Source organism: Rhineura floridana, chromosome 7 (assembly GCF_030035675.1).
Source record: "Rhineura floridana isolate rRhiFlo1 chromosome 7, rRhiFlo1.hap2, whole genome shotgun sequence".
NCBI classification, from domain to species: domain Eukaryota; kingdom Metazoa; phylum Chordata; class Lepidosauria; order Squamata; family Rhineuridae; genus Rhineura; species Rhineura floridana.
Genome location: NC_084486.1, coordinates 101,073,600 through 101,195,495, shown reverse-complemented (window position 1 = coordinate 101,195,495; position 121,896 = coordinate 101,073,600). Strand labels below are relative to the sequence as shown.

Genomic DNA, 121,896 nt, shown 5'->3' with positions numbered 1-121,896 from the left:
ACAGGAGTGAGTCATCTTGCTGCTTGTCTGATGTGTTCATTGTGGATTCACCAGCCTATGACGCACAGGTTCAAGGTGAGTAAAGTCTACCGTCTGACTCAGTCTGGCTTGAAGAAAAATCTGGTAGGTGTGACACCAGAGGTACCAAAAATGTAATAAACCTGCTAGATCTACTCAGATGACTGAGAAGGTGGTGGACTCTTCTTTCTTAGAGTTTTTTAAAGAAAGGCTAAATGGGCACCTCTCATGGATGATGTAGCACAGGAGTGAGAACCATTTTTCTTTTTCAGTTAATCTTTAGCATGGTTAGTAGAAATAAGTAAACTCAAACCCTATTTTGGTTCTGGTTAGCAAAAACAAGCCAGTTTCATAAACTATGGTCAGTGAAAATAAGTCAGCTCAAGCCGTAGTTTATGAAACTGGTTTGTTTTTGCTAGCCATAACCAAGATGGGGTTCCAGAATGGGAATGGAGCAGAACCTCCTTGTGGTCATGCCAGAGGAGAAGAGGTGAGGGAGAATATGAGCCCCTATATAGCCCCTGAGCTGCTGCAGTTTGTTCTCAGAACTCTATGGTTTAGACTGGGCCACTGAGATTTAGAAACAGAGTTATAGGTTGTATCAGCTGAGGAAATGTGGTCACATGTTAATTCTCCCATCTACCACCGTCCACTCTCCAGATATGAGCAGTCATGTCTACAGATTGTGTTTTTACACCTTGGAATCATTTTAAAGTCTCATTGCCACATGCAAGTTCTATGTGGCTAATCTTTCTTTCCAAACTGTCTCTAACAAACCATTCATATTTGGTTAGTAACACTTTCTCTTTTAATGCAGCTATTCACAAATGAGGACTTTTTTAACCATGTGATATTTTGAAAAGAATAAGCCAGAAGTATCTTTCTGTCTGTCTGTCTTTTTGTGATATGTGTGCATCCCACTTTCAAGCAGTGAGAAGTTTCACGGATGTAGCATTCATGCAAGTTTCATTCTCCTTTGGAGGAAATCACAGAGAGGATTAAGGCATTTTGCAATATTTGTGTTTATTTGCAAACATAGAAGTGGAGCATAAGGTGGAGGTTTTCTACATTAACACTCCAACAGATTCTGCTCCTCTAATAGGTTTCTAGGAGACCACCAGCACCATGGGATTGTTCCAGAGAGCAGCTCAGCTTTCTGTGTGTCTCTTTTAGCCCGTCTGACCTGTTTGTCTTTCAACACAGGGTGCTTCCATATGGGGGCATAATATAGTAAATGGGCCATTCAGATTTCACAAACAAGTCTTCGGCAACACTGTTTAAGAAAAAAAAGTACTGAATTTCCTCTGGAAAGGGTAGATCCAGATTCAATCCAGATTGATGCCAACAGTGTTGTGTGGATTCTGCAAAATAAACTGGCATGTGCAAGCAGCACCCATGCCACAATAAATGCCTACCTGGAAGCGCCCACAGACACAGAATTAGCACATTCCACAACTAGAAGGATGGAAGTGGAAGATTAGCCCCTTCCTGAAATTGCTTTGTTCTTCCAACCTTTAGTTCCTTCCTTGTAAAGTTCACAAAATGTAAGCAGTTCTACACTTTACTATGGTTGCTGGAAACAACCATTTTGCACTAATGTTTCCTGCAGCAAACATGTAGTATCCGGATGACATGCATGAGTTTAAGTGTGAGCAGAAGACCGGTACTTCAAGATGTGTGTACATCACGTGTGCTTTATGTACATCCACTTGTTTGTTTGTTTTTTAAGTATTCATATTTTACTAGCATAAAGTGGATAAAAACTCACAACTAACATATCTAGCTTCATCTGTGGCTTGAACAACATCAGAGTGGGTGCCAGGAGATCTTTCCTGGGAATAGAATTCAACAATTGTGGCACCATTGTTCAGAAGACCCTTTCTCTGGTTGCTATTCACTGTGTCTCTGACAACAAGGAGAGCCTTTGAAAATGATCAATGCAAGCTCATATGAGATAAGAAATCCTTAATATACTCAGGACCTGAACCCAAAAGTTGAGCCTTCCAGGTCTGTTGTAGGAAATTCTGGTGTTCCTTGCAGCTATCATAATACATGGTACTGTTCTTAATCAGGCATCTATTTGGATTTAAACCATTCATCATAAATGTATAGATTGTAATTTTGTGAAGAATATTCTGATCAGCTCTAGAAGTCCCCTCTCAGAACATCATATATTCCTTGCTGTGCCACTTTGTTTACATACTTTGAAATGAAAGTTTTATTGATTAGTTTTCTGCAAACATGAATTACAGACATTCTGCAGCATGTCGGTATTCATAAGCACCTTGGCTTTCATATAAACCCACTGTAAAGTCTCATATAAACTGATCTTCATGTCTTACAGCATGGCAATGTGTATTTGGTAGCAGTCATTGTTACTAACATAGTTATATGCTGAATGATAAATCACTGCAACCATGGCAGCCAGCTGATAGACTTTGCACTAACATAGATGACAATCACTGCCAGTAATGAGTTGCAGCAGGCATACAGCAGAACAATAAATCCACTGTTAAAGTAATAGATGTTCATTAGAGCAGGAGCAGCAGCAACACACACACCATAATCCGTACACCTGCTAGCCCTTTACAGTTTCCTAGGTACTGTTCTACTCTGTGCCCATAGTTTTCAAAATGAGAGGTGAAAGATCCACCTATATCATAGGCACTTGCTGGGTGCCTAATAGTATAATTGCTCACTGGGTGTAGAACTTGACAGGGGGAATTGAACACAGTTGATCTTACTAAAGGTGTTGGCAGCCTTGAATACTCATTTATATTTACAAAAGCAAACTTTTGTCTTTTAACAATTGCCATTCCTTCTACTAGCATATTCTTGTGGTTAGATGCCTTGTAGTTTGAAAGCAAAATGGAGTGGTCCCTGGGCTGCTTCGGAAATGCAGCTTACTTCTTCTAGCAGCCAAGACAGAACTGGAGCCTGGTCCTTTTCCTGAGTGAATGGATGACAAAGGTTCACAGTGAAGGAGACAGCAAGAGGTGGTGCAGCTCAGCTCAGCTCACTTGAAAGTGCTCTGAGTCATTGTAATGGACGAAGGCTTGCTTCAGGCCAAGAGTGTCTGCAGAAATATTTGGGGGGGGAAAGGTCTATGAATTGTTTCTGCAGGTGATTGGCAACCCTCTCCACCCACCATTACACTTAGAATTCCAGGGGGGGGGGGAGAGAGAGAAGCTTCCTTGCTCCAGGCCAAAATAGAACGTCCCTCATCAGGTACAGGCTACCATCACAAAGCTGGATTTTAGGGGTACTTTGTAACAATCTTATGCCTTTACATTACCAGAAATGCTATCAACATTCCCACCTATCTCCCAACTCCTTAAGGGATGTGCTGAAAGTTTACAGCGGAGTTGGAGAACTGCCAGCCTCTAGGCCAAATTTGGCCCATAGCCTCTCCTTGGCCCTGCCCCCCTGCCCAGCTGTTAGCCCCAGCCTGCCATATAAGTATTTTAAATATGTTTTTAAAGCTTTAAAAAAAAAGTTTTTAAAGATGTTTTGTTTTAATATATTTTTAAGGATGTTTTGTTGTAATATATTTTAAAGTCTGTTTTTATGATGTTTTAGAGCATTTTTAGTGCTTGTGTTTGCCGCCCTGGGCTCCTACTGGGAGGAGGGTGGGATATAAATCTAATAAATAAATAAAATAAATAAATATATCCATGTGGGGCAGGAAGGAAAGGAAGACTCTTTCTCCCCACCCAGCAGCATTCATGCAGCCTGCATTGATAGGAGGGGCTTGCCCCCCTCCAGAGCTCACTGCATTTGACTAAAGCCCCTTTCATTTGAAGCAGAGCTCCGTAAAGGGTTTGTCATCACTCAAAAGGATGTGATGTGCAGCAACAGCAGCTGGAGAGACTGAAAAAGTATGTAAGTAGTTGAGAGGCTGCTGAACTTCAGGATATGATGGTTACATGACAGGGCAGGAGAGGGGAATGGAGATTGCCTGAAGATTGGTTATATCAGGTGTGGGAAACTTTGGGCCCTCCAGATGTTGCTGAACTACAACTCCCATCAACCTCAGCAAGAATGGCCAATGGGATGGGAGTTGATGGAGCTTTAGTTCAGCAACGTCTAGAGGACCAAAGGTTCCCCACACCTGGGTTATAGTTTAAAAACATATAAAGAGTCAAAACTGCGAGCTGTTAGAGATTTTCAAACCTGACCACACAATTCCTTTACCATTGCTCTAGCTGGACTAGATTGGAGTGGCTCAGATATTGCAATCTCTTTGCCTGACATTGCAGGGAAAGAAGATTTGTGTAGGGTGTCTTTTTTTTTTTTTAAGCTTTTGCACAGGGATATTCTTGGCAGTTCTAGAGGAGGTTGTATGTGCCTTTACAGGAGTAAACGATGAAGGGCCGTTCAAGAAAGAAAGTGAGTCACAGGAGTGTGGGAGGGAAGAATCATTAGGAACTGTCAGACCGGTGGGTGTGAGGAAGGCTTGCTGGCCTGTGTTCAGGCACCAATACAGATCAGATATGTCAGGTAAACTCCAAAGGGATGTTTTTGTAAAAACAAGGTCCTGGAGAGAAAAGTCTTGCCTTATGTTTTAATTCAAACTGAAACAAATATTAATTTCTCCTTATTCATATCCATGTTTCAGTTTCTGTTTCTGTATTTTTGACAAAGCTTGGAAAATAGATCTGGATTTTGAATTCCTGATCAACAAAGGGAGCTGGCACACTACAGATTGATGGTTAAAGCATATTTACAGGCCTGAAACTTCATATGTTAGGGATGCCTTGTGCATTCCTAAATTTGTACATGGAACAGCGATGGCTTGTTAACAGGGTGGGGAACCTGTTTCCACCCAAAGGCCACATTCCCTTTTGGGCAACCATTTCAGGTTCAAATGGCAATGATGGGTAGAGCCAGAGAGAAAAGGTAACATTTACCTTTGTGCAGTAGGCTAATTTCTGCACATACTCCTTTCAATCCTCCATCCAGACAAGCAAGAGGCATGATTGGAGTTCAAGGATCCATTCCAGCCAGGCAAAAACACTAGGAGTATGAAGCAGGACCAGTGAGGGGTGTGGCCTGGAGAGAGTCCAGGGTCAGATGGAGAGGCTTGGAGGTCCACATTTGGTCTCCAGGCCTGAGATTCCCACTCCTAGCCTACGCAAATGTAGCTGCAAATGGCTATGGCTTCCTGCATACATGGGAGTGGGAAAGCAGTGTGCAAATTGTCATGTGTTATGTTCTACATGTGGTGCTCACATTTACTGTAATTCCTGCACAGAAGTCCCTTCAATGTAGGGTTTTCATCATATATGTGAAGGCTGAGGCTGAGTTGGGAACAGGAAACTGGGGAACAAGTCAATATAGTCAGGGTAGAAGACTAAGCCAGAGTCAACAGATTAACCAAGAGGCTGGATCACGCAGCAAGCCAGAAACCAGAAGACAAGTCCAGCTAACTTGGTCCAGTCAGCTCCTCAAACAGAGGACAATTTCAAACAGAGAGGGAGTGGGGGGCCTCAGGACTCTCCCTAGGCCACGGCCAGGGCCGGCAGCAGAGGGTGGCCAGGTTAGGCCTTGGCTGAAGGCCCCCTGAAGGGCCCCTCCTTAGGGTGGGTGGGTAGTACTCCTTTCCATGATCTGCAGCATCATCAGCTCTCACCCCTGCCATGGGTCGCGGAGAGGGAGCTCCCAGACACTCCTCCTACTGCCACGCAGGCCCCACCTACCTCCCCCTTGACATAAATGCTAGTCGTGCTGTGGGTGCAAGTGTGCCATCAACCAAGATGGTGGCCAAGGTTTACCTAAGGGGCTGATTCCCCTTCTGCCATCTTGGTTGATGGCAGGGATGCACACAAGTAGCATGCTTGTCTGCCATCAACCAAGATGGCGACAGAGGCATCAGTCCCTTAGGGAAGCCTTGGCCGCCATCTTAGTTGATGGCAGGTTTGCGCCCACAGCACAACCAGTATTTACATCAAGGGAGAGGTAGGTGGGGCCTGCGCAGCAGTAGAGGGAGTGTCTGGGAGCTCCCTCTCCGCAATCCATGGCAGGGGCAGGAGCGACGCTGCAGCGGATTGTGGAAAATAGGTGTGGCATGCCTGCAGGTGCCGGGGCAGGCTGGTGCCCAAGGGCCCCAGCATGCCTGGCGCCGGCCCTGGCCACATCCCTCACCAGTCCTGCTTTGCACCCTCTGTTGCTGCCGTTGCCTGGCTGGAATTTGTCCTTGAACAGTGAAAATGACTCTTCAGTTCCTTGTGTCTCCTCTCATGATGGTCCAGAGAGTTCCCAAATGTATAGAGCAGATTTTTTAAGGGGCAAAGGGGTTGCAGGGGGGAGAGATCAGCAAAAAATGGGGAGGGTTCCCATTGGTGGGAGCATCCTTGATTCTCCCTCCAAATGGAACCTTAGTTAGGATCTAAGCCATTTCTGACAAGAGTATTAATATGTGCTGGGTTTCTAATTTAGGTCAGCAGCAGCTCCTTCCCCAGGTGCAGGAGGAGCTCCCAGTCCAGGAGCAGCAGGAGTTCCTCTCCAGACCAATGTGACCAGCAATCGTAGGCTGCAGCAGACGCAAGCGCAAGTGAATGAGGTGAGCTGAGCACAAGGGACTCGGCATTTTCTTTCTTGAGATCAGTGGATTTCACGATAATGATTGAAATTGTCTGCTAAATGACACATCAGTCTTTATGCCTGTTATGGAAATATATATATGCAGAGATCCTAAGCTGTCTGAGCTGCATGTGTGCCAGTTTGCGTATGTACCTTAGAATCAGGTTTTTACCCTGCATGTAGATCACTGAGACTTCAGACTTCGTAAAAGAAGAAAAGTTACTTTATTGATAGAAATACATAGTAGATAGGAAAGGCATACCTAGTTCTAACTAACTAAGTTGGAGGCACAATGCCCAGACTTGGGTATTGCCCTCATGGCTCAGGAGAGAGAGAGAGCAAAAACAAAGGTGTCTCCTCTCTCCTCGGACAGTCGAAGAAGAACAGAAAGGAAGGGATGTGCTCAGCTTCCCTGAGCACATCAGTTTGCAATGGAAGGAAGTTAGGTGGAGAAGAGCACAAGTAAAGGTAGGCAAGCCTTGTCAGCTGGAGGACCCTAACTCTATCTTCCTTCTGGAATACAAACAAAAGAATCCAAACAGGAGTTGCTCTTGCCCCGCTTCCAACAATGCCAGTTTTGAGCTTGCCACTCATCTAGCGTGAACAGTCACTGGCCCAAGGAGACAATTTCTGTACTGCTGTTGTATTGTGGCATACTCTTTTTCTTATTTCCCTCAGGCACTAAGCCTGCAGTCCTAACTCCACTTACCTGTGAGTAAGCCCTGATTATTTTCATAGGATGTACATCTGAGTAGACATGGCTAGGATTACACTGTGAATATATGTGTATATACACATAAAACCAGCCAAGTGAGCAGCTGTTGTGTCTCAGGTTCTGTGCACAGTCTTCTCTGTCTCAGTCTCCTTACTACCTTAAAAGCTCCAGTCTGCTTAAGATAGAACTGCACACATGCACCAGGATATAGCAGTGCTGTCATAGCGTTGCCAGATCAAGAAAGTGAACCAAGCCAAGCAACAGGCATTATGTGGTCAAGGAATAAAGAGTTTTACTTAGGTTGAGAGTTGTTGCAAGGACAGTCAAGGAATCCATAGCAGAGAATTCCAAAATGTATGCAAAACTGATAACCTAGGAAAGTGAGCAAAGCCATAGAGCACAGTCCAGATCACATGAGCACATTAGGTGGTCAAGGAATTAAACATGTTAAAAATACTTTTTTTACAGGGCGGGGAGACATTACACAAAAGCAGAGAACTCTCAAAACACCAGTACAAGCACTCTTTTTCCTTATACACATACTCTCCCCCTTATGCAATCAAATGCTTGCTCTCATGCACACCTATGGACAACACAAACAGGCACAAGAAGATTCCAGTGATCAACACAGACTCGCACTCCTTCATGCATAAATAGACAGAACAAGCATAGTCAGAAACCTTTCTCATCCATGTACATGATGCAGGAAACATTGGGGGGGAGAGAGACACACACAAATAAAACTGATCCACTAAGGTGACAGTCATATACACACTTTCCTGGGAGTAAGTCTCATTGACTTAAATGGGCTGAGTAGGCATTATAAGACTACTCTGTGAATCACCAAGAACCTTGGGGTGGGCACGCACCAGCTATTTGCACCACTGCTGCCATCACTGCCAGCCATCTAGCTCAAGGCTCAGCCTGCTGCTGCTACCACCCACCAGCCTCCCTTGACTTTCTTCTGTCTGCCAGAGCCACCACCTCTGTCTCACCATCCCTCGCTTGCAACCACCATCACATGTACAAGAGAATGAGCAAATCTGCCGGCAGGTCAACAGTTCCTGCTTGCTGCCTGTCATCTGACTTCTCTTCTTCCTCACTGATGTTGTCTGCCTTTCATCTTCTTCCCACTATCCAACACCAAGGAGAGAGATGAGAGCCAAGTTACATTTTGACCACACCTGCACAAATGCCAAATTCCACCAGCTGCCTCCTGCCCAGTAAGCATGTATGTCCAATGCACGCATGCACTTTTAAAAAAAAATTATTTTGTCTTGTAGGACATCTGGCTAGAACAAACTGCAGCCATGACAGTCCCTCCTCCCTGCTGTCAGTTGATAGTACTAAGCAGTGAAGGCAACATAGCGATATGCTGCTGTACCCATGTGGTGCTCTGTGCTGCTGCTGCTGCTGTCTGCCCTCTGTTTCCTGCAAAATACTATAATCGGTATTGGGAAAATGCAAAAGAAGCATTTCCTTTGAGGAATGCATCTGGATCCTATAGGACAAGCACATAACAATTCTTGGCTATTTGCTATATGGGGAGTGGGAGGGAGGAAATGTCTGTTACAATGTGATGCCATTCTAAGCTTCTCCTTTAGGTGGTACTAAACACCAACACCATAGAAATTTATTACAGTATGTACATGCGTGTTAGTCTGTTGTATGACCCTGTAGTAAAAGCAACTCCCTGCACATACCACAGTGACAGCAATATGGCTCAACAATGTCATAATAAGGTAATCAAATTTGATTGACTATGTATCCTGTGACACCGCTATTTTGCTCATCATGATCATGTTGTCAATGTGATCCCCTTTTAGCTAGAATGGTCTAGTAAAGGGCAATGAAATTTTGTGCGAAGCATCAGAAAGGGAAATGAAACGACTATGAATAGCCAAGAACAGACATGAACAAGAAATGTATTTGATGACTCTCCAGGCCCCCTGAAAGTTTTACGTTTTGGTTTACCTACAAATATTCAGTGAAATCCTTATAGTATCTTTAGTTCAAACAGAAATGAAGCGGGCAAAACCGCCTTGAGAAAGCTATAGCAGGGTATCTTTCACAAGATATCAACTTGTAGCTAGGGTTGCCATATTCCAGTTCCACAAATCCGGGCAGGTTAATTTGCATATTATACAAATATTTGCATATTAATATTTGGATTGTCCAGTTGTTTTGTTTTTGTGCCTAGGAATTACCACCAAAAACTGGGGAAAGATGTGAGATATCTTTTTTTTTTAAGCAACATTTTCAGCCTTAAATGCCTAGTTTCCAACACTATGGAGTATTTATTGATTGATTAAGAGAATTTATATCCTGCCCTTTTGCTGTTAAAAACAGAGCTCAGCACAGCTTACAAATATAATAAAAACAATAAAAATACACAATCAATATAAAAACATAATAAAAACACAAAATAGCAACAAACATAAAGTAAGTCAGGGCAGCAGCACGGTTAACCATAACATATACAATATATTTCAGAGATGTGGTGAGTGGAGAAAAACAAGCCAAAATGTTAGGAAAAGGAGTCTTTCACACCACATGCTCAGTTCTAAATACTGTTGCAGCAAGTTTTACAAGTTCCTCCAGTATTCCACTGGTGCAGGCACTCAGACATTCAAAGTATCTGTATGTTTCTTAGGTTTTATAAAAGCAGAGCTTTGCTTAACTCAGAATTTCTCAACCACATCTACACAGGTTCCACCTCCATACTCAAAATGAAACTGGGCCTGGAAGTGTGCAACAACCCCACACATACCTTGCTAATTAGATTACCAATGCCAGGATGTCTGTCTTATTGACTACTCTCCTGCTTCCCCACCACCACCACCGGGCAATCAGAGCTTGGAAAAGTTACTTTTTTGAACTACAACTCCCATCAGCCCCAGCCAGCATGGCCACTGGATTGGGCTGATGGGCGTTGTAGTTCAAAAAAGTAACTTTTCCAAGCTCATGAAAGACCCAGTCCTGGGCTCAGAAAGAAAATAAGTATCTGGTCCTCTTCAAAGTACTGATAAGCCTCTTGTTTTAATTAAAATAATAATTATAAATTCTTGCTCTTATCACTAATGGGAGTTAATTATCTTGCATGTGCTGCTGTTGCTTCTATGGCTGTAACGGAGTGAGGTTAAAGATAAGTGAAATGCAAATAGGAAAAAAAAACACAGAAGGCAGTAACTCTTTCCTAAATGTAATATCATACCAACCGCAACAAGATTCCTATGAGTAAGGCAAAAAACTAAGCATCTCACAACCAGTCAGGATTCCTAACCAAAAATATGATAAATGAAGAAATATGTATATAAGCATGACTATCAAATATATTTATTATTTACACAAACTGTAAAGATATTTATAGTGCAATCCTAAATTTATTTATTCAGAAGCAAGTCCCAGCGTATTCAGTGGGGCTTACTCAAACAGGGACAGAACTGCAACCTCAAGTGATAAGCAACTTCATTCACACAACCCAAAATTCCAAATCATGCCACTTTACGCTGTTTTGCAACTGTTTATACTTGTTTTATGGTCACTGGATTTTAAATGGCTTTATTTCTTGTTGTGAGCTGCCTTGGTTTCCAACCCTACCTCACAGGGGTGTTGGAAAAACTCCATACATGCACACGCACACACAGCAGATGTATAAATACATACAGCCCATATAATAGTTTATTGTCAAACCAGTTGGTCATTGCAGAAAAATCAGTATTAGTTTTTAAAAAATCAGTATTACTTTCCTACAGAATAAAAACTGTAATACCTAAGTAAGCCCTGCCTACTTGCTTTAAAATTGGACTGGAGACAGAAAGAGTTAGAACACAAACATAATTCTTTTTTACATTCACTCCAAAGTCCCATTGATTTTCAGCACATTCATAACATGTCTACTCAAAGTAAGTCCTATTGAATTAAATGGGATTTACTTTGGGCATATGGGATTAGCATTGCTTTTACAAAAAGCAAGTATTGGGTTTGGGAAGGTTTTCAAAACACTGCCCAAGGTCTGACTCCTGCACACAAGAGGAAAAAAAACTGAAATGTATATACTTACCCAATTTATGAGATTTTCAGATAAACGGGGGGAGGGGGTGTGAAACCACCATTTTGTTTTCTAGACACTGCCTGAAGTCAATGAAACTGAAACACAATCCCTGATTGGCTGCAATACTGAATGGGCGGGGTTAAAGCTACAAAGTGCTATAGTACAGTACTGTTTAAAGAAAGATTTAACAGTCGAGGGGGTGGCTGTTGTTTGTATGTATATCTGGAGAACCAGACCACCTAGAAACTTAATTTTTTTTAAATTAAAGCTGAGAATCCGGGCCACGGAAGGGGCTAGCCGGGCGCCGGGTGGCATGCATAGAATCCGGGTAAAACCCGGCTAGCCGGGCAATATGGCAACCCTACTTGTAGCCAACTAAGCTCTACTTAGAGGAGAACCACTGAAATTAATGAACTTAAGTAAAGCATGCCCATTAACTTGAGTGGGTCTACTATGAGTAGGCCTAGCACTGGATACAACCCAGTGATTCTACACCTTTACCTACAATTCCAGTCTACAACATTTTGTTATCTTTTGCTGCAGAAATAAAAGTTTGTCTATACTGTGCTATCATTACATTAACAGTAAATGTGGGTGTGTTGGCCCATTAGAAAACATCCAAAGTTGGTATTAGGGCATTACCTTTGTTAGGCCAACCAAAATGTCATAAAATTGTGTGCAAGCTTTCAAGTTCTCTAGAACTCATCATCACTAAATGTTAAAAACCCCAAGGAGCGGGTGAAGAAAGAAAAGGCTGTTAGTGTCAGTGCTTATTTGCTAATAAACTTGCTTAGGAATGCAGCCTAAGCCATTTAGACAATCAATCCCCCAGCGCTCTCGTGAGCCCAATTTGGTTGTTTCTCTTTCCTGCATACAGCAAATGCATAGAGGGGATGTTGGGACTGTCTGTCCCTGCCAACCTTCTCTCTGACATCATGGCTTCCACCAGCTCCGGCCTCCTGACCTCTGTATATTTGCATAATGTCTGAGCATGCTTAGTCTCACCTTTTGGACATTGCACAAATGTGCAAATGTTGGCAGCAAGGCTGGTGAGTCTATACATTCACTATTCACATCTAGGGGAAAGACCTTAATAGCCTCTGGTGTTGATATTAACAGACCTGCCTTGTGCAAAGTGCCCTGCACAATAAGATAATGTTGTGTTTCATCTTATATTTTAATTATTGCTCTTGTTTGTTTATCCAAGTGCAAAATGAGTGGTTATCGAAAGGCTTTTGGAACTGTTGGTTCCTAAGGATGGGGTTGAAGAAGGTGTTGTATTGTTTTACTGTTTTATCTATACTATCTTAAAGTGAGTTTTGAATTATTCCAATTGTATATTTAAATGGTTTTATTATTGCACATAGTTTAATCGTATTTTAATGTAGATTTTTTTGTTTGCTTGTAATTATATGTACTTTTATATTTGGAAGCTGCCTTGAGTTCCAGTCCTTGGAAAAAGAGTGGGATAAAAATAAAGATAATAATAATAATAATTACCACTCCAGTGTTTAACAACTAAGCTCATTGAAATAATTGGTATGCTGATTTCAGGTGGTGGATATAATGCGAGTCAATGTGGACAAAGTACTAGAAAGAGACCAGAAGCTTTCAGAGCTTGATAACCGGGCAGATGCATTGCAAGCTGGTGCCTCGCAATTTGAAACCAGTGCAGCAAAGCTGAAAAGGAAACACTGGTGGAAAAACTGTAAGGTAAATCTTACTATCGTATGGTAAAATTAGGTCTTATTTCCAGAGAAATGAATGCAAAGATTATCAATGAATATGCCATTAGAAATGCTAAGATACATGTCACTTGTCAGGGACTCTAGGGTTTGAAATAGGAAAGGTATAGGCTGAGGCTATGAACACACTAGTCGCCTACAGCAAAGTGTTTCCATTGGGCACACCTGGAGGGGGATCAGGTTGATCTGCCGATCAGCTGTGAAATCTCTTTGAAGCATTTTTTTAAAAAAAACAAGTGAAGCGGTAGATGTAGAAATACTCACTGTGATTTAAATAGAAATGCACTAATCTTGGCATAGTGGGGAAGGGTTTTACCAAGTGATCTGTGTGCTTGCTAAGTCTGCTGCCCAGGTGCTCACTGTTGATGTGCAACATTAAGGCTGCTGCTGTCCCTTCTTAGGGTTCACTGGCTGTGTCCACACAGCAGTTTAAAGTGGATTCAGTGCCTTCTATGTGTGCATGTTTTCCCCGTCATCCAAGCAGCAGCCCACACACACCCTCCATTTAATTCAGATTTTCCTGATCCATCGATAATACCGTAAGAAAAAAAATCCAATATATAATTGCACATTACCCAATATGTACTGAAGCGCATTGTGTGGGCAGATTTTTTTTTATGTGTGTGGTGACATTTTGCTGGGTGCCATCTGTCACCACACACACTATGTCCATTGGTGAGGTGCTGTAGGGGTTGGGAGCAACACACATGCATGTTTCTTTGTTTAACCTGTTTTGTGCAAGACTGCTATGTTGGAAAACTTGTATCTCAAAAATAATAATCATAATTGGCTGCTGTGTGCATGCCCACAATAGATCTCAGCTTTCTTGAACTGATGGAGAGGAGGGGTTACTGGTGGGACCAGGTATGACATACACTTTTTTAAAAAATCTGCTGTTTGTACTAGTCTGGTATATTGGAAAAACTATATCTCAAACATCATCAAAAATTGGCAACACACACAAGTAAACATATACCTCCACACATGCCCGCATTGGACCTTATTTATTTATTAATTTGATTGATTGATATCCTGCCCTTCCTCCCAACAGGAGCCCAGGGCCTACAAGGGCCTAAGCATCTGGACTGATAACTATGTTTTTTCCTTCTTTGATTTAAAATAAAAGAAACTTAAAACTTAAAGACAAATAGTAGGGCTGGGGGAAGTTAGGAGGACCATATCATTTATAATTTATTATATTATTAGTTTGCATTTTAATGTTATTTTTGGCTCATCTCATTATTAATCATTAGTTGGCTTATATACATATATAAGGAGGTGTGAAAATTGGACAGAGAAATATCAATAATTTAAGATATGCAGACAATACCATACTACTAGCAGAAACCAATAATAATTTGAAGTGAATGCTGATGAAAGTTAAAGAGGAAAGCACAAAAGCAGGACTACAGCTGACAACAGAAGATTTATGCAACTTTAAAGTTGACAATGAGGACACTGAACTTGTCACGTTTAATCATTACATTGGCATAATCATTAACCAAAATGGAGACAATAGTTAAGAAATCAGAAGAAGGGTAGGACTGGGGAGGGCAGCTATGAGAGAACTAGAAAAGGTCCTCAAATGTAAAGATGTATCACTGAACGCTAAAGTCAGGATCATTCAGACCATGGTATTTCTGATCTCTATGTATGGATGTGAAAGTTGGACAATGAAAAAAGTTGATAAGAGAAACCTCAACTCCTTTGAAATGTAGTGTTGGAGGAGAGCTGTGTGGGTACCATGGACTGCGAAAAAGACAAATAATTGGATGTTAGAACAAATTAAACCAGAACTATCACTAGAAGCTAAAATGATGAAACTGAGGTTATCATACGTTGGAATCATAATGAGAAGACATTACTAGAAAAGACAATAATGATGGGAAAAACAGAAAAAGAGGAAAAGCAAACAAGAGATGGATTGATTCCATAAAGGAAGCCACAGACCTGAACTTACAAGATCTGAACAGGGTGGTTTATAACAGATGCTACTGGAGGTGATTGATTCATAGGGTCGCCATAAGTCGTGATCAACTTGAAGACACACACACACTCATTTCGATTGTTATCCCTATAACATCATTAAGTTTATGCAAATATATCACATTGTTTTAAAATAGTTTCTAAGTTAATTGAAGTTGCTGTAATTTCTAATATTATCTTTGTTATATCTTTTCTTTATCAGTGTATTACCTCATTATGCCATTAAGCTTTGTACATCAATAAACCGGTGTATTCATTTCAATTACAACCTGGAGTTTGTAATTTTTCCTATGGCTACCATCTCTCTGTAAAAGCTGACATCAATGCTGAAATTCAATATCATCTGAGCTCTGCGAGTCCCGCATTATCCCGAATGAGGAGGAGAGTGTTCAAGGATTGGGATATTCGCATGTAAATACTTATTTACAAAGCCATTGTACTACCGACCTTACTGTACGCCTGTGAAACATGAACTATTTATAAACGCCACCCAACTTCTTGAAAGATTCCACCAACGCTGCCTCTGGAAAATTCTGCAAATTACTTGGGAAGACAGATGGACTAATGTTAGCATTTTGGAAGAAGCAAAGACTACCAGTGTTGAAACAATGATCCCTCAATATCAACTTCACTGGACGGCCATGTTGTTCAAATGTCTGATCACCGTCTTCCAAAGCAGCTACTTTACTCCCAACTTAAGGATGGAAAACAGAATATTGGTGGACAGCAAAAGAAGTTTAAAGATGTTCTTAAAGCGAATCTAAAAAAATGTAGCATGAACATAGACAACTGGGAAGTCTTGCCCATGAACATCCCAAATGGAGGTCAGCAATTAAGGTGCTGTGGACTTTGAAGAAGCACAAATACAGGGCAAACGGGACAAATGAGCTAAGCAGAAGGCACGTCAAACAAATCCTCATCGCAACCGTCTTCCATCTGGAAACCTCTGTCCTCACTGTGGGAGACTGTGTGGATCCAGAATTGGCCTCCACAGTCACTTACGGACCCATTGTTAAAGACCTTATCTTGGAAGACCATCTTACTCTGTCACGAGTGATCACCAATGAAAAAAATGAAATGACTGAGCAAAATCAGCTGGGATGGAGAATCCAGTAAGGGTTAATGTATAGGCCAGAATTTGGCATGGTATTCATGAGCCCTCATCAGATCCATGGATTAACTACTTGTATCTAAAAAAATAAACAAAAATTGGTGATGCACACATTTAAACTTACACCAGCACACATGCCCACACTGGACCTCAGTTTCTAGAACTTGGGAGGGTGGGGAAGTACTAACTAGAGGGAGAGGACAACCATACACAGTGAGAATACATCCCATCAAGCACCGTCCTTTATTGTGAACAAATGTGCATAAAAGTGGACACTGAAAAATCAGTTCTGTGTGACTCATGTGTGGCTTCACACTCTGGTGTGTACCCAACTTATATTTTACAGATCCTGTACAGATCCTTTCAGCGGCTGTTATGGTTCTTTTCATTTTCTGTGCATTCTTGTTTATATGTCAATCATTTTCAGTACCAGAACCAAGTTCAGTACTATCTCTCACACAAAAGCCTCTCCTGGTTTTCTTCATTTTGGCAGCCTGATTTTGATGGGAGGGAAACTTATGGTTTTTGCTATCATTAAATGATTGGGAGTCAGAAACCCCTTGCCAATCTGCTGCAAATTGCCTAGAAGCTTGTCATCTGGAAAACTGTCTGCACATGAAGAAAGTAAACAGCCTCTAATAGCACAGGCAAAGCTAATTTTTCTCCATTTTCTTTTCTCAACTCTCTCTCTAGATGATGATCATCCTGGGTATAGTATGTGCAGTCATTGTTATCATAATTATAAGTGAGTAATCTGATTTTTATTTTGACTCATCTTACCATTTCATTTCATGATTATCAATGAACTGAAATTCGGTTGAACAAAGTATTTTACAAGGACTTCTATTTGAAATCTCCCGGCACCCCTTCTTCCCCCACCTACCCCAAAAACTCCCACACCTCACCACCACCACTTCTACAATGAGACATACTAAGTAATGCTGCTTTTATCCATTCTATAAGTGCTTAATTTTCTCAGAGGTAAAGGGAAAATCCCTTTTCATGATTAAGTAAAACACTTGCGTAATTGTAAAAGCTCTAATCTTGGTTTTAAAATCAACAACAAAAGTCTTTCTGAATCCAGGGTTAGCAGGGTCAGTCATTAAATTACCTCACTGTTGCAAAATTTGGACAAAGCCCTTCTGATGGCTTGGTAAACATAGATTATGAAACCTGATACCTGGAAAACTCAAGATGCATTGAGATTTCATCGTAACAAGGTGTATCGCGAGGACAGCAAAATATTTATTTTAAAATTACAAACCCACATGAAGCATGCTGTTAAAGCAGGAGTCTGGCATATTTAGAATATGTCATTTCACTTGAAATTGTAGATCTATCTTGTAGGGTACCCGTTACAGTCCTATAACAATGCAATCCTATGCATGCTTATTTGGAAGAAAGTCCCACTGTGTTCAGTGGGACCTGCTCCCAGGATTGCACCTTGAAGGTGATATGTTAACAGTAATATAGCAGGGCTGGGGAATATGGGGCCTCCCAGATGTTGCTGGACTACAGATCCCAGCATTCCTTACCGTTGGCTGTGCTAGGTCAGACTGATTGGAATTCCAGTGGGCAGGGGTGGCACCAGGCATGACTGGACCCTTGGGCACCAGCCTGCCTCAGACCCATGACACTCATCTGCACACACCACCTACCTCTCCTGCTGCAGTGAATGCTGTGCGTGCTGTGCACACATGCCTGCCATCAATCAAGATGGCAGTGGGGGCCTAAGGAACTGGTTGATGTTATGCGCACGTACGTGCTTGTCATCAACCAAGCATACACCACAATGGGAGAGGCAGGTGGGGTGCCAGTGCGATTGTATGAGGGGGGCCTGGGAGGAGGGCCGGCTCCAGGAATGCCGGGGCCCTTTGGCATCAGCTTGCCCTGGGCCCCAGTGTGTGTGTGTGCGCGCACCTGTGCATGCATGCACGCAGCCCCCCCCACACCCCACCTACCTGTCTGCTGTCTTTTACCATTGCCCTTAACAAAGATGGCGGCCGCGGTTTCCCTAAGGGGATTATGCCTCTGCCGCCATCTTTGTTGATGGCACATGTGCGTGCTACACATGCGCATCTCTGCCATCAACTAAGATGGTGGCAGGGGCTTCAGTGCCTTAGGGAAACTGTGGCCACCATCTTCGTTAAGGGCAATGGTAAAAGACAACAGACAGGTAAGTGGGGGTGTGGGGTGTGGGGGGCCTGCAGATTGTGGAAGAGGAGCAGAGGGGCAGCTGAGGGGCCCCCTGTAGCTCCAGGGGCTGTCGGGCCAGTGCCCCACCTGGCCGCCCTTTAGAACTGGCCCTGCCTGGGAGCTCCCTCTCTGCGATCCGTGGCAGGGTTGGGAGCCGATGCTGCTGCAGATTGTGGAATGGGGGTGTTACCCTCCCACCCTAAGGAAGGGCCCTTCAGGGGGCTCTGGGGGGCCCTTGGTGCCACAGGGGCCCTCAGCCAGGGCGCAACCTGGCTGCCCTCTGGCCCCGGCCCTGCCAATGGGTTTTCTAGTACATTGAAACTAATGGATGTCTTTGTATTATGGAACTGGAGAAAAAACACAGGTTGCTACAGACAAATGGGGCCATATTCAACTAACTCACACTAGTGGAAGCCAGCACATCGATTCTAGCTAGCACAACAGGACTTTTCCCCTTCTCCTCCCCATGTGCACCACTCCAAATCTGCTTTGGAGGGTTGGGAAAAGCCCCTGGAACAGCACACAAGGGGAGGAAAGGAGAGATTGTTCCATTGGGTAAGCAGAAATGTTTATGCTGGTGGAAGGATCTCCTTAGCACTATGTTGAACGCAACCCATGGACTACAGTTAGGTAAAGGTAAGACATAAAAGTTGCTTGGAGTGGGAATTTTTCAAAGAATCAGGTAGGCATCTGACGCACTTTTTAATCAACTGACCTCACCGCAAAGAGTAAAGTTATCCTTAGGGTGTCTTCCACAGGATAACTTATTCCCCTGTCCTTTACTCAAGTACTACTAAATGCAATACAAAACTTGGGCTACTACTTTGATTGCCTTTATTTGCTGACTACGTTTCATTTCATTTCATTTTTTAATTGGTATTTATAAATTTGTAAGTTTCTTTTGAAAGTTGTATTTTGATTGGATAAACCTGCTCATTTCTCTGACTGAAATATGGAATATTTGCTATCTTCATTCTTTTCTTCCAGTTTATTTCTGCACCTGAACTGCTCGTGACAAATGGCTTGGCATGGCTTTGTACATACTGACCAATAATCCCTCAAATGAAGCCTGCTTTTTAATTCCTTGTGTCTTGGGGCTGTTAGCCTGCAACTATATGTAAGACTTCAATGTAGTATGATTTTTGGTTTTTTTGGTATCATTATATAGTGCCAGCTAAATACTGCCAACTAGTTCCACTTACTGGTCTCTCACTGTGTCTTTAAATGTGACCATGCTGACCTTCAGAAACTCATTTTTAAAAACCATTTTAACAAATTTCTGAGCTTGTATGTAAAGGGACCTTCTTAAACAGGCTCAAGATAGTGGGATTAGATACTGAGTAGGGATGGGTGAGAATTTCGATTCAGTTCACATTTCAAGCAGAATTTATCAAATTTGCAATTTCTGAAACAACATGAAAACCGAAACACAGTCATCCTTTGAAATTCGCATTTATTAGAATTTTGGGATGCAGTTTGCCAAATAAACAACATTTAGAAATATATATATATTAGGAGAAATTGTGCATAAAAATGAAAATAACATGCAAAAAGGCATGAAATGATGAGAAATGGCTTGCAAAAATAAGTACCTTTGTCAAAACTGCCTACCAAAATGTGTTTATTTGGAGAAATTCACACTAAAATGGTGGAGAATCTTCATGAGGATTTTTTTAAAAAAAATTCGCAGATTGTTGTAGAAATGTGGAGAACGGAATTTAACATTGGGAAAATGAGAAACTGAGAGAACCGAAACAGGCAAATCTTTCCATCCCTAGTATTGAGGCCATCATTTTCAAAACAAGGTGCCTATGAGACCTCTGTGTCAGTGAGATCTGATTGTCATGAAAGTTGATCACCCACAAAATATGTTGTCAGCTGGCACTCTGGATCCACTGGGCACTTCCTCAGCAAGTCTACTTTTATACTCTCAAAGGGTGTGACAATCCCATCATTAAAATTAGAAACTTGGGTTTGTTTGGTGTGTTTTTTAAAGGATGTAACAGTCTTATGGAGTGAAGCATTTCTCAAAAATTAAAAAACAAGTGCTGAAAACATTGGGGCAAAGAACATACTTCTATAAATGAGGAGAGAATAAGCAATGTGTTCAGGTTTTGTCTTGTGTTCCATTGCTTTGAGATTTCATGTTCCATTTCATACCAAAAACTGCAGATACCCACAGCCTTAATGAAATGGGGTGGTCACTTTGCAAGCTGCTGCTGTTCTACTGCTTTTGATGATATGCCTTTTGGTTCTTAGATTAAAAGAATAAGTGTATAAAGAACATATATACCAGAGAGTTAACATTTCTCATTTTCTGAACCTCTTAAAAAACCCTCAGAATATTATCAGTCCCTCTTACATCAAAAGACAAGAGATTGCTCTTGGCTCCAGAGGCCCCCAGCTTATCAGATGGGAGGTTTGCGGGAGCACCTCTCTCTCCTTTCTACAGGAAAGCAACCATTCCTAGTGCCTTCCTTCTTTTCCAGTGCTGTTGCTGCTAAAATTCCTCCCTCACAATCTCTCTCTGCCCTGCAGTCATCCTTCTCCATTTTCTGAAACTTTAAGAGTATAATTCTATGGGACGCAGGACATTTCTAACCTCCACTGGCCAGTGGTGGCTGGTGCCCATTTGGGACTGGTAGAGTGCAAGGCAGGGAGACCAACAGTAGGTAGAGTCAGAGCTTATGACAGGCATTGCTGACTAGCTCGAAGTAAGGAGGCAGACAGGCGGCAGGTGGTTGAGGTCAAAGTGAAGCTGGTGGGATAGTGACCCATTAAAGCCCTGTCTTTTGATGTAAGAGGGGCTGATAACATTCTGAGGGGTTTAAAAAAGTGACCTATTTGCCCACTGCCTCTTACTTGCGCCTTGCAGGATCGGCCAGCATGTTGGTTCCCCCTGCTTTATGATGACACAGAGTTCTGTTGTTTTTACTGCAACAAACTAACATAGCTGCCCCTCTTGAATTTATTGCATAGTCACCTACGATCCACTCAATATCATAAATACCACTGGCATCTATTTGAATGAGCAGATAGCGGTTATGGAGTCTAATGAGCTTCTCCAGCCTCATTGTCACATCTCCAGTTTGTACCCTAGGCAGAAAGTACATTTAGTATACTAAGCCCAACCAGCAGATGGCTTCCTCTGCCTTCTTAACCAGACATGTCTAACCAACACCCTCTTTCTTTTCCTCTTGATGATTGTTGGATTCTGTCATTGTAGAGGAATGAGAAGTAGGTTGGCCACATCTTTTACCGACTAGGAACATGGGAAGCTGCCGTACACTGAGTCAGACTGCTGGTCCACCTAGGTCAGTACAAAAAACAAAAGCTGAAATATCACACATATACAAAGGTGAATAAAAAGGTGGAAAGTCAGTGGGTAAAAATCCAGTCGCTGGTAGTACAATTTCCCCTTTCCCTCTGCAGCTGTCACCTACAACCACCCAAATGTACTCTGGAGGGCTGCAGTCTACAGAGTGGGGGCATGAGGGAACTGCAGGTGAAAGAAGTGAAAGGGAAAGTCCCATAGCACGAGTGGAAGTCCGATTGCAGTGTTGGATGTCACCTAGTACAGAGTAGCAAACTTAATCTGCTAGAAATAAACTTCTACATTTATTAATATCTAAATTGTATAAATCTTTCATTAAGTTAATACAGGAAGTCATCTCCTGTCGAAACATATTCTGATTTCTGCTTGCCTCCAGTAGTGTAGTGGCAAATTCAGAAGTGCAGGATCCCTTCATGTTAGTCATAGACATGCCCCTTCCCTCACATTTTTTTTTCCTGCGGGGTTCACAATGAGATCCTTAATGCCTTCTCCCACAACAGCATACATCCTACATCCTTAGGAACCAATAAGCACAAAAGAGGAGAGTGCTAGCTACTGAGAAGAGTCTTCTCAGTGTCCAACTCATTCTGATTGGCTCCAATCAGCAGGAAAAGATAAGGAAGCATGTTAGAAGACTCTCTCCTTTCATGCTGATTGGCTTGTAGGATGCTGGAGACATAGGAACTCTCCTCCCAAAAAAGTAAAGTGTCTAAGACCCCCCAGAAAGCCTGGATGATTACATCGCTGCTTACCTCTGTATCCCATCACTTCTGTCAATTTTGACATTTCTACCGCCTTTCATATTTTAGATGGTTCTTTTAATGCAGAAGAATTATTTCTCTGTTTCTTAGTGACTAACATTTTTGCAACAGCCAGTAAATTCCAGACCAATCCCTCAAAAAAAGACAGAAAAGGTTCTGTTTTTCCACACGTTCAAGCAAGATCATTGCTAGATCACATGATATAGATGACTGAATCATATGGAGGTTGTGCAGATTATTTTCTTCCAAAACTGCTTAATTTAACTTCCAGTGCAACCCTATACACATCTACTGAGAAGTCAGTCCACTGAGCCCAATAAGGCTTACTGCCATGTAAGTGTGTATAGAACTGCAACCTTAATTCTTCTTAATTCTTCCTGGGCATCGAGGTGTTTGGTACAGTAGGGACCCGCTTTACTGCGCTTTGCTTTACAGCGATTCACTAATACAGCGGTCGCAATTAGACGCAATTAGACTAAAGCCCCTCTCATACGGCACTTGTTCCACTTTTACGGCGGTTTTTGGGCGTTGCGCACCATTCTATTCAATGAGTTCCGCTTTACAGCGGTTTTTGCTTTACAGCAGGGGTCCGGAACATAACCTGCCATATGAGTGGGGCCCTACTGTATGTGTGCCACTTGCAGAAGCAGTAGATGAGTTCAGGATAGTAGGGGGACTTTAAGGACGCTGCTGCTAAACACAACAATAAGTGGCATCATATTACCTGGGCTTCAATTCGCATTTTGCACTTTTGTCCAAGGCAGGTGCACTATACAATTTAACTTATTACCAACTCAGCAATATGGTTACATCAGGGGTATAAGTAGACTTCAGTCTTGTGTGATCTATTTTTTAAAAAAATCTAGAACCCAAAGGTTCTAGGATGACCTGCATATACCAGTACAAATCTACAGCTGAGTTATTTGAGATCAGAGATTCCAACTGAGGCTACGGTTGAAGTCTGTTGTTGCCCCTGGGAGTCAGAAACCCTTGTAAATAATCCAGTGTTCTAGTTGTATAGGCCCTGATCTACCTTATCTCTCCTCTGAGCGACATTAGTTATTCAGTCTCTCATTCCCTAAGCCTTAGTTTAAGGTCAGCTGCTTGAAAAAGGAATCTACATCCAGAACCTGCTGGGTAGGGGAGCAGCATGGGAAGAGTTAAGCCACCCTCTACCTTCTCACTACTTCTCCCTTGCAAATCCTTGCACAGTGTCCCTGAAGAGAAGCAGAGGAAGATATGAAGTAGAAGTGGCAGTAATTTCCTTACGGTAGTAAAAGCAGTGTGGGGGAAGGAAGTGATTTTTCAGCAATAAATAAATAAATGCTTGAGGAGCTCATTTTCCTTTCTCTCCTCCCCCCACCTGTTTCCCCCTTCCAGTTGGAGCCTGTTATTTCATTATTATTTTTTAAAAGCTCTCTGTAAAAAGTATCACAGAATGGAATTACTCATCACATGTGGCTCCATCCCAGTCGCTGTCAAATTTTAACAAAGTAAGGTTTTGAAATGCTGACAGTGTTTGGTGTAGGAAGATCTGCTATGGGCAATGACGGGACCTGGCAGCAGTTCCTCTCTCTTCTTCAACTGACTGTTCCCCAACATACTCATTTTTCCCCACCATAGAGAGTGTTTCTTCTGTGAATTTCTCTCCTGAAATTCATTATAGCCCTTCAATGCAGCTGATCTCAGGAGCTTTATTTTTCTTTTGTGAACCGGAAGACCACTATACTGTATTAAACACCTATATGCGCAAATAAAAGAGACTCAAGTCACTCACCATGGTTACAGTTTCCCATTGAGATGACATTTAAAAGGCTACATCTGTGAATGAAAAGGAAGAACTGTGGTGGTCCAATTACATGTAGCATTGTGAGTGTAAACACCTAGTTATGCGGCAGTGAGTCATTTAGGCAGTAACCTCATTCTGTCATGAATGTTAACATGCACCATTTCTCCAGATAAGACTGAGTGAACATCCAGTATGGCTCAATTGGGAGAAGACCCACTATTAACAGCTACGCTTGTGTGCAGAGATGAAGTATGTGCCAGGGTAGAATAGGAGAGCCACTGTAAGATGATGGCAAAGTAGGACTGGGAAGACCAAGGTTCAAATCTTGCTCATCCATGAAGTTTACAGGGTAACCTTGGGGGAGGGTGTTCATCCCTCTCTTAGCCTGAAGTACCTCAGTGGATCGTTGTGTGGGTAATATTGAGAGGGGGAGAACTATGGACACTGCCTCAACCTTTTTGGAGGAAAAGCAGGGTATACATATTAATAAATAAGAATAAAAGAAAAAGCAAGCAGGTTCACCTTGGTGACAATTCAATCCATGCTTGTGAAGACCCACAACAAAATACTGTAGTGCAGCTGTACCCAACCCAGCCCCAGAGCTTGGAAGATTACTTTTAAAAAGTAATAAATTACAGTTACAATTACATGGCCCAAAAAGTAGTAATTGCTGTTACAATTGCTCTGAAAGTAACTGATTACTTTACTTTTTCTCAAAAGTAATCACTACAATTACATTTGTTACTTTTTTAAAAAAATGCCTACAAGGAGCTGGCCTTGACTGCTGCATTCCTAAGTTGCCTAAAACAACATTAAAAATACACACATACAGAGGTAGTAGAATAATTCTTTTTATCCATAAGATAGCAATGGTGGTCTCTCCACTGGTAAGGGAGATGAGGAGGGAGGCAGCAAGCATAATCTCTCTCACTTAACCACCAGGCCCTGCCCTGCCACCAACTAAGGGACACTCACCCAAGTAAACATTTTCCCGAGATGCAAAAAAGATGAAATACTGCAAATGCAGCACAGTAGCCAGAGAGGGCTCTCGCTGTCTCACACACACACACGTGTTGTCATCTTTCATCTCCACAGTTCTTTATCTCCATTCTGCTGCTGCCTCCTTCTCCATCTTTATCCATGTTCTTTCCCTTCAGCTCCTTTTTCCCTCCATTCCATTCCATTCTTCACCACCACCATCCATTTTTTAAAACAATTGTTTTCTCCACTCCACCTGTCTCGCTCTCCACCGCCTCATCTCCTCCTACCCACCCACAGAGCATGAGGGAAGGGCGACACTGCACAGAAGCTCAGTTTGAGGCACATGATTTTCATCCACACATCAGAGGAGCAGAAGACTTCCCCTGCTTCACCCCCCCCCAAGTAATGCCCCCAAGTAATGCTGGAAACATTACATTTACTCCACAAAAGTAATAAATTGACTCCTATTACAATCAAAATGTAAAGGAATTACCCACTCGTTCCTCAAAAAAGTAATGAATTACTTCCAAGCTCTGCCCAGCCCTGCCCCTAAAAGGAGTCCTCCTGTTTAGGGCTCCAACAAGACTGGAACAAGAGCTTTGTAGCACTTCTTATTTGGGCCCCAAAGATGGGAGAGGATTGGGAAGGGGAGGGGAAATGACAGGCTCTTCCACCCTGCCCATTTTCCTGAAATTTTCCCTGCTGTTTTAAAGCAATAAAGATCCCAGGTTGAGGGCTGCCTGCTAACCTCAAACCTGGGCTTCTTAATGCTTTTTATTGGTGTGTGGACGGAGATTCAAAAAGAAAAATTGTGTCCTCCTTCCTTTTCCCCTTTCTGAGGGGATGTTTTGATCCCACCATGTGCATCCATCTAACTCTAGCCATAAATAGTACAACCTCTTAGGGCAGGGGTCAGGTACCTCAGGCCCAGGGGTCAAATGGTGGCCCTCCAGGCCTCTCTATCTGGCCCTTGGGACTCTCCACAGGCCATATCCCCTGCCTAGCCACACCCTCTCTCCCTGTCTCATCCCCCTCTCTGACTCTGCTTCACGCCTTTGAGTGCTTTTGTTTGGCTGGAATGTGTCCTTGAACTCTGTCAATGTCCCTTCTCAGAATGGAGGATAGAGAGAGGTGGGTAAGTTCATATGGAAACGAGCCTACTGCACACAAAGGGAAAATGTGTTCATTGCTCTGCCCACTTTTGCCTATGGTCCCACCCACCACTGGCAAGTGGCCCCCAGAAAGGAATGTTGCCATTTGGCTAAGAAAGGCTCTCCACTTGTATTAGGGGCTCAAGCAGGCCAATTCCCTCATCTCCTTTCTCCTGTTTTCCTTTCTCTCAACTGATAGCCTTAACATTCCCTAGGGCAGCCTTTCCCACCTAGTGGGCCACCAGATGTTGTTGGACTGCAATTCCCATCTTTCCTGACCATTGGCAGTGCTGGCTGAGGCTGATGGGAGTTGCGGTCCAACAACATCTGGTGGCCCACTAGTTGGGAAAGGCTGCCGTAGGTGGTAGACACTCATTGAGTCCAGCTTCTTATCGGGCCATGTTTGAACACATCTTTTAAACTTCTAATTTATGTACTTTTTTCTTCGCATTTACCTGAGGAGACTTCCACGCACACCAACACCACAACCTATTTTTAGGTAGCCTTGATCCTTACTGGAGGGCATGATGATGGCAGCCTTGACATTTGAGACAGATTAACATGGTCTTTTTGACATGGGCTATATAACAGGATAATAAATGAAATATAAAAATGCTCATCTTGAAATTATCTGTCTCCTATTCTTTAGATGCACCTTCAGCATTCCCTTTTAACTCACTTTTGCAGAGGGTGGCATAAATTCAGGTCTGCAGAGAAGGGAAGGCAATAAGGTTTTGAAGGGGCATGGAAGTTAGGTTGTTGAGCAGGAAAGTCTGAAGGAAGATTCTTCATACATATGGCTCAACACCCTTAGAATCATCCCTACAGTTGGGAATCTTGCACAATCAGGGTGATCACCATGAGGATTTTAAGCACTTCCAAGCAAACGTGCAAAAAAAAAAAACCCATCAGACCTTCCTAGTCAACATGGGAAGGTTTGGAGTGTAACTGGCACAGATGGGGACATCAGGGCTGGTGCACACACCCATGTCCCTTCAAACTTTATTCTTTCACACATTCATAGGATGCCTGAATAGGGTGTGCTTGAGGTGAATTCCTGTGATACACTGATCTCAGAAGAACGTTGTGGCATGGAATGATGAAACCTGAAATAGATTAACTGTTTAGTTTATGGTTTACTTGTTATCCCAATCCCTGTAGCACTAAAACAATACATGACCTTTCAGAAACAAGCAATGAAGCAAGCAAGTAAAACAGCATGAGTTACCAGCAAGACACAGAAATGAATAAATCAACTGTTATGACAACTATAAAGAATCATTAGGGTAGAAAGGGTACAAGTACAATTTGTTAGCTAGTGGCTCTGCAACAGTTATGTGTTTCAAAGGACACTTACTGTTTTAAATCCCTTTTGCATATTAATCAATTTGACTTGAAGCACTCTTTGTAACCTATTATAAAAATATTTCATCCTTTCTGTGGTTTTGAATAAAGGCAACTTAAAATTGTTATATGGAAATATTGGAATTCTTGTTTGCAGCTCCTAATGGTAGACATTGGCAGAATCAAGTCTGTGTAGCTGCGAGTTCAAATTTAAGCACTGTTTCTTTAAGGCTTGAGCAGTAAATACTATGTAAACGTTCTTGGTGCCTCCTTTCATGTCCTATAATAGTCACCACTGTTAATAATACCTATGATACTAGTTGGATTTGGTACATAAAATGGGGGGGATCTTGTCCTATGCCTCAAGTAAAGGCCAGCCCAGTAGCAGGATATAATCTCTGTTTATGGGATCTGGGCATCGCAAAATACTACCTTGGAAACAAGTTATTGGCAGTGAGAAAGATATTGCAATAGGTAGGGTAATATTTTAGATCCCTCCCCAAGAGTGCTAATTTCATAAAGTGTTTATTGCGTGTACATCATTGCATACAATACAGATAAAAGGGAAAAGTTCAAAACAAGGAATACTCATTCAGCAGAACACATTATTTCCTCAAATATCTTGTCCAAGCTGTTGCCCGTCTTGAATCATGTGAACATATTGTTGCACGCTGTGACGCCCTTCCCTGGTTCTCCCTGTCAGATTCCCACCTGCTTGTGGCTACTGCCTTTCACTAGGCACCACCAGGGATACCACCAGTCCGGACCGTCCTTTTTATGGTGTCTCACTCCACTCTAGCACAGATCTCACTAGATCCCCCTGCTAGGCAGCACCACCAGTCACGTCCTATAACCAATACTCCCAGAGACTTTGCCTGAGTCTCTCTCTAGCTGGTTACTTTTGTGACTGCGTGCTTATGCTGTTCCCAACCCCCTTGTATCTTTATAGATAACTCATACAACTCTGGGTTGCTTTGGATACTTGAATTGTTATTATTCCTCCCTTCACCGCTGCCACCATTAGATACTGTTTCTGTTCAGCCTTGGTAATTACCTTGCCCTCCCTTCTGGTATGTATATCCCCCAGCCAAGGATCAGGTCTTTGGTAAACCAAATAAGTATTTATTAAATATCAGAAATAACAAGATTAATTTTAGAATGTTTCACAAGCGTATGGTTTCATCTATTCCTGTTTTGTACTTGACTTATTATTAATCAGAACTCCAACTCCCTCTTTCTCCACACTCCTGACCTCCACCCTCAAACACCTCTTTCTCCACACTCCCAACATCGACCACCAAACACCTTCTTCTCCACCCTACTAACATCCACCCAGATTCAACTGTCATTCTTCCATTTATACTCCCAGCCATTCAAACGCTCAGCCAATAATCCAGCATTCTACTGCTCATGTACTCCCCCCTCCTCTTTCACTCCACTTACCATATGTCTTCTATATAAACAGCACTTACCATATTTACCCTACAAGCAGGAACATCACACACGCCTCCCCCAATCTCCGAGCGGTGAGATTTCAAGGGTCCCTGCGCTCATCCAGGGTTTGGTTTCCTTTGGGAAGAAGGTCAGCGGAGACTGTGGTGTCTTTATGAAATATGTATTTATTTACACACATTCCAACCTGAGCTTAGAATGGATGGGTTCAATGCATCAGCAGTCCAATATCCAGATTTTCCATCTGGGTTGCAGGAGGCACCCCAAAGGCCATGGTGCAGAGAGCCAGTCTCTCTGCCTCCCTTCAGTCTCCAAGCATTTTCTAGACAAAACACAAAACTACAAGCCTCTGCTGGGCTCCAGGAAGGGGAGGGGATGCTCTCCTGAAGAGTTTCAATGACAAAAGGGTCTTCCTGGCCCATTCACCGTTGCTGGGCAACTGATAGGCCCATTATCTTACCTGGCCAATCTATTTGGTTAACAAAGGAGAGACTCATCTGACCAGCAGAGTGAGTTTCTGTCCCCAAGGCATAGGATTCCAAATCAGAGGTTGGAAGGGGACCCACAGGAATCACCCATCCCAACTCCCATGCTCATAACAATATTAAATGTATGTATGCTTACTTACAAACACTAAAACATGCTGTAAGCATAAGGAATCAATATAGAATGCAGTATACAAAACGATTTCTATTGTATTTATTTTTATTTATTTATTTATTTATTTTAATTTATATACCGCCCTAAGCCCAAGGGCTCTCTGGGCGGTGTACATAATAATAAAACAATCAGAGAATATAAATACAATAATACAATGGAATCAAACAAAAATAATCAAAATAGCAACAAAATACATCAATAAATATTAATAGTACACATTAAAATGCCTGGGAATATAAAAAGGTTTTCACCTGGTGCCAAAAAGATTGTATTATGGCAAGAAGAGCTTGGCAGTGTTAAGACCATTATTGACTTGAAACTAGATTTGGCAGTATTTTCTAATATGGACAATATTTAAGAATGTGTGTAATAGAAGTGTGAATTCAAAGAATTGCACCTTGTCACTGCTGGGTTTCTTTAATGTTGGAGAAATTACTCATTACTGTTTGTTGGTCTAATGGGAAAGCATAGCTTCAGCCAGTGATTTAACTGGGCATTAGCATTTTACAACTATATTCCAGGCAAATATGACAAATTTGAGGTGTGTCTGTAATCCCTGGGAAGACTCAAATGTCTCCTCAACTCCTGTACTAGCTGGTATCTTGAATGGGACAGCAAGTTAGAATCATAGAGTTGGAAGGGTGCTATAAAGCCATCTAGTCCAACCCCCTGCTCAGTGCAGGAATCCAAATTAAAGCATACCCAACAGGTGGCTTGCTTGGCAACCCACCTCACCCTTTCATGTATCAGTGCAATGGAAGAGGTAAAGTTTTCTATTTGTGCTGATTTGTCAACGGACAAATCCATCAATTGTTTCTCTCAAATATACCCCTTCTATAGCATCCAGTAGAATCTTCAAGGCAAACTGTGGAACCAAGTCACCTTCTTTTTTCCCCTTTTGGTCAACTTGTCTCTATAAATGTAACACAGTTAAACTAGAAATGACGACAGAGATGCATGATTGGATCATTGTTCCTCTTCTAACAAGCCTTTTAAATAGAGATCTTTCCAAATCCGCATTTGTACTTGAATTGTCTTTTAAGATGGGTCTGTTTTATCACTTTTTGTTTGCCACCCTGGGAGGAAGGGCAGGATACAAATTTAATAATATAATAATAAAAATATTGATAACAAACAGCTGCGGGAAGCCCCCGATTCATATCTGGGCAATCCTATAGAACCAAATAGCAACTGGGACAGTGGGTATTATCTCAACTAGGAAGCGGCAAAACAGTCCAGGGAGCAAAAGTAAAAAACTCACTTCCGGTGTGCCATTATCTGGATCTGAATCAAGCTGGCTGGGGCTGATGGGAGTTGTAGTTCAAAAAAGTAACTTTTCCAAGCTCTGAAATTGGGTTAGGATGGCAGCCTTAGTCTACTTCATATGTCATGATTTTAACCAGCACATGTTACAGGACTATGTTAGGAGCCCACCAATATTTATTCAATGTAACACACATTTTTTAAAAAAATTCTCATGAACATCTACAAAACCATTATTAATATAGCCTACAAATCTAGATATTGAAAGTCTCAGAGGCTATTCCCATGGTCAAACATTGCTTAAGTCATAAGTTTGTAAATGGCTAATGCTGAAAGTATTGAACAATATGAGAGCTGTACAGGTAGAACACTTAAAAGATTTTTCAGTGGCAACTCCCATAAATAGAAATAAAACATGGTTGGTTTAAAAAGTGTAAAGCGACTTTCAGTAAAATTATACAAGCACTTCACAACACGACAGGCCACTTTTAATGCATGATGTGAAGAATTATTTTCCAATACAGTTATTCTGCAGTTTGTGATTATGTCTAATGGAGTGCAACAATAATTAAACTCAAAGAACTGTTCCTTAAACTATTAAACTCAAATGACCTGATGGATTGGGCATGCATTCTCCTGATTCTGTAAACAGGGGGAATCTTCTTAACTGAACTTATTCTTTGTTTTTCGTCACCAGCTTTTTGTGAAAGAGTAACTCAGCCCTCCTCATACTAGAAAATGACATAGGGTTGTATGCATTGTTAGTACAGCTCAGAGAAGACACACTGAAATTAATGAACTTGATGACTAAAGTTCAGCCTATTAACTTCAATGGGTCTATGAGTATACCTGGATACAACCCACAATATGTCTAACAGTGCAGTCCAGTGCATGTTTACTTGGACATCAATCTCACTATATCTAATGGAACATATCCCCAGGTAAGCATACCCAATCCTATACAGAATTAAAAAAATGGAAATGGACTGCCTTCAAGTTGATCCCGACTAGGAGACGGGAGCGGCTGGGAAGCTGAGAGGACGCTGCATATCGAGCTCCCAGATAAAACAGCTAAAACAGTAGGCCTTACTTTATCTGTATAGGGATTAAGGGTTTAATTAAATTGGCAACTTTCTTCACCACCCTATTGTAAATCTATTAGCGACTCCCTACCAGTGCTGGTATGTAAATCTACTGATATTGGCTTATAAACATTGGCTGCAAGACTCCTAACAGCGTATTAGCTTAGCAGATGCCCCAGAGCTGTAAGAGAGAAGGAAAATACAGCTAGCTTCTAGCAAGCCCCAATTAACAGACAAACTATACCAAGACTTGTTTTTTATCTGTGATTTTAACATTTTAAGGCCTGGACAAATAAAAGATTTAAGATATAACAGTTTGCGATTTAAAGGAGAAAACTCCACAACAGCCATAATGGTCCTAACAAGGCGGAAATGCAAGTACTTAGGTATTGTGTTGAACACCGAAGAATTGCTGTCTCATACCAGGAAGAAGCAAGCCAAAATAACGCGTTATTTTAACCCTAACAAAAACGGAATTAAGATAGATGCGGTGACCAAGACAGAAGATATCTTGCAATACGACATTCCAGCAAACAATTGGAGTATAACTAACCTCCCACTTTGCCCACTAAGCAATGCAGAGACTGGCTTACTAAGTATAGCCCAAGAACTTGCAGAGGCAGAGAAGGGAGGTGATTTATTGCGGTCTGCGCATGAGAATAATTTATCTGCAATAAGCACAGATAGCTCAATGCCCTTACTTGAATCTTCAGATTGCTACGAATCCCCATATATACAACTGTGACGAAAGACCCGGTGACTTTTATGCCCAGGACAGCTATAATGAACGAAAGCTGGTGCCAGGCAGTGACTGACTCACTAACCCAAATTTCTAGATTTGTGGCAGAATCAAATATGTTGCTTACAACACTCGCTAAACTCATAGCTGAGAAGGGAACTTACTCCAGGACGGAGATAAAGAAATCAGAGATAGCCACACAGACTTGTCAGACCTTATTGCTGTTAAAACACCCCTCACAGAACAATAAAAGGAAGAAGAACAAATCAAAATCAACATCCCAGCCTATTAAAAAGAGCAAAAATATTAAAACCACTAAATCCCATCGCAGATGTTACATGAGGTTTGATAAACTGTTCAGGCTCTTGGTTACTCGGAAAGTGACAGCCAAGAAAAAGAGCAGAAAGAGAAAGAAGAGTAACTTAAAATCTAAAAAACTCTCAGACCATGATTCCCACCATGTAATTCCATCTGAATCTATACAAGATCTAACAACTCTGGACGCCCAAATGGAAGAACATAACTCCAGATCTCAAGACCCGGATACACTCCAAATGCGAAGATTAACAAAGAGTATATGCAATACAAGTCCTACACCTCTTGTACAGAAGTCGACAGTTTGGAATTTAGCTCTAAACAATAAAATGCTGGCTATAATAAATTATCCCAAACCGAAAGGACTATTAACGCAGAGAGAAAGGATACAACATTTTATAAACATCATAAATGAGATATCTCCAGGAGTAATTCGTAAAACAGATATTGAAAGCATTGATTATCTCTTTTATAATTACTTCAAAGCAAGAGCCATGGTAACATTCCACGGAGAAGATAAGGCTAAACGTCTCTACAACAAGAGAGAATAATTTGCTGAATACAAATTAGGTATTACACGGATTTTCGAAAACCAAGGCTCCCCTTTGAGATTAAGAATATCTATTCCAAGCAGTATGAATGCCCAAGTTGCAGCACAATCTATATTTACTACAAACAACGAAAAGAATGATATAATTACAGGATCTCAATAATCCACCTCAGAAGAGGGTGTTTTCCTATATCCCATGGTTACACAAACTATGGACACACATCAGATACCTGCATTACACGAGATAGCTGTGATGCCTCCAGAAGCATTAGAACAGGATGTGAGAACCCATCAGAAAGGGCAGGGAATTATTGACCTGTCAATTTTAAGTAAAAACTTCATTCCTGAGGAGCGAATGGTTTTGGAATCGTATGCCTCTTTGACGCCAGAAGCTAAATCCTATATAATGAACAGCCTTGAAAATCTTATGACAGCCATAAAAAGTCTGTTCCACCGAGGGCCACCCTTTTTTTGACAATGACAGACCGATTATCACCAATCAAGAAAAGAAAGAGATCATACTTGCAAACACAAACTGACCAATAGCGTCAAAAGCTATCCATCAAGTAAAAATCATCTCTTGGAACATTGCTGGATGGTCCAACAAAGTCCAATTCCCGGCGTTTTTGAATAATCTCTCGCAATACGATGTCATCCTACTCCAAGAAACCTGGATGATAGAAGATATATATTTTGATGGCTATTCAACGTTCCAATTGAATGCTGTATTAAGTAAAAGGGGAGGAAGACCCAAAGGGAGTGTTTGTATTTTTATTTCGACAAAAATTAAGGCTAGATTAACTAATTTGAAACCACTACATGATTTGGCTGTGGCAGTATTGCTAAGCTTGCCACAAATCTCTATGCTGTTTATAAACATTTATATCTCCCCTAGTCGCGACAAAAGTGCTACCATAAAAAAATTTAAAAAATTAGAAGCCTATCTAGATGAGTTAATAAAATGCCACCCGGAAGCCCTGCTAGTGTTAGCTGGAGATTTTAACGCCAGGATGGGTTCATCTGACCAGGCACTGTTACCAAATTTCAATTGGAGGTTCCATTACTAGATGGCCATATTAACATCCCCTCTAGACAATCTAAAGACAAGGGTATAAATCGAGCGGGGCTGAGTATAATGCAACTAACACTGAAACAAAACCTTGTGATTTTAAATGGTCGTACGAGAGGTGATTTGGAGGGAGAGCTGACCTACTTAGCATCCAGGGGAGCCTCTATGATAGACTTGATGTTTGTCTCACAAGAGCTATTCCCTTTGGTCGACTGGTATAAGGTCAAGCTCCGACCCGAAAGTGACCACTCCCCGATAACCATGATATTTTCTTGGAATAGTGGACCCCTTTTCTTAACACAGCAAGCTTTTGACTCAAAAGAGGTAATCATACATCCCGCCCGGGTAAAATGGGTACCTAAACTCGAGAAGGAGATTCAAAACAGCTTAATCTTGCCCGAACTATTAGCCAAAAAAACTCAGTTGTTGACAACATCTCATGCCACTGAGGTATATAACTGTTTCCACCATATATTGAGCAACATTCGGGAAGTGATGGTCAATAACTCCAATAAATTTAAGACCAATTCAGGCAGTATAGTTTATAAAACAAAGCCATGGTTTGATCAGGAATGCCTAGTTAAGAAGAGACAATTTATGGCCAGCCACTCCACCTATAAAAACGCTAGGTCGCAGCAAAATTTGGATATATTTTGTAAGACAAGACGGCAATTCAAAAGCTTAATAAAAAAGAAAAAAACATTTAGCTTTAAAGCAATCGTGGCAAAGCCTGTTGCAGGCCTCTAAGTTAAAAAACCTGACGTTATTTTGGCAACAAATAGCTCAACAATGGCCTAAACCAACGTTTAAGCTCGATTGTGCAATAGCACCCACTGAATGGGAATTTTATTATACTAACTTATTTCAACATTCTAGTACTAGTCTATTGATTTCATCTAATTCTCCAAAGGAAATTCCAGTCTGGCCGCCTGTGACAATCAACGAAGTTCTTGAACTTATAGCCAACCTAAAACCTAATAAGGCCCCTGGCCCAGATTGCATACCTCCAGAAGTCTTTAAGACAAATGCCGAGTGGTGGGCCCCAATTCTTGCCGTATTGTTTACTATGATAAACACTACGATGCAAATCTCTGATGGTTGGGGATCCGCAATTATAATACCTATTTACAAGAAAGGTCCCCACTCGGACCCAGCCAATTATAGACCAATCAGTCTACTCAATATAATAAGTAAATTGTATGCTGGTTATCTCTACGATAAGCTATTAGATTGGACAAATCAAAAAGAAATACTAGCACCAGAACAAGCAGGTTTTCGATCCGGACGCTCAACTCTTGATCATGAGCTTGTCCTTCAGCATCTGGCATTTAAGTATAGCCGCAAAAAGGGTGGCGCCCTTTATGCTGCTTTCATAGATCTTAAATCAGCATTTGACCTAATATCAAGGACTAGACTCTGGTCTAAACTGACTGAATTAGGTATTGACAGTCGCCTATTAAGGCTGATACAGGGGCTTTATGAAAATACATATTTGCAAATTCGTTGCAATAACAAAGGGCACTTAACAAACCCAATACCAACTTTTAAAGGGGTGAAACAAGGATGTATACTCTCACCATTATTATTTAATATATATATATAAACACAGTAGTGGAAAGCTTGGCCCTTACTCATTCACATCCCCCTAAATTAGATTGTTTTTCAAGACCTTGCCTCCTTTACGCGGATGATATAGTTCTTCTATCTTTAACTCCTATCGGTATGAAAAGATTGCTGAGGTCATTTGCTTCCTTCTGCGAGAAGGAAGAATTGGTAATCAACTATCAAAAAACAAAAGTCCTGATCTTTACAAGGAAAAGATCAAACCATGTGTGGAGAATTAACAACCACTGCATAGAACGGGAAAAAGTCTTTAGATACCTAGGTATTCTTTTTCAAACATCCGGCTCTCAGTTAATGCATTTTAAACATTCTATTTTAAATGCTAAACGGACAACCAAGGCCCTATTAGCATTTTTTTATAATAAGGGTGGTCAATCTGTCCCACCCATTATAAAAATATTCAAAGCAAAGGTCATCCCCCAATTAATGTACGGAATCCAAATAAATACTGATGAGAATGTTTCAATTCTAGAATCTGTTCAGAACTCTTTTTTAAGATCTATACTGGGAGTACCCACATGTATACCTAGCTATATATTGAGATTGGAAGTTGGACTCCAATCCATTGAATCCCTCACCTGGCAAATGAAAATATTGTGGTTGAAGTTATTATTCAACCCGAATGGATTGGCCTCACATGTTTTAACAGATACCCTCCATTCTCCTTGGGTGGACTCTATACTTGACAAAATAGGCACTCTGGGATTCTCCTTACCTTTTATTATACAGATGGGACCTGAATTATCAGGGTCAACTATTAAACAACGCCTCAAGGACATCAATTTTCAGCACCATCTACTGCCAATTAAAAATCATAGATATAACCCAAAATTTTGTACTCTAATGCCATATCTATCTATTCTAGAATTACCCAAATATAGAAGAGCGTTTACTCTATTTAGGTTAAATATCTTGCCTTCCACTCTCTTAGAGGGCAGATGTAATAAAATCCCTTATGCTGAAAGGATGTGCCCCTGTGGAGCAGAGGAGATAGAAACTAACGAACATGTATTATTTCGCTGTGCTTTCTACCGGGATCTAAGACAACATTTAATATTACCAATTTTAAAGACTTTACCTGGCAAGACCGAAATATTTTATGCAGACTATCTGCTAGGTGATTTTACACCCCAGGTTACCCTAGCTATGGCTAAATTTAGTACTGCGGCAATTTGCTGGCGAAAACTGTGTGTGACTTGACTAGTTGTACTTTTAAAGACTTACCCATATATTTTAAATAGTCAGTTTTGGATATTCTTCTTTTGTATTGTTGTTATATGATGTTTTTATTTATAACTGGTCATTGACTGTAATAATTTTTTTTAAAAAAAAGATCCCGACTAATGGCGACCCTATGAATAGGGTTTTCATGGTAAGCGGTATTCAGAGGGGGTTTCCCATTGCCTCCCTCTGAGGCTAGTCCTCCCCAGCTGGCTAGGGCCTGCTCAGCTTGCCACTGCTGCACAAGCCAGCCCCTTCCTTGTCCGCAACTGCCAGCTAGGGGGCAACTGGGCTCCTTGGGACTATGCAGCTTGCCCACGGCTGCACAGGTAGCAGGGCACGTAACCCCTAAGCCACTCACTGTGGGGATGATATATAGCTGGCCCTTGACACCCAGGAGACATGTGCAGGGATTTGAACTCACATTCTCTGGACTCCCAACCAGGCTCTCCTCCCCACTGTGCTAAACCAGCTGTTTTCTATACAGAATAATCAGCAAGAAAATCATCTTCAGCTCATTGGGACTTGCTTCTGCTTACACAGGCATAGGATTGTGAAGTGCATAAACTTCTTAATATTTTAACATGCATCAATGTGATAGCAAGACACATATAGGCAAATCAAAGTGATTTAGGCCCCAATCTTAAGCACACACGTGCGCCTGGGAGTAAGCCCCATTTAATATGGTGGAGTTTACTGTTTAGTAAAGATGCATAGTGATTAAACTGTTAAGCACCTGTTTCGAAAGCATGCTTTCTAGTGCTCCAAATCCAGTCATAGTTTTAGAGTTTCTAATTACATTTATTTATTAAATTTATATCCTGCCCTTCCTCCCAGTAGGAGCCCAGTGTGGCAAATAAAATACTCTAAAACATCATAAAAACAGACTTTAAAATGTATTAAAACAAAACAACTTCAAAAACATGTTAAAACAAAACATGGGCTCCTGCTGGGAGGAAGGGTGGGATATAAATAAATAAAAACATATTTTTAACAAAAAAAAGCTTTAAAAACATCTTAAAAAGCAATTCCAACATAGATGCATATGGATAAAGCTTGATTTTTGTACTCAAGTGAAATTTATTTTGCATAGTATAATCCAGTAAAAATTCAGCAGTTTGATATGCATAGAGGGCAGAGGGAATTGTCTTTTGTCAATTATCCTCTTCCTTTTTACTCAAGCATCCTATAGAAGCTCAACCAAGCATTCAGATCTCATTAGCAATTGATAATGAATGTGAAATTGCCATTATGACACAATCTGAAACGATAATTACAAAGAAAAACAGTTTTCAGCCTCTCCCCCATCTATGCTTTCCATTTTCTCCAAACAGTATTGGTTTCCTCTCCATATACTAAACTGGAACATATACTCCAGGCTTAATGGCCAACACTGTTGGCCAGTCAACAGCTCAATCCTGAGTATGTTTAATCAGAAATAAGTTTCACTGCATTCAGTGGGACTTTCTTCCAAGTAAGTGCGCACAGAAATGCAGCTTAAGTTATATCCCACTGAACTCAATAGGAGATATTTAACATTTGTACTTAACTCATCTGTTGAGGTTAATGGAACTTAAAAGTGCTTACATTTGACTGGATTGTGCTCTTTGTAACAACCAATATTTGTTATATTTTGTGCCACTGTGTTTCTGAAACAAGCCTTGTGCTAAAAGTAGCACCTCTCATTTTATGTATTTTATTATGCAGAACAAACTGTTATGATTTATATGCCTCTGCAATACATTCCAGCCATAATGTCTTAACATAGTCACTGGGAAACCTGTCAAGATACAAGCAATTTTGTTCAAGGTCAGCAAAAATGTGCTTCTAAGTAGTGAAATTCTGCATGTAAAGAATTTCATTTCACATTTTTTAATGTGAAAACTAGTTGCACTGTTTGACAGCATTATACTTTTGTGAAAAGTGGGATTTTGAAGTGATGGTGTATTTTCTTAGGATATTGTACTCATTTGTAATATAGATGTTTGCACCAATAAATTTTTCTTTTAGAAGATGATTATTATAATTGCCTTTATTTGAACCTGTGGTGTCATATAATGGGTAATGCTTAAAAACTAGATACTCAAATTCAAGGGATTGATTTATTAAAACTTAATGGAGAGAAAAGGCTACAAAAACACTAGGACCCAGATCCAAAAAGGCTCACTATTTTCACACATGTTCCAGGTGTGTATGTGCACACCAATTTTTCCTTCAAGGGGTAACCCTTATGTCTCCTAGGATGCAATTACAGAAGTGGCTTTGGAAGGAGCTACCCCAAGAAGGGGGAACTGGAAATATCCACAGTAATGGGTGGACCTTGGAGTCATGGTCAAGGTCAAGCCTTTGGAGCTAGTATACGTGGAGAGACAGGAATCAATGCCACAGTGAAGCCAAACAAGTCCATAAATGCATATGGATCTAGGATTAAGATGCTTTCTTCCACACTTATATGGGGATATGTGAGGGCCAGCTATATGGCTTTTGGTAATAGCTTAACTGGGCTACTCGGGCTTCTTTCTTATTGAGCAATTGGACAGAATAGCACTTGTACAGCTTTCATTTTTTTAAGTACTCTGTCTTTAGTATTTAAAATCAGAGTTGGTCTTTCAGGGAAAGGGTCTAGAGTAGTTTTGATGAAGCCAGGCCCCTGAGCTCCATATATGGTCCTGGTACTACTCCAGCTGATAGAAAAACTGAGGGTGAGAAGACAAGGAGGAACACAGTATAGGAGAAGCAAACAACTGGGAAGCAGTGAAAAGATCTGCAGAACTTGGCACTGAAGCAAACGAAGATGTAATAAGAAACTTCAAAAAAAATCAATCCACATCAGATGATGAATACTATTATATCAATCCACTTTGTATGGTATATTCAGATTTCCCTTTTTCATAAGGTGCTAGATGGGAGAAAGCACCATCTACCACTTCTGTATTTTAAAATCTTGGCAAGAATATGAAAGACAATGAATTAAATTTTCTGCTGATGTACATTAGTCCAGCTTTACAGTCATTTTGCTAGTCACTGCTTTAGTTTCTACAAGGTACTTAGAAATAAAGGAGGGTCACTTGCTTACAGAGCAGTAAGAGTTAATTCTTTTATCACAAATAACATGCTCATTCCACTGCAATATCTGACCTAGAATGAAGAGGAAATGTCAGTTTAAACTAATGGGATTTGGGAGAGGAGCCTTACAGTTTTCATCCTCTTAAGTGTTCAAAATGTTCTTCTCCTAAAAAGCATGGTATCCTAGAATGGTAGTAGTGGTGGTGAAGGAGTAAGATGAAGGTATAAATCAGTTAACAGGTGTGGGCATAGTAACACTGGAGATGTCATTTTCTGAAATTTCTGTACAACATGGGAATGTTCCAAAATGTGTAGGATATCTACACACATTTGGGAAGGGGTGGATGAGGAACTAGGAATTGTGTATAAAAAGTTTTAAAAATCAATAAAATATTTTTTAAAATGGTATGTATAATTAAACAAGTGAAGCTTTTCATACTAATTTGTCTTCATGCCAATGAAAAGTATTGCCTGGTTGTTTTCTGTTGTTGTTATGTGCCTTCAAGTCGATTATGACTTATGGCGACCCTATGAATCAGTGACCTCCAGGAGCATCTGTCATGAACCACCCTGTTCAGATCTTGTAAGTTCAGGTCTGTGACTTCCTTTATGGAATCAGTCCATCTCTTATTTGGCCTTCCTCTTTTTCTACTTCCTTCTGCTTTTCCCAGCATTACTGTCTTTTCTAGTGAATCATGTCTTCTCATTATGTGTCCAAAGTATGATAACTTCAGTTTCATCATTTTAGCTTCTAGTGACAGTTCTGGTTTGATTTGTTCTAACACCCAATTATTTGTGTTTTTCACAGTCCATGGTATGCACAAAGCTCTCCTCCAATACCACATTTCAAACGTGTTGATTTTTCTCTTACCTGCTTTTTTCACTGTCCAACTTTCACATCCATACATAGAGATTAGGAATACCATGGTCTGAAAGATCCTGACTTTAGTGTTCAGTGATACATCTTTGCATTAGAGGACCTTTTCTAATTCTTGACTATTGTCTCCATTTTGGTTAATGACTGTGCCAAGGTACTTTGCAATTCTGTGTTAGGCTACTATTAAAACAGCAAAGGAGTTAGTAAAAAAAAGTTGCCAACCTTCAACGCAATCCCAAATGTTTTGCTTTGCTGGTAACCAAAACACAAGTGCCGTATTATCCAAACATTAGTAATCCTAATGTGCTGGCTTCCCAAATGCACTCTCTGTAGATTGCAGGCCACATGTAAACAAAAGCAGTGCTCCTGTACTTCTAATAGCTGTGCAGGGGGGGAAATTTGTATGACCAGCAACACCTACTGAAATTCTCTAGTCTACACAGTCATTAAAGGTGTCCACTTTTGCATCTGGTGACCCTACCTCAGTCTCTTATCATGCATGGCACTCTAGCATATGCTGCTCTATGAGGTGCATACCAATGTAAGCTGAAATCAGTCACCACTTCATGCTAGAATTTTTCAGATATAAGTATGGCCATGAAATAAATGTATGGATTAAGGCCATGCGATGCCCACCTTTGCTTGCCACAGTTTCCCACTGAAATCAATTCAACTAAGCAGAACACATAAAGATCTGCATAAGCCTTTGGAAAAACTTGGATTTGTTTGCCCTGCAGTGTTGATTTAATGAAGACATAAGAGGAACTGTGTAGACACACAAAAATACACTTTTTGCAAGCAAAGATGTCACTGAAATCTTTCTTGAATGAAGCCACCATTACTAGAACTTTAAACAACAAATGGTGGCTAACAAAACACTTAACAGCACAGCTGGGAACATGGAAGAATCGCTATGAATTTCCAGTCAATAAGGAAGCATGCTGTGGTCTGATTTCCCCCCCTCTCCATTTGGAGGTTATTCAGGGGTGTTTTTCAAGGCCATGAAAACCTTGTTGCCTATCAAGTTCACCTTGGTTTTTCCTAAACAAGAGGATCAAAAAACTATTATCACAAATTATGAATAATACTGCTTTCCATCAAACAGCCAGATTTCTTTCTATTCTTTGATATTGTCCTCAGCTTCTCGAACTGGATGGCCAGATGCAAAAGAGGGGTCCAGCATCTTTAATAGTTGTGTAGAAGAGGGAATTTCAGCAGGTGTAGCTTGTCATGTAGCTCTCTCTCTTTTGCATCTGGCCATCCTGCTTCAAATGCATGATGCTAAGCTGTCCTTACCCAAGTGTCTTACAATTAATACACCACTTTAAGGGGCATAATCCTGAAACTGCCAACAGCATCAATCACTCGGTGACAGGGTTGCTCCTCTCACCAATTCCCATCTGCTTATCTGTCACCTATGCTCTCCATCAACTGCTGTTTTGATAGGGTGGCCAGATAGAAAAAGGCAGAAGTCCTACACCTTTTATAGTTGTGTAAAAGAGAGTTTTAGCATGTGTAGTCTACTATTAAAGGGACTGGAGCCTCATTGCTTTTGCATGTGGTTATCCTATGTGTAGAACACCTGGAGATCTCCTTAACTCAGCAGGTAAGGGATAGTGCAGATAATATGACCACAATTGGAATGAGCCAAATAAGCCGTAATTGTCTTTTTCTGGTTTCAGCTAAAGATTTAAAGGATAACGGGGTGAGTGACAACCTCACTCAGTGATTTCTCAGATTTTTATAATTGGAATACCTAAATGTAGCTGCTACTGATTCTGTGTTAACTTGCATAATGGATTACAAACAGCTGCAAGAAGGAATTTAGTCCTTTTTTCCCAGCTGAATTCCCAATAGAGTCACTCTTTTTTCCAGGAAAAAGAAAAACATAGTTCCTTTTGATTGTCTGTTGAAACATTTTGCTGCTGCTTTCAGTGATATAGTTAGGTAATTTTAAATTTTCTAACGCATTATCTAAAGTGGACCCTGTCTATTTCAGTAATTTCAAGATGTGTTAAACCATTCTGGGGAATGGGGCCCTGAACTTCTACCCCAAAGTTCTGTCCTGATGGCACCACAGACTGCTTTCTATAGAGCTACTTATTGTACTTATTGTGAAGCTAAGCAACATGCTTGTTAATAGATCAGTGGAGTGGAATTGCTCTAATCTCCTGCTACAAACAGAGCCTTCTCTAGCCAGTAGATACGCAAGCTGAAGAGAATGAATTAGTGATGTGATATTTCTGGAAATTTTGAAGCCATAAAAGTTTTGTTTTTCTGGGGAAAATATGGGGTTTTTGGATAAAATTGAAAAATATGCAAAACTTTTTAAAAGTGCCATTTACAGATTGAAAGTCACTTTGTTACTTTAGGAACAGTACATGTATTATGTATAACTCTATTAAATTATAATCTTTGCTACATTAAAAGTACAGTTTATTCACAGAATTACAAACTGAATTTGCTTTTTAATTTTTTTTGTTACAAATGCAGCTTCAAGCTGCTGAACTTCAAGGAACCCAGCATCTCTTTCTTTTTGCCAATTAATGAGGAGCAGTCAAACCCCAATAAAAACAGGTGAAACCATCAATATTATAGTAAAAAAAGAAACTATTATTTATTCTGAAAATTATGTCTGCTCCAATCCTCTGCAGTGTCACAGACATAAAGCACTCATTCCCATCAAGAGAACTGAGAAAAAAGGTGGGAATAAAAACTCAATGAATACTAGATGAAGTGTAATCAGTTTTATTTTAAGCTATCACTATCAGTTTCTGCCTGCTCCTATTATCATACTTCCCATAGACTTCTAAGAATTAAAAGTTTGTCTGGATTGAAAAAAAGCTTCTATATGCTTTCATATGGTCATTTTTACAGTTATTCTCCCGTTTTTCAAAAAAGGCTTTGGGGGAAAAATCTTCCCATTTTTTCTCTGGGCCTTCACATCTCTATCATGAATTGATCCAGTAGTAGACCCCAAATTCCTCTTTAAGGATGAACTTGCATGTAGTAACCCTCAGAGTGCGAGTGTCTTGATTTTATGTAAGTAGCACCATTTTTCAAAGGATATAAATCAAGAAACGTGCTGCAATATGCTACCAATTATATTTTAGCAGGATTCGCTGTCAGGCAATGCCGTATTTCAATCAAGGTATAAGGTCAATAGTTTAAGGGATATATGTATATATATTACGTAAAACACTTATGGTTTCATATCCACAGAATTGCCAACATGCTATTATCTTTTCTTACTGGTCTATGGGACTTTGCTGTTGCTTAATGGAACTGGACTTATCCTAAACACTATTATGAGTGGAACTTCAACAATATATTTAGATACCCTCTAGGTAGTGACTCTGGTAGCATAAGACGACTGTGGGAGGCAAAGATATCAGAACATAGGGCATATCCGGGACAGACAAGGACGAACTGGCCATGCTCAGAAACTTTGCCCTTAAGTTATTTTCATTCCGTAGAGAAACACACATATCAGGCTGAGATGCCAGAGATTCTGGCAGCAGAAACTGGCAACTTTAGGTTACCAGCTTGCCTCCCAATATCCAAATACTCATGTGGCATAAAAGGGAAGACCCAGTGCAAACACATTCCCAAAGTAATTTAATGAAGTAACAGTGGAACTAGAGAAAAGGTTTTCACAAAGCAATCTACTAGAGACATATGAAAGACTGCTTTTGTGATTTGCATTGAAGTGCTTTTAGTAACATTCTTTGCCAAATTAATCCTAGAACTGTATTAAAGCTATAGTCCTCTCCCTCATACTTGATTTGAGAGGAGGGGAGAGACAGAAACCAATTTTGTTTTCTGTGTAAATGACAAGGTGGTAGCACTAAGGTGACACAGTTCTAGGAACCATTTACACAGAATAATCTAAGTATATCCCTATGTCAATATCAGAGTAAATAATGGTAAATTCAGAGTACTTTTGCCTCTTTAAAAAATAATTACAGTATGTAAAGAGGTCAGGCAGTTTTCCTGGCCTTGCTGAGAATCAATTAATAATGCCTTCCACAGCTGGAGATAAAAAATATGGAAGAACCAAAAGGCAAGTAGGTTTTCAAAATAAGAACAAGCACCGACTCCAAAATATAAATCTTGATAACTTTTATAAGTTGCAGTTCAGGCAACCTGAATTTAACAGTAAGTACTTTGTTGGTTCATAATATGGAATAAGATAATCAGGTATTTTCCTCTTCATTTTAGCAGTGGGTCAGGCAGAAGAACTAGATTGTCCATCCCTGTTAACCCTACACATTTTATCTATAAGGCATCTTTTGTAAATGGTTTTCATGGATACTATAGGTGACTAAAGAATTTTATCTCTGTGCTGTTTCCACAGGAACACCCTCCTGTCAGGTCACAAGCCTATATGATTATTGATCATTGTAAGCTGCTCTAGGAATGTTTTTGGTTTTTTTTGCTGAAGAACATCAGAGTAAAAATACTTAAATGTTGTTATTTAAATACCCCAGGTTGCAGAATGCAGCAGCAGCAACTGTTTATCTCTGTGTTATTTAGAGTGCGGGTTGCCAACCTGGCACCCACAGGTCCCTCAGTGGCACTCCCCAGCAAGTGGTCCAGAATCAGCGCTTGCTTTTTTTTTTTTAAAGGAAGTCTCTAGGCCTCCTAGAAAGCGATCTATGGAGTAAAATGTGCAGGTACACTTCTCAGTAATTTCTGTGAAATGAGCCATCCTGACTGCTCCTGCCTGTCAGCATTTTTAGGAATGAAGTCAGAGCCGTGACTGATCAGCAGAAGTGTAATGGCAAATTTAGAAATATAAGGTCCCTTTATGATAGTCACACCATGCCCCCTCACAGCCACATCCCCAGCATTCACCGTCTCTTTTGCAATTACAGAATTATAGAACTAAAATAAAACTATGTGCATAGCTTTCTCCCTGCTCAATCTCTCTCTCTGGGGGCTAAACGGTGCCAGAAATGTTTTGATTTTAAGAATTCTGAAGTTAAGCCAAGTGTGGAACTAAGTTTTGGGGACCAAGCTACTTTACCATGAATCTCACTTTTCATTTGCCCTAGCAGCCAATCAGCATGAAAAGGGAGGCATGTGCTAGTGACACAGAAGAGTCTTCTCAGTGACTATTCCCTCCTTTCACTCTTATTAGCTCCAATCAGCATGAGAAGACAAGGAAGCACATTGTTTGCCAAGTGAGCTCTTCTCAGTGGCTAACATACTCCCCTTTCATGCTGATTGGCTTGTACATAGGGACCCTGCTCCCAAGAAGGTAAAGGGTCTACACCCACCCCCATGACCCCGGTGACCACACCTCTGCTAGGATTTTGTTGGCTTGAATTTTTGTAAATGTTATTGTTTTTATGTGTATTTTGTGTTTGTGTTTTTCTATTTGTGTGTAAGCCGCCTTGGGGGCCTTTTTGGCCAAAAGGTAGCTTAGAAATAAACCATAACATAACCTCTGCTGATAAGTGAGTTGTTTGTGCATAAGGCAATAGGAATCCCTCAGTCCTAAAGAGCTGCTTTCCCCACTCCCTTTTAGAGCACTTTTCCTCCTTCTGTCTTTTCCCCCTAGTCCTTGGAATCTCCATAGTTTGCCCTTTTCCCCTAGCAACCAGGATGCATCTTTCCTGTGATGAGTTTGCCTATCAGATAGTCTGATAAGGTATTTCCTGCAAATATTTCTACACAATTAAGTGCAGGTGAAAGTTTGAAATGTGCCCTTTGATCCAAAAAGGTTGGTGACCCCTGACCTAGAAGGTGTAAATGGTGACTTTGTTTTAAGACTTACACATGAAAGCAACCATGGAATTATTTAAACAGTTATTTTCAGACATCAGCATATCCTTTCTGCACAAACTTATCTGCTGAAAAAACTGTGTACCCGCAGACACACTGTGTAGCATTCATGTAAGGGCATTGGTGTGCTTTGTTGGACTTAACTGTTACTCCCCAGGAACTGTGGATGCATCCAAAAACATACCATATTGTAAGACTACTGGTGGTAAGCAGTCTTTCAAGGAAGCCTGTCCATCATTACCAATTTTGTCAATGAGGAGATTTCCAGGCTCCCTGGAACACACTTTGAAACACTGTGAAGCACAGCAAACTACATGTAGTAACCAAAATGCTATCATCTATTATATATTGTATATCCTGATGTTGAAAAAAATGTAAGACAGACAAAGTCAAAGGTAGCAGCCCCATATCAACCCATTATTTAACACCAATTGGGTGTACTTTCCTTACCAAATCAATGTAGATGATGCCAGAAACTGTGGATAGTTCTCTGCAGGGGCAGCAACTTGTGATAAAATAACCACTTAGTTCAAGCCTACCCATATGTAATTACATTTCTGCTCAGTCATTTCCTCCTCCCCTTTAACTTTGCTTCACCTTTTGAAGAGGGGTGGAGAGCAATTGTTCTAAAGGGTTTCTTTAAGGAACATTTTTACATTAAAAGTAGCTAATCCAATTGATGTGCAACTCTGAAAGCACTAGTAAATCCAACAGGTAGAAATAACATTTTTTTTTCCTCTGATGACACATTTAGAAGATACTTGTAACTGTGTATTCTGTTATGGTGTTTTTTGTTTTAATGCATAAAGCAATGGAGTGAGTGAGAAGAGAGATGTTAGATCAAGGCCACAAGAGGAAAGTACTTCCCCCCACGTTGCTTCTGCTATTAGAATTGCCCATCTCTAAATTCTATTTGCCCTACTGGTGAAAACATACAGATATCATTTCAGGCTAAATCCTCTTCAGTTTTGTGTTCATTACTATATCTTGTTGGCAATGGTCAACACCCTTGTCAGACTCTCTCTTGTCAACAAGACCACTGTGCCATAGCTGAGCCCCCAAACAGAAAGCCTAGTCTCTAGGCATGTTTGCTCAGGAGCAAATCCCACCAAGTTCAACAGGACTTACTCTCAAGTCAATCATTATCAAGACCTAGCATCAGCATGACTGCATAGACAGTTAAGGGAATTCAAACAGCTCCCACCACTGTCACCCTGCAGAGAACCATCCACCCTGCCATTGTGATGTTCCTATATATTAGTGTATTTATGGTAAGTGCTGGTTGTTTAGAGTATACATGGTAAGTAGTGAAAGAGGAGGGGGAGTGAATGGGCAATAGAATGCTTGATGATTGGCTGAATGTTTAAAATGGCTGACAGTATAAATGAAAGGATGACAGGTAAATCTGGGTGAATGTGAGGTGGTGAATTGTGGAATCTGGGGGGGAGAAGAGAAAGAGTGGATTGCTTGGTGGGGTTTGAGAGAGTTGTTTGCCAGGAGAGCGTGGAGAAGGAGGGAGGTGGAGTTCGGATTAGTATTGAGTAAAACCATATGCTTATGTGCCTTAAGAAGAAATCTTGTTAATCTTGTTAGCTTTGTTATCTGTAATAAACACTTAATTTGGTTTACCTAAGGCCTGATCCTTGGCTGGGGTTTCACAGACCAGAAGGGAGGGTAAGGTAATGACCAAGGCTGAAGGGGAACTGTAACAAATGGTGGCAGCGGTGAAGAGAATAACAATACCAGTATTCAGAGTCTCTGGGAATACTAGTATTGGGACGTTACTGGTGGTTGCCTAGCAGGGGGATCTGTTGAGATCTGTGCTAGACCGGGGAGAGAAATCATAAGAGAGAGCGGTCCGGACTGGTGGAGTTCCTGGTGGTGCCTAGAGACAGGCAGTAACCACGCGCAGGTAGGAACCTGACAGGGAGAGCCAGGGAAGGAGCGTCACATGTGGTGTCAGTAGCGGTGGGATACGAACAACAGAGAATCCAGATACGAACCAAAGAGAGTCCCAAAGACACGTGGTGACAAAGGAGACTACATCACAGGTGTTGGCTGTAGCAGTGAGATACGAATACTAGAGAATCCCTACCAGTGGTGTGGCAAACAGAAATAACAAAACAAGATTTCTTGTGAGAGTGACTGGCAAAGAGTGTGTGGCAAAGAGTGAGTGAACTCAAACACCATGGCTGAATACATAAAAATGAAAAGAGAGGAGCTGGTGGAGAAGTGCATAACATTCAATTTACCTCACGAGGGTAAAGGGGTAGATGAACTGAGGGTAGCACTTATAGGATTTGCTACTGCCCAGCAAAAACAACCTGTCAGAGAAGAGACCCCAGAAGGATATTTAAGCAATCCCGCTTATATAGAGTACTTGAGAGAGAAGTTGAGGATGGAAGGTGCAGAGAAGGAAAAACAGCGGGAGTTGGAAGCTGAGAGATTGAGGATGGAAGGTGCAGAGAAGGAAAAACAGAGGGAGTTCGAAATTGAGAGAATGAGATTGGGGTTTGAGGAGAGGGAGAAGCAACGAGCATTGGATGCTGAATTACAAGTAGAAAAGTTAAAATTTGATAGAGAGAAATTTCACTCTGAGGAGACAAGGAAAGAGAGAGATGGAGCAAAAATAAAAATTACTCCAAAGGACTTTGCTGTCTATGAGCCTGGTCAAGATCCTCAAATTTACCTCAGCACCTTTGAAAAAGCAGCTCAGTTGTGGGGGCTACCTGAAGATAAATACATGCAGTATTTATCAAACCTGATTAAAGGGGAATTGGCTGAGGTATACCAATATTTCCCCTCAGACAAGCCCGTCACCTATGCTGAATTCAAAGAAGCAGTGTTTAAAAGATTCAGACTGGGGCCTGATTATTTTAGAAAGCTTTTCAGAAATTGCCACATACAGACAGGGAGGTCTTTTGTGGAACTGGGAGCAAAGTTGATGGATATATTTGGAAAGTGGATGAGTAGTGCCAAAGCTCAGTCAGTGGAAGAGGTGAAAAGCCTCATGATACTGGATCAATTATACCATCAGTTACCACCAGAAATAAGGCTCCTGGTCAAAGACCGTTCCCCTACATCTGTGCAGGAGGCCGCAGAGATGGCGGATCACTTCGCCTCTAATAGAACTGGCTGGGTGGGGAAAACAACAAGAGAGTTTAAACCCAGACCATATAGTGCTGGCAGAAGGGATGTGGTACCACAGCGAGTGAGTCCTCCATTAAAATCTGAAGGGCACAGGACACCCCAGAGTGGATCAGTGTACCCTAAAAGTGAGGAGAAATTATGCTACAAATGTGGTAGACCAGGGCACCTACGTTTTCAATGTGAGGTTGCCAACCCCATTAGTAATCCTGCTCAGACAAGGGCAGTGAAAACAGAGCCCAAGGCTTTAGAAACAGTGAAAAAGGTTCAGTTTTGCCAGATAAACTGGACAGAAGTAACAGACCTTGATTCAAGTCTGAGAGAGGAAGTGAGTGTACAAGGGGCAAATTATTGGGCATTGCTTGATACTGGTGCCGCTCAGACATTACTGAGGCCAGATTTAATAAAATCTGAGGTAATATTACCTCAGGAAACTGTGACTATCCAAGGAGTGAGGGGTCAACCAGAGAGTTTGCCTGTAGCCCTAGTGGATATGACTTGGAGAGGCCGAGAGGGCTGATATAAAGTAGGCATTAATGCCCAGCAACAAGAACCAGTAATACTGGGAAGGGATGTAATGGGCGCCCAAGGAAAGATCTATGTAGTGACCAGACAGCAAATTGGCAGAGAAAAAGAAGCCATATTAAGGGGGGCTGAAACAAACAGGGTGGAATCTGTTAACCAGCCTCAGGTCACCATAGCAACCACTAGCAGGCCTGCTGAAGGAGACAAACTGTATCAAGTGGTCTCTGATAATGAAGAAGCAGAGCAATTCAGGGAAGAGCTGCATAAAGATATAAGTCTGAAGCAGGTAAAGGAACAAGCCCTGACCCAGCAGATTCCTTTCACTGACAAACTGAGGAATCAAGTTGTGTGTGAGAATGGGATTTTATATAGACTGTGGATGCCTGCTGAGAGAAAGGATGAATGTGAACCAGTGAAGCAATTGATAGTACCTAGCAAATACAGAACCAGATTGCTAGAGGTAGCCCACAATGTCCCATGTGCAGGACATCTGGGAATAAAAAAGACCAAGAGGAGATTGGCTGCACATTATTATTGGCCAAATATCTCCAAGGATGTAAAACAACATTGTCTATCTTGTGGAATATGCCAAAAGGTGGGAAAGAGTGGAGTAAAGACCAAAGCACCCTTAAAGCCCCTTCCTATAATTGGACAACCCTTTTATAGAGTGGGAATAGATTTGGTGGGCCCTTTTTCCAAACCCACAAGGCATGGCAAGAAATATCTAGTGGTGGTGGTGGATTTTGCCACCAAGTACCCAGACGCAGAAGCACTGAGATCTGTAGAAGCCCCTGTAGTGGCAGAGGCTTTATTAAAAATCTTTATGAGGCTGGGTTTCCCTCATGAAGTGCTGACAGATCAAGGCAGTGTATTCATGGGAGAAGTGATGCAATGTATGTGGAAATGTTGTGGTCTAAAACATCTAAAGACCACTACTTACCATCCCGCCACTAATGGGCTAACTGAGAGATTCAATGGAGTTTTGAAGGGCATGATAAGAAGCTATGTTCAAGATCACCCACAAGACTGGGATGAACGGTTGGGATGCTTCTTATTTGCATACAGAGAAGTCCCTCAGGAGTCAACAGGCTTCTCACCCTTTGAACTCATGTTCACTAGAAAAGTGAGGGGACCTTTGGAACTGCTAAAAAATTCATGGGAAGGAACTCTGGGAGAGTACAAAACTTCTGTAGTAGATTTTGTATTGGAATTCCGCAATAAATTAACATCAATGATGGAAGTAGTGAAAGAGAATTTGAGTCATACACAGGAGAAGCAAAGTTACTGGTATGACAGAACAGCCAGAGAATGTGTGTATGATGTGGGAGATATGGTTATGGCGTTCATACTCAGGAAACATGACAAATTACAGGCTAACTGGGAAGGACCATATACCATCAGAGAAAGGCTTGACACAGTGACATATGTAATCACCACAGACCAATTAAACAAAAGCAAAGTGGTTCATGTAAATATGTTGAAGCCTTACCATACCAGGGATGCACAGGTGTTGCAAGTTACCTTATTCCCTGAGGGAAGTGGGCCTGAACTTCCAGATTTGGTACAGGAAAGCAAAGACAAAGGAGGGGTAGATCAAGTGGAATGGTCAGAGGAGGTGAAGGAGGAAGTAAAAGAGGAGATTCTGAGAGTTTTGAAAACCTATAAGAATCTCTTTAGCAACAAACCTGGCCGAACCAGTATAGTTATACATTCCATTGATACTGGAGATCATGCCCCAATCAGATCTGTTCCGTACCGTGCGAATGGGAAAGTTTTGAATGAGATCAAAAAGGAGGTGGAAGATATGCTGGAATTAGGAGTGATCAGGGAATCCTTCAGTCCCTGGGCCTCAAGTATTGTCCTGGTTCCGAAAAAAGATGGAATGACAAGGTTTTGCATTGATTATCGGCTAATCAATAAAATTACTGTCCCAGATGCGTATCCTATGCCTAGGGTAGACGCTATGTTAGAGTTATTGGGGGCAACAACCATTATCTCTACACTAGATCTCTGTAAAGGATTTTGGCAAATGGAACTAGACGAGCAATCCAGAGCCAAAACTGCCTTCAGTACACCAGATGGGTTATATGAGTTTGTGACCTTACCCATGGGACTAAGGAACTCACCAAGTTCATTTCAGAGGCTAATCAATACTGTGTTGCGAGGCATGTCAGATTTTGTAGTGGCCTATATCGATGACGTGGCCATTTTTAGCAAGTCGGTGCCTGAGCATGTCCAACACCTGACAACAGTATTGGAGGCCTTAAGAAAAGCAGGCCTCACAATAAAAGCTAAGAAATGCCAGTTTGGACTAAAGGAAGTAATCTATTTAGGACATAAGGTGGGGGTGGGAAAATCACCCCCTTATGGTGCAAGGTGGAGGCAATACAAGCGTGGCCGATCCCCTTAACCAAAAAACAAGTAAGGGCATTTCTGGGTGTGGCTGGTTTTTATAGGAAGTTTGTGAGAAATTTTGGGGAAATAGCAACCCCCTTGCATGAATTGACCAAGAAGAAGTGATCTGAGCGTGTGGTATGGACGGATGAATGTCAGAAGGCTTTTGATCTGCTGAAGCAAGCCTTGTGCCAAGGACCCATATTAATAACACCAGACTATGAGCAACCATTCATCGTGGCTACCTCGCGCTGGGAGTCGTCTTGCTGCAGGAGAGAGAAGGCACCAGACATCCAGTGGCGTATCTGAGTCGCAAGCTGTGCCTAGCGGTCGTGTGGGGACTGAACAAGTTGCGCCCATACGTGTGGGGACGAAGATTCACAGTGACTACGGATCATCGGGCCTTGTTATGGTTGCAGACTATGAAAAACCTTAACACTATGCTGCAGAGGTGGTCCTGGGCCCTACAGGACTATCAAGTGGACTTCCAGTTCATCAAAGGCAAGGACAATGTACTGGCCGATGGACTTTCCAGGGAAGTGGCTGGGACTGCAGTGACGTGACCAGACAGAGGAACAAAGAAAGACATTTTCCCCATAGAGACTTTTATTTGTTAACATCGTGGGCTACCTCTAGCAATCTGGTTCTGTATTTGTTTGAAACAAACAGAGTGGAATCTGTTAACCAGCCTCAGGTCACCATAGCAACCACTAGCAGGCCTGCTGAAGGAGACAAACTGTATCAAGTGGTCTCTGATAATGAAGAAGCAGAGCAATTCAGGGAAGAGCTGCATAAAGATATAAGTTTGAAGCATATAAAGGAACAAGCTCTGACCCAACAGATTCCTTTCACTGACAAACTGAGGAATCAAGTTGTGTGTGAGAATGGGATTTTATATAGACTGTGGATGCCTGCTGAGAGAAAGGGTGAATGTGAGGTGGTGAATTGTGGAATCTGGGGGAAGAAGAGAAAGAGTGGATTGCTTGGTGGGGTTTAGAGAGTTGTTTACCAGGAGGGAGGTGGAGTTCGGATTAGTATTGAGTAAAACCATATGCTTATGTGCCTTAAGAAGAAATCTTGTTAATCTTGTTAGCTTTGTTATCTTTAATAAATACTTAATTTGGTTTACCTAAGGCCTGATCCTTGGCTGGGGTTTCACAGACCAGAAGGGAGGGTAAGGTAATGACCAAGGCTGAAGGGGAACTGTAACAAATGGTGGCAGCGGTGAAGAGAATAACAATACCAGTATTCAGAGTCTCTGGGAATACTAGTATTGGGACGTTACTGGTGGTTGCCTAGCAGGGGGATCTGTTGAGATCTGTGCTAGAGCGGGGAGAGAAATCATAAGAGAGAGCGGTCCGGACTGGTGGAGTCCCTGGTGGTGCCTAGAGACAGGCAGTAACCACGAGCAGGTAGGAACCTGACAGGGAGAGCCAGGGAAGGACGCCTCACATGTCCTCTTCAGTTTTGTGTTCATTACTATATCTTGTTGGCAGTGGTCAACACCCTTGTCAGACTCTCTCTTGTCAACAAGACCACTGTGCCATAGCTGAGCCCCCAAACAGAAAGCCTAGTCTCTATGCATGTTTGCTCAGGAGCAAATCCCACCAAGTTCAACAGGACTTACTCTCAAGTCAATCATTATCAAGACCTAGCATCAGCATGACTGCATAGACAGTTAAGGGAATTCAAACAGCTCCCACCACTGTCACCCTGCAGAGAACCATCCAGCCTGCCATCTCTTTAAAAAACAAACCAACCCAGAATTCTGAACCAGCACTGTGAAACCACCATTTTAATTTCTCACAATGCCATCACAGAATGGTGCTTTAAGGATGCCATTTGAGTTTTCCAGAATGAGGCTTATCCATTGCACTCTAGGCATGCTGTCCCCTATGATTTTCCCAAATGTGAGAAACGCAACTGCATAATTTGTGGAGCAAATGCTACCTCAGAAGTATTGTGCACCAGAACAATGCTACATCAGAGGCATCGTGGCAGGCAGATTAAAGTGACAGCTACCTGACACTTAACAGTGCTACTACTGCTACCACTACCAGGTACACACAGCAAAGTCCAGAGAGAGTACTGTATCAAGAGCCCTCCAACCTGCAGCCAACATGCCTGCAAATTAACCTGGTATTTATGTTACTGTCTTTCATTTATATCCCACCTTTCTTCCAAGGAACTCAAGCCAGCACACATTCCTGCTTCCATTTTATCCTCACAACAGGCCTGTGAGGCAGGTTAAGCTGAGAGGCAGTAAGGGGCCTAAAGTCATCCACTGACGTTTATGGCTGAGGAGGAGAAATGTGACTCTCCCATGTCCTGGCCCAACGTTCCAATTAGGCCACTATAATGAAAAAAAGTTTGTCAGAAAAGAACATCAAATTCACCCTCTTCTTACCACAACACCAATCAAAATAACCCCCCTTTTCCTCATTCAGATACCACCGATTCTCCTGCCCACATTTTGCTACCTGTGGTAAACACTAAAATACCCCCGTGCATAATACCCAAGGCCAGACAAGTTATTTTGGCACCCAATGCAAAATAATAATTCCATAACTACGTCGCAGCAAGAAGACACAGGTGAACACACAAAACTGAACAGCTAACAATTTAACACCCCAAATTAGCAGCCTCAGGCAGTCACTCCATTCTGCCTTTTTAGTTTTACACCACTAATTCTCTAGACACGTAACAGAAAACGCTCTCCCAGTCTATGACATAAGTAGCTTGGCACGCTCGTCACCTCCCTCACAATGATCCCTCAGGAAACCGATCGTTTCTTAGAATAAGAGACAAAGGTGGAAAAACGAGATAAGAAAAAAGGACCAACACCACCTCCATCCCTCGCCACTTTATCGAACTCACTTGTAAGAGAAACATGCCTCCACACGTGAAACTTATGCAACTTGAGTGGCGTCCATCTCAGCCAATAGAGGCATCGCAGCAGCATCCCAGCCCACCTCTTACGCAGATGAGGGCTCCCGTCGGCCAATCGTCGCCTGCCTGGACAGACGCTTCAGGCACGATCACGTTTCTGACGGTATGAAGCAGGAGTTGGCGGGTGTTGGCGGCTCTTCCTAAAAGGAGATGCAGTAGCAGGAAGTCAGTGAGTGAGACGGAGTATCGACCGCTTCGGTTTCTTTCTCCTCCACCTTCTTTCTGCTTCATTCAGTGGCGAGGGAGCCTTTTGAGGTAGGCAGCATAAGTTGTTGTATAACCTGTGGCTTCCGCCTGCCGGGTCAGCCGCGTTTCGCTTTAGTTGTCAGTGCCTGCAGATATTGGAAACCGGGGGAGAGGGGTGCTTCGGTCGAGGTAAGCAAGCAAAAAAGGAGGCCTTTCTGCCCGTCCCACCACTTCCAAGGGCATTAAGTAGACCACTGAGATGGGGGGTGAGAGAAGGGCTAACGGAAGGTGAAACGGGGCAGCGTCCGGGAGTCTGGACTCTCTTTTGTGTATGAGGGGTGGCTGAGGGCAGCTGGGCGATGTCTTGTTTGATTTGGGTGGGTGGTCTGTCGGTCGGAGGGCTGAATTAATATGACCATGAAGGAGGTTCACATGTTTTGGCTGTTGATGGTTTTGAGGCATTTTATAAATAACAACAATCCAGCCACGTTGTGGTTTTAAACAATTTGAAAATGGAAATGGATTTCCTTAAAGTCGATCCCGACTTATGGTGACCCTGTGAATAGGGTTTCATGGTAAGCTGGGTTCAGAGGAGGTTTTACCATTGCCTTTTTCTGAGACTGAGAGGCAGTCACCCAGGGAGTTTCATGGCTCTGTGGGGATTTGAACCCTGGTCTCCCAGGTCAGTTTTATTCAACTAATTCCTACTCAGAGTAGATCCATTGGAATTGGAAAACTTAAATTAGTCATGTTTATTCACTTCAGTGGGTCTACTCAGAGTAGGACTAGCATTGAATGCCACCCCAAAGTGGTATGAAGTTTTAAAGTGTGTAGCTGCCCTGGTTTTGTAATCACTGGTGAAAGGGAAGTTGGGGTTTAGAGACTCGTTGGGTTTGGAATGAGACAGAACTATTAAAAACTGTGGTGTGACCAGATTATTGTATGTGTATGAATGAGGTTGCCCTCCTATACACCCTTGCACTGAGGCAAGCCCCTTCTGCGTAGGCATGCATGGGGTTGAGCTGTAAGTGACTGATACAGCCCACTTGTTTCACTTATACCCGTGCTGGGTCATTGGACTAATTTCCATGTGGCCTTTAAACTGGCATGAGCTCTGACAATGGCTGTACTGCACCCTGTGTACATGAGAGGGGGAGCTGTGAGGTAGGTGTCTACTCCTTAGAGGCTGGCATTAGATGGCAGGATAGAATAATTGTTTACACTTAATGCTTTACTTGCATCTTCAGGAATTCAAGATGTGATTTTATTTATTATTTTTTATTTTATTACATTTTTAGACCGCCCTATAGCAATAAGCTCCCAGGGCGGTGTACAGCATAATAAAACAGGTTAAAATACAAGTGGATGTAAATACAATACACAATAAAACTAATTAAAAATTTTCAATTTTAAATTCAAATTTTAAATTTTTTTTAAAATGCCTGGGCGAAGAGGTAGGTCTTTACCTGGCGCCGAAAAGATAACAAAGAAGGCGCCAGGCGTATCTCATCAGGGAGGGCGTTCCATAGATAAATTTTAAATCTGACTGCTGCCAACTTTCCCAGTTAGCTGGTTGCATGCCATGTTAATTTTGTATTGGGATCCCTAAATGCATGCTCCTCTTTACTCTGCCTTTTGGCATTTGAGATGTATGTTTTCAGGACCCACCCTGGTCCTGTTAATGTAATGTGTTTCACTTGTTTCTAACACTGTATTTTAAATTTCTCTAACCCGCCCTGGGACTTAATGGTGACAGGCAGATTATGCTGCTGCTGCTGCTGCTACTACTACTACTACTACTACTACTAGTTCTTGTAAAATTCCTAACTCTTGATTTTCAGGTGTCTCTTGAAGACCTTATTATGTAGGCAGGCCTATGTACTTTATTGATCAACCAGTCATTTTAATGATTGTTTTTAATGCAGTTTTATATTTTATTGTATATATTGTCATACACTGCCATGTTATGCTGTCTGAACTGACAGTATATAAATATGGTTGTAAATAAATTAAATGAATAATATAGGGAATGGTGTAATGATGTAACTGACATTAGTTGTACATTTAGTATCAAGTCCCTAGGTTTATGATAGATTATGTAAGTACCTGCTCATGTTTAATGACCATAGTTTTAGTTTAAATGTAAAATTAGGCTGGATTTTTAGGCTACAAATGTTATAAACAGCATTTTGTATCATAGCATTCCTCTGAGGAGCTCAGAGTAGTATACTTGGTTCAGCTTTGTAGACAGTATGTGGTGTAGTGGTTAGAGTGTTTGACTGGAACCTGGACTGGACCAGGATTCAAATCCTCACTCAGCCACGAAGTTTGGGCCAGTCATGGTTGCTCAGCCTAATCTGCCTCACAGGGTTGTTATGAGATAAAATTGGGAGAACAATGTTTGTCCTCCACCTTGAACTCCTTGGAGGAAAGGTGGCATATAAATGTAATAATACATAAATATAAATAAAATACATGACAGATATCTATTGTTTCCTCAAAACACTCTATGATTTTGTTTTTAGACTAGTTTGGATAGTAAACTTTCACGTGACTCTCATGTTTTAACATATTAAAGCATGTTGGTGCTAGTGGAAGAGTTGCAGTATACTATTTAAAAAAATACTGTATTTAGTCATTCTCACGTATTTAGTTAAGATAGTAAAATGTTATTTGCAAGTAAACTGTTTGCTTTCCCAGTGCTGGAAAAGATTAGATTAGATTAGATTTAATATTTATATCCTGCTTTTCTATTACAGAAATACTCAAAGCAGCTTACAATATAAAACAAAAACATAATATAAATACAGAATACGTAAAATATAAGATGCAATATAAAATATTAAAATTACATATTGAAAAAAATAATAATAACAATAACAATTATATTCCAAAAGATGTTTGATAGCTTGTACTTCTGTTACCTAATCCAGAGATGGGGAACCTTTTTCATTCTAAGGGCCGCATACCCTTCTGGGCAACCTTCTGAAGGCTGCATGCTAATGTCTGATGGGACCTGATGTGGGTGGAGCAGCAAATGCAGATTTTACCTTTGTTCAATAGGCTAGCTGCTACACACACTCGCACATCCCTCTCTGCCCTCCATGTAGATAAGCAGGAGGCATTACCAGAGCTCAAGGAGCCATTCCAGCCAAGCAAAAACACTTGGAGTGTGAAGCAGGACCAGTGAAGGCTATGGCCTGGGTAGTGTTCCAAGGGCCAGATGGAGAGGCTTGGAGGGCTACATTTGTTCCCCGGGCTTGAGGTTCTCTACTCCTGACCTAATCCTACACATGCTTACTCAGAAGTAACTCCTGCTGTATTCTGTGAGGCTTATTCCCAATAAAATATGCTTAGGATTGGAGCCCTAATGAAAACATTAATTATTCCTGATTGTTGATAGGTGGATTTAGGATTTGTAGTTGAAACTGAGTCATTCTTAACAGAAGTGATATGTCAAGATTCTGTGTTTCTTTAAGCATAGATGCTGTTTATGTGCCATTGACACAGTCATCTATGTAACTGTACTCGTGGCCTGTAATTACAAGGAAGAAACTTGCTGCTTTCTATGAAGCGTCTTTAGTAGAAAAGGAAGCATGAGATACTAAATCTCTAAGATATAGTGGCCAGCTATAGTATAAAATGGGTAGGAAATGATGAGCATTTTTGGATGGACAAAACTTGGCCTAGTAAAGAATATGAGGCCATGTATCACATCTTATCTATTTTTGTTGGCATTTTTTCAGTTCCTTCTTCCATGTGCTCTTTTCTTCCCCTATCTCCTGAAATTTCAGTACTATATTCTGGATTGAAAGGGGGCAATTGATGCTCTACAACAGAAGTTCTCAAGCTGTGGTCCACACATTCCATTCAGCGTGGCTCATAGGAAGGTTACAGAATATTCAAAAATATCTGTACTCGGCCCTGCACTTGACTTATTTTTTCTGGTGATGGAGATTGAGGCTGTTTTGGCTAGAGTTGTGTTACCAAACAGGCTAACAAGGCCCTGGCTAAGGACTGTTACTTTTATAATACATCACAGAGTCTACTATTTTTCCCTATTGTTTTCTCCCCTAAAAATCTACTAGTTGGAAGAGTTCTTCTCAATGGCCTGGCCTAGGACACATGTTTTTTATACTACAGAGTTGGTTTTGACAATTATGTTGGCACTGAAAGAAAATAAGTTATTTTATTTTAAATCTTAGACAGGCACAACCTCTGTTGTCGTTTCAGCACCTATTGAAGGTGTCTTTTCAGAACCTCTTTCAACAAGTCTTTTAAGTAGAGACCTTATCCCAGTGTGCATCTATGTTGGAATTGTTTTTAGATTTTTTAAATGATGTTTTAAAGATTTATTTTTAGAGATGTTTTGTTCTTAAGATGTAAAGTGTCTTTGTTTGCTGCCCTGAGCTCCTTCTGGAAGGAAAGGCGGCATATAAATTTAATAAGAAGTAATAATAATAATAATTTTATTCATCCATCGCATTAGAAAGACAAGACAAGATTATTAAAATATGAGTTGTGTATGTGCTTTGCTCATAACCCCAGCAATTTTCAAATGGCCTATGGTGGTGTGTGTGCAGTGAGTTTGAGAACATTGCTCTTTAAAAACCCCTCACTGTAAATTGGCTTGGATTCTTTTCACATGCACTAACCCCCTGCAGCATAGAAGCCACTTCAGCAATGCTCGAGTGTGGATATGTGTATTATGACCATATAGGTGGGACCAATCATATCAGTCTCTTCCTTCCCATTGGCTGCTGATTCTGTGGAAAAGAGCCATGTAACTGGCACCACCCACACAGACATACTGTTCCTATAAACAATCCTCCAGTGTGAGACTGCATCATACTTGAAGTGGCTCCTAGACTGCAGAATGTGTGAAGGATGTCTTGCACATCAACCTTTTGAGTTTGTTTTCAATGTGAGCAGATTTCTTTCTTCATTGTATTTTTTTTATAGATTGTTGATCAGATTAGTAAAACATTGACTTCACACTTTTCCATAGGTGTGATGTGAATGATTCAGCCTCATTTTTTATTTTTTGTCAGTTTTGTTTAACATTGTAAGATCTTTGGCTTAATTTACCTATTCAGCATTTTGTTTGCTATGCAATATCTCTGTTGAATATTGAGTTTTCAGAATGAAACAGTATATACATTCAGGGGACAATTTCACATTTTAGGTTTGAATACCAGCTCAGTCCTGTAGCCAGCCTTCCTTGTTAGATGGGGCAGCCACATTTCTAGGTGGGGCATTTGGAGTGGAGAGGTGCATAGCGTTAGCCAATTCCCCCCCCACACACACACACACTGGTGGAGAGGAGGCGAGGGCCAGAGGAAGGGAAAGGCAGTGACTTTCTCCACCACTCCTCCTCCATCCAGAGTGTGTTAACTTACGTGAATGAAGTTTAATTTGTTGAACTCTCACCATTTTTTGAGAGATTCCCAGGAATACCAGACTCAAAAGCGCAACTCTGCCTATATCTACAGTCCGCTTTCACCTGTGGTCTGTCCCTGTGCTCTGATTCTTCATGAACTGAATTACTTTGGTAAAGACAGTGAGCTTCTGAGCTTGGCTTTGATGCACCATTTGGGATATCAGTTTTAGATTGCACCTGAAAAACAAACTTGTTCATACAACAATTCATCCTACATCTTTGCAGAGGAGACGGATGCAAAGAACTCATTCAGCTTCTCTGCAGTCTCTCTATCCTTTATCAGTCTTTTTCACTCATTTGTTTCCCACTTCTGTCTGGACACATGAAGGCCCAGAGGGAAAAAAGGTGTGTCCCCCACCCGTTTTTCCCAGTTCTATTCTTTTTGGTCCCTTTTTTTCACTTGGAATCCCCCCCCCCAAATCCTTCCCCAACCCTGGCTTTCATGTCTCTATTCTTCTCTTGATACATTTAAATATGCTGACCCAGCCACTCGCCTTCTCAGTTTTTATTTGTTTTGTCAGAATTTGTTAACCCCTCATTTGGACAAAGACTTTAAACTGAAAACCAGTGTAGTTGAGGGGTTAAAGTGTGAAATAAATTAGGTGAGGGAGATCTACTTCAAATAGTGTCTTGATCTCTCCCTTTCAACTTCCTTTTAACAAATTCCCTCATTTTTTAGAGGTTTCTTCTTTTTTTAAAAATCAAATGTGATGGCGTTGGACTTCCTATTCCTATATGTTGAGCACACAGAAGCAGATGACAGAGAGAGCTACAGAAAAAGGCAAGGAGAGGATCATAGACCTTTTATGAGCAGGCATGATTTTTAGTAAGGAATGCTTGCTTACTCATAATTGATAGTGGGAATATTTTGTCCCTAAACTATTATGTCAACACGCACATACCTATGATAGAGTGGCTTTCATTGCCAAAAAGGCCTAGTTACAGAGTGATTATGGTGCATAGCAACAAGCCAATTAAATCTTATTGATTGTGGTGTGAATCTAGTGATGGTCATGAAATGGAAAGATGTGTCTGCAGTTTCAGACTGTTAGCAAATTGATGGCAATCCTATATCCCAACCTGGTGCCCTCCAGATGTTTTAGACTACAACTCTCATCAGCCCCTGCCAGCAAGGCTCTGTGTGAGTTGTAGTCCAAAACATCTGGAGTACACTAGTACACCACCTACTTACCTGGAAGAAAGCTCCATTGAATTCAGTGGGAATAAACATGCACAGCATTGCATTGTTAGTTAATGAGGAGGAGGGTTGTTGAAGAATTAAGAAACAACTGTCATGAACAGCACTTGGTAGGGATGGAACATTTGTTCTCATGCATAATTGGGGGCAATTTAACGAATCTGTTACATCACTTTATTTCTGTTGAGGAATGCAAATAAAAATGGTGGTGTCATTTGAAATTCAGAAAAGTTTAGCTTTTCTTGATTAAACAGGAAACAGTATCTTGCATTAAAATCTGAGTAGGAAACTCTGTTCCTACAAGAAGTATGAATGCCTCCATAAAAATAGACAAGTGGAATGTTAAAACATAGATTATGCCTGTATGTATCATGATCCCTTTTCTTCCTTAAAAACATATGTTGATGCAGGAATTTCTAATATAAATCCTCCAACTTTAATTGCCTGTCCAAGAAAGTGGAACAAATACAGTTATGTTGTAGGGCAGGGGTGGCAAACCTTTGGCACTCCAGATGTTGTTGAACTACAATTCCCATCATCCCCAGCAAGCATGGCCAGTTGGGTTCATGGGCAACATCTGGAGTGCCAAAGATTCGCCACCCCTGTTGTAGTGCTTGACTGTAGGCAGTGTGTTGTGTTTCAGGTTGTATCTGGAAGCATGTAGTAGCTGGCATGTTTCCAGTACAGGGTAGTGCTTAGTTGTCTATTTCAGAGTTGCACTATGGTGTTCAGAAAGTGAACCTGCTGGGTATAATAGTCCAAGCTCAAGCCGAATTGTATTGTGGAACTAATTAATTAGAAAATAAATAAAACTACATCTATTACAGTATTATAACAAAAAATGATTTGATGTTTGCATTGTTAAAACTGCCAATTTACAATTCTCTTTGTTAATGCTACAGGTGCGACTTCTGTTCCTTCTAAAGAGCCATTTGACTGACCTGAATCCCTTGAAAAAGGTGCGTCAACTAAAGCAGGTTGTTGGTGTGTTTTCAGTATTTAAAATCTTTCAGCCTTTTTTTACTATATGATAAAACATTGAGAATTTTCCCAATCTGATTTCTCTGTCATATGACTACAGTACTTTGAGGATGCAATCCTAACCATGCTTTCATGAAGAGTTAACACTATTGAATACATAGGATTATGCTGTAAGACTGCAGTCCAAGCATATGTGCCATTATGTCCCATTGAGATGTAACATCCCAGCAAACATACATGGATCAGGCTGTATACCTGTCACAAACTTATTACTGCCTTTTTCAGCTAAGGAGTAATAGCTGATCATATATTCTTGTCATATTTAAATATCTTTTTTAAAACAAAAACTGTGGAGAAGGCTTTTACGGAACCTAAGCATGTTGACTCAGTAGTTCAGTGGAACTTGCATCTTACTAAGTATGCTTAGGAATTACAGCCTGAACCTACTTTGTTTTTTTAAATGGGAAAGATGTAGCAACTAAAGAATTAATTAATTTTGCCTGTGTGTATGTGGTGGTGGTGAATAAGTATTTTTCATAGTAAGCACCATCTGAATCTTAAAATGCTATCTGTACATGATCTCTGATTAATTCTATAACTGTTAGAAACTATTCTGTCATGTTACATGATTTCATAGGAATGCTTGTATTAATCTAGTTTAAGAAGTAATGTCTCTTCCCCATACCTTTTGCTCCAAAGTCATTTAAAAATACATCAAGAGGGTGCTTGAAAAATCCACTTGTCACTGAAAAATCTAATTAGAAAATATGAAAGCCTAAGGCAATCAAATGTTAGTTCTCTTTTATAATTGTGAGGTTAAATGGTTGTTTGTTACAGGGTTGGCATAACTGTGACCATCTTCTGCATTTGTGTGCTTCAGAAATATTTGCAGAGAACATCGCTGGGAGGGGGGTCCAGATATTTCTCTTATATTTTATAGTTCTGGAGGTATCCGGATCCTAATGGCTGAGGATTATCGTTACAAGAGGAAGAGACAAAGTTTAAGTGCATGTGGGATATTCTGGACCCAGGTACTTCATGCTTTTTGATGCTAACTGAGAGGGACTGTGATGTACATTTATGCCAACCTTTCTTTTTAAAATATAAGGTAAGGCATGTATATAACTGTTCTAGTTTGAGTTAAGCTAACATTTAAATAGCTTATTCAAATTAAATAATAATGTTTATATATGCATTATTTTAAAAAGACTTTTAGCCTCATCCTCTCCTTATTTACTTGGAAGTAAGACCTACTGTGTTTAGTGGGAGTTATTCCTGGATTCATTTGACTAGTATAGTTTGCACTAGTAGTACAACTGTATGTAACTGAAGTATTGAGTTTTTACATTATGATGTGAGAAGTGCACAAGTGTAAAAAGATTCCTAAATCTTTTTGGTACAGTTAAAAATCTTTCACTAATATGAAAATTGTTGAGAAACATTGATAACACAATAATTTAACCAGTGTGGAAAAAGTAAATCTGGGGGCAAGCTTTTCAATTTCTCTTGCACACTGAAATTTGATTATGAAAAAACCATACCAGTACAGCATTATCATTGTTCTGTATTAATCTGCTCATGGGCTGTTAACAAGGCAAATAAACTTCTTAAGACCCAATTTTCAACACTGGCTTTGAAGTTAAAGCATCCCAACAATGTTTCAACATTGTTTCAACAATAATTGTTGCTTTTCTTGTACCAAAATTACAGGATTGCACAAATTTTGCTGACCTCACAAATTAATTGTATGCCTCAAGCATTTATGTCCAGAATGACCGCTTGTGTACTGTATTATATTAATACAAGCTTGATGTCTTGTACCGTTTAAGTTGTGTGGCTCTCATTGTGCAGCCTCTTTATACATAAGAGAAAATGTTTTTCTACAAGATGATCTACTATGTAAACAGTCTGCTTGCATCAGAAGCTAAATAATGATAGAAGGCAGTTTAAATCATTTCTTTCAGTTCCTGGTGGTTTTGTTGTTTTTTGGGGGGGTTAGCTCATCATCATTAGACCTGCTGGGCAATCTTAAACATGTTTACTCATCAGTAAGGCCCTCTGATCTCAGTAGAATTTAATCCCTTGTACATAAGACTGGAGTATTGCAGCCCAATATGTTTATCCTGAAATGCCATTACGTTCAACAGGGCTTACTCCCAAGTAAGTGTGCATAGGATTACAGCCATAGTTGGATACATCATTTTCACTTTTTATCATGGGTTGTCTTTCGATAGTCATGGCTTTGGAAAATGGAAATGAACTGCCTCCAAGTCGATTTGGACTTATGGTGACCCTATGAATAGGGTGTTTGTGGTAAGCGGTATTCAGAGGTGGTTTACCATTGCCTTCCTCTGAGGCTGAGAGGCAGTGACTGGCCCAAGGTCACCCAGTGAGCTTCATGGCTATGTGGGGTTCGAACCCTGGTCTCCCATGTCGTAGTCCAACACTCTAACCACTACGCCACACTGGCTCTCAGTCATTCCTTTAGCAAGATGCAAAAACATCCATAGCAAACTCAATATAGTTAGCCAGATTCCAGCCTCAGAATGGTGTGGCTGAGACATCCTCAGTTATCAATTGAAGATTGCTGTAGAACTGGTGCTTCTTTTAAAAAGAAAAAGTATTCATTTGAATAAGCGCTTGTGCAATTATAACGAACTTTTAATAAATTAGGATTGGAAATTTTTCCTCCTTGCAGTTCTTCAGTGGTGTGCCTACAGTAACTCTTACAGAGCCCCCTTTACATTTTCAGTTCAATTTTCCATCTTCTGTGTGGTGACATAAATGTCTACACTAATGTAAAAATACAGTATTCCAGGAGTATTAATGTGGTGGACTATGTTCAGTGCAAGTGTCCTGTTCTCTGGTTGAGCAAAACTTGCACAAGATCTTGCCTTCTTTGTGAATATTGTGTAACTTGACAAATTCACCTGCATCCAAGTAATTTTGACTGCTTGATTTCATGTTTATCTGTTCTAGATAGAGTTGCATTTAAAACAGTGGTTGCTGAACTGGTACACTAGTTTCGGTTATACTTAAGCTCTCACCAGATGGGGAAGAGAGTCTTTTTGTCCAAAGATTCTTAAAAGGTATGGGTCAATTCCCCACACACACACACACACACTCTTTTGGCCACGTGAAGAGATAGTGCCTGCTTTGAAAAAAATGTGGATTCTGAAGGTGGAAGAGACATATTAGAAACACAATCTTCAGACTTATGAGATGGGGCAAAAATACATTTGGGACTGAGAGAATGAGAAGTTTTTATGCAGTTTCCTTGTGTGTCCCTCTGTATTAAATACATGACGTGAAAAATGCAGACTATTTTGTAGTTTGCATTTAAGTCAATGGGTTTTGTTAATGTTTCGTATATTTTACTGACTTTCTACTTCAGTCACTGGTTATCATAGCAATTAATGTGTCATTAATTCCAGGGATACAAGTATGACTACATAACATACACTTATACATAAGCAATGTGTGTCTGATCTCCAAAAGTTATTACAGTAAAACATTATTTATTGAACTTTTCCCACACAGCTAAATAGCTTATGAAGGGTATCTGAAACCACTCTGGGATCATGGCCCTGTTCATATGGACAGGACAAGAAATGTATGTACTACTTAGTGATTAGGAATAATATTGCTGGAAAATAGACATCTAGTTTCACTACCAGTAATATGACTTTGGCATGCCATCCCTCCACTACTCCACAGAGCTCTATAATACATTAGTGCTCTATTACAAGAATAAGCTGTTGTGCAAAGTTACAGTTAGTATGGTTAGTACTGCATTGATTATGCTGAAAGAATGTATCCTGTATTATAGCTGAACTGCCTGTAGGACATACTTTTTTCAGTATTGAGTTCATCTTGTATGCAGAAAGCTTTAAAAATAGTGGTCTGAGATAATTGTTGGCATGCACTTTATTGCATGTTAAATATTTTGATGTTTGAGTGGCATGCTGCTCATTTGAGATCCTGAACACATCTTCATTTGGTACCTTCGTGTTGGAGCCCATTAGTCTGAATGTTTGTTTTTGAAGCACAGTTTTCCAGCCTCTGAATTTCTTGTCTAATTGAGTTTTGTATACACACACTCCCCTTTTTGCTGCCAGTTTATTCCATTTCAATTTGAGGGTTGTAGAACCCAATCCACAACCATGATGTACTAAGTTGACCATTTGCACTATCTGTCCCCATTCGTTCCATTGCCAGCAAACAGCAGGCATAAAGTGGATCCCAAGCACATACTGCTCTGCCCTGCTGCTGTGAAATAACCAGCAATGCTGTTGTGACAGATGAGAGTATTTGCAGCATGTTCCAGTGAGGAGCCACAAGCCTGTGGCATTCTGTCCTGTGACTATAAATTGTTTTGACTTCTTTCATTAACAAAGGCAGCAGTTGTTGCACAGTCTTTGCATCACAGGAATTTGTCTGGAATTTCCCAGCACTTAGGCAAGTTGAAAGATACACAAACAGAGCAGGAACTTCCAGAGTTGTGTTGCTATGACAGTTGTCTTTTATGATGACATCCCAATAATGGAATGTATTGATTTTATTTATTTATTTATTACATTTCTACCCCGCCTTTCTTTTTCATGATTGGAACCCAAGGCAGCTTACATATGGTTCCCAGGCAGTCTCCCATCCAGGCACTGACCAGACCTGACCCTGCTTAGCTTCAGCAGGGAGCTGGCCAATATAGATGAGTCTATAAATGCATAACTTAAACTATTTGCTTAATAGTAAGCTATTACTTGTGCTGCATATACACCATACATTTAAAGCACATCTCCCTCCCACCCGAACCCTGAGTACTGTGCTTTACCCCTTACAGAGCTACAGTTCCCAGCACTATTAACAGGGCTGTGCAGTCGGAGTCGGAAGCAATTTTGGGTGGAGTCGGAGTCGGTAGAAATGTTCTGACTCTGGCTTCAAAATAAATTTTGATTGACAATTTTTTTAAAATATAAATTCAAAATGTCAAAGAAGCTTCCCATGAAGTCAGCTGTAGTTGAGCATTTCACCATAACTCAAGATGGAAAACATTTTGTGTGTCAGTGTCAGATGAAGACAAATGCTGTGATGCCAAGATCAGCGCATATTCAGGCAGCAATAAAAATGCTGCTATGAGAGCTTCCAATTTAAAAAGACATTTACAGCCCTTTCCAGGCCTGTGGAGTTGGAAGCAATTTTGGGTGGAGTCAGAGTCGGACAGTAGCAAAATAGAGGAGTTGGAGTCGAAGGTTTGGCATACTGACTCCACAGCCCTGACCATTAACGAACTATAGTTCTCAGGATTCTTTCAGGGGTATGTGTGCTTTAAATGTATGGTGTGTGTGCAGCCACAGTGCTGCTTGGTTCAAAGCTGTTTTTAAGTGGGAATGAGTGAGAGAAGTTAGCATACATTTCATAATATCCGAGTATGGTTAGCAGTAGTAATTTAGTTTATCAATATCCATAAATTGCAATTCCCCTTTCAGTTGAAAACAGATATCTTGCCTGCATCTCTAGCTGGTTGAGAAGAGTGGTGTATGCTTGTGAAAGCTTGGGGGGGGGGAAGTAAAGTGACTGGGAAAATTGATAATCAGGGTATATAAACTTTGGGTTTATTGGGGTTATTATATTTAGTCTTCTAAAGGAGACCCAACACTTTAGGTGGTATTCAACTTAATCCTTGTGCTAGGAACAACTTCAGCTAGCACAGGGGGATTGTTCCTCTACGCATACATCAGGCCATTCCCACATCTGCTCCAGAGCGTTGGGGGAACTGCCACAACAGATTGGGGGTGCAGAGGGAGGAGAGAAGGAGAATGTTCCTTTGCTCAAGGAAAAGCATTGTGCTGATGGAACACTCAATTTAGCACTACATAGATACAAGCCTTGATTTCTGAAAGCACTTTCGGGCAATTTATCTGTCCTTCCATTGTTCAGTCAGAATGGTCAATCAGGAAATCGAATCTGGTTATGTGCCATATGACTTGCAAGGATGTAAGCATATATTACTTTTGTTAATTCCACAGAAATATTGTCTTATTTTCTCACAATTAATATTTATTGGGTTAGATCCACACTAAGTTGGATGCACTTAGTTCCCATTGAAATTAGTAGAGCTTAAGTTAGTTAAGACTAACCCTTCATATTGATTTCAGTGGGACGAAAGTGTGGCTAACTTAGTCTAGATTCAACCCATAGTTCTTTGCATGCAGTGCAAGTATTTTTGTGGTTTTTATACAGTGCTGTGAAAAAGTATTTGCCCTTTGTCTAATTTTCTGTGGTGTTGGGGGGGGGGTTTTGGCGCTGAATGATGTCAGATCTTGAACCAAAACGTAATATTAGAGAAAAGGGAAGCTGAATGAACAAACAACACAAAATTTTGATACTTATTTCATTTATTTATAAAAGAAAGTTAGGCAACACCCAATGCCCCCATGTAAAAAAGTAATTGTCCCCCTATTAACTCAACCCAACGAAAGGAATTATTAGGGGCAGAAGTTTGAATACCTTGATAAGCAATCAGGCCTGCTTTGGGCCAGCCCTGCCCAATATAAATCTGACTAACTGTGGCCCTTGCCATCAGATTAAAGTTGCCAGCACACAGGTTCCAAAGCTACATCATGCCATGTCAAAAAATTCCTGAACACCTCCAGAAAACAGTTGTTGATGCATATCAGTCTGGAAAGGGTTGCAAAGCCATTTCTAAGGCTCTGGGGCTCCACCGAACCACAGTCAGAGCCTTATTGACCAAATGGAGAAGGTTTGGGACAGTAGTGAATATTCCCAGGAACGGCCATCCTGCCAAAATCTCTTCAAGAGCAAGGCGTAAAATCATCCAGGAAGTCACAAAGGACCCCAGAACAACATCCAGGGATCTGCAGACTTCTCTCGCCTCAGCCAAGGTCAGTGTTCATGACTCCACCATCAGAAAGATACTGTGCAAACATGGGATTCATGGCAGAGTAGCAAGGTAGAACCCTCTGCTCACTAAGAAGAACATGAGTTTGCCAAAAACATAAGAACTAGAGTTTGCCAAAAAGCACCTGGATGATCCTCAAGAGTTCTGGAACAATATTCTATGGACAGATGAGTCAAAGATGGAACGTTTTGGGCGACATGGGCCCTGTTATGTCTGGTGAAAACTAAACTCTGCATTCCATATGAAAATCCTCATACCAACAGTCATGCATGGTAGTGGCAGAGGCATGGTTTGGGGATGCTTTGCTGCATCAGGACCTGGACGACTTGCCATCATTGAAGGAACCATGAATTCTGCTTTGTCTCAGAGAATTCTACAGGCGAATGTCAGGCCATCTGTCTGTCAGCTGAAGCTGTGGCGCAGCTGGGCCATGAAGCAAGACAATTATCCAAAACGCACAAGCAAATCTACATCAGAATGGTTGAGGAACAAGAAATTTAAAGTTTTGGAATGGCCTACTCAAAGTCCAGACCTAAACCCCATTGAGATGTTGTGGCAGGACCTGCAAGGAGCAGTTCATGCTTGAAAACCCACCAATGTCACTGAGTTACAGCAGTTCTGCATGGAGGAGTGGGCCAATAGTCCACCACAGCACTGTGAGACACTCATCAGGAACTACAGGAAGCGTTTGGTTGCGGTCATTGCTGCTAAGGTGGCGTAACCAGGTTTTGAGTGTAAGGGGGCTTTTTCACATGGGGGCATTGGGTGTTGCTTTATTTTCTTTAATAAATAAATGAAATAAGTATCATCATTTTGTGTTTGTTCACTTAGGTTCCCTTTTCTCTAATATTAGGTTTTGGTTCAAGATCTGACAACATTCAGTGCCGAAAATACACAACAACGCAGAAAATCAGATGGGGCAAATACTTTTTCACAGCACTATATATTCCTTTCAGGTTTTTCAGTTGACTGGTTCAACCATACGTACACTTTTCCCAGCCACTCATGTAGCAGCTTGGGGTGCAGGAATGTTAGATTAGGGAATAGCTCCCCAGCACCATAGCTGCAGTACAATTTGAGGAATTCTGAGGCTCCTCTTAATTAAAAATATGATTTTTCTTCACCTATATCCTATCTATTTTGGTCTTGAGCTCCCCTCAGAAAATCAATATGCTGCACAGCTTTCCTCTCCTTCCCCTTCATTCTGTAATAGCAGTTGTCATACCATATCATAGGGTTGAACAGGGAGGTAGAGGAGATCATGGTGACAGCTGCTTCTGTCCCAGGCAGATAGTTGAGTGTTGGAAGGGACACATCTTATTCTTTGATGAATATGTTCCTTCACATGCTTCCAACAAGAAGTGCGTATCCTTATATGGCTAGTGTTCAGCCCCTGATCTTTCCCCCCCACCTGCACCTCATGAATGCAAGTGCTCACTGTAGTCAGGGCTGGCCTCAGACATGTCGGAGCCCTTGGGCACCAGCTTGTCCTGGCGTGTGCACGCCTACCTGTCTCTCACAGGGAGAGAGATTCTTCTGCCTGCCTGTTCATTGGCTCCATCTCTCCTGTCTTTTGTGGCTGTGCGGGCTACTACGTGTGCGCATCGCTGCCATCAACCAGGATGGCGCTGGAGGCTTCAGCCCTTTAGGGAAACCTCAGCCGCTGTCTTGGTTAATGACAGTCCTGCAGGCACAGCCCGCGCAGCCTCCAAAGATAGAAGAGACTGGTAGGTGGAGCCAGTGAATGGGTGGGCGGAAGAAGCTCCCTCACTGCAGTCCGTGGCAGCTACTCCCCCACCCTATAGACAGGGACCTCTATGGCTCCAGGGGACCTCAGCCAGGGGCCGACCTGGCTGTCCTTTGGGACGGGCCCTGACTGTAGTGTCTGCTGGCTGCAGTGAGTAGCAGCAGCAACCACAGGGGTAGCCAAAGTGGTGCCCTCTAGGTATTAAAACTACAATTCCCACCTGCCAGTAACAGTCAGCAGTGTGGGGTGGCATTCCTTACCTGGCTTCCCGGTGCCAGAGGTGCTGCTGGTTACTGAGATAGCGAGGCAGCTGGGAGGCTGTCTCTGTGCAGGTGCAGTAGCAGAAGTGTTGGATTGACTCTACCACTGTGCCTGCACCACACCAATCTCCTCACCCCTCCTCAGCAACCCCAACATTGGAAAGGCAGCAAGTCCAACATTGGAAAGCTAGGTAAGCCACACTGCCCTGCTGACCATAACTGCCATCTGTCCCACCAGCATGGCCGTTGGTCAGGGATGGGGGCAGTTGTAGTGCAACAGCATCTGGGGGGAGCACCATGTTGGTCATCCCTGCCTTAGTGGAATCAGTTGGTAAGCATACATTGGCTGAAGAAACCTAACACTGAATGCACACTACATGGATTAACTGCAGTGTACTACATCTGCCACAACTTAGAAAAGGACGGTCAGTTCCTTAATAAATGTGTGTGCATTTTCAGAGTACATACATTCATAGATCTTGGTGCTTCTACCTTCCATTTCTTATCGCTGACTCTCTTGCACAAGGTTCTAGAGCACATTTAAACAATAAAATGGCACCACTTTCGCTTCTCCAATCCACTGTAGGGTAGATTGTGACTCACTTGGGTTGCAACCCACCAGTTAAAGGCCTTTGAACTAGGTCATGGTCCTTTGCTTCAACACGATTGCTTTAATAAACTTGTTTGCTTAAATATAACTGGCATTTGAAATGCCATTTTCCAATGGAAAAGGAATGTACATAATAAACTGGTTTGTTCAATTAATGTTTATCCTCCTCCTAGGTTTGTGAACTCAGATTTGAAGTTTTAAAATGATGAATGCTGATAACAAAGATGCCTTGAAAAATACCAGGACTGTACAGCAGCTTATGCTATGTACAGATGTTTTATTCTGTCACTGAGGAGCTGAATTCTGAACTCTGAAAAACAATTAGAGCTCATTGAAAATATTTTATAAGAGTCATTGACCTTAAAATTGTTCACTCAAAATGAGTGACTATTTGGAAATGGCAAATGCAGAAAACATGGATATTCAGATGAAGAATGAACAAAATCTGGATGCTCTTCAGGAAGATATTGAGATGAATGGTGAATCAAGTGCAAATGATACCAGTGAAAATTACTCCAGCGGGCATCATTCACATATCAACGAAGGTGAAAAAAATGGAAAAGAAGCAGTTATGATTATGGAATCTTTAGACTGCTATAAAAGGTACTGATACTAAATAGTTGTTCTGGTCCTATAAATGTGTGTAGCAGAGATCATGTGTAATTTGCACTAATGTAACTACAGAATCATCCAATATGATGTTGTGGAAATGCCCTATTCATCAATCTATTTATATGGAGACAACTGCATCAGTCTGTTTATATGGAGACAATTGAGGGGTTTCCCGGTTTTTAACCTAACTTGAAATATTTCAGGGAACTGTATAATGAATTTCACTTTCACTATTGTTGAGCCAGTGTTCAGTTTATTGAACCCAAGCCCTTCCCTTCCTGGCTGGGACCAGCTGGCTTCAAATCCTGATTGATTATATAATTTGTGGCCTTCAATTTGCCATGATTCTAATACAAGGGTAGCCAATATGGTGTCCTCCAGATGTTGCAAGTCCCATCAGCCCCAGCCCTCATGACCAGTAGTTAGGGATGATGAGAATTGTTGTTCAGCAACATCTGGAGGTCACCACATTGACTACCTCTGTTCTAAATACATCAAACTAAGTACAGTGTTTAATGTAACAAATTGGCTTTGCCTAATCTAACTAATTGAATTGTTATCCTTGCAGCTAAGGTATTATTAGCCTCTTGGACACAATCCTAAATTTGCAATTAACTAAGTTATAATCAGAGTAGACTCATTTAGCGAGATCCAAGCCACCCATTGGATTTGGGTCTGGTGCTGCATTAAGAATGGGGCTTCCACTAGTCAAATGGCTGCTATGTTAGCAGGCTGCCGCAGTTGGATCTCACACGTTGAAATGAATGGACCTAAGTTTAGTCGGTGTCACTAATTTCAATGGGACTGTTCTGAATATAAGTAACATTGGAGGCAGCCCTTGGAAAATAAACCATACTGCGTATTTTTGAAATTTTCATATGAACATAAAGTCTATGTAATGCAGAAATAATTGTCTAAAAGCTGTGTATCTCTAATATATATCCAGTCAATCACTTTGTATTTCTAATTAATAAACATTTAAAAACATGGATTTTGCAGAGTACAAAGCTACATTAAAAACCAGAATTGTTTTTGTTCACATTATCTAGCAGTGAACCATCTTGTAAATCTAAAACCCAGAAGGAACTAATAAAAACATTGCAGGAATTAAAAAGGCATCTTCCTCCTAATAAAAGGATCAGAGGCAAACCTAGTATCCTCGCAAATCTGAAGTATGCACTTGGGAGCATTAAGCAAGTTAAAGGTAATTATATGGGGCATTTCTGTTGTATTGGGGAATTGAAAACTGTTGTCAAGCTACAGTAGAAAGCTGCATGAAAGATTCTGAACTAATAATTGTGTCACTTAGTATCATGGTATGATTCCTCTAAACTTTTCTTTGTTTTTACCTTTTCAGTTAAAACACTGGTGGGACTTGCTTAATATATATTCAGTATGAACATATATTGTACATGAACAGTGTGGAAGTATTGCAGAGTTAAAATTTCAGATTGACAGGATGTATTTCTGTCTCACACACACACTCACACAACAAACAACACTTGTTGCTTGAGAGCTGGTGTCAAACTGGGGGGGCCATGTTTCCCTCTACTTGCTTAGCAACCAGAGGTAACTGAGGATGTATAGAAAGAGCTGCCTGCTTAGGGGGTTTTTAAAGCTACAGTAGGGCCCCGCTTTCTGGCGCTTCATTTCTCGGCGCTTCGCTAATGCGGCGGTTTTGAATTGTATCCATGTTCCATATGTCCAGCGCTTGTTCCATTTTTGTGGCAGAAAATTGCCAGAATACAGAGAGATGCTGAGTGCACAAATTGATGGCATCAGACGCCCTTCTCGGACTCAGCTGCTGAGAACGTCATCAGAGCTTGAAAACGTTCCTTTTTTAAACTACAGTTGGTCTAATGGGAGTTGTAGTTCAAAAAAGGAACCTTTCCAAGCTCTGATGACGCTCTCAGCAGCTGAGTCCGAGAAGGGCGTTGGGCAGCATTTTATTGTCAAGGGAGGCGGGGGAGGGCGAGTGAGCAGGCGGGGGGAGGACGAGTGGGCGAGGGAGCCAGCGGAGGGCGAGCGAGCAGGCAGGGGGGAGGGCGAGCGAGGGAGGGAGGAGGCGGAGGACAAGCCAGGGAGCCAGCATAGGGCAAGCGAGCAGGCGTGGGTGGGTGGGCAGCTCCCTCCCTGTGAGCTGCAGCGGAAGGGGAGCACTACTCCCCCACCATAACGAGGGTGAGCGAGCGGGCAGGGGGAGAGGACGATGCTATCAGCTGGAGCACGGGGGCTGAGGCTACCTGCGCCACAGCTGATCACACCACAGGCTCCCACCGAAAAATCACTGAAAAGTGGAACATCTATCAGCTGTAATGTGGGGAGCTTCAGGGACCAAGCGCTGTCAGCTGGAGCTCCCCGCGCTACAGCAGATTGATGTTCCACTTTTTGGCAGTTTTTGGGTTTCAGCAGGGGTTGGGGCCCTACTGTACTGGAAACCTTGATGATAGAATGTACGCTCATGAGGATTCCCTCAAAAGATACACCATTTTAAAATTTAAGACAAAGAGTGAGGGAAAAGAAACTCAGTAGAGCAGCTCTCAAGAGCTCCTTTTGACCTTTATTGTGGTGACATTGATAGCATGTCTGTGCCTTATTCCTACAATATGTAAATATGGAGTCACTCTGTGGTGTGGGATGGTTCTGCCACATCTGTTGCTACTTCCCTGTGTCTCCTGTGCAAACCTTGTCCCCAAACAGTCTTCAAACATGGCAGCATGTGAGCATTTCTATCGCATAACTATTAACATACAGTCCTTCTTCAGTAGGGAGAGGAGGTGGATCTCCTTATGCTTGTCAGATTCCCACAGTGAAGGAGTGGGAGGTGGGAGGTATTCTCTAGTTAAACATTCAGGCCACTTTGTGGTTCCCCATGCTGTGTCATGTTGTCAAGGGCATTTAAACTCCTTGGAATAAGAACAATGTATTGTTAAGGTCAGAAACAACAGTTGAATAGGCTGTTTCTGGTTTGTTGCTTGTACGTAATACAATTAGGTGCAATTATTTTTCTGTTCCGATTAGGAGACCGTATATCTACATGATTGTAGTGAGTTTAAACAGTACCATTTAAAAGTAATCATTGCTTGTTGTTTTCATGTAGCTAATGACTATCCTTGTGGTCTTGATGTATTGTCCTATACTGTGGAAGATATTGAAAACATTACTACAGAATATATCATGAAAAATGCTGTAAGTATCCTTGCCCGTGACCACATGTGCAGATGATCTTTTTAACACTGAACTGGAAGTTGTAGCACTTTGTGGTTTTTAATTGCAAGCTTCTCCAGACATCATATTTTTGAATCTTAATAACAGCATATACCATGTTAAAGGCGAGCCATTGTGATGTAGTGATTAGTGTATTGGACTTGGCCTGTCAGATGTAGATTCAAATCCCGACTTGGCTATGACACTCACTGATGATCCTGGGCCAACCCCTCTTCCTCATAAGAATGGTGTAAGAATACAGTGGTGGTGTGGAACATATATACCCATGTATGCTGCTTGAGCTTTTGGGACAAAGGGCAAGATAAAATGGTTGGAAATGAAATAGATAAAACCTAGAAAACCGTTGCCTTCTTAGGTAAGACACATACCTGCCACATTCTGAACAGAAAATGTTCTTGGCCTAGTTTCAGTAACTTACAAGGTATGTTGGTGATTGACATCTTGCCATTCTTTTGTAAGCTTCCACTACTTCCAGAGGAAATTCACTAGCATTAGAAAAACACTTGGGGCTGATCAGACCTAACTCTCCTAGCTATGAAACCATACTTAAGAAATAAGAGTCAATGGTAAGCCATGAGAACCTGTCCTCTCTGAGTAGCTGAGAAATCTATTACAGGCAAGTGACAATCTGCAAGAGGCAAGGAGGAATGTACTGATTTATTTATTTATTTTATTTTATTTATATACCGCCCTAAGCCCGAAGGCTCTCTGGGCGGTGTACATAAAAGGTAAAAGCAGGCACAGTATATAAATACAATAAATATAATAACTCAAAAAACAAAAACACACAAACAATACGAGAACCAAACAACATCCAGAATACAACATAGTAATAAAATACTGTAAAAATACACTTTAAAATGCCTGGGAGTATAAAAAGGTTTTCACCTGGCGCCGGAAAGATAGCAGCGTCGGCGCCAGGCGCACCTCATCGGTGAGACCATTCCACAGTTCGGGAGCCACAACTGAAAAGGCCCTATTTCTAGTCACCATCCTCCGAGCTTCTTGATGGGATGGTACTCGGAGGAGGGCCTTAGATGTTGAGCGCAGTGTATGGGTAGTTTCATATTGGGAGAGGCGCTCCACCAGGTATTGCGGTCCCATGCCATGTAAGGCTTTATAGGTCAAAACCAGCACTTTGAATTTAGCCCGGAAACAAATAGGAAGCCAGTGCAGACGGGCCAAAACAGGTGTTATATGAGCGGACCTTCTGGTCCGCATCAACAATCTGGCCGCTGCATTCTGGACTAACTGTAGTTTCCGAACTATCTTCAAGGGCAGCCCAACATAGAGCGCATTGCAGTAGTCCAATCTAGAAGTTACCAGAGCATGAATGACTGAGGCGAGGTCGTCACTGTCCAGATAGGGACGTAGCTGGGCTACCAATCGGAGATGGTAGAAAGCATTCCGTGCCACTGAGGCTACCTGAGCCTCAAGAGACAGGGAAGGGTCGAAAAGAACTCCCAAGCTACGAACCTGTTCTTTCAAGGGGAGTGTAACCCCATCCAGAACAGGGTGAACATCCACCATCTGGGCAGAGAAGGCACTCACTAACAGCGTCTCGGTCTTGTCTGGATTAAGTTTCAGTCTGTTAGCTCCCATCCAATCCATTATCGCGGCCAGGCAACGGTTTAGTACGTTAACAGCCTCACCTGAGGAAGACGAAAAGGAGAAATAGAGTTGCGTGTCATCAGCGTACTGGTGACAACGCACTCCAAAACTCCTGATGACCGCACCCAGCGGCTTCATATAGATGTTGAAAAGCATGGGGGACAGTACCGATCCCTGTGGGACTCCACAATGGAGAGTCCAGGGTATCGAGCAGTGTTCCCCAAGCACTACCTTCTGTTGACGACCCACCAAGTAGGAGCGGAGCCATTGCCAAGCAATACCCCCAACTCCCAACTCCGTGAGTCTTCCCAGAAGGATACCATGGTCGATGGTATCAAAAGCAGCTGAGAGATCAAGGAGAATCAACAGGGTCACACTCCCCCTGTCCCTCTCCCGACAGAGGTCATCATACAGGGCGACCAAGGCTGTTTCGGTACCAAACCCAGGCCTAAAACCGGATTGAAATGGATCAAGATAATCAGTGTCATCCAAGAGTCCCTGGAGCTGGCCGGCCACCACCTTGTAGCATCGTATGCCATCCCCAAAGTGGTTACTCTTCTTACTTGCTATCCAAGAATATATGCTTTGGACTGAAACCTCAAAGCTGTATTTTTGTTACAAAATAATTAATGCAAGCAGATGCTAATATTCTAACAAGGAAAAATGGTAAGCTTACCATGTCTTATTACTTGAAAATATTTGTAACTCACAAAATTTGTGTTTGACATTTTCCTAGACTGAACTGGTTTTGGCTGATTGGACACTTTATTGTGTTTTTAGGATATGTTTGCTGTAGCTGTTTCTTTGGCTACTGGGAAACTTCTGTACATCTCTGATCAGGCTGCCTCTATTCTCCACTGTAAGAAAGATGTATTTAAAAATGCCAAATTTGTGGAGTTTCTGGCACCTCAGGATATCAGTGTGTTCTATAGCTCTACTACTCCATACAGATTGCCATCTTGGAGTATTTGCAATGGAGTTGGTAAGTGTGCTAAAATGGTTGAAAAGTGTTTCCAATAATATATGTTGAACTCACTATTTAAAGGAGCAGTTTACACCCTTTTAATATAATAATTAATTTATCTGGGGCATGCTTTTGTCTTTTTACTACAACTTCCATCATCCCTGACCAATGGCAATGCTGGCTGGGGCTGAAGGGAGTTGTCTTTCAAAAAATCTGAAGGGCACCAATTGGGGCAAGCCTGATCTAGCTCTTTGTGGCTCTTTTCATTGCTGCATGTTGAGTAGGAGTTTACAGCAGTAAATTTGTGTGGAAGGACACAGCTCTATTTGTTCCCCTTTAAAAACCGTGGACAAATCTTTTGGATCACAAGTCATTCAGCGTCACCCTATGCATATTTACTTGGAAGTCTAGCATGTGGAATTTACTTCCATGTAAGTCTGCATAGGATTCCACTTGTAGTGTTTCTTGTCACTTTTTAACAAAAAAATTTTTGGGAGGGGCACATCTGTATTTGAGTCATTAAAAAGTATTAGAATATGGCTTTGCAGGTAAGGGATTTTTCTTTTAGCATTTTGCTATTTTTAATCATCACAATAATTAGTAACTATTAGATACAAATCTTTTATATTCTGATTTGTTTTGTCTCATTTCATCCATCTAACAAGATGATTAAATATTCTGACATACTCCAGAGTAGTCACTGTGTTTGTCTGTTGCCACAGAGCCAACAAAGAGATCTGTAGTACCTTAAAAGACTAACAAGTTTATTGTGGCACCAAGCTTTCAAAGGGCTGAGCCCACTTCATTGAATGTTTATCTGGGCTCTGGGTGACAAACACTTCCGTACAATAAATGCATTAGGTCTTAAAGTACCACAATACTTGGTTTCAGTACATGTTTCTACTCGTTTCTTTGCCAAAATAAGACTTCGCTCCTAATGCTATTCCTGTCACTTAACTGGAACTTCATAAAACTATGTGAGGGTACTCTGTATGGCTTTTAAAACTATATTGTTCAGAATACACCAATACCCCCATGCCATATTTTCCCATTGTCTTTATGTCCAGAGAGTCAGTGATCAAGATCAACTTTGAAATAGGGGATGGGGGAATACTCCAAATTTTAAATTATGAATATTCCATTCTTATAAAATTATTTCAAACCCTACACACTTACTTTCTGAGTTTTATTTTTCTTAAATTACATACAATATTAGATAAGGATGGTGCAAACACAATATGGAAATGGACTGCCTTCAAGTCAATCCCGACTTATGGCAACCCTGTGAATAGGGTTTTCATGGTAAGCGATAGAGTTCTCTTAAATTCACTTAAGTAATAAGAAGAGAGGCACAGGATCACTTACTCTGTTCCCCCAGCTCTTCCCATACAGAGAATAAATTTCTCTTTCACCTTTCAGATACTCTACCTAAATATTTCAACACTTACTTTGTTTCCAGCTGAGTAATTACTATCAGGGACGACCCAGAGTCCAATTCGCTAACCCCAGGGCAATTGACCCCAGCCAGGCACTCCCTGTGCCCCCCTTACCAGGGTTGAGTTGAACCCAACACCAACCCTGTAAGCTAGGTAGACTACCACCACCCCTTAACCTCTCCCACTCTGAGCAAAAGGGAACTCAGAGTACCAATAGACTGACAGAGATTCCTAAGAGCAAGAGCCAAACATTCCACTCACAGCTCTGGAGCCTCCAGCCAAAAACAATTCAGTAGCCAGCAGCTTTGTGGTCAAGCTCCTGGCTTCAGACCCACAGCTCCCAAGTAACATACACCAGTAAATATAAGGTAGTTTATTAGTTAAAATATAAGTGCATATAAAAAGAGCAGCATACAGTTCCTTTAAGCCAAACACTCATAACCAGAGCTAGGCATAGTCAACATCTATACAAAAATACAGTGAGAAGTTCCACACAGATATAACATAACTTACCTAGCCTAAGCTAAATACTCACAAACAGGAAAGTGTAAGAGCCTGCCCCCCCCCCGCTGCTTATACCAGTAAACATCACATAGGTAAGTCAAGATGGAATGGGGTAACTACTGTAGTTGAAGGATAGCCCCTCTTTTATGGGAACTTGCCCAGCAACAGCGAGAGGGCCAGTTAGCTGATCACGACACCTCTTGATGATGAAATAGTCCGAACATTCACTGCAAGGCAGGCCTACTGATTTATGACTACTCGGGCCTACTGACCTTGGCACCAGGCAGTACAGATAAGATACAGCTGCCTCCCTTTTAGAACAACAAGCTGCAGCTGGACTGTATGAGATGCCCTACTTTTTCCCAGCTTAAAGCATCCCAGAAACCTATACAAGATATTCCCCACAATTCCTCCAGGCTAAGCCATTTTACCTTGGCCAACCTTTGCTATTCTTGACAATTACAGAGGACAACTTCCTGACTTTCAAAGTATGCACTTTATTATATTATTGTAGCTTATAAAGTCCTTTTAATATTTTTATAGAGTCTACCACCCAGGAGTGCATGGAGGAAAAGTATTTTTTCTGCCGCATCAGGTGAGGCACAAAGTTAATAGTCAACTTGGACTAGTAGACTTTGCTTGTTCATTGGTTGGTGCTAAACAAACTTAAAAAGAGGAATTCAGGAATCTTAATTAAAAGCTGAATAGACCTTACAGTTTAAGATGTGAGTATGACAAGCAGTTTCTGGCTGTTTCATATTGCTTTTCACATAGTAAGGGCTAGGATCCAAAAAGACCCTTGCACATGCTCATAGGAAAGATGGGAGATTGCCCATTTTCCTTTCCTGCAGGAACCCCTTGCACTTCTGAATTGTCACCCTGGAGGGTCCCTTGAATTTGCATGGTGACTTTTCAGAGGATGCTGTTGTAAGAAGGAAAGCTTAAAACGTTGCCATATGTGTATGCAGCCTGCAGCCCTTCTGTTCAAAGCCTGTCACTTGGACTCAGCTACCTGAGAACTTATAACTTGGAGGTCTATGCAAAATATAAGAACTCAACCGTTGTGTCTTTTAATTTTTAGTGCAGGGAAAGAGCATACAAATGAGATTTGCTACCACCCATTTTGTATGACTCCATACCTTATCAAGGTACAAGATGAAGGCAATGAGCTTTGTTGTGTGTTGCTGGCAGAAAAGGTGCACTCTGGCTATGAAGGTAATAATACTGCAATTATATTTGTGTGTTTAAGAAGGGGTTAGTATCTTGCAGTAACCATTCTTCTGTTTAAAAACTCATACATTAAAAACCCATTGCCATACAATGAAGAGATCTCAAAAAGAGGGGCGGTATGAAAACCTATGCATATGGATTGATGAATCTTCCAGCCTGTCAACTAAGCCTGGGTTAGATCCCAACTCAGTTATGCTTTAATCCCATTAAAATCGATGCTACTTAAGTTAGTCTTCACTAACTTTTCCTAATGATTTTACTGGGACTAAAGCATGACCAATGGAGTCTGGATCTGACCCCTTGTTTGTTTAGATTTCTTACTCAGTCCTATTCTTATCTTGGTCCCACTGGTATAAACAGGATTTACTCCCAGTAAGTGTGACTAGGATTGCAACCTTAACTTCTAAATGAACATTAATATAATTGGAACAGAACATTAGTATCAGAACATTAATAGAATTAGTGTTAGTCAGTTGCAGCAAAAACAAAATTATTAGGCAACCCAAAAGTTTTAGAAAACTGCTGCTCAGTTTCTAATACACCCTTCCTAGACAAGGTGATTGAGAGGGTAGTGGCGAGCTGGAAGGACACTATGATGAATAGTGTCAAAAGCCACTGAGATATCAAAGAGAACCAACAAGGTCGCACTCCTGCTGACTCTTTCCTGATAAAGCTTTTCAGTCAGGGCAACCAAGGCTGTTTTCGTGCTAACGCCAGGTCTGGAGCCAAATTGAAATGGGTCTAGATTTTAGTCTTCCTCCAGGCACATCTGTAGTTGGCTGTTCTGTGACAGAACCTTCTTGGTAGTGGTCCTTCTGTGTATGTCTGTTCCCTACATCATTAATGTTTAGACTGACTTGGAAAACATTCATGTTCACCCATGCCTTTGAGAACTGAAAGATACTGCTTCTGGCAACTTTAGATTATATTGTTTGCCTTCAGGAAGAAGGGTGGGATAAAAAACTAGAGTTGCATTCCACTTAGTCCTACTCAGAGCAGACCCATTGTAATCAATGAACCTAATTTAGTCATATGTAGGACTAGCACGAAATCCCACCCCTAACAAATAATAATAGTCTTCATCATAGTCAAGACATAATAATAGATTTATTATAGCATAAGTTTTCTTCGATCAGGTGTATGGAATGTCATCCTGAGGTGGCAGATATTAAGATGATATTGGTCACCTAAAACAACACTTCGGCTTCCTTCTATATTCTATTCAATTTGTTTTGTTTTTTGTCTAGACAATTGCCAGCCACTATTTTCCTCTAATAATCTGGATATCCATTGAAAGTATAGAATGTCTAATCTCAGTAAAATGAGCAGAGTTTAAGAGTTTATCTGTACATTTTAGTTATGTTGGTTTATTGGAATTTGAATTCCAGTAATAGTAAATGTTGTTTTTATTGCTAGCTACACACCAATACTAATGTAAACTATATGCTCCACATAACTGAAACAAACCTAGAAATGCAGCTTGCATAGCTGATCTTTGCTGTTGGTATGTTCACATATGCATGTGAGCAAGGTAGACACTCTAACTGATAATCTTTGTCCTGTTCATGAAAGCATCTTGTTTGTATAAATGTTCCATTTCTACAAACTTTGTCCTTTTTTTCTTTCAGCGCCCAGAATTCCTTCTAATAAAAGAATCTTCACAACCACACACACACCAAGTTGTTTGTTCCAAGATGTAGATGAAAGGTGAGCTTTTGAAACTGTGATGTTATTCTTGGCTGTATACTTAGGTGTAGTGCTGACTTAAATACTAAAGCAGGCAGGAAATGTTCACATATGATTATAGTGAAATGTTGTTGGAGGTATACCTTTGTGATTGTTTAAATAATGAGACTAACAACAGAAAGTAGTGGATGTAGTTGGGATTTTGATCCATATTGACGAGTATTACATTAGGAATGGGAGAGGTCTGTATGATGCCCATTATCTCGAACTGTTCTTCAAATCTGCGTGATGACATGCAATTCTAGTCTTTTAGAATGACCTCTTGGCTCTTTTTTTTCATTTACTTATAGTGAAAATGCATAGCTGTATTTTATCTGGAGACCATGCACTATGTAGGAAAAGGGGAAGGGTGGACAATTTATGGGCAGAAACAGCTTGCCAGGTAGGGCAGAGCAGCTAAGCTAACTTCCCAGTAGGCAGGTTACTGTTACTTACTTGGAGGGAGAATGGCAAAGTGGCAGCAAGGTGCACTGGCAGAGCCAATCTGGTGTTCCTGCTGGTGAGTTTGCACCATGCCAATCTCCCTGCCAGCTTGCCGCCTTCTGGTAAGCAACAGTGACCCTCCTGCCGAGAAACTAGCATAGTGGCTCAACCCCATCCAATGAGACACTTCTGCCTTTGTATAGTATTTTTTTGTCTGCACTGTAATCCACCTGGAGGCTTCTTTTGTGTTAGGTGTTTGCACTGTGCCAACCTTCCCACTGTGTCACCTCTTCCCTCCTGGTAAGCAAGAGCAACTCACCTGCCAGGAAGCTGGTGTACCAACTCCACCTCACCTGAAAACTGCTTCTGTTTGTAGTGTTTGTGACATGGGGACCACAACTGCTACATGTCAGTTACTAGACTTTTTTAAAGGGTATGGGGAAGCAGGGATCAAAGGGGTAGGAGAAAAGGTTTAATATCAAACACTGCATGATTCTCATGACACTGATTCTATTCCGCTTCATGATTACTTAAACGTCGTCTTCTTCTTTTTTAAAGAGCGGTGCCTTTGTTGGGATACTTACCTCAGGACTTAATTGGAACTCCTGTCTTAGCACATCTTCATCCAAGTGATAGACCTTTAATGCTAGCAATTCACAAAAAAAGTAGGTGGCTCTCATTTTGGTAGTGTGTTTTTTATGAAGGTTGGGAGGCAGTAATGGATGAGAGATCATCATAGAGTTGTAGGGAACTTTTAACCAATTCATTCATTGGTCTTCTGATTATTAGATCAGAGAGAGAGAGAGAGTCTCTCTCTCTCTCTCTGTCTCTCTCTCTCTGTCTCTCTGTCTCTCTGTCTCTCTCTCTCTCTGTCTCTCTCTCTCTCTGTCTCTCTCTCTCTCTGTCTCTCTCTCTCTCTGTCTCTCTCTCTTCATTGCATGCGTGAGTATCCAGGGCAAGTTGATGCTAAAATTAGGAGTGATACATCACCAGTGCACCTGTCTATTGTTCCCATTGTTTTTTATTTATTATGGGTTGTACATGGATCGCACATCTAATTTGCTGATCAAGTTCACATCTGCTTAGTTTCTGCAATATTTACAGCATCTGGTGTTCTTGCACTATTCACTGACTCCATTATGCCCCCACAGCCTCATATGATTCCATGTTGATGTTAAAACCATCACAAATCCCCCGAAAAGATATACACATGGATATTTAGGGGACATCCCACCAAAAAATCTTCTGAAATTCAAAGTCTTATCATAGTCATACACTGCATATTGACACTACTCATAAAACAACAGTATTTATATGACAAACTTAGCAGGGAAGCATCTTAATATCTAATAAAGTTTAGCAGTGAGTTTTCAGTAGCCTTTAGTTCTCAAACTCATTTGGATCTAATACTTGGTTTTAAACGTTTCATTTTGAAGTTTTGAGAATTACAAACACTTGATAACTTAAAGGATAGTATAAGCATGTTGACTGTAAAGTTGAAGCTTGACTCAGTTTTTTGTTGCAGTACTTCGGTGCGGTGGACAGCCATTTGATTATTCACCAATCAGGTTCTGCACCAGAAATGGTGAATATGTAACTCTGGATACTAGCTGGTCCAGTTTCATCAATCCCTGGAGTCGAAAGATTTCTTTTATAATTGGAAGACACAAAGTTAGAACGTAAGTTAATGAATGGTAATAAAAGTGAAAGCTCCTGCATTATACATTCTTTGTGAGAGACCTTTTTACATTGAAACAGATGAAAAGCATCATGTGCAATCCTGATTTACACACCTTTCCTGAGTAGCAGCAACCTATTTGGAATGCTAATCCTACCCCTTCTTAAAGAGCTGATCTGTGCATCTTGGGTACAAGTTGAATAAGATTCCATTCATACAATCAGCAATTGCATGAACGGCTATTTAAAAGTAAATAGCAGGTGTGGGGTGTCCAGTTTGGATCAAGACTCTGGCAGGGATTAGGGGGACATTGATCTTTTTACCCCCCATGCATTCCTGATCTATATGGGTGGTGGGTGCACATCGGTTACCTGGATTAGAAGAAAATCTTCCATTGATATGAATAGAAGCCTTTTTTCTAGTAGAAACAACAAGTGCAGAGAGCCTGATCCAGATTTGTATAGCGGGGGAGGGATTAAAGCCCCCATTAGCCATCTCTCCTGTGAGGATCCCAATCCAGAGCAGGCTTGTGCACCTGTTCTTTTCCTGTTTAAAATCCATTAATGCAATTGCTGAATGGCAGCTTCTCAATGAAGTGGTTGTAACACCTAGTGCCCCTATGATGTGCATATTTCACTCTTTTGGAAAACCTCTCTGCTAACAGCTGCTGCCTTTCATGTTACTGGTGGCAAAGCGACCCCCCACTCAGTGTAGAACATTCACATGGTAATCATTTCTATGCATTATGGCCACTGCTTAGAAATGCTGTAACAATGATAACTGGATAACATTTGGCTACATTGGGGATAGGGTTGATATTTTAGCTTTTGTGTATTTAGCACTGGTAATTACTGGACCAGGATACCTGAAAGACCATCTTACCCCTTATATGCCCAGTCGATCACTGCGCTCTGCAGGTGAGGGCCTCCTGCAGATACCATCTTATCAGGAAGTTTGTTCTGCACAATATAGGAAACGGACCTTTAGTGTGACGGCACCTACACTGTGGAATTCCCTCCCTTTGAATATTAGGCAGGCACCATCTCTGCTATCTTTTTGGTGCCTTTTGAAGACTTTCCTCTTTCAACAAGCCTTTTAAGTTGAGACCTCTCCCAGTCTGCATCTGTGTCAGAATTGTTTAATAAGTTTTTAATAATGTTTTAACCCTTTTTTAAGGTTGTTTTTTAAAAATGTTTTTAATGCTGTTTTGTTTTAATGTATTTTAAGATCAGTTTTTATGATGTTTTAAAGTGTTTTAGTGCTTTGTTTGCCGCCCTGGGCTCCTGCTGGGAGGAAGGGCGGGATACAAATTAAATAAATAAATAAATAAAATGGAGATTTTGGTCAAATTTGTAGAACATACAATGTTCAAACGTAAGTAAATGGCATGTATTTGCAACCGTATTTCTGATCTGTTCTGTTTATAGAGTGGGATAGGGGTACAGAAAAAATTTCAAATTGCTCTTGTAAGTATGTGCTGTATAGTAAATGCTTTTAACAAGAAACGTGTAAGTGCTGCAGATCTTTCCAATCTTGTCAAGAGTTACTTCGGAATGAAGAAGTCATGTTTGGAGTGAGTAAGCCTGAATATTTTATTAGTTTAAAAGTTTGTACATGCAATAGAAAAACAAGGGCTGTATAACTGAATTAAATGCATTTGTCATATTCTGGATATTGTTAATGATTTTTACAGTGGCCCCTTGAATGAAGATGTGTTTAAACCTCACTGCTCAGAAGATAAAATCCTTCACCCTAACATTCAAGAAATTACAGAGCAAATACATCGATTATTATCACAGGTACACTTTCTTTCGTTTTTGTTTTTTAAATCTAAATTTACCAAACCCTCGGGGGTCTCCAATAGAGGAGAGTTACAAGGTGGAATGTTCATTAATTTTTTGTCCAAAGTAATGTAGGCCATAACATAAGAAGAGCCTGCTGGATCAGGTCTATGGCCCATCCTGTTCTCATAGTGGCCAACCAGTTGCCCATGGGAAGCCCGCAAGCAGAACCTGAGTGCAAAAGCACTCTCCCCTCCTGCAGTTTCCAACAACTGGTATTTGGAAGCATACCACCTCTGACTATGGAGTCAGAGCATAGCCATCATAGCTAGTAGTCACTGCTAGCCTTATCCTCCATGAATTTGTCTAATCCTCTTTTAAAGTCATCTAAGTTGGGGGCCATCAGTGCCTCTTGTGGGAGCAAATTCCATAGTTTAACTATGTGCTGCATGAAGAAGTATTTTATTTGTTCTTAATCTTCCAACATTCAGCTTAATTGGATGTCCATGAAACGATGCACTTTCTCCATGCCATGCATAATTTTGTACATTTCTGGCATGTCACCTCTTACTTGCTTGTTCTCTAATCTAAAAAGCCCCAAATGCTGCAACCTTGTCTCATAGGGGAGTCGCTTCATCCCCTTGATCATTTTGGTTGCCCTTTTTCTGAAGCTTTTCCAGCTCTACAGTATCTTTTTTGATACGAGGCAACCAGAATTATACACAGTATTCCAAATAAGGCTGCACCATAGATTTGTATAACAGCATTATGATATTGGCACTTTTATTTTCAGTACCTTTCCCAGTGATCCCTAGCATGGAATTTGCCCTTTTCACAGCTGTCACACACTGGGTCAACATCTTCACTGAACTATCTGCTATGACCACAAAATTGTATTCCTGGTCAGTCACAGCCAGTTCAGACCCAATGAGCGTATCTGTGAAATTAAGATTTTTTTGCTCCAGTATGCGTAACTTTACATTTGTTTGCATAGAATTGCATTTGCCATTTTACCACCAATTCACTCCATTTGAAGAGGTCCTTTTGGAGCTCTCCACAACCCCTTTTTGTTTTAACAACCCTAAACAATTCAGTATCATCAACAATCTTGGCCGTCTTACTGCTCACTCTTAACTCTAGGTCATTTATGAACAAATTAAAAAGCACAGGTCCAAAATACCGATTGTTGGGGACTCCACTTTCTACATTCCTCCATTGGGAGAACTGTCCATTTATTCCTACTTTCTACTTCTATGTTTTCTAGCCAGTTTTTGATCCACAAGAGGACCTCTCCTCTTATTTCTTCAAAGTATAGCCCATATGAGCTCTTAAAATTCTGGCCTAGAAACTAACATATTAGATTTTCTTGCTCAATTATTTAAGAAATATTATTACCTTCAGCCACCTTTCCAAATTTCCAATGGCTGTGTATGGACTGAAGGCTCAGACTATACTAAAATTAGACTACTGTCCTTGAAATCAATGGGATTACATAACTATAAACTCAAACAACTGCAGTTTTATGGCTATGCTCTCAATCTTTGCCCTATTTCTGTTTTGATGCATGGAGCTGCCCATAGTACATCCATTCCCAGGTGTGCCATACCAGCTAAGGTGATTTGCACATTAGAGTATTGTTTATCATACTGTTTTATCATGAAGTTACAACTCTGTATTCATTGTCTGCCCATACAAGAAGTCTCTAGTTGCAATCCTAAAATTATGTATTGAGTAATAGGAATAAGTGGTTGACTTGTTTCTTTGTTGATACATACTAGTTACAGTATGCAAAATCTTGACATTATAGAGATTCTGGATAGCAGTTTTCTTAGTAATTAAGATGTGTGTGTGCATATATTTATGTTTAGCCTGTACATAACAGTGGCTCTAGTGGCTATGGAAGCTTGGGAAGCAATGGATCACATGAATACCTAATGAGTGTGGCTTCATCCAGTGACAGCAATGGGAACAATAATGAAGATACCCAGAGGATACCCAAGCCTGTAAGATTTTCATTTTATTATATTAATAGTTCCAAGAAAGTGGCCCTCTAACAGAAGGACCCATTCTCCCCAGGAAGCAATTACTATGTATGGTTTAATATAAGTTTTTTTCAGTGAGTTTGTTTTTTATCTTCATTCTAGAACTCTTCTCAAGATATTTGTAAAGATGGATGTGAGGCCAAAAATAAAGGAGAGCATGTCTTGGTTGATTCCAGATCAAAACGTGAAAATCAGAAAAAATATGAAGGTATGACAGTGAAGTTAACAAAACAGCAAATTTCAGATTAACTCCAGTTGTTTAGCTGTAACCAGGAATACCTTCCCTACAATATATAGTCATATGCTATATACTATATACAATGTATATAGTGCACAATTGAGTCCTGCTTGTAGTAGTGATTTTGCACAAACAGTTTGCTACAGATTGGGAACTCCTGCATTCTCATACCTAATTCCATCTGTCATCCCGGGAGTGTGCATAGCAGCTCCTTGATAAATTCTTGGGATGTTTCTGTTTCTGTTACACAGAGAAACCCAGTGACCGTTGCGGTCATGTGAAAGGTGCTGCTCAGTCAGTAAAAAATGATACTGTTGGAATGGCTTGTCAAAGAAGCCTGGCTGTAGAAGAACTGGCTTGGGGAGATCAGCCTGTATATTCATATCAGCAAATCAGCTGTTTAGATAGCGTTATCAGGTGAGCAACTATCCACTTCAATAAAGCACTGACTATGTATAACTGGATACTTTTTTAAGTGTGCAAGGTATTTTTACCATGTTTTTTAAAAATTGCTTGTAGGTATTTGGAAAGTTGCGATGCAGCTGATACAGTGAAGAAAAAATCACATCCTACATCAAATGCTGTTTCGCTTAATTCTGATGTGCATAGAGGGAAAGGACATGACACAAAAACATCCACAGGTATTTTGGGCTTACACTTTAAATTATTTGTAATGCAATTCTGTGCATGTTTACTCAGACGTAAGCCCCACTACTCCCTAGTGGGTGTATTTTAGGACTGCAGTCTTAGTCTTGGTGTGATGAAAGCAAGAATTGTCTTGCAAAATTGTCTTTCTTAAACCAGGACTAGACATTACAGCACATAAGTGGCTATCACCTTAAGTAGCAGCCCTCTGTCATTACTACTTCTTGCAATATATGTGTAATACAAAATATATAACATGACATGACACTATTGTGTTGCAAGTTTCACCATTCTGACAAACATACATCATTGAAGTAGAGAGCAGACAAACTCGCAATGCAACAGTTTCAGTATGAATTCTGTATTACAGGAGGTAAGAGAGCTGGAGAAGCAGATGAGAGCTGTTTCTCTTGGCAGCAGCCAGAAGTGGTCCATTATATCTTGTTCCAGTATTAGGAATGGATTAAGAAAGCAATAGTTCAGTCTGTAGATCAGGAGGGAGACTGTCACTACCTGTCATTGCAGGTATTGGCAAATTGGTGCCCACAGCACTTGCAAAATGAGTGACAACTGTGCTAGAATTTTCTTCCCCCTCCCAGTCCCAAATTTGTCCATGCCAAAGTAGCAAAATTGATACCTAGTTCTTGATGACAGTGATAGGAACTGTGAGAACGGAAACTATTTGACAAACTGTTTGGTGATGGGGCGGTGAGGAGGGAAAAGCTGCAAATAGGTTTGAAGATTATTTCCAGGAAGTTAGAAAAATGCACTGTGTAAAACCTTGTAAGTCAGTGTCTCCTATCATGTCAGAAAATGCTACTTTTGACCTCTCAAAAGCAATTCAGTTAGGCCTGGGCAATGTGCTTCACTTGGCATCATGTTTTATTTGTGTTGAGAAACTTGCATTTATACTTTTCTTGTCTTTGTGTCTGTGTGTCTCTCTCCCTCTGTATCTGTGTGTGTTGTTGTTTTTTAATTGGCATTTGAGAAGAAAGTGTGCTATCAAAACCTCACATAGGCCCTGCAGCGTTGGAGATACCTGAGAAATCAAATGCTTCTGCTGTCTTTGGTGCTCATTTAACTTCTTTAACTTTGCCTGGCAAACCAGAAAGTGTTGTGTCGTTTACCAGTCAGTGCAGCTACAGCAGCACCATAGTTCATGTTGGAGACAAAAAAACACAGCCTGAATTAGGTACAGTACTACTTTATTTTGGGGTAGAACACTGCTTTACAGTTGCTACAAGGAATACAGAGTTTTATAAACTTGGTTTTAAGAATGACTATGTAGTCTTGTTCCTGTAAAAGTGAAACTTAGGTAGACAGATCATATTAATGTGATTTTGGAAGATAAAATTTATGATAAGATGAAAATGAGAACAACATTTCATATTTGCTTTCCTTAACTGTTTGTTTGTTTGTTTGTTTTAGAAATAATAGAAGATAGTCCCAGTGGAACAGAACCCATAGAGAATCATCTTATTGCTCCTCAATTTAGCACTACTCAAAAGAACCAAGAAAAAGAGGCATTTAAGCATTTGGGGCTTACAAAGGAAGTCCTTGCAGTGCATACCCAAAAAGAAGAGCAGAGCTTTCTGACCAAATGTAAAGAAATCAAAAGGTTCCATATTTTTCAATATAATTGCAATTACTACTTCCAAGAAAGACCCAAAGGACATCCTGGTGACCATGGTACGTCTTTCTTTGTTATAGCTTATAACACTTAGCATCTGAATGGAAGAAGCCCATTTTAAATTAGACATGTTGCAAATGTGCATAAGCGGTTTGGTGTGCTCAGACTGAATATCAAACCAAATTGTAGTTGGCTGGTGATCTGTTGTATACTCCTCCATACACTGAAGCCCCAACCTCACAGATATTAACCAGATGAACGAGAGATTAAATTTGCATTGTCAGTGATGCATAGCTTTCTCCTTCTCCAAGACTAAGGAGAACATGATTTGCAACTTTGTGTGCACAAGAATGAGAATAATTTCTTTCCTGAGCACACTTACTAGGGAGCAAGCCCCATTAGGTACAGTGGGACTTAGTTTTTAGTAAACATGCATGGGATTGTGCTGTTCTAGTGTAGAGGTTTGCAGAAACTTCTGACACAGAGAGGATTGGAAAGGTGGAGGGAGTGGCAGGATTTGAGCCAGGGCTCACTGGAGTTTAGGAATGAAACTTCTTTTAAATACTAGCTCAGCCCTGTTAACTGTGAAGAAAAAAAGTACATGTGCAAAGTATCTTCCAGTAAGTGACAGCCAGTCTTCACATATTTAGAATTTATAGGAAAGAGCTTTGGGGTACAAAGATGTGCCTCTCTTGAATGGTTGAGTCCTAATCCTCCTCCTCCTAAAGTGGAACACACAGGGTAAAGACATTGTTGAATAGCTTTTATCCCTTCATCGCTAGGTATTCATGGACTACGACATGGCTCTGGAGTACATCAGTTTTGGAAGAAAAATGGGAAGAACAGGAAATCTAAGTCAAAACGACATAAGCCACACCACTCTTCAGACAGCACAACTTCTGGTACCAAACCTCCGCACAGATTTCCTCTGCTTGGCCCAAATAGCACAGCCTGGTCTCCATCAGACACTTCACAAGCAGGTTGCCCAGACTTGCCTTTTTCTACAGTTATGCCTGCATATCCACTTCCAGTTTTTTCACCTGCAGAGGCTGTGCCATCAGGTCCTGTAGCTTCTCTTTCTGGTTTTAATGAATCACAGGACTCTCATTTACCATTATCTCAGTTTCCCACACAGCTAGTGACTCCAGTCGTTGCGTTTGTACTCCCCAATTATGTGTGTCCTCAGGTGAACATTAGTTACGCTCAAACACTTTTTCCTGAACCGTCTAACTTTTCTGTTCAGCCTTCTTTCTCTTCACAAGCGCTGCTTACAACTCAGCCTCCATTCTCTGGTTCAAATGCATTCTCTCCACAGACGTTATTTCCAGCACAACCATTCCACTATAATCCATTGACAGAGAGTGAAAACATCCCTGTTGTAGAATTCCGACATGAACCATCCCGTTCCTGCACTCCACAGTCTCTTGGCCCACAAGACCAAGCCTCACCACCATTATTCCAGTCACGGTGCAGTTCTCCTCTACAGCTGAACCTTCTGCAATTAGAAGAAATGCCAAAAATGACTGAAAGTGGAGCTGCTGGTGCACCAGGGAGCCATGGAACTTTAACTGATGGGACCACTAGCAAACCCATGAGTTCAGATGACTGCAACAGAAAAGTATCCTCCCTTGTAAGCATTCTCTGTAACATTCTGGAAAATACCTGTTGAAAAAAACATTTTTATCTGTTGTACATGTGGAGGACTCTTTAATAAGCTTCATTTGGGAAACAATAAAATGATACATTTTTTAACTATTTAATATCAGTGTCTTAGGCTACATACAGTACAGACAAATATATACCATACAATAGAATATAAAACTTTTTAAAATGCATTCATCAGCAACAATGAACATAATAAAACAACCAACTGAAAATGAAACGAAGGTATTCAGACTGTGAAATACTATAATCCTTCTAAACTTTTAAGGTTAAAGACTTGTGGGGGGTTTTAAGTCTTCCTCCGGCACTTGAAAACTTGCAAAGTAGGTGCCAGGCAAGCTTTCCTGGGGAGAGTGTTCCAAAGGTGGAGGGGCACAGCAGAAAGACCTCTTTCATTGCCACCCTTTAAATTTTGGCAGGGGGGAACACCCTAAGGAGGACCTCTGTTGGTGATCTTAAAGCAAGGGTAGGCTCATATAGGAAGAGGCGTTCCCTCAGGCACAACTTTGAATTGAAAATGTGTTTTGTGTATTTTTGTTTTGTTAAGGCTGGATCTCCAATGGAAGTTCAAAATAGCGATGCTTTCTCTGTGTCTAGTGATTTACTTGATATTTTACTTCAAGAAGATGCAAGTTCAGGCACTGGATCTGCTTTGTCAGGAAGCAGTGTTTCAGTAGCTGCTGATTCCTTAGGATCTGGTTCAAATGGATTTGGCATGTCAGGCAGTAGAACAGGTAACATCATGTGTGCAGTTAATAAACGATGAGAATATTTCAATGAAAATATTCACTGAAAAAATTATGTTCTCCATAATTAAAAACGTACTCTTTTTGTTTCTGAAGGAAGTAGCGAAACAAGTCATACCAGCAAATATTTTGGGAGTATTGATTCCTCAGAAAACAATCATAAAACAAAGGGCTCAGAATTGGAAGAAAGTGAGCAGTTCATTAGATATGTCCTCGAGGATCCCATGTGGCTGCTAATGGCAAATACAAATGATGCTGTTATGATGACTTACCAGATACCCTCCCGGTAAATTCTAGATTTTTTTTTTACAGGTTCAGACTTTAAGCAGCTTTCAGTGTGAACTGCCACTTCAAGTAGACATTGTTATTTTAATATGTATATGTATACTTAATATCTCTGAACTTTTCAGTTTGCCCCTTTATTTAACAATAAACGATAAAATAAAATAATAAAAATGTTAACTTTTAAAACAATCTGAATTGTGCATTTAACCTACAAACAAGGAGAACTAAATGAACTCATTACTCGGCAATTAGTGCAAGAATATTGCTTTCAGCTGCAGTATAATATCGCATACATAGAGCTAGCAAACCTTTATCAGACAGAGCCTAGCAATTAATGTGATGATCAGCGAGGTACCTATAACACATTTACCAGTGGGTTTGTCAGTACCTCAGGGATGGGGTTTCCTTTTGCCAGGGCTCTGAGATGACTAGTGGATATGCCTTAGATGACTTGATTTTATTGGGGACTTGGCAGAGGAAGGCATTTGTGTTTTCTGGAGCGCTCATGTCGTTTTGCATAACTGGTGAGAGACACTCAGGGCTCCTTATGGGAGGAAGGGCAGGATATACATTTAATAAAGAATAATAATAGTTAAAGGTGATTTGATTATGGTTCCTTCAACTTTGTTTACCTTCTCAGACAAGAATTTGGAATCCAGGCACTTGGGAAAATACTTAAAATAGCAGCAAGGCTGAGCTCCTTGGTAACCAACTGTTTATAAAGTGTGTGTATTTGGTTATTTGAAGAACTAAGAGGGAATTGTTTGTGTATTTTACTTTAGGGACCTGGAAACTGTTCTAGAAGAGGACAAACTAAAACTGAAACAAATGCAGAAGTTCCAGCCAAAGTTTACTGAGGAGCAAAAAAGAGAGCTGCTTGAAGTACATCCGTGGATTCAAAAGGGTGGACCTCCTGGGGCTGTTACTAATTTGGTATGTTTCAGTGATTATGTTTTTTCTTACGTCTAAAAGACTGAACCTATTTGAGACTGATATAGTGAAGATTACTTATGTCACATAAAGTTGGATCACTCCAAACCATTTTTTGCAGTGCATGTTTACTCAGAATCAAGTCGCATTATATTTAACTGGGCTTACTTCCAAGTATATGTGCATAGGGTTTCAACCATAGTACAGGGGACACTTTTGAAATGCATGCTACCAAGTATTTCTAGTGACGTATCAAACTACCAGATGCCATTGAGAGAAGAACTGTGGGTTACTTTTTTTCTTTGTTTCTCTTGTATTTTAAAGGAGTGTATTTATTGTGAAGAAAATGTTAAAAGCAGATTAAAAGCACAAGATGAAGAAGAAATCCATGAAATGTAACTTAATGAAATAAATGAGGCCAGTGGAAATAATAGTTTGGCTAACCTGAACCAAGTCAACAGTGAAAACGTTTAATCCATGAAGATCCCTTTTGAACACATCTGCTTTAACTGTTGCAGTTCCCCATTAGATCTTCAAGGTTTTTAAGTTTGTTTCTTGTGAAATGAATCTAATTTTATATAAAACAAATGGATTTTTTTTGTTCTAGAAAAAGGTCATTTGTGATTAATCTTTTTGTATGGCGCATTCCTTTCCTTCTCTGCCAGTCATTGCTGAAGAAGTACAATATTGGTTCTTTAAAACTACAGAGCATATAATCAGAGCCTCATGGGATACAGTAAGGAATGTTGCAAAAAGTCTCCATTTTTTCAGTAACACATACTTTACAAATTTATGGCATATTGTCTAGTTTTTGAATATCTTTCATGAATTCCAGATTAGTGGATAAGATCCTCACTATTTCACATACCTATCTTCAAACAGTCACATCTATATTCTGATATTTACTGGTATTAAAAAGCAATTAAAATAGTTTCACCTTTCTGCAATATCCAGTCATCTGTTCAGCTTCTAAAAAAAGGGTTGTATGTATGAAAAATCCTGACAGCTTCCCCCTACACCAATAACTAACCATCCAATCATGATTATATTTTTCAGTGATCTGTGGTTCTAAATTATAATAAACTATTACTGAAATTTGTTATCAATGATTTATTTGTTAAATGTTATAATTGCAATTTGTTCCCACAAATGCTCATATCTTACCAGCCGTTGGTGTCACTTCAGAAATAACCTTGCAGAGAAGCATGCAAAAGTTCATTAGTATCCAAAAACAAAAGTTTACCTTGAAGGTTGGAATTCTGCATGGACAGAGTTGTTTGCCCAGCAGGGAGAGACAAATCTTAAAACTGATTTAGTTGGCATTGTAATATTTTTCTAGCAAAGAACAATCTGGGAATACATGCAGCAGATCGAGTAATACTTTTGAAGGGAACCGCCCCCCCAAAACAATTAAGTAAAGGAGTCCACCTCTGAAGAAGTCATGGCTCAGCACTGACCAGGCCACATTTGAGCTTCTAATGACCCCAGTCAATTGGCATTCTTTTATCTGCTGGATTACAGGCAATTTTCTCTCCACTGACCCAGTGGATGCTTTGCCTATACCTTACAGATATATAGTTAGCAATGCAGCTTCTTTGTGGTGTGGAGAATGGTAAATTATATTAAGGGCCCAATAACAGATGATGTTCTAATTTGCATCTATATCTGTAACTGCATTCAGTTCATTTTCAGACTTTGTTATGTTTATGATTATTTTTGCTTCTGTTGTAAAGTTAACTTCCAAAGACATTGGACAGATTGGTGTAGCAGTGTTGTAGAAAAATGTTGTTTAAAGTTGAATAGCAGAGCTGATGATTTCTAACTAGATCAATATACATATGTACATTTATATTTATGTCCAAAGAATCTTCTCATGCCATGTAGCTTCAACTGTCATACAAGATCTGACCAATGATCTGTTGAGGCAAAGATCCAGGCTGACAGCCTGTTGTAATCTATGCCCCAGGACAATCACAAATTAATTTATTTCAAGCTTTTCTGGTAGTCAGAAGCTTGCAGACATTTTTGAATGCAAGTCTGCATCCCACAATCAGTTGGCAAACAACCAGCTAATAAATAATAAACCAACCAATAAATTGCACAAATTAATTGTGGGTTGTATTGAATAATGCAAGTGGAACCTGCTCATGCAGTGGGGCTACTTCTTCCCCCATGTGCCCCCAAAATCTGCTCAAGAGGATTGGGTGACACTCTGGAGCAGATTTTGGGGGCATATGGGCAGTTGCAGAGGGAGAAGAGAAACTGGAAGTCCCATTGTGCAAACCAATTTCCACTTTGTAATGTGCAACATCATTGGATACCCTAAATTTCCTAATTGTTTTCAGCTTGCTTCTGTGAATTTGTTCTGGTGCCTTCCAATTTGTTTGTATTATAGGAGAGAGGTAAATAAGAAATACTTGTTCAATCTACAACGTTCTCTCAGATCAACTCATAATATTGAATGTGTATAGCTATGAACCCTCATACAGCTTTTCCTATGTGTAGTCTAAGTAATTAAATATGCTATTGCTGCTCACATATCAACATATTGTGTATATCCTTTTACATTTAAAGTGGTTTGTTTACACATAACTTGGCCAGGGCCATTTTGAGAAAATGAAGCTTTATCTAATGACCTTTACTTACAGTCTGATGCTGCAATCACTTATGCACAGGCTTATATATCTTTTTAAAATCACATGAAAAATTCTCAGCACTAAAAACAAAGGTCACAATTCAGAGAATCATGTGATTAGTTCCACACTTAGCAGGGCTTTGAGTTGGTGAATTATTTATTTATTTGAATAGCCATCCACCATGCTACATGGTGAAACTACTTTGGAAATTCATGACAGCTTTAAAAGCAGCTTTATGAAATGGCATCAAGGGTCTGGTTTTGTTTTTTTTTAAATGAAGTCTCACTAGACCTGCCAAGTCTTCTCTAACTTGCTGGATTGTGACAAGTGTGGTTTGTTATTTTAAATAGGATTTGCAGGCATTTCTTTTTTTTTTTTACACATATCTATAGCATTGATATACATGTGTGGTTGTTTTAATGCCAACTTAATTTTGATCCTCCGTGGCGCAGAGTGGTAAGTGGCAGTAACGCAGCCGAAGCTCTGCTCACGGCCGGAGTTCAATTCCAACGGAAGGAGGAAGTCAAATCTCCGGTAAAAGGGGTCGAGGTCCACTCAGCCTTCCACCTATCCGTGGTCGGTAAAATGAGTACCCGGCATATGCTGGGGGGTAAAGAAAGGCCAGGGACGGAACTGGCAATCCCACCCCATATATATGGTCTGCCTAGTAAATGTTGCAAGACTTCACCCTAAGAGTCAGAAACGTACTACAAGTGCGGGGACACCTTTATTTTATTTATTTATTTATTTTATTTTATTTATATACCGCCCTAAGCCCGAAGGCTCTCTGGGCGGTGTACATAAAAGGTAAAAGCAGGCACAATATATTTACCTTTTTTAATTTTGAGAGGGAAGAGAGCAATGCTGTTAAACCCTTTAATGGATGATTTAATAAAAATGTCTACATCATTTTAAAGTGTATTTTTATTTACAGGGGTAGCACTAAAATATCTTCCTATAAATTTTTAAAATAACAAGCCTCAATTTTTAGACAAAATTCTGACATCAGCTTTCTCCAAATTTGTTGTAGCTTGTTTTAGCTTGGTCAATATGAGAGAACTTTGAATGTGTGGTTTTTCCATTTGCAAACAATGTTTTCTGTATACTGCGCAATATATTGTTTTTTGTCACTTGTGACTACTTTTTATTACTGGCTTTGTAGAAAATTGATAAGTAAAGCAAATTTATTTTTAGCTGTAGTCTTTTTATACTTGCTACATCTGGTTAAACTATTTTACAGTGAATTAAGAAGGCTAGTTATGAGAAATACTTCTGCACCAAAACTTTTGCCTAAAGGTTTTGAATCACTTTCATACTTGTCTTTCAGCGTGGTACCTGTATGACACTTGAGCCTGCCAGCTATTTTACATCTTTACATTCTACATTAAGGATGGGAAACCTGTAGCCCTCCAGATGCCGTCATATTCCAGCTCCCATCAGCCCTGATCAGAAATGGTGGCAGTGTCGGCCAGCAACATCTAGAGGGCCACCAGTTCCCCATCCCTGTTCTACAGGGTGTTCAACTGCATGTTAAATGGTGTGCATATTAATTTATACCTTGCAGTAATTAAGGCAACAGATTATCCCCAAAAGGAGAGGGTGCTGACTAGAAAAGCTTGAACTCTTTCTTGACAGTTCCTTCATGGTAATTCAAATCCTTGAGTCCCATTTTAGATGTAATAGCTAAAGTGAGGAAATGAAAATTTTGAGTCATATGATCTTTTATTTATATCACTTCTGTATTTACTAACAGGAAAAAAACCTTGCGATTTAAGAACGTATCTATAGACCACAGATATTTCTATCAAACTTTAAAAAGCAGGGAATTTGGGCAGCTATAGTGAATGCACCAGGGGAGCAGGAGATCTGACCTCTCTGACATATTGTACTGCCCTACAAATTTGTCAAAATGCAAGCACAATTTGGGTTGGTCTTTCACAGTCCAATCCACTTGCTGTGTAGCTTGGAAAAATTTGGTAGCATACGCCTCTGAGCATATGGTGAGTGGTGGCAACACCTGCAATCAGCCCAAATAATAGAAACAAGGCATGTGCTGTGCTGATCCTGTTTTAGCAGGGAAGAAGCAACATTATTAAGACAGTTGACATAGTTGAGGTAGTTACTTTAAATATGTCTGATTACTTCGCAATTTCAGTGAAGCTTCCAATAGGAAATCATTTTTCTTTTGCTTCTTTTTCTGTGAATATGTGAAATACAGCAACACTTTGCAGAATTTACACTAAAAAACCTCCAAAGATAATTGTGGAATAATGGCACTGACTATTCTGCAGAATAGTCTCCAGTGGACATCAGGAGCAGAGCTTGGAAAAGTTACTTTTTTGAACTACAGCTCCCATCAGCCCAATCCAGTGGCCATGCTGGCTGGGGATGATGCTGGGAGTTGTAGTTTAAAAAAGTAACTTTTCCAAGCTCTCAGGAGTGTCTCAGTTTGCACAAGATAAAACAGTGGGAGGTGAAATATATTCTAGGTGTGCTGTATGCTTTTAATTGACCATGCCCACCTTAACTTAAATTTTTTTAATTTATTTATTTATTTTTATTTATTTAATTTAATTTATATACCGCCCTAAGCCCGAAGGCTCTCTGGGCGGTGTACATAAAATAAAAACAAGTACAATATATAAATAAAATAAGTACAATGAGTCAAAAACCAAAAACAGACAAACAATACAAGAACCAAACAACGTCAAAATACAAAATAATGCTAAAATACTGTAATACACTTTAAAATGCCTGGGAGTATAAAAAGGGTTTCACCTGGCGCCGATGCTGCTATCTTTTCGGCGCCAGGTGAAAACCTTTTTATACTCCCAGGCATTTTAAAGTGTATTACAGTATTTTAGCATTATTTTGTATTTTGACGTTGTTTGGTCACCTCATCAGGGAGACCATTCCATAGTTCGGGAGCCACAACTGAAAAGGCCCTATTTCTAGTCACCACCCTCCGAGCTTCTCGATGAGATGGAACTCGGAGGAGGGCCTTAGATGTTGAGCGCAGTGTATGGGTAGTTTCATATTGGGAGAGGCGCTCCACCAGGTATTGCGGTCCCATGCCGTGTAAGGCTTTATAGGTCAAAACCAGCACTTTGAATTTAGCCCGGAAACAAATAGGAAGCCAGTGCAGATGGGCCAGAACAGGTGTTATATGAGCGGACCTTCTGGTCTGCGTCAACAATCTGGCCGCTGCATTCTGGACTAACTGTAGTTTCTGAACTATCTTCAAGGGCAGCCCAACATAGAGCGCATTGCAGTAGTCCAATCTAGAAGTTACCAGAGCATGAACGACTGAGGCGAGGTCGTCACTGTCCAGATAGGGACGTAGCTGGGCTACCAATCGAAGATGGTAAAAAGCATTCCGTGCCACTGAGGCTACCTGATCCTCAAGAGACAGGGAAGAGTCGAGGAGAACTCCCAAGCTACGAACCTGCTCTTTCAAGGGGAGTGTAACCCCATCCAGAACAGGGTGAACATCCACCATCTGGGCAGAGAAGGCACTCACTAACAGCGTCTCGGTCTTGTCTGGACTAAGCTTCAGTCTGTTAGCTCCCATCCAATCCATTGTCGCGGCCAGGCAACGGTTTAGTATGTTAACAGCCTCACCTGAGGAAGATGCAAAGGAGAAATAGAGTTGCATGTCATCAGCGTACTGGTGACAACGCACTCCAAAACTCCTGATGACCGCACCCAGCGGCTTCATATAGATGTTGAAAAGCATGGGGGACAGTACCGATCCCTGTGGGACTCCACAATGGAGAGTCCAGGGTATCGAGCAGTGTTCCCCAAGCACTACCTTCTGTTGACGACCCACCAAGTAGGAGCGGTCTCACCACCGCAGCCTTTAGGCAGTCAGGGACCACTCCCTCTCGCAAAGAGGCATTGATTACCTCCTTGGCCCAGCCGGCGGTTCCGGTCCTGCCAGCTTTCACCAGCCAAGAGGGGCAAGGATCCAGCACAGATGTGGTCGCACGCACCAGTCCAAGAATCTTGTCAACATCCTCAAGCTGCACCAACTGAAACTCATCCAATAAAAGAGGACAAGACCGTGATCTGGATGCTTCATTGGATCCAACTGCTATAATATTGGAATCTAAGTCCCGACGAATGCAAGCGATCTTATTTTGGAAGTGTCCAGCGAACTCATCACAGCGGGCTACAGATGAGTCTATAGTATCCCGAGGGCCAAGATGTAAAAGCCCTCGTACAGTTTTGAAAAGCTCCGCTGGGCGGGAGAGTGATGCCTTAATACTGACAGCAAAATATCTCTTTTTTGCTGCCCTCACCGCTGCTGTATAACGCTTAGAGCAGGCACTTACCAAGGCATAATTGCATTCGTCGGGAGTCCGCCTCCATCTGCACTCAAGCCTCCTCCTCTCTTGCTTCATTGCTCTCAGCTCCGAGGTATACCATGGGGCTGTATGAGCTCTACATAGGAGGGGGCGCATGGGAGCGATCGTGTCAACCCCCCGGGTCATCTCCGTATTCCACAGTTCAACCAGGGCTTCAACAGGAGCGCCAGTCTTCTCAGTCGGAAAATCCCCTAGAGCCCTTTGGAAACCCTCAGGATCCATTAATCTCCGGGGGCGGACCAATTTAATAGGTCCCCCATCCTTGCAGAGGGAAAGGGTCGCCGTAAGCCTAAACCTCAGCAAGCGGTGATCTGTCCATGACAATGGGGTAGATGAAAAACCCCCGACCTCCAGATCACCATCTCCCTGTCCAGTGGCGAAGATCAAATCAAGAGTATGTCCCGACACATGTGTCGGGCCAGTAACAAACTGAGACAGCCCCATGGTTGTCATGGACGCCATGAAGTCCTGAGCCGCCCCAGATAAAGCAGTCTCGGCATGAACGTTGAAGTCCCCCAGTACCAACAGTCTAGGGGACTGCAACAGTATCTCTGAGACTATCTCTGTCAGCTCAGTTAGGGAATTTGTTGAGCAGCAGGGCGGGCGGTACACCAACAAAATTCCCAACCTGTCTCTCTGGCCCAGCGCAAGGTGGAGACACTCCAAACCAGTTGTCACCTGTACAGGGTGCTTGGTGAGTGAGAAAGAACTCCTATAGACCACAGCAACCCCACCTCCCCGACCTTCGGCTCTACCATAATGCTGAACCGTATACCCAGGTGGGCAAAGCTGGGAAAGGGCGACTCCTCCCATATCACCCACCCAGGTCTCGGTTATGCACGCCAGGTCGGCCACCTCGTCCACAATTAAATCATGAACAAGGGAGATCTTACGCTGTACCGACCTGGCGTTTAACAACAGCATATGGAGATCCGAAGGCTGACTGATAGGACAACCAGCAGTCCTGGGGATGTGAGGAGAACCGGAACGGGTCACAGACACTACTTGTCTGGGACGGGTTCCCCTTACCTGGCCTGCTCTCCTCACAACAACATACCTCCCATTACCCGTCACTATGCTAATTGGGGCCCCCGAAGGTCTCCCCGATTGAAGTGGTTTAAACATAGCAGGCTGAAAACATGCATCTTGGGCAGGCTAAGTTTGTTTTTTCCAACAGCTAGAGTCATTTCTGAAGTAGCAACATTTTAATCAGTCTGATTTTAAATCAAACTGTTAATGCACCCAAAATAGAAATAAAACATAAGCTCCAATTTGAAACACAAAAGGCTGTCTTCACCATCATATGACACTGACCAACAAAAAGGCTTTGAAATTAATAAAAATAACTTTGATACAGATTTCTAGGATGAATAATGAGAGAAATAACATCTTCTAGATTAGGTTCTCTGTAGAAACAATAGTAACACAGGAATGAAGCAAAGTAAGAACACCAACAAACATACAAAAATGTAATTCTCTATCTTTTGAGATGGCAGGTGTTGCCACCATGCACCATATGCTCAGAGGCACATGTTACCAAATTCTTCCAAGCTACACAGCAAGTGGATTGGACTGTGAAAGACCAACCCAAATTATGTTTGCATTTTGACAAATTTGTAGGGCAGTACAATATCTCAGAGAGGAGGTCAGGTCTCCTGCTCCCCTGGTGCATTCACTATAGCTGCCCAATTTCCCTGCTTTTTAAAGTTTGATAGAAATATCTGTTGGCTATAGGTACATTCTTAAACCGCAAGGTTTTTTGCGTATTAATGAATTCCACAATTATTTTTTGAGTTTTTTTAGTGTAAATTTTGCACAGTGTTACTGTACTTCACATGTTCACAGAAATAGAAACAAAATAAAATGATTTCCTATAGGAAATATTACTAAAATTACAAAGTAGATCAGACATATTTAAAGTGACCATCTGAACTATATCAACTATCTTAATAATGTTGCTTCCTCCCTGCTAAAACTCAGCACATGCCTTGTTTCTATTATTTGGGCTGATTGCAGGTGTTGCCACCACTCACCATATGCTCAGAGGCACATGTGACCAAATTCTTCCAAGCTACATAGGAAGTGTATTGGACTGTGAAAGACCAACCCAAATTGTGTTTGCATTTTGACAAATTTGTAGGGTAGTACAATATATCTCAGAGAGGAGGTCAGGTCTCCTGCTTTCCTGGTACATTCACTAGAGCTGCCCAATTTTGCTGCTTTTTAAAGTTTGATAGGAATATCTGTGGTCTATAGTTATGTTCATAAACCGCAAGGTTTTTGCCTTCTAGTGAATTTCTCTGCTTTTCAATCCGTGAGGTAAGAAATGGGGTCCTGTGCAAGTTTGCTGAGAATGGATTGATCATTTGCATGCTTACTGCGTTCATTGGGATTTACTCCCCTGCAATCATGCTTAGGACAGATGAAACTGACCACAGGGGATGGGGAGGGGAGGAGGAGGAAGGGCAGAGGGGAGAAAGGGGATGGGAGCAGGCAGAAGGGGGAGGGGAGGAGAGGAGAAGGACGAGTTTTATCATTTGCAAGTTTATTGAATTCAGAGGGATTTATTCCCATACAATCATGCTTAGGATAGGTAAAACTGACGGGGGGGCGGGCGGGAGAGAAGGCTGGAGTGGGCAGGGAGGTAGGGGAGGAGGCACAGAGAGGAGAGGGGGAGGAGAAAGGCAGGTCTGATCATTTGCATGCTTATTGAGTTCAATGGGATTTACTCCTATGCAATCATGGTTAGGATAGGTAAAACTGACAATGGGGAAGGGGAAGGAGTGGATTGGCAGGGGGCCAAGGACGGGGGAGGGGAGGGCAGGTTTGGTCATTTACATGCTTATAGAGTTCAATAGTATTAACTCCCATGGAATCATGCTTACGATAGCTAAAACTGACCATGGGAGGAGGAAGGGGATTGGGAGGGAGGGGCAAGGGAAGGAAGGGGCAAGAGGGAGGGGATAGGAGGAGGGACGGTTGGTTTGATCATTTGCATACTTTTTGAGTCCAATGGGATTTATTTCTGTGCAATCATGCTTGAAAATGGAAATGGACTGCCTTCAAGTCAATTCCGACTTATGGCAACCCTATGAATAGGGTTTTCATGGTAAACGGTATTCAGAGGTGGTTTTACCATTGCCTTCCTCTGAGGCTGAGAGGCAGTGACCGGCCCAAGGTCACCCAATGAGCTTCATGGCTGTGTGGGGATTCGAACCTTGGTTTCCCAGGTCATAGTTCAACACTGACCCAGGGGAGGGGCAGGGAGGGGAGGAGATTGGGTGGGCACTGGGCAGAAGGGAAGCCCCTTTCCTTTCCCAAAGGAAAACATTATGAACAGTATCACTGATTTTCAGAGTTTGCCCCACCTTTTTATTCTACAGCAGGCACATGTAGCCTCCCATCCAAATTTAAACCAAAGCTGTTCCTGGCTACATCCACACCAGGCCTTTATTTCACTTTGCATGGTCATAGCTTCTCTCAAAGAATCCTGGGAAGTGTAGTTAGTGAAGGCTGCTGAGAGTTGCTAGGAGATGTCCTGTTTTCCTCACAGAGCTTCAATCAGAGTGACTGTTAAACCAGTCTGGCCACTTCAGCTGTGTCAGTGGAATAGGAGTCCCCTCTCAGCACCCTTTACAAACTACACTTCCCAGGATTCTTTGGGGGAAGCCATGACTGTCTCAAGTGAAATCCAAGTCTGGTGTGGGTGTGGTCCCCTGATTAGCCAAGCCTAGCAGCTGTGAGTCTGGCTTTTAGAACACTGACAGTTGGTTCGTAGTGAGGATGCCGACCCTATCATTCAGTTCAACGCAAAATGTCTTAAATTAATGAAAAATCAGCCAGGCATTTTAACTTTTAAACTGCAGAAGATGAGGATCAGAGTATGGGGCAAGATCAGTAGTAGGATTACAGGTACTCTGTGAACATGGCTGATTTTTAATGAATTTCAACAAATTATGAGAACTCTGACAGAAAAAAGTCCAAAGGGCTCTAGGGTTTTTTCCCTCTTTTTAGACTTTGAACTCTTTATTCTCTCTGACTGTTTTGTGTATCACCATGAAGATTTCGAGGGTTGTTAAGCCAACGTTTCATGTTCAGGACTATAAGTTTTGTAAGCTTTTATTTTGAAATGAGCTTACGGGAAGCATCAGAATGGCATGGGGGGTATTTTCAATTTAACATTGTGGAATGTGAAAAATCCACTGTGGCTGTCATATAGAGCCAGTCTTGTGGCTTTATAATAATGGGCAAAGTGGCTCCAGGTTTAACAAAAAAAACTGAACAATGAAAGTTGGAGGGATCACATTTTAATTTTTTAAATGTTTTTTATCTTCCTCATTGCCTGACACCTTTAAAGAGAGAATACATTACTCTCCCTGCTCCACTTTTATTCTCAAAACAATGTATGAGGTAGGTTGGGCTGAGAGCCTTACTGCATGAGCCTTACAGCTGAGTAGAGATTTGAACCTGGGTTTCCCTGGCTCAAGCTTCTTGATCCATCGCAGCACAGTGACTTCATCTTTTGTTCTATCTCCTGCGTTCATTTTCCCTGACCTCAAGTCCTCTATCCTAATTTCCAGCTTGTCCAAGCAATTCATTCAGGTAATGCTTCTGCAGAATTCTGTTGCTGACAGCTTCACTTTGAGCAGTTAGAACGTTCATGAAACATCCCATGACAGCTCAGCAACTTGATCAATGACTGGGCAGGCCTTCAAAAGTAATCTCCAGCTTTTACCTGGTGTCAAGATTTCCTGAGCTGGTATAAATGACTGGGTAAGCGATAGAAGCCCCATAGAACTTATAGATGCTCTAGACTTCTAATTTGAGTCCAATTAAAAATGTAGAGTATCTAGAAGTTCTAGAGGACTCATCACTTACAGCCAGTTCAACAGATAAATGACTGTTTATATTCACAGAATGAACTAGATAACATGGAATTTACACAAAAAGAGCCTAACTACTAAATCCTTCTCTTCCTGCCCCTACCACCAACTTAGCAGCTTCATTCAGGCTGGTGGTGCAAATCCCTCATTTCTTTGCTTCTGCTAGCAATACCAAGCTAATACCGTAAAGCACATCATCTCAGTCTACCAGGCTGAGTGTCATACTCCCTTCTATTTTCCCTATCAATGCTTTGCCTTCAATCTCTTGAAGTTTTTGTAACATGCTGTTCTATATTTTCTGCTATAATAGCTTAGTGATGTTTTGCATCAGGCCGGTAGTGAGGGGGCCAATGGCGCTACCACCCCTGAGAAACTGCTTTGCCCCCACCCTATGATTTTTGTGGGAAATTGTTTTCTTTTTAATTTGTGACATGACAGACAATGGCAACCTTCATTTAAAGAGTAATAGCTTGTTTTAAGAAGAATAGCGATTTAAAAGTAGGACTCTGAAAAATTCAGTGAATAAGGTAGGGTGATTATACAACAAAAGCCTTATCTGGAAGAGCCCCCAAAATTCTGCTCATGTAAGACTTTCCCTGACTGAGGCTGGATTATTCATAATCACAATAACCCTATAATTACTTAAATAATCCTGGGGGGGAAACAGCCTGTATAGTAACATAACCCGTGAAGAATTAAATATTAGAACTTTGTATTATGGGCTAGAATTAGACTCTACCCCTTGGACTTTCCTTTGCTTTTCCTTTTTAGTTGTGCTGTCTACCCAGCCAACAGTAAAGAAGCATGCTTGATTGCCTGCGGTAAGTAAGAGTTTGTTTATTCAGCAGATACATAATGAGTAGAGCAGGATTGAGTGCTTATTGCTAAAGGGTGAAATAAAGAGATAACTTAAAGTAATCTGAAAAATGACTACCCTTTGCTCTTTTAAAGCACCCACTATATTCACAATCATAGTGGCTAATTTTTTTTCTTTTTCTTGATTACTTGATGAGAAGGGATTAAAATAGCCCTAGAGAAATAGAAATATTGCTGTGTACACTACAGTTGGCTGGCTGGACACCTAGGCTGTAACGCAGGCCTAATTTCTGATTTTCCCAATATGTGCAGCTCAGCATGAGGCTTTTCAGGGTTTATGGACAAAAAACCGAGCATGAGGCTTTTCAGGGTTTATGGACTCAACCCAGCAACCATTAAAAAAAAAATCCCATTGTTTTCCACAATTAGTTTCCAATTGCTTAGTTAGTCCTTTATAACTAACCAGTTAACAGAGTTTTCCTTGATTGTCCAACAGGAAGGAAAATCTGAAGGTCAGGAACAAGACTAAAAGGAGGGAATCTTAAGGAGTTAACAAATGCATCCTATAGTATTTATTTTCTCTCTACCCTTCTCTAAATTGGTCATACGTTTTTCAGCTGGAATCTAAAACTGAGATACCAAATGCACCATGAAAGCCAAGCTCAGGAGCTCACAGTCTTTACCAAAGCAATTCAGTTCATGAAGAATCAGAACACAGGGACAGACCAAAGGTGAAAAGGGACTGTAACTATAGGCAAAGTTATGCTTTAAAGTCTGGTGTTCCTGGGGATCTCTCAAAAAAGGGTGAGACAATTCAACAGATAAAACATTCATGTAATTTAACACACTCTGGATGGAAGAGGAGTGATGGGAAACGTCACTCCCTCTCGCTTTTTGTGGCCTGGTCCTTGCATCCTCTCCAGCAGTGAGGGGGGGATTAGCCAGTGCTGTGTGCCTCTCCCCTCCAAAAAATGCCCCACCTAACAAAGAAGGCTGGCTACAGGACTGCTTTGCATACAGGAAGTTCTAAATTTAAAATCCCAATCCCTGGCAACTCCAGTTAAAAGGATCAGGTAGCAGGTAATAGGAAACCGTCCTGCCTGAGACTATGGAAAGTTGCTGCAAATCAAAGTTCCAGGCTAGATGGACAGTCTTGTCTTAGTATAAGGCAACTTTCTACCCCCTACTGGAATGTATACTTAAAAAGTGATTAAGAGATACTCATTCAAAACAGAACTTCTTTGTTTACAAATGAAAGAATGTGTCCAAAAAATGGTCTTAAAAGTTACCATAGTTAAATTTTACTAAGTTGCAGAATAGAACATTTGCATTGCTAAAAGCTGGATTGTAATTTCAAAGCATTTTTCATATCCATGTTTCAAATTAAGAGCCTGCTGTTAAAACATGGCATTCATTGAGTCCTTTAAGATGCCCTACCAATACCTCACCGCTTCCTAGAGTTTACTTTGCCTCTTCCAAAGCACTCAAAGAGTTAAATTGCTGTCTGCCAAGTGCTTATTTAAATTTTTAACGTGCTGAAAGCAACACAAGCTATCTTGGGATTTTGGACTTCACTACCCTTATGAATACATTTCCATTTGCTCTGGGAATCTGGACTTTCCAGTTATTGATATAGGGAGACACTACTGTTCTCAACAATAGTATGTTCATAATTATTAATGACATAGGAAGTATGAGGTCATTCATAATCAGAAAGTAAAACTATTACTAGACTGATTATCAGGTTGCATGTTAGGTTTATCAGTGCAAAGCGAAATATTGCTGTATTCTACTAGTCCAACAAACTTGGACCCACATACATAATTGTTCTTCCCACTCCCTTTTTGTCCTCACAAAAATCACACTGAGCTTTGTGGCTGGGGATTTAAAGATTTCCTTAGTTCTACTTCAACACTCTTTATCATAATAAAATATTTGTATTAATTTTTTGGATTTCATTTGGACAAATTCACACATGCTCTTTTTAGGTGTAAAAGTAGGCTTGTTAGTCGTACTCATAAGTAGGCCAATTTGAATTAATGGGCATGACTAACTTAGGTCCACCAGCTTCATTGGGTGTACACTGAGTAGAATTTATTTGGATACAAACCAAATTTTTTTGCCAGTTTTAACAAACAAGAAAGTATGTGTGAAATCATTGACAGTTTGTGCAACACTGACAAAGGCCAAGTCTTGTAAACATGTCTGGCCTCTAGGTGTCACTCTTCATACACTCTTGAAATGGAAATGGACTGCCTTCAAGTCAATTCCGACTTATGGCGACCCTATGAATAGGGTTTTCATGGTAAGCAGTATTCAGAGGGGGTTTACCATTGCCTTCCTCTGAGCCTGAGAGGGAGTGACTGGCTCAAGGTCACCCAGTGAGCTTCATGGCTGTGTGGGGATTCGAACCCTGGTCTCCCAGGTCATAGTCCAACACCTTAACCACTACATCACACTGGCTCTCAATACACTCTTACATATGCCTAAATTTTGTTTGGGATTTTACTGAGTGTTTGCCATATAAATAATTCCATTTTTCATACTATTTTGCAGTTGCACCACTTTTAGGTGTGATTTCTGTACCAAGAACAAATTTTCATGAGTCTGGATTCTGAAAGTGTAAGTCAGTTGGGAAGCATTACAGAAGATGTGCTGGTTCTGCAGTTCTTCCATTATCTGTATGCAGTAACTAGATAAATCTGGCCTTTTGTGAGAGCCAGTATGGTGTAGTGGTTAAGATGTTGAACTATGACCTGGGAGACGAGGGTTTGAATCCCCACATAGCCATGAAGCTCACTGGGTGACCTTGGGCCAATCATTGCCTCTCAGCCTCATGAAAGCCCTATTCATAGGGTCGCCATAAGTCAGAATCAACTTGAAGGCAGTACATTTACATTTTTTAACCAATTGCCTCTGTTGAATCACTGGACCCTGTCATTCTGGCCTCCTGTTACTCCCTGGTGCCGATATATTCCATCCAGTAAATTGTTCAGCTATTAGTGCAGAGTCTGCACTGCACTAATCGGTGTCAGAATCAACTGCTAGGGCAATTATTGGTTGAGATGTGTTCTTCCTCAAGGATATTGACAGGATGTTGGGGGTTGTAAAAGCCATGTGTCAATTGGGGTCTTACCAATCTTAGCTGGTTAAGCACAGCTGGTTACAGCTAAACAGACTTTTGGCCAAAATTGTCCATGTCTGTCTACAAAAGGCTGCATGTCCATCAGCCTTAAAGAAAACAAAAGGCTTGTTTGCTTCTGAAAAAGGCAATTTTGGACAAGGAAGATCTGATCAATTTTTCACCAATGTTCAGTCTTCTATTTCTGGGAAAGGTCCCCAACATGGCTGAGCAACTCCAGGCTTTCCTGAATAACTCCTTTTCAGTCTGGCTTCCACCCTGGCTGTGGAATGGAGATGTCTGGTAGATTACCTTAATCTGGAGATTAAAAAGTGAATACTTCTTTGCTGAATTTGTTGAACCTTTTGATGTTTTTAGATATTGTGGCATAATATTCTTTTGTACCACGTTGATCATCTAGGTGTCTCTGTGAAAGCAATCCAATGGGCTTGGTCCTTTTTGTTGTATAGGATTCAAGGACAGATAAGTGTGGAGGCAATGGAGTTCCATGGGCATTAAGTGTAGAGTGCAGCACCAATTTACCAGTATAACCAGTAGAGTCCAGTAGCGTTTTAGCTTGCTTTTCAGTGCCAGTCACCGACCGAAATAATAGACCATCAGCCAAGTCTTTAAGAAAACAAAACTTTACTGTTTTCACACCGTGCTCCGTCTCTTGCTCACCAACCAACTCTATAATGCTTCCCTATTACCCCCACACCTCTGTGTGCTCATTGAAGCCTTTTTATTGCTGCTTCACTTATCAGTTACAGCTGCAGCCTGACCTTGGGCGTTTCTGCCAAGTGCTGTCAATTACCGGCTTCACTGTGTCTTTAACTCCTAACGGTCTTGTCTGGAACTGGCTGTGTTGCCCACCTAAGCCTGACATTAAGTGGGGTTCCACAGCGGGGTTCAGGATTATCACCAATGCTGTTTAATATCCACATTAAGACTCTGACAGATCAGATGTAGCTTTGGGATTGGGTATCATCAAGATAGACACACAGATCTCTTTCCCTCCCTCTCTCTTAGTACTAGAATTTGTTGGCTATTTGCTAGTATTTGTGATGGCTTTGCCTCTGAACACGAGTTTCTATGGTGTGGGAGAGCATTATTGTGCTCATGATCAGCTTAGGGACTTGGACATCTGGCTGTCTAATTTCCAAAATGCTGGACTAGATGGGCCTTTGGGCTGATCCAGCAAAACTCCAGCTATCTTTTATTCTGAAGCAGTGCAGAGCCTGTAGCCAAGTGGATGAGGGTGCAAACAGCTTGAAACTGAAATTGGACAAAACAGAGGAGATGTGGTACAGAACAACCAGGATCTGGAAGGACTTGCCTGTAACAGATAGGTGTCTATCTCATGGAGGATAACAGTATTACAAGCTACTAGCCACAATGGCTATGCTGTGCCTCCATAGTTGGAGGCAGTATGCTTCTGAATAGCTATTTCTGAACATTGCAGGAGGGGAGAGTACTCTTGTGCTCAGGTGCTGCTTGTGGGCTTCCCAGAGACATCTGGTTGGCCACTCTGAGAACAGGAAGCTGGACTAGGTGGGTCATAGGCTGGTCTTATTGACTCTTGGCATCGCTTTGTGAGAAGTTCATTGCAGTTATTGCCAGGTGTGCCTTCTTTCATATTTGGCTAATGAACAGACTTTCCTCCTCTCTTAAATAGATCAGACCTTGCTATGTTGATCCATGCTTCAGTTACTCCCAGCCTTGACTACTGTAATACACCCTACATGGGCTGCCTGGATGACAACTTAGAGCCTTAGCATAGAGCACTACCCTCCAACCTTCTCTGTAACAGATACACACGTTTCCAGTGTGCTGCTGACCCAATACAAGGCACTGGTTTCAACACTTAAAAAGCCTTTAACCTTTGCTCAGCCTGATCCCATTCCTCAAGGTTCAATGACCCCCACTCACTACTTCAGATCTAGTGAGAAGTCTTTTTATCTGTGGAAAGTTGCCTTACACTGAATTATACTACCGGCCTGTCTGGCTCAGCATTGTCTACACTGATTGGCAGTGTCTCTCTAGGGTTTTAGACAAGAATCTTTCCCTGTCTTACCAAGAGATGCCAAGGACTGAACATGTGACCTGCACTGCATGCAAGACAAACGGAGTCACAGCTCTCCCCGCTGCTGATGCTGTAGGAAGCTGGAACAGCTCAGAGCTGTGAGGACAGCTCCAAAAGTGTGGAAGAGAAGAGGAAAGCGATCTCTTTGCTGCCTTTTCAAAAGGGTTGCAAGACCTACCTTTTTAGTAAAATGTTGGCTGTGAAGTCCTGTTTCTGTGGCTCCTCAAATTTGCATTGGTTTTTATATTTAATGTTTATTTTTAGATAAACCAATCTGAGCATTTAGAAAAGCAGTACAGAAATATTTTAAATAAAATTAAACAAACCTGTCCTTGATAAGATAGAGGAGAAAGGGAAAAGAAGAGGAAAACAGGTGCTGGGCAAACAGGCAGGATAACACGACATGATGGGCCAGTCAGTGATTGTCTATTCTGAAGCTGGATTTGGTATAAGGGTGGGCATCTTGCTGCTGACTGCAACAGAGAGGAAAGTGGGTGATATGTTAGGTAACCATCCTATGTATTTTCTTTGTCTTTAAGTAATATCAATGGCTGCCTGCAGGATCAGTGGCAGGCAGCATGCCTTTGAACATCAGTTGCTGGGAAACAACAGCATTGCATTCATGTCTTTGGGGACTTCCCATAGGCATCTGGCTGGCCACTATAGGGTCTGATCCAGCAGGGTTCTTCTTATGTTCTTATTGCAACAGGGTGAAAATAAGCTCCCACTGCATGTGCTGTTGACATTGAATGGGGATTCACTGGGGGAAGGGGCTGCAAAGCTGGAAGCATGCAGCAGGAGCTAGAGAATGTAACTCACTGGTAATACATTTGGCTTTTGAGTCAATCTAGTTGCTGACCACTATGTCCAGGGGTATAGTCGTCCAGGGTTGTGGGGGATCATAGACCGGTTACTTCCTTGGGAGCAGGGTCTTAGCCAGGCCCCTATGTATGAGCCAATCAGCATGAAAATGGAGTATATTAACCACTGAGAAGAGTCCTTGTCCTTTCATGCTGACTGCAGCCAATTAGAGTGAAAGGAGGTGAGTCAGCCACTGAGAAGACTCTTCTCAGGAGCTAACACACAGCCTTCCCTTTCATGCTGATTGGCTCTTAGGGATGTCTGTTGTAATGGAGTGTGGTCTCACAAGATGACAGGGAGAGCAAGGGAGACGAGGGAATATGGGAAAGGGTGTGGCTGTGAGGGGGTGTGGCATGTCTGTCATGAAGGGACACTGCACTTCTGAATTTGCCACTTCACTACTGACTGTGACAGATATACCAATAATCATGACAAAGCCACTGGGGTTTGTATGTCCTCTTCTTGTCCCTGGCTATGCTTGTAACACTGTCCAGTTGATGGGGGGGGGAGTAATGTACCTGAAGCTGTTTGGCACTGTCGAGAGGCCAGCTCAGCAGAGCATTTCATACAGATAAAAAGATTACATGCCAGGGAAATCGCTAACACACTTTTGATTCCTTCATAGAGGTTCTGCAGACAACAAGCTCATCTCATGGCAAAAATGTGTCTAGACTGTACACGTTATGCTGTGTAACGCTCCCTCATGGGGGCAAAAATCCTATATGCACCAAGTTAGTTATGTTGGAGGCAGTATGCTTTTGAATAGCAGTTGCTGGAAACTACAGGAGGGGAGAGTGCTCTTGTGCTCAGGTCCTGCTTGTGGGCTGCCCGTGGGCAACTGGTTGCCCACTGTGAGAACAGAATATGGACTAGATGGGCCACTGGCCTGATCCAGCCAGCTCTTCTTGTGTTCTTAAAGGATAGCCTAGATAGAAAGTGTATAGAAACTTTGTATAGAAAGTTTTTAAACAACAACAACTGGAGTTTTCAGACATGCAATTTGCTGCTCACGGTCTGAAGTGGTACAGTCGAAGAACAGTTGTGCTTGCAGATCCCCTACTGCAGAACCGAATGTGTGTTAGCATAGCAGTCAGCCTTATGAAAGTGGGGAAAATGCTAACAAATAGGAAAAAACAGACCACTGCCATGTGCATGACAAAAAATGAATATTTGTTACATTTTAATCTCTGGATATAATTTCACAAAATTCTTATGAGTATTTATTACATAAACTAAACAAGGTTAGTTCAGACCACTTTCAAACTCTCACAAGAGAATAAGAAGATTGTTTCTCCTATGCTTCCAAGTTCGATATTAGAACATTCACAAGGGCCACTTGCTATTAAATATTGCACCTCCTAACCACAGTGCTCCTGTTCAGGGTTCTAGCCAACCATGCTTCACAGAATTATGCTGTTCCATTCCCCTTTTCAAGTTTTCTTTTCCAATTGATACTCAGCATTCCATGGCTACGGATACTGAGCTTGCTGAGTCTTCATTGGACTGCTTTGGGGGGGCACCCTCTTAGGTTTTCTTTTTAAAAAAAAAAAAAATTGTACCTCTTCTTGTGGGTTCCCCAACCATGTGGATACCTTCAAGAGGAACACAGGCAGCTGCCTTATACTGAATCAGACCATGGTTCCATTAGGCTGTAAACACACCAGTCACCAGATCCAAGTGTTTCCATTAGCCACACCTGGAGAGGGAACCAGTTGATCTGCCGATCAGTTGCGAAATCTCTTTGAAGCTGAATTGGAACAAAACAAAAATCCCACTCAAGTGCTCCTGCCAGGTTTTACAGTTAAAAAAGATGGGGTTTGACTAGGGTTATATGCCCCTGATTTCAAGAGAGAGAGGTAGAGACGCACAGGAACCTGTGGAACAGTGATTGTGTTTCCAAGTAGCGGCTGCACTGTCTGGCAGTGGCTCTCCAGGGTTTCAGGCAGGGAGTCTCTTCCAGCCCTGTCAGGGATTGAATCTGGGACCTTCTGCGTGCAAAGCAGATGCCCTACCACTGTAACACAGCCCTTATACTGCCCTTTGTTTTGGCTGCCCTATTTTGGCTCTAGTCCTGCCCAAGTCTGCTATTACAGAAAGTGATGGTAAGAGATGAACTAAATTGTGGCACAGTCCAAATAATCATTGCAAGGTTAGCTGTTGAGTATGGGTGTTGTGTGTTACAATTTATTTATTTTATTTTATTTTGAGGGAATGGGCTTAGGGGAAAACACCAAAATAAATTTTCTTACAACTTCAACATGTGTGTTTTGTTGCTCTGCCTGAGACTAGTTTATATTTCATCAGTTCTGCTTGTGGTAGCTGTTGGGAAGAACGTTGATGGTTGTAAATTATATATGAATACGAAGCAGATGGCTTCATTTGCCAATGTCCAGATTTTCCATTCCGGAATTGATGACAGGAAGCTGGACTGTAAAATTAACTGCTGCTACTGTTTTGCATGCACTGAATCTCAAGAGTGGGGTTGGGGGAGGGAACCCACATAGTCTGTCTTTGTGTGAAACATTGTTTAAAACACTTGGGTGAGGAGGACGGTAATATCTTAGGCACAGGCCGCTAGAAACAAATAGTGAGTAGCTCATGATGTTATGTAGCTTCCTTTCATTTCAGTGGGGTTTTGTGCAGAATATCCCAGTAGATTATGCCTCCTTTGTTTTTTAATCTAGAAAGAGAATAAAAAGCAGTCCAAAGAAATACAGATCTGTATTAATAAACACTTTTGTTGATGCTACCTCAATGCCATATCTATAGGCAGAAAAATAGGATCCAAAATCCCATTTTAGTTTGTTTTTAAAAACATTATCCCATAAAAGACTACTAACTGGTGAAACGACATAGCGTAAAAGAGGATGCTGAGACTTTCCCAAAAGCAGCAGCTGGAGCCATGTATGTGGCAGTTGCGTTCTGAGCCGGTTTTGTTCACTGTCTATTATCTAACTCTCTACTGCTTGCTGGCATTGTGTACTAAAGGCCATATGTCCCATCTGCTCTGCGCAGACATTCTATTGGCAAGGAGTGGGGTGGCTGCCTGTGCCTGCATCTGATTTCCATCCCAGGCAGAAATCCAAACTTTTACTGACAACTCCACCTCCCATTTAGCAAAACAAAACAAAACAATGGAACCATTTGATTTCAGTTTTTAAAGCTGCAGTGTTTGTAATACATATTAGATGCTACTATTAAAGAGCTGTGTTAATGTAAATCCAATAACATGCATTCATCTTCTACATGTGTTAAAAGACTTGGGCAACAGCATCTGAGATCAGGAGCAATGCAAGGCAAAAGGAGTATGGCGATTTCATTTCCCAGTCCAGATTACATTAGGCAAACTGGTTCTATGCAAAGTAAGTTTCTTGTACGTTTTTAGAATTTACTTTGTGCCTTGGTTTCTGATATGTTCCATGCTTCATGGGATTGCATCGAATAAAATTCCAGATAAATTCTAAAAACAACAAGAAATCGTTAAAAATTGTCACAAATCTGCTGGAGGATATACTACTTTACAGCCATTTCAAATATTACAGAAGGTGAACCCAGGTCTGGCAATCTTGGCTCTCTTGTCAGGTGTACCAGTACAATGCATGTGTTTCTGACAATAACATGGAACATTGTTTAGAGTGTACACTGAAGATATTTTCTGTGCATGCTTAACAAGGTGTGAAGATGCTTAGAGAGGGCCATAGTTCAGTGGCAAGGCACTTGCTTTGCATGCAAAAGATTTAATCCCTGGCATATCTGGGGAAGGCTGGAAAAGACTCCAGTCTAAAAGCCGGAGGAGCTGCTGCCAGTCAGAATAGATAATATGGTCTGAAGGCACATATGGCCAGCTCAGGGTCAGGTCTGGTCAGAGCCTGGATGGGAGACTGCCTGGGAACCATATGTAAGCCGCCTTGGGTTTCTATCATGAAAAGAAAGGCGGGGTATAAATGAAATAAATAAATAAATATTGAACCAGATGGGCCAATAATATGACAAAAAACTCAGTATAAGGTAGCTTCCCATGAAAGTCATTTTATTATCATAGTTTTGTTAAGCTGTGCACCAGATGAAATATATTACCTATGAAAATTCGATACCATAACTCATTTGTAGCACAGTTTTACACTGATCCAGACAGAAGGAAAGAGATCCTTAATCAGGAGAAGTTTCTGCTCTGAAATTTATCTCTTAGCACATGTCCCAAAGATTCTGAAAATAATCCTTTATCTAGTGTCCAGGGTTTGGAGGAGAGGAGAAGTGCATGGTTCTTATAGGAACACAGGAAGCTTACTTATACTGAGTCAGACCATTGGTCCATTTAGATCAGAACTGCCAGCACTGACCAGCAGTGACTCTCCAGGTTTTCAAGCAGAAGTGTCTCCTAGCCCTGCCTGGAGTAGTTGGGAACTGAAGCTGGAACCTTCTGTATGCAAAACGGGCTCTGCCACTGAAGTTTTGCTCTTCTCTCTTCCCAATACTTTACAGATTATCAGGATTTAGTGAGCTGACTAAAGTTGAAGGGTCAAAACCTCAAATCATATACCAACTGAACCACATAGCCAGGTGCACCCCAATTCCCAAGCTTGGGGCATAACATACTACCAGTTTATTACTGACTTCAAGTGTCCTTAGGATTGGAGTAAAAACAATGAGTTTTTTGACACCTTTAAAGAGAAACACATTTATTATGAGTCCATTTCATCAGCTATGCACTCATCGAAAAAATATATGTCATGTCATCTTTTACGCACTGCAAAGACTTCTTGTTTTTGCTGTAAACAGACTAACATGACTGCAGTGCCTACTAGCTATGATGGCTATGCTGTGCCTCCATGGTCAAAGGCAGCATGCTTTTGAATATCAGTTGCTGGAAACCACAGGAAGAGAGGGTGCTGCTTGCAAGCTTCCCATACGCTTCTGGGAATAAGTCATAAGAAGAGCCTGCTAGGTAGGGTTGCCAGGCTCAGGGCCTGAGAATGATTCTGTATCTTTAAGAGAAGAGAAAATTCAGCCAAGTGCAGGTTTTCTTGCAACGCTATAATGGGAAAAATGTGTCCAATATTCCATTTTGGGGTAAGGTAATAGAGCGTGTGGTGGCCTCAAAGCTCCAGGGATTCTTGGATGAAACAGATTATCTGGATCCATTTCAATCTGGTTTCAGGCCTAGTTATGGGATGGAGACGGCTTTGGTTGCCTTGGTGGACGACCTACGCAGAGAACTGGACAGGGGGAGTGTATCCCTGTTGGTTCTGCTGGACCTCTCAGCGGCTTTTGATACCATTGACCATGGTATTCTTCTGGGCCGCCTTGCTGGGATGGGACTTAGGGGCACTGTTTTGCAGTGGCTCCATTCCTTCCTGGAGGGATGAACCCAGAAAGTGGTGCTGGGGGATTCCTGTTCGACCCCTTGGCCATTGACCTGTGGGGTCCCTCAGGGCTCAGTTTTATCCCCTATGCTATTTAACATCTACATGAAACTGCTGGGAGAGGTTGTCTGGGGGTTTGGGGTTCGGTGCCATCAGTATGCTGATGACACCCAACTCTATGTCTCCTTTCCACCTAATTCCAAGGAAGCTGTCTCGGTTTTAAACCAGTGTCTGGCATAAGTGGTGGAGTGAATGAGGGTGAACAAATTGAAGCTTAATCCAGACAAGACAGAGGTGCTCCTGGTCAGTCGTAAGGCGAATTAGGGAATAGGGATACAGCCTGTGCTGGATAGGGTTACACTCCCCCTGAAGACACAGGTTCGCAGTTTGGGTGTGCTCCTGGACTCAGCGTTAAATTTGGAGTCCCAGGTTTCTGCAGTGGCCAGGAGTGCTTTTGCACAATTAAGATTAGTGCGCCAACTGCGCCCGTTCCTTGAGCTGTCTGATCTGGCCACGGTGACACATGCCTTAGTTACATCCCGTTT

The 121,896-nt window shown here is 41.3% G+C and overlaps 2 protein-coding genes and 1 long non-coding RNA gene across 4 annotated transcripts; 2 read left to right on the top strand and 1 right to left on the bottom strand.

Moving 5' to 3' along the window:
* The first annotated feature begins 461 nt into the window (after window positions 1-461).
* LOC133389693 (vesicle-associated membrane protein 2-like) lies at window positions 462-16,964 on the top strand. Its single transcript, XM_061637721.1, has 4 exons — window positions 462-508; window positions 6,457-6,580; window positions 12,924-13,082; window positions 16,905-16,964. Exons 1-4 carry the CDS (start codon window positions 462-464, stop codon window positions 16,962-16,964), a joined length of 390 nt encoding a protein of 129 aa, XP_061493705.1.
* A 2,916-nt stretch (window positions 16,965-19,880) lies between these two features.
* Window positions 19,881-56,842, bottom strand: LOC133389314 (uncharacterized). The gene is made up of 3 exons (XR_009764055.1): window positions 56,418-56,842; window positions 22,494-22,635; window positions 19,881-21,717 (listed from the first exon to the last, which is right to left on the bottom strand). It is a non-coding gene; the product is annotated as an uncharacterized LOC133389314 (long non-coding RNA).
* On the top strand, window positions 56,534-98,320 carry PER2 (period circadian regulator 2). Of its 2 annotated transcripts, none has more exons than XM_061636723.1 (25): window positions 56,534-56,744; window positions 64,216-64,272; window positions 65,132-65,402; window positions 67,274-67,383; window positions 74,004-74,433; window positions 75,492-75,646; window positions 77,543-77,631; window positions 80,062-80,263; window positions 82,729-82,780; window positions 83,267-83,400; window positions 85,044-85,122; window positions 86,143-86,249; window positions 87,110-87,263; window positions 88,956-89,061; window positions 90,912-91,046; window positions 91,188-91,293; window positions 91,575-91,740; window positions 91,843-91,964; window positions 92,960-93,160; window positions 93,397-93,657; window positions 94,381-95,228; window positions 95,808-95,994; window positions 96,103-96,292; window positions 97,074-97,224; window positions 97,546-98,320. In XM_061636723.1, the coding sequence occupies exons 5-25, from the start codon at window positions 74,210-74,212 to the stop codon at window positions 97,618-97,620; spliced, it is 3,744 nt and encodes a 1,247-aa protein (XP_061492707.1). In that variant the 5' UTR covers window positions 56,534-56,744; window positions 64,216-64,272; window positions 65,132-65,402; window positions 67,274-67,383; window positions 74,004-74,209; the 3' UTR covers window positions 97,621-98,320. The 2 variants fall into 2 exon arrangements, with proteins under 2 accessions (XP_061492707.1, XP_061492706.1); XM_061636722.1 differs by having other exon boundaries at window positions 92,957-93,160.
* Window positions 98,321-121,896: the final 23,576 nt, after the last annotated feature.

Excerpts from the sequence above, each read along its gene's own strand:
- LOC133389693 (XM_061637721.1), top strand. The coding sequence starts at position 462 with ATGGGAATGGAGCAGAACCTCCTTGTGGTCATGCCAGAGGAGAAGAG. Across the intron at positions 509-6,456 it reads GTCATGCCAGAGGAGAAGAG|GTCAGCAGCAGCTCCTTCCC; the intron begins GTGAGGGAGAAT and ends TTTCTAATTTAG. Across the intron at positions 6,581-12,923 it reads CGCAAGCGCAAGTGAATGAG|GTGGTGGATATAATGCGAGT; the intron begins GTGAGCTGAGCA and ends TGCTGATTTCAG.
- PER2 (XM_061636722.1), top strand. The coding sequence starts at position 74,210 with ATGAGTGACTATTTGGAAATGGCAAATGCAGAAAACATGGATATTCAG. Across the intron at positions 86,250-87,109 it reads GCTAGCAATTCACAAAAAAA|TACTTCGGTGCGGTGGACAG; the intron begins GTAGGTGGCTCT and ends TTTTTGTTGCAG. Across the intron at positions 93,658-94,380 it reads AGGACATCCTGGTGACCATG|GTATTCATGGACTACGACAT; the intron begins GTACGTCTTTCT and ends CTTCATCGCTAG.